General features: G+C 38.8%; 2 long non-coding RNA genes across 3 annotated transcripts; one reads left to right on the top strand and one right to left on the bottom strand.

Moving 5' to 3' along the window:
• Positions 1 to 46,303: 46,303 nt before the first annotated feature.
• On the bottom strand, positions 46,304 to 57,066 carry LOC129059416 (uncharacterized). The gene is made up of 3 exons (XR_008525291.2): positions 56,926 to 57,066; positions 50,461 to 50,596; positions 46,304 to 46,522 (listed from the first exon to the last, which is right to left on the bottom strand). It is a non-coding gene; the product is annotated as an uncharacterized LOC129059416 (long non-coding RNA).
• Positions 57,067 to 57,148: 82 nt separating this feature from the next.
• On the top strand, positions 57,149 to 86,462 carry LOC129059415 (uncharacterized). Of its 2 annotated transcripts, none has more exons than XR_008525289.2 (3): positions 57,149 to 57,495; positions 60,087 to 60,171; positions 85,570 to 86,462. It is a non-coding gene; the product is annotated as an uncharacterized LOC129059415 (long non-coding RNA). The 2 variants fall into 2 exon arrangements; XR_008525290.2 differs by lacking the exon at positions 85,570 to 86,462 and adding an exon at positions 81,478 to 83,002.
• Positions 86,463 to 144,179: the final 57,717 nt, after the last annotated feature.

Below are 144,179 nucleotides of genomic sequence, written 5' to 3'. Positions count from 1 at the left end.
AAATCCATGGAAAAAGGTACATTGTTCATATAGACATAGATTTTGATTCAGACTGAAACAAGCCTTCTTTTTGTTAATTCCAGTTTTTTTAAAAAGTTTGCTGCTAGGTTTGGAGGACAGCTGGAAAAAGCCCTTGGACTTGGATCCATGCAAGCCTTCTCAGACATCAGGGGCCTATGAAGGGCCAGACATTTTTGCTGTCTATTTTTACTTATAAATTAGTCCTACCTCCCAGGTGCTGGAAAGCTAATCCAGGCTGACAGATTTCCTTGCTTGGCTGCCTTGGCTCTCAATGGCCTGTGTCACTGCTATTAATAGTCAACTCTATATTCTTAAAGAGCTATCCTGTCTGTTCTGCCAGTCCTGGGGCAAACCGTGGTAAGATCAAGCTGGGGTTAGGCTGGAGGAAGACAGAGGCAATTAAGAAGTGGGGACGGGGAGGCACCAAAAGAAGAAAAGCCAAGAATTTCTTGAGGGAAATTAACCTTAAGCTGACTTTGAGACTTTCTTTGATACATTCTTTAACGATTGGTTTTCAAATCTCCATAATACAAGAATTAAAGAGCTCAGCAGGACCCATGGGTAGGCGGAAAGCAAGTCTGATTTACCAGATTAGCTGGCCTCTATGAGAAGAGGACTCAGGAGATAATCTAGTTGAGTGAACTTCTCTTCTGGCTCCCTTTTCCTTAAACAAATGTAAAAATAGTCCATTTAAAACCGAGTAATATGTGTCTTTTTGCTAGTCTCTTCTTTTGGTTTTCAAAGAGTGTTGCATAATTTGGGAGCAATTCCAGTCAATCTTGGTGCCTTTGTGTATTGCTATTTATCCTACTGTGGCAGCTCTCAAGCAAAGACTGTACAGTGTCCCCAAACACTTCAGAAATAAAACCTTTGTTATTGGGATTCTGGGGAAATAGAAATTTTGCTTAATTCCTAGTTAAATATAAAACCCCTTTTGCTTTGACTCTTGATGTTGAAACCCTTTCTAAAATGTCTACATTAGCTTTTTGGTCTCGGCACAGTACGTGATCATGATCTAATCTTGCTCTGATGATTCAGTGTCTTTTAGCCCCTCAGTTCTAACAATGTTTTATTGTAAGGGTAAAGGGTACAGAAGGTTGTAATGGGTCTAGGCTTTGGCTGAGAAGTTTCCTTTATCTAATTGTGTCTGAATCTTGAGACAGACTGGAGTTCCTGGTTTGGTTCAAGATATCTGCAGACTCCAGCCCCAAATACTGCTACTTTTATAGCAGGTCCAGAATGAATCCTTTGCTTCCATATTATCTCATTGTAAGAGAGTTATAAAGTCCTGATGATGCAGATTGGTAGAAGAGCTGTGTTAACAAACCAGACAAAATCCTTACAGAACGATTCTCCTGGGGAATGACTGGGTGCTGCCTCACTTTCAGGCCTGAGGCCATGTGCTCCTAAGCTTCTGCCTTGACATGACAAAAACCTATATGGGCCCATGAAGCACATGGAGACTCCTAGTTCCTTCCCAGTACAGCTGATGAAGTGTAAATGTATTCATTTATGTGGGGTAGAGGAGTCACGCTGCAGTCTGTCTTGGTGCTCTGTTTGAGTTCAAGGAAAAGTACCAGGTTGGAAGACATAAATAGCCCATCCAAAGACAATTTTAAAAAATCTCTCTTCTCAACCTTTCCTTCCTAGCTGCCAGAGTGATGGCAATGTGAATCACATGGGAAGGACGAGAAAATGGTAGTAGGTCAGGATTCCTATTTGTCTTGGCTTCTTTTGCTTGTTGTGACAACTAGGCGAGAACCCACTGCATTAAACTTCTGCACAACCTCTTTTAGCTACAGGATTTACCACATTTATGAAGTAAATGGACAAATTAGTTAGAGCTGGGTCAAGGACATGAAGATTCAGCAAAGGGAGCCCTGTGGTTCCTTGCTTGTTATGAATGATGTATAGAATGAGGTAATGCAACCAAAATTAAGTGAGAGCTGCAGAGTCACTTTCCACACAGCTGGGAGTAGAGCTTTTTGATGACTACATGATTTTTAAAAACGTCCTGGAGCACCATAAGGCCTGAATCCTGCAATCACATTTTCTTGCAGTCGTATGTCACAGATATATCTGGCCTTCAAGGAAAGATGGCCTTTTCCAGGGGGAATGCTGCAGATATTTTGACTTTGGGAGATTGGGAGCCTTTCCTGCAATATTTGCTTCCTCCTTATTGTCGTCTTAGCCTTCCAGCCTAGAGAATCAGCACAATTACCATAGGAAACTTGGGGGATGGAGAAGGTGTGGTTAGAGAGGATAGGAAATGAAAAACTGAAATGGGGCAGTATGTCCAGAAGGACCTAATGAGCAAAAGCAGGATTTACAAAAAGAGCAAACTCCCTGGTCTACTTAGAAACAGGATTTTTACCTGCCTTAAGCAGTCCTTTACTTGAGGCTGTTTTCTTGATGTTTACCATGGGCCCTGTTTTCTGGCTCATGGACTTCCCTTCTGAGGAAGAGATTCAGGGAGACATTGGTTAGATCCTAGACCTGGCTGTGCAGCATCTTAACATTGAGGGAAAATCTGCCACAAAAGTGGTTTCGAGGACTGATGTATTATCAGTGGCCAAGAGACATTGATTCTCTGATTCCCTCTATTTTCCTCCTCTCTTTTTTCTTTCTCTGTTGACTTTCCTTTTTAATATGCTAGTAGATGTCAACCTTGAAGCTGATAAAACATTCTGCTTTTAAAGTAGGCTATGTGTCTGCTCTTTCTGGAAACTCTGCCTTAGCCAATTAGTTCCTGGTATGGTTTGGCTGTGTCCCCATTCAAATCTCATCTCAAATTGCAATCCCCATAATCCCCAAATGTTGAGGGCAGGATCTTGTGGGAGGTGAGTGGATCATGGGGGCAGTATCCCCCATGCTGTTCTCATGATAGTGAGTTCTCACGAGATCTGATGGTTTTATAAGCACTAACATTTTCCCTGCTTGCACTTCTCTCTCCTGCCGCCATGTGAAGAAGGTTCTTGCTTCCCCTTTGCCTTCCACCATGATTGTAAGTTTTCTGAAGCCTCCCCAGCCATGCTGAACTGTGTGTGAGTCAATTAAACCTCTGTCCTTTATAAATTACCGAGTCTCGGGTATTTATTTACAGCAGTGTGAAAATACACGAATACAGTTCCCTTTGGTGGAAAACATTCTGAGGATTACTAGAGGGGGAAAAAAAAAACCCACCCAACCCGCTATTTAGGGACTTATTTTGACTGCACCTGAGGATTGGGAAAGGGGTAAGAAAGAGGATAATGTATCCACCATGAGTAAAAATGGAAAAAGATTCCTATGATCCACTTATTTTCTATGTATTAGCGAGATACTGCTGGAAAGACAAGAAAAAAGATCTGCTATGGACCTGTGTCTGACATTTGATTTTATTGTACCTACATTATTGGGAAGCTCTCAAGATGAGAAATCTTTATAAAAAGAGCTATTTCCAAGGTGCTTGGAAGAAACAAACATAAAACTGATATGGTGGGATAAACCCTTAATTTGGGTCTCATAGGATTCTCACAGATAAACACCTGCTGAACATAAGCTCATGATATTCCATTGCAAAATACATAAGAAATCTATCTTTACCAGATATTAAAAAGCAATTTAGAATTAGACAGTTGTCAATAATTTAAGATATTAGAGCCATTGTATAGAAGCTATTACAATAATGTTTTAAATGATTAAAGACATATGACTGGGAATTTAAAATATGAGAAAAAACACCAAGTAATTATAAAAAAATAATAGAAGGCAAATTTGAAAATAACTAAAACATCATAGAACTTCTAAAATAGAATGTAATTGGATGAAATTGAGATGAGAGGTAGTAAACTGAAAAGTAGATCTAAAAGAATTATCCAGAAACTATCATTGAGAGATAAAAAAATGGAGAATATGTAAGATGGGTAAAAATCATTGTAGAATAGAATTGAAAGGCTTGTATATGTTAATCATAGTTCCTGAAGTAAAGAATAAAGAGAGTAGGTGAAAGGTAATACTTGAAGAGAAAATGATTAAAAATTTTCCAGACTTAGGGTAGACCTATGTCCTCATATTCAGAAAGTACAACAAATTCCAAGTAGATTAAATAAATAAAAAAAAACCAATAGACTTGCTGAAAGGAAATTTCAGAACTCAAAAGACAGAGAGGAAATCTCAGAAACAATAACATAGAAACAGTATATTACTTATAAGAACTGACAACAAACATTTCAATAACAAAAAGAAGAATATTTTTAAAATGCCAAGATACAATTTTGTTTATTTTACCTTCACTCTTAAATGATAATTTGGCTGAATATAGAATTTTACATTGACATGTTAAATTCAGAAATTTGGAGTGAGATACAAGTGGGAATGATGAACAAATAAATTAGTAAGCATGGAATAAATTTAAGTTAGAATTGACTCTATAAAATAAGAATTTCAACAATGGCATGATTTAGAGGTAAAAAGACAAGGAGTAATTAAAAACTGTACAAAAGTAATATGCAAAACAGGCACTGGTTGGATTTAAAGTATTCTGTGTTCTTGTATTATTTTGGAGGAAGATAGAGATATTGATTAACTTTAGACTTAGTTAAGTATGCATATTAAGACTTTAAGGATAAACACTAAAAGAATAGAAATTAAATGTGTAGCAGAGAAAGACAAAGAGTAAAGAAAACTCTTCTAATAAAAGACTTTATAGCTATCAATTACATTCCATTACAAATGAAGAAAATTAGACATTTAGGAATTAAAGATCTAGTAAAAGAACATAGTAACCCACAGGAATTAAAAGGAAGAAAATCGTGAGGCTGGGAACATAAACCAATAAAAAGCTCAGAAATAGGAAGGTTCACCAAAATCCAAGAACTGATCTCCATGTGCTCCTTTATGCAAGTTGTCTCTAGAAAGGCATCTGATTGGTAAATCTGAGAAGAATAAATTGAGGTTACTCAACTCAGCCTTGCCCTTTTTCTTTTTCCAGAGGAAACCTGCCTGGAGTCAGCACAGTCTCCTCTGCTCCTCCATGCCATAGATCTTACCAGAGCAGCCCTTTTTGGGGACTCCTGCTTAATCAGTCAGCAAACCAGTCTAATTCTGGCTCTCATATTAAGCTAACACCTCTACCTAGACTTTATCAGTAATAAAGACACTCCTTTGTTTTCTCAATTTGTTTATAACTTAGGCAGGAAAGAGGCAAAGCACAAATCCTTTTAGAAATGAATAAGGCAATATTGGCAAGATACAGTAAATATTAAAAAATAAAAAGAGCATAGCATGACTCCTCAAATACCAAGAAGCTTAAAAACTTTGAATAAGTAGACAATTTCATAGGCAAATAAAAATGTCCCAAAATTGACTCAAGAGGAAACAGATAAGTAGTTATAATCATTAACAATAATCAATATTTTATAAAAATTTATACATATCATTTATGTACACACACATACACATCTCAAGTCCCTCATTTACAGATGAATTCTGTCAAACATACAAATGTTCCAAATAATAAAAAGAGTGAATGCTCTCCTATTCGTTTTGTGGGATAGTATAAAAAAAATCAGATAAACCTGGTATTAGAAACAGAAAACGTCAATATAAAAAAGAAAACTTGCAGACCAATTATCAGTAATGAACAAAGGACCAAAAATCATAAATAAAATATTTGCAAGTCAGAATCCAGTTATATCTTTATGAGCATTATATGTGTTTATGTGCATGTGTGTTGTGTAAACCAAATAGGGCTTACTAAGTAATATAAAGATGATTTAACAGTGGGGCCTCTTTTAATGTAATTAAGCATAATTAATGAAGGAAGAAATATCATAATCATCTCAATAGAAGGGTAAAAAGCCCTTGAAAAATTTGACATATATTGATAATAAAATTTTTTTAGCAAAACAGAAAAGGGGAGTATTTGATAAAGGATAGCTAGCAAAATTTAAGAGCAAACATTATACTCTATGGTATTACCTTCAAAGAGAAAGAAAACAAAAATGCCGGTCATCATGACATCTATTCACCAAGGTACTGGAGGTACTAGACAATGGTGTTAGATAAGAAAAAGAAATGAAAGATATAAAAATTGGAAAAGCAAGAAAATGCTTTTGATTATTTTTCTGACAATGTACATATACAAGAGAAACTGTCAAATAATTCAAGTAATGCAATTGTTGGATAAAAGATTGTTGTAGGTTGCATTCCCTGGGAAGCTGACTCTAAGATGGAGATTAGTGTGCAGAGCTTATTAGGTAGTGCTCTTAATATCAATGCCTGTGAAAAGAAAGGGAACGAAGCAGAATTGGGCAGAGGGAGAAGTTGAGCTGTAATGCAATTCTCAAGTAGGCCCTAGAAAACCCCATGGGGAATCTGAAGCTGGCAAGTCCCTTGAGAATTGTCACAAGTTGGGGTGAGGAGGTCAGGCCTTTGTAAGCTCATGTTGACCAGTCATTGCGTGAGAATGCCTGGGGAAGGAATGTGACTTTGGGCTTGGCAGCTCTCTTCTGCTAAGACACTTCTTTCAGAGGGCTGACAGATGAGGTCTAACTGCTGGCACTACTTCATGCATGTAGAAGAATAAGTTTTTCAGTCCTAAAGTGGGATCTTGGAGGCACTGGGATCTACTTATTCTGGGAGCCATTCTTTCAGGATTCTAGAGGGAGTCACAGGGGAAAGTTATAAGAGGAAGATTAGTAGGATGGACTACAGCTTTCATTGTTGTAGTTGGTCTTGGGGCCACAAAGGATACACATTAATACCCTTTGATACTCACAGATCCCTGCTCTACTATGCATTCTAGATCCTTATAACCCTTAGCTAGCACCTCTGCTAGTCTCAGTGGCCCACCTGGTGAATGACCGAGATCCTCATGACTGAGAGGCCTGAGATCCTGGTCACTTGTGCCTTTCTCAGGCCAGGATTGCTATAATGTCCATTTACCATCAAAATGAACAAGAAATTACCAAAAAGCACCCAAGTACATTACTAGGATGCCAATTATGCTTTTCCCTGTCTAGATTGTGGAACAGCAACCCTGTCTTCTCCCAATAATCATTATTAATACTTCTGCTACTCCCAACTTGCTACTTATTATGAGAATTGCATACCTTGGGTTTTTAACAGTTAAGTGCCACCATCTATTATTTCAGGGTCCTAGTATTCCCATTCCTATCAATGAGCCCAGTTCTGTTACGGCCTTTACTACTGTCATCCCTGGCCTGCAGAGGGGAGCCACCACTGAAATTAGGGAGGCTGGTTCCCCTCTCACCAGCACATTCTTTATTGCTTTGGGCCCTCCTATGGAGGATAATCATCCTGCATATTTTTCAGTCTTACATGGCATGTCCACTCTTGCATGCCCACTTCTCTGAGTCTTTGAATAATTTCTTCTACTTTCTACCTTGGCAATCTAGGCATTTCTGCCTTTGCTTAGTGTGGGCCAGGGTTGTGTAAACTTCTTCTATAAAGGCCCAGATAGTAAATATTTTAGGCTCTGTGGGCCACAGACAGCCTTGTTTGCCTACCTTCTTTATCTTTTACAACCCTTTAAATATGTTAAGCTCATGCTTAGGTTGTGGGGTGTATGAAAATAAGCCACAGGCTAGATTTGGCCAGCAAACTGTAGTTTGTGAACCCCTGCTGGGCCATCACTTCTTCATGCTCTGGGAGACATCCTAGCAGGGTGTTTGCACAATCTCCCAGGGTCCTAAACAGAACCTATGTTAAATCCTGTGTCCTCCCAAAGTGCCCCCAAATCAATAAATTTCTACCTTTTCAACTTTACATTCTGCCTCCCTTGAGCCAGCATCCTCAGAATCCAGTCCAATGCATACACTGTCCTGGGTTCTTGCTGGGACATGTTTGCTAGGTCCTGCAGCTCCTTTTTGGCATTTTCTCTTTCCTTCTTGATCAGGCTCAGCATTGTACCTGCATGGGTTATTTTGTGACTTAATCTTAGTTATTATACTAGTTGCCAGGAAAGTAAGTAGAGGCAGATCCCAAGAGGGATGCATGTTGTACTGTAGAAGGGAGATGTCTTCCATCTTTGCAAGTAAGAGGGAAAGAAGTAAACTTTAACAGGGAGGGTGGGCTACTTCGGCAAACTCAGAGGATTCAGAGGCATGGGGTGTGGCTTAAGAGTTTCAGTTACATTAACTCATATGTCTGCATCCTTGTGATAAGGTTCATTCTTTCCCAGAAAAGGTTCTGAATTTACATAGGTGACCCGTGCAAGTTGAAAGCTTAATCTTCTTTGGAGTTCTGCTACTCTTATGGTTAAGTCCTCGGTCTGGTCTTCAGCATTCCTTCTTCACCTTTTCCTCAGATTCTAAGATGTGAGAGCCACTTCATATGATACCATGAAGACCCTTTGGCTTTCAATTTAGTTGTTAATTACCAATTAATTTCTATTAGCCTTTTGCTATCTTTTTCAAAGGATTAATAAATCTTAGCTATAGCCACCCATTCCACTGTTTCTCTAGTTATTATTTCTCCAATATTTCTCAAATGCCTGATAAATCACATTCTTTTGTGCATTCTCTTTCATCAGGATACCTTCTTGGTTTACCACTGACGGAAGTTTTAGCAATTTTACCAGTACCTTGTACCAGTAATGGGCACTGGTTTTCTGTCAGGCATAGAATGACCTGACTTTAAAATCTCCTCTTTAGCATCTGTTTTCGTGGACTAACTGTGTCAGTTCCAAGGAATAGACTTTGAAATAGAGATTCATGTGCTAGAAGTTTATTAGAACATGTCCTTGAGGTTGATATTTGTGGACAAGACTGAAAAGAGCAGGACTGAATGGAGGAGAAGATGGGTGGAGATGTAGTCTCAATGAAGACCTTAGTAGGGGAGCTCTAGAACTAGGATGACCCTTCAGAAGTTGGCCCAAGTTGATGGAAGGGGACCAAGTCTTTTTTTAAATTCTTTATTTTATTTTACTTTAAGTTCTAGGGTACATATGCACAACGTGCAGGTTTGTTACATATGTGTACATGTGCCATGTTGGTGTGCTGCACCCGTTAACTTGTCATTTACATTAGGTATATCTCCTAATGCTATCCCTCCCCCCTCCCCCCCACCCCTGGCAGGCCCCGGCGTGTGATGTTCCCCACCCTGTGTCCATGTGTTCTTATTGTTCAATTCCCACCTATGAGTGAGAACATGTGGTGTTTGGTTTTCTGTCCTTGCAATAGTTTGCTCAGAATGATGGTTTCCAGCTTCATCCATGTCCCTATAAAGGATACAAACTCATCCTTTTTTATGGCTGCATAGTATTTCATGGTGTATATGTGCCACATTTTCTTAATCCAGTCTATCACTGATGGACATCTGGGTTGGTTCCAAGTCTTTGCTATTGTGAATAGTGCCGCAATAAACATACAGGTGCATGTGTCTTTATAGCAGCATGATTTATAATCCTTTGGGTATATGCCCAGTAATGGGATGGCTGGGTCAAATGGTATTTCTAGTTCTAGATCCTTGAGGAATTGCCACACTGTCTTCCACAATGGTTGAACTAGTTTACAGTCCCACCAACAGTGTAAAAGTGTTCCTATTTCTCCACATCAGCACCTGCTGTTTTCTGACTTTTTAATGATCGCCGTTCTAACTGGTGTGAGATGGAATCTCATTGTGGTTTTGATTTGCATTTCTCTGATGGCCAGTGATGATGAGCATTTTTTTAATGTATCTGTTGGCTGCATAAATGTCTTCTTTTGAGAAGTGTCTGTTCATATCCTTCGCTCACTTTTTGATGGGATTGTTTGATTTTTTCTTGTAAATTTGTTCAAGTTCTTTGTAGATTCTGGAAATTAGCCCTTTGTCAGATGGGTAGATTGTAAAAATTTTCTCCCATTCTGTAGATTGCCTGTTCACTCTGATGGTAGTTTCTTTTGCTGTGTAGAAGCTCTTTAGTTTAATGAGATCCCATTTGTCAATTTTGGCTTTTGTTGCCATTGCTTTTGGTGTTTTAGACATGAAGTCCTTGCCCATGCCTATGTCCTGAATGGTATTGCCTAGGTTTTCTTCTAGGGTTCTTATGGTTTTAGTTCTAACATTTAAGTCTTTAATCCATCTTGAATTAATTTTTGTATAAGGTATAAGGAAGGGATCCAGTTTCAGCTTTCTACATATGGCTAGCCAGTTTTCCCAGCACCATTTATTAAATAGAGAATCCTTTCCCCATTTCTTGTTTTTGTCAGGTTTGTTGAACATCAGATGGTTGTAGATGTGTGGTATTATTTCTGAGGGCTCTATTCTGTTCCATCAGTCTATATCTCTGTTTTGGTACCAGTACCCTACTGTTTTGGTTACTGTAGCCTTGTAGTATAGTTTGAAGTCAGGTAGCATGATGCATCCATTTTGCTTAGGATTGTCTTGGCAATGCATGCTCTTTTTTGGTTCCATATGAATTTTAAAGTAGTTTTTTCCAATTCTGTGAAGAAAGTCATTGGTAGCTTGATGGGGATGGCATTGAATCTATAAATTACCTTGGGCAGTATGGCCATTTTCACAATATTGATTCTTCCTACCCATGAGCATGGAATGTTCTTCCATTTGCTGAGCAGTTGTTTGCAGTTCTCCTTGAAGAGGTCCTTCACATCCCTTGTAAGTTGGATTCCTAGTTATTTTATTCTCTTTGAAGCAATTCTGAATGGGATTCACTCATGATTTGCCTCTCTGTTTGTCTGTTATTGGTGTAGAGGAATGCTTGTGATTTTTGTACATTGATTTTGTATCCTGAGACTTTGCTGAAGTTGCTTATCAGCTTAAGGAGATTTTTGGGCTGAGACGATGGGGTTTGCTAAATATACAATCATGTCATCTGCAGGCACGGACAATTTGACTTCCTCTTTTCCTAGTTGAATACCCTTTATTTCTTTCTCCTGCCTGATTGCCCTGGCCAGAACTTCCAACACTATGTTGAATAGGAGTGGTGAGAGAGGGCATCCCTGGCTTGTGCCACTTTTCAAAGGGAATGCTTCCAGTTTTTGCCCATTCAGTATGATATTGGCTGTGGGTTTGTCATAGATAGCTCTTATTATTTTGAGATACGTCCCATCAATACCTAGTTTATTGAGAGTTTTTAGCATGAAGGGCTGTTGAATTTTGTCAAAGGCCTTTTCTGCATCTATTGAGATAATCATGTGGTTTTTGTCTTTGGTTCTGCTTATATGCTGGATTACGTTTATTGATTTGCATATGTTGAACCAGCCTTGCGTCCCAGGGATGAAGCCAACTTGATCGTGGTGGATAAGCTTTTTGATGTGCTTCTGGATTCGGCTTGCCAGTATTTTATTGAGGATTTTTGCATCGATGTTCGTCAGGGATATTGGTCTAAAATTCTCTTTTTTTGTTGTGTCTCTGCCAGGCTTTGGTATCAGGATGATGCTGGCCTCATAAAATGAGTTAGGGAGGATTCCCTCTTTTTCTATTGATTGGAATAGTTTCAGAAGGAATGGAACCAGCTCCTCTTTGTACCTCTGGTAGAATTTGACTGTGACTCCATCTGGTCCTGGACTTTTTTTGGTGGGTAGGCTATTATTGCCTCAATTTTAGAACCTGTTATTGGTCTATTCAGGGATTCAACTTCTTCCTGGTTTAGTCTTGGGAGGGTGTATGTGTCCAGGAATTTATCCATTTCTTCTAGATTTTCTAGTTTATTTGCATAGAGGTGTTTATAGTATACTCTGATAGTACTTTGTATTTCTGTGGGATCGGTGGTGATATCCCCTTTATCATTTTTTATTGCATCTATTTGATTCTTCTCTTTTCTTCTTTATTAGTCTTGCTAGTGGTCTATCAATTTTGTTGATCTTTTCAAAAAACCAGCTCCTGGATTCATTGATTTTTAAAGGGTTTTTTGTATCTCTGTCTCCTTCAGTTCTGCTCTGATCTTAGTCATTTCTTGCCTTCTGCTAGCTTTTGAATGTGTTTGCTCTTGCTTCTCTAGTTCTTTTAATTGTGATGTTAGGGTGTCTATTTTAGATCTCTCCTGCTTTCTCTTGTGGGCATTTAGTGCTATAAACTTCCCTCTACACACTGCTTTAAATGTGTCCCAGAGATTCTGGTATGTTGTGTCTTTGTTCTCATTGGTTTCAAAGAATATCTTTATTTCTGCCTTCATTTCGTTATGTACCCAGTAGTCATTTAGGAGCAGGTTGTTCAGTTTCCATGTAGTTGAGCGGTTTTGAGTGAGTTTCTTAATCTTGGGTTCTAGTTTGATTGCCCCGTGGTCTGAGAGACAGTTTGTTATAATTTCTGTTCTTTTACATTTGCTGAGGAGTGCTTTACTTCCAACTATGTGGTCAATTTTGGGGTAAGTGTGATGTGGTGCTGAGAAGAATGTATATTCTGTTGTTTTGGGGTGGAGAGTTCTGTAGACGTCTATTAGGTCTGCTTGGTGCAGAGCTGTGTTTAATTCCTGGATATCCTTGTTAACTTTCTGTCTTGTTGATCTGTCTAATGTTGACAGTGGGGTGTTAAAGTCTCCCATTATTATTGTGTGGGAGTCTAAGCCTCTTCATAGGTCTCTAAGGGCTTGCTTTATGAATCTGGGTGCTCCTATATTGGGTGCATATATATTTAGGATAGTTAGCTCTTCTTGTTGAATTGATCCCTTTACCATTATGTAATGGCCTTCTTTGTCTCTTTTGATTTTTGTTTGTATAAAGTCTATTTTACCAGAGACTAGGATTGTAACCCCTGCTTTTTTTTTTTTGTTTTCCGTTTGCTTGGTTGATCTTCCTCCATCCCTTTATTTTGAGCCTATGTGTGTCTCTGCATGTGAGATGGGTCTCCTGAATACAGCACACTGATGGGTCTTGACTGTTTATCCAATTTGCCAGTCTCTGTCTTTTAATTGGAGCATTTAGCCCATTTACATTTAAGGTTAATATTGTTATGTGTGAATTTGATCCTGTCATTATGATGTTAGCTGGTTATTTTGCTCATTAGTTGATGCAATTTCTTCCTAGTATTGATGGTCTTATTTGGCATGTTTTTGCAGTGGCTGGTACTAGTTGTTCCTTCCATGTTTAGTGCTTCCTTCAGGAGCTCTTGTAAGGCAGGCCTGGTGGTGACAAAGTCTCTCAGCCTTTGCTTGTCTATAAAGTATTTTATTTCACCATCACTTATGAAGCTTAGTTTGGCTGGATATGAAATTCTGGGTTGAAAATTCTTTTCTTTCAGAATGTTGAATATTGGCCCCCACTCTCTTCTGGCTTGTAAAGTTTCTGCCGAGAGATCCGCTGTTAGTCTGATGGGCTTCCCTTTGTGGGTAACCCAACCTTTCTCTCTGGCTGCCCTTAACATTTTTTCCTTCATTTCAACTTTGGTGAATCTGACAATTAATGTGTCTTGGAGTTGCTCTTCTCGAGGAGTACCTTTGTGGTGTTCTCTGTATTTCCTGAATTTGAATGTTGGCCTGCCTCGCTAGGTTGAGGAAGTTCTCCTGGATAACATCCTGAAGAGTGTTTTCCAACTTGGTTCCATTCTCCCTGTCACTTTCTGGTACCCCAATCAGATGTAGATTTGGTCTTTTCACATAGTCCCATATTTCTTGGAGGCTTTGTTGATTTCTTTTTACTCTTTTTTCTCTAAACTTCTCTTCTCGTTTCATTTCATTCATTTGATATTCAATCACTGTTACCCTTTCTTCCATTTGATCAAATCTGCTACTGAAGCTTGTGCATGTGTCACGTAGTTCTCGTGCCATGTTTTTCAGCTCCATCAGGTCATTTAAGGACTTCTCTACACTGTTTATTCTAGTTGGCCATTCGTCTACTCTGTTTTCAAGGTTTTTAGCTTCTTTGCGTTGGGTTTGAACTTCTTCCTTTAGTTCAGAGAAGTTTGTTATTACCGATCATCTGAAGCCTTCTTCTCTCAACTCATCAGTCAATCTCCATCCAGTTTTGTTCCATTGCTGACAAGGAGCTGCGTTCCTTTGGAGGAGATGAGGGGCTCAGATTTTTAGAATTTTCAGCTTTTCTGCTCTGGTTTCTCCCCATCTTTGTCGTTTTATCTACCTTTGGTCTTTGATAATGGTGACGTACAGATGGGGTTTTGGTGTGGATGTCCTTTCTGTTTGTTAGTTTTCCTTCTAACAGTCAGGACCCTTAGCTGCAGGTCTATTGGAGTTTGCTGGAGGTCCACTCCAGACCCTGTTTGCTTGGGTATCACCAGTGGAGGCTGCAGAACAGCAAATGTTGCTGCCTAATCCTTCCTCTGGAAGCTTCATCTCAGAGGGGCACCCGGCCTTATGAAGTGTCAGTCACCCCCCTACTGGGAGGTGCCTCCCAGTTAGGCTACTTGGGGGTCAGAGAGCCACTTGAGGAGGCAGTCTGTCTGTTCTCAGATCTCAAACTCTGTGCTGGGAGAACCACTACTCTCTTCAAAGCTGTCAGACAGGGATGTTTAAGTCTGCAGAAGTTTCTGCTGCCTTTTGTTCAGCTATGCCCTGCCCTAGAGGTGGAGTCTACAGAGGCAGGCAGGCCTCCTTGAGCTGCGGTGGGCTCCATCCAGTTCGAACTTCCAGGCAGCTTTGTTTACCTAGTCAAGCCTCAGCAATGGTGGACGCCCCTCCCCCAGCCTCGCTGCTGCCTTACAGTTTGATCTCAGACTGCTGTGCTAGCAGTGAGCGAGGTTCTGTGGGCGTGGGACCCTCCGAGCGAGGCACGGGGTATAATCTCCTGGTGTGCCATTTTCCAAGACCATTGGAAAAGTGCAGTATTAGGGTGGGAGTGACCCGATTTTCCAGGTGCAGTTTGTCATGGCTTCCCTTTGCTAGGAAAGGGAATTCCCCAACCCCTTGCACTTCCCCGGTGAGGCGATGCCCGCCCTGCTCTGTGGGTTGCACCCACTTGTCTGGCAAGCCCCAGTGAGATGAACCCGGTACCTCAGTTGGAAATGCAGAAATCACCAGTCTTCTGCATTCTTCACGCTGGGAGCTGCAGACTGGAGCTATTCCTATTCGGGCCGAGTCTTTATTCCCTGTCAAGCAGTCTTTGTATATAGGATTTCCCAGGAAAAGGATGCGACTTTAGATAAGGCACATGGAAAAAGATAAAAAAAGATAAAATTGTATTTCTGCCACATTCCACGTATAAAAATTCAATTTCAGTTAGACTGGATATGTTTAAATTATAAAACATTAAACTTTACAATAATATATACAGAAATATCTTTATGACTGAGAAAGGGAAGGGTTTCTTAAGGCCTGAAAACCACATATCATAAAGGAAAATACTGGTAACTTTGAGTCCATGAAAAGTTTTGTATGACAAAGACAACTTAAATAAACAAAATACAATGACTAATCACAGTATGAGAGAAGATATTTGTAATATATGTAACTGACAGAGAAATAATATCTGGAATACTTAAAGAATGCACATAAAACATAAGAAAAAGACAAACAAAAATAGGCAAGAGATGAGAACAGGCAATTGACAGAAGCTGAAACATGAATGGCTAATAAGCATTTGAAAAGTTGTAAAACTTCAGTGATTATGGAAAAGTTAATTAAAATTACAGTAAAATAATTTTTCACATCCATCAGGTTTGTACAAATGGAGAAGTCTGCCAATTTCAAGTGATGGTGACGATTTGGGGCAAGGAAATATTCATACTTTGCTGGTGGGAGTGTAAATTGGAGCCACCGCTTTGGAAAGCAATTTGATAATATAAAATAAAATTTAAAATAAGGTTAATTTTCACTCCACCAATTCTCTACTACTCTAATGCATTCACATGTGGATGTGTTCAGTGTAGCATCATTTGTAATGGATAGAAATTGGAAACAGCTTTAATTTCCATTTACTGAAGATTAGATAAGCTGAGGTCTCTTCATGCCAGGACATATTCTACTGAAGTTAACATGATCTCTAGAGCAACCTTGTCCAACCTGTGGCCCAGCATGGCTTTGAGCATGGCACAGCTTTGAATTTGTAAACTTTCTTAAAACATTATGAGTTTTTTGTGGGTTTTTTTTTTTTTTTAACTTGTCAGCTATCATTAGTATTTAGTGTATGTGATGTGTGGCCCAAGACAATTCTCTCAATGTGGCTAAGGTGAAGCCAAAAGCCCGGGGACACCCTTCTAGAACTATATGTCTCAACATAAATGGATCTTAAAAGCAAAGTCTTGAACCAAAAAAAGAAAACCAAGTTACAGAATAATGCTATATTTGTGTGTGTGTGTGTGTGTGTGTGTGTGTGTGTGTATCCTGATATATATATGTATGTATATATAGCATTTAGACTCATGAGCTCCCACTCAGACTCTACAAGGGCTTTGAAAGAGGTTAGGTGAACACACATAAATTAAATGTGTGGAGAGTGATCAGATATGATCTCTTTAGCTTTTCTTCTCTGGGCACCTTGGGAGTGGAATGCAGAAAAGAAAGTTGGTTTAGGAAAAGCTCAGCTCAGGAATCTCAAAGATTCAACCCCATATGCAGCACCCAGTCTAAGCTTGTCACCTCTCTATTTCTGCTCTCAGGATCAGGTTCCTACTGTTCTCACAACCCCTCCTCATCGGGGGGCTCTGTGGGGTTCATTAACACCTGTTCTAGGTTTCCTGGTCAAGGAGAATGAAGTTGTGGTCTTCCAGGTCCTCCTGGTACAGAAACAGCGTGCAGGCAACACAGCTGGTGACAACCCCTTGTCTGTTCAGTGGAAAGGAAAGATTGGGCTGGGGTGGGAGTGCTGGGGATCAGAGCCATGTGAGGGGACTCTTGGGGAGTCAGAGTTGGGAGGGACCTGGAAGACTACTGAGTTAAACTTCCTTGTGTGCTTGTTCAAACTTTTTATTGAAAAGCAGTAGATAAAACAGGTGACCATGAAACTGCTGTGGTTAGAGCCAATGAGGGGACCACAAAGACTAGCTCTGTATGCCCCTGTGTCCCCCTCTGCACCCCTCCCCTCTCACTCACACCCCCGACAGCCCCTGAAGAGGTGCTAGGAAGCACATGTTGAAAACACTGGCTCCTGTCCAAGCTCTTCATCTGAGAGATGAGGCTTTTGATGTCCTGGGTGATGCTATGACCTGCACAAGGTCACACTAAGCTGGAGACAGCAGTGCTGTTTCCACCAAACCCTTAAGCAGTTTCTTAAATTTCTTAGAATTGAGCCAACATGAGCAGGTTCTATTGCTTTTTTCCCTTTTCCTTTGTTTGTTAATTTAGTCATTCTTTATATTCCAGATTTTAAAAAAGACAACTTTGAGAGTTTCTATATCAAGCCATGATATCATCATCAGGCTCTGTTATAATTGTTTTTTACTACTCTGAGCTCCATGTGAAAGAATCAGAGTTAACTCTTGAGTGTTGTGGAGGGAGAGGGCTGCAGGCTAAGTCCATGAGAGAAAGGGAGGAGGGCAGTGTTAAGAAGGTACCCGGGAGAAGATGAGCCCACACCACCTGCTGTGTCCCAGACAGCACTCTCCTAAACCCCACTTATTTAGTTAATAATTTGGCTTGTCAAGCTGCACTGAAAAAATTCCAGCATCTTCTCTTCAGGTAAAACTCATTGATCACTTGTACCACAAAGTGAGTATTAATAACATTTCTTGAGCAGTTTCTACATGGCAGGCCCTATGCTAAGTGCTTCACACACGTTATCCTATATAATGCACATAATAATGGTAATGGTAATAATGAGATAAATACAATTACTGTTTTAAATACAAAACAATACAAAAGGATAAATGGAGGTTCAGAGAGGTTAAGTATTTCACTCAAAGGCACACAGCTAATAAATGACAGAGTGAAGATTTGAATTCCACGGTCTTATGAGCTATCCTATTTTGCAATGTACAATCTCATGCCCAACTACCACCCAGTTAGAGAATGCGTGTTTTATTGCATGTGTAAGAACGGGTAATTGATTACAGAGCAGGGGGGTAGGCCTGTGTGGGGCTTTCCATTTTACAATCTGGCTTAAGTTGCTTTTGTATAGGCTTTGATTAAAAATTTCCAGGAATAAAATATATATATATATACTCATCTAAATATAACCAAATGACATGAACTAAAAACTGCACTTAAACGTATAAGATTTGCTTTCAAACACTCACATAAATGAGAGTATAACTTCTGAAGAAGCTCTATACTGTCAGCGCTGATTTCCTATGACTTTTGTAAACTTTTTAGTTCTTAAAAATCAGCTTTATAGTGAGAAGGGACTGTTAAAGACATTCTAGAAATATAAAGTTAATTACTGATTATCCATTTCAAAGAAAGGTACACTGGATATTTGAAATAGATACTTTATGAAATCTGCTTGTGAAAATGGGGTAGTCTTCACATCATTTAAATTCATCTGCAAAAAACAAAATATCAAATTCAAACTGGCTTAAACAACAAGGATATTTATTAGGTCTTATAACAGGCAATTCAGAGGTAGAGGAAGTTTTGTGTTTGATTCGATGAGTTAAAAAAAAATTATCAAAGGGCCAGGTTCTCTCAGTTTTTACATTCTGTTGTCTTAATCTTTGGCTTCATTCTCAGGCTGGTTTCCTTGTGTTCATAAAATGGCTGCCAGCAGCTTTTGTGGGGTGCAAGCCTCCTAATTCCCATACAGCAAGGAAGAGAAAACCAGCTTCCTATTGCGTGCTCTCTCTCTCTGAAGAACCAAGATGAGCATTCCCAGAAGCTTCTCTTTCTGTTTCCCCGGCCGGAATCAAGAATCACGTGCCCAGTTTTTAAATCAGTCTCTGGAAAAGAGGTTAAGGTTCCCCGTAATGGTCCAGGCCCATCTCTTTAACTGAGGGTCTTTCCTGTGACACCACTGCTTTTTCTCAGTAAGAGAGAAGTGGAACGTATGTTACAGAGGCAACCACAATGCCCAGTGTAGAATTTGCCCGTACCAGATGGATACCATGATTCATTGACATAGCCAAGAGACATGTATTAAATATCTGCCATCTGCTCAGAGCCAGGAGATTCTAAAGAAATGTTCCACGCGGATCTGTTTTCCTAATAGGTGACAGAAATAACAAATTGTGGCTCAGGCCCCTTCTGCATCCCCCTCCCCACCCTTTGGTATAAGCACTTAACAGAAACCCCAACACAGCCAGGGAGAGGACTAACGATGGAAACTGAGCCCAAATTGATGGCTCTAAAACAAGGAAACTGGCCAAATTCTGTCAACCATGTGGTTACTAACCAACTATTTTATTAAATAGAATCCTTCAAAAAATCAATCTTTCTTTTTATATATACCAACTTCCCTTTATCAAGTGATATATTACACTGACTTAACTTTTAACTCTTGAGAGCACTGGGTATGTATCTCTGTCACCCACAAATCATCAGTTGGACAGCTGGCAACTTTACTCTTGGGCTTACTATATTATATACTTACATCTTCTATAGGGTAGGAGAAGGGCTCAAAAAGTCTTTCATGCAGACCTCAGAGTGCCCATGTTGGCAAAATATTTTCATTTGTCAGTGTGAAATACCTTCAGAAGCACTTTCCTTGAAAGTGATTGAGGTGTGGGAGCTGGGAACAAGTTAGGAATTGTTTTATTCTGTAGTTTTGCATGATCTGAAGTGGGTCAAATAAACAATTTTAACCCTCTCTTTTTACTTTTCTAACAGGCCAGCTGACTGAACTTACTTCTTTATTAATTGCAGAACTGTGAAAACCTAGCAACATGAAATTAAATCTTTTTCTCCTTTGGCACTGGTCTGCTCATGGAGAGTATTAAAGACATGTGGAAGATTTAATGCTCAGGGAGAGGAAAAGATGATTTTCTTCTGCCCCAGCAACAGAGCTATTCTAAGAGCTCTGATTGCTTAAGAGAGGCAGGGCTCAGGCATGGCCTCTCCTTCTGTCTCTTGCTGAGACTTTTAAATTCTTGTTGGTTTATTTATTTGTTGAAGACATTATAGCATCGTCTAGAGCTGTGGTTTTTCCAGGTAAAGAGTGACTCCCAGGCTGATCACTTATAGCATTTATAGTTATAAAGAGACAGTAATCTACATTTTGTTTTTTGACATCATTTCATCATTTAATTATTAGTTCCTAAAAACCCAGTAAGTATCCTATGCAAGTGATTCTAGCAAATATTTTAGTGGTGGAAATGAATAGAGGTAAGAAAGGGAAGGGCATGGGGGCAGGTGACCTTAGGATTATTTTGCTGTGCCAAAATGGCAGCACGAGGCTTTGACTTGCCACTGTTTTAAACTTATAGCACTTTTCAGAACTCTGCTTTTTATCTCCAAATAAACTCTTTATTTTATGACTTTCATTCCTCATGAAGATTAGATACCAGCCCCCAAACAATTCTACACTGCTCCACATGTCTTTAAATATGGATCCCACCTCTGTCAGAATCTTATGTACATAGAGTTGGAGACCCACTTCTCCAGAACCTCAAGAATATTCTGAAGAATTAAATTAGCGGCCAGTTGGGAGAGCAAAGCCTGAAGCTTTCTGGTTGTGTCTACCTCCATCCTGTCTACATGACAGATCTCTTTTCAACATCAAGAACTGTGTGTTTTGGTTAGTTGCAGACATGTTCTACTCACTCTTCCTCAATCCAGCAAATGAAATATCATCCACTCTTTGTTTGGATTAGAAACACGACAGCAATCCTCAATGTTTCTTTCTGTAACTCCTCACATCTAATTCATTCTGAAACCCTGTAATTCTCCCTAAAAAACACACAGAGAAAGTGTCAACTTTATCTCTGCAGACAACATCTAGCCCAAGGCACCATCATCTCTAATCTTCAATAATTTTCTGTCTTTCTTCCTCGGCTCAATTTTTGCCCCTTGATAATTCATTCTTCACCTTACGGATGAAATTTTCTTTTAAAAATACAAATCAGATCTTGCCAGGCTCCTTCATGAAACTTTCTCTTGCATTCTGAATAAACTCCAAACTCCTAATTATGATCTTCAAAGCCTTGCTTGATTTAGCTTCTGCTAACTTCTCTAAGTTCTCTATTGCCCCCAGTTACTGAGTCCAGAGCTGTTACTGTTGTGTCTCCTGGACTGTTTCTTTGTCAGTCCTTCACGTGGTCTTAGCTTAAATGTCACCTTCCACAGAGGCATGCCCTGACTATCCTTCTCAAAACGGTTTGGTAGCTACTATGGATTGGGTAGTCTAACATCCCTTCAAACTCCCTTATCCCATGTCAAGAATGCAAAGCTAAAACCCGCATTTTCCAGACTGTCTTGAAGCTTGGGTACTAGAAATGATTCAGTTTCCCCAACAAAATGCAAGTCATCGATATTGTGGTTCAGAGGATCTCCATTTGATGGGACCAAGTGTCATTGTGTTGGCATGGATTGTGGCAGAAGTGGTTTGACTCTGGAGCAAGTAGTCTTTGCTGTGGCTGTGACTTGTAGCAGGAAGAGGCAGCTTCTTGATTCCGTGTCTGCTATTTTGATTGCACTGGGGGCTAGTATGGTTCTGCAGTCAGCAGGGGTGTAGCACCTTCCCTAATACAACAGCTTCCCCTACCCCACCCCAGATATCAACAGAAGTCACCATACAACAGTTTCTTATAACAGAATGTGCATAGACGGGGGATTGTTCTTGAGAGGTCAGTCTAGAGCCTCCTCCTCTAGCCCTTTTATCAATTTTGTAATCACTGAATTCCCTGTATGGAATTCCTTTCTGCTTAAACTAGCTAGAGTGGATTCTGTTGTCTGCAATACAGTCTGGACCAATGTAAGTCTTTTTTTATAAGTTACTCTTAGGTCATCTTTTATTTTTTTCCTCACTCTTTTAATAATTTAAATGATACCATTCATTTATTGTCACTCTCCACTACAATATAAGCCTCCCGAGGGTGTGGCCTTGTCTGTTTGGTTCAATGCTCTGTCCCTAGTACCTAGGACAGTTCTCAAAACACACAAGGTATTTCATATCCATTTGTTGCATGAATGAATGGGCCCTAGGCATTTGCTGAGCTACTCCACACCACACCTCAGCAATCTTAGCAGCAGTGGGGCTTGCTCTGCAGCAAGTCTTTCTTTTGACTCACCCATTTGTGTCTGGTCCAGCTCCAATTTCATTCTTCTGACTGAGCAATGGAAACATGCACTTATGATGATGACAGAGCAAGTCCTTGAGTTCTCTAAAAGCTCTGCATCAGGAAGCTTCTGCTAAATGGAGTGCCTCACACCACTATCAGCAGAGCAGTGCTCAGCTGAATTTCTCCATCAGTGGTGTCAGGCAGTGAGGAAGAGACTGGACAAGGGAGGGCTAGCCTAGCTTTGCCATTATAGGTTCTTCCTGCATGAAAGACAATTTCACAAGCATGTCTAGGCACTCTCCTGAAAGACTGTCCAAGATCATCCTATCCATCCTGGTTGCTTGCATGTCTGTTTCCCATAACTCAACATGCTATTGCCTTGCAAAAAAATTTTCACAAGTCCACAGCATGACTTAGCTAATGTAACACTCTGCTCTTTCTAAGAGCCCTGCCTTTCCCTTTGCCTATTTTAAAATGAAGCAAAGGGTCATTTGAAATACTTTGTTTTTTAACAAACTGAGAAGTTGAATTCTCACCATAAAATGCTGAATAATAGATTATTTGCCTAAAATAATCTGTGTCTCATTCAATATTTTATTCCCTGTACCAGGGTCTGGTACATAATGGGTGCTCCACAAGTGTTTGAAGAATGAATGAGTGAATCATTCTAGTTTTATGCCTTTTTATTTTTTTAAAGCTGGCAAAAGGTTAATGTATGCAGAGAAGACAGTATATGAGAAAAAAAATCCCACATATGACTTTGATTCTATTCAAATGTGTTCCTTCAGTTAGGCAGGATTTCATTAACATTTCCTCCACATCATGCCTGCTGAATATCATTGCAAGATTTAGTTGACAAGTGCCATTCACAAGCCAGATCTGTGGACCTAAGAGGGTATCCCGCCATGTGGGGCTTCCTTTTCTCAGTCCTGACACACATAAGACAGCAAATGTCAAATGCGCTTTTTTAGAACTCATATACAGAATGATGTGCTTCTTCAAGGTCAGGACAAGCACCCACTTTAGTTTGCATTCATGCGCAAGAATGCTAGCGACAGGTAACCTTCAAAGAGGGAAGCTGTCATTGGCAGGAAGGGCAAAGGCTGGGAATTGAATCTTCCTAAAAAAGTCACATCTGCCGGCTGGCAGGAGAAGGAGCTCATGTCAGGGCAGGAGACTAACTGGCAGTTAGAGGATCGCTGGTTACTGATTAAGCTGGGCAAGGCATTTTAAAGGCAAAAGAGCAGTCTCCAAGTTCAGATTAGGCAGGCTCTTGCAGGCTCTCACAGCTGGGAGGGGAGCTGGTGGGTGGAAAATGGTGAGGTGAGGGAAAGGACAGGGAATGGGATGCCCTTAGCTTAGTGGGAGGGAGAAGTCTTCTCCAGGGGTGGCCAGGCCCTCTGTTCTGTCTCCGGGAGCTGCCAGACAGCTAATGTCTATCTCTAGGGTAGAAATTCCTATCCCTGAGGTTAAGACATTTCAAGGTTTTGCCAGTTGTCTCAAAGGGCAATGTGAAATTCTCAAGCCCAAATTATTTTCCTACTTTTGTGCATTTTAATTTTTTTAATAATGCGAATATCACATAGTTATCTTCAAGTACCTTTGGAAGGCCAAATATTCCCCCTCTCAAAATGTGTAGGAATAGTTGCTGTGGTTGCTACAATTTTCCCTTGTTTACTATGTAACAAGCCTTGAGTTACATGGTTTGCACATATTACATAATATTAAATTGAATCCTCACAACCTGATGAGATAGGTGTATTTGTCCTCATTTTATACATAAAGCAACTGAGGCTCAGAGAGACTAAACAGTTTGTCTCATCTCACAGAGCTGGATAGTGGCAGTGCTGACTCCCCACAACAAAAGTAATTTTGCCCCTGTCTAGGGGAATGAGTCCCTGAAGAATGATTTCTTCCCAACTGGGAGATTTTGTAGGACATTTGCCCCAAAGAAATGCTATTTTCCGTAATTGGGTACTACCTATTCATTACTGCTCTTGTATCCTCTGAACAGTTTATTTTATTAACTATAGATCAATCTAGGCTTTTTGTGGAAGCAAGTGAATGAAGCAAAATGTGGTCTGGCCATAGGATGGGCTGCAACCTCAGGGGGAGTGGGCAGCTGGTTTAGAAAATGTGAGTGGAGAAGAGCCCAAAGCTGCAGCCTCTCTCCTTTCTGCCTCTCCCCTTTCTGCCTCTCCCTCACTCCAGCCTGCCCTGATGCTTGAAATTCCCTAGAACAGAGACACTCATTTAGATTAATGTTCTGAGAGTCCCTACTAATGTCAGCTTATTAACTGTGAGGACTAATGTACTGATAGAAATAATATTAAGACTTCACCCTGTGTGTATTGATTTCTCTCATTTGATTCTCTCTACAAAGTCTAAGCAACTGTTTCCTCTTGGCATGGGTTGATTTACCAGAATAGATAGCACTGAACAAAGCCCTCAGGGAATGGACCAGAGAACAGGTAAGTGCTGGTGATAAGAAGAGCTTGCTTTTCAGGAAAGGGCAGGATTATCCATCCGTGTCCCTTGTGGGTGGATCCTGATAGGAACTAAAGCGGTCAGAGATCGGCATGAAGGTTTGGGCACCCCAGAAAGTAAGGGTGAGACCACGGGAAACTGTGAAGCTAAAATTCGAGAAGTGTTTGGATGTAGAGGAAAACTCGCTGATGTCTTTTCATATTTAATTTAAAAATATTTTTTGACATAAGGTGTATTAATAGATTACTACATAACTACATTTTATCAAAGAAGTAAACCATATCTCTTGACAGTCCTAGAAGCCACCAAGAAGGAGATGTGGGAGAGAGACGAGAAGCAGGATGGGTTGGTGAAATTGATGAACATATTTCTCATGTCTGAGTCAGGACAGGTCCATCTGATGTTGCCAGTTCTTTGTCACATGCTTCTTTCCCTAGGAGATCAGAGATCCCAGATGGTCTTAGGCACTTACAGATGCTCAGCCACAACTTGAACTGTGCCAGGCATACCTGCCTCCCCAGGAGATGGGCCTGGGCATAGTTACCTAATGGGAAACTCCAAGACCTTTGCCCCACTCCACTCCTCCCAGCCTGGAGAAATTCTGACGTTTCCTAGGTTTTTCTCCTTCTCCTGCTCTGCTCCTGACACTCCCAGTCTCACAGCTCTTTGAGGGCTTATCATTCCCTGAGGAGTGGTGCCAATGAGGTTAGGGTATCAAAGACATTACCCTAAAAACAGCCAGATCACCCTTTCCACTGGTCTCTCCTCCCCTGGGAAGCAGTGCTGGCCTCAGGCAGTTTTGTAAATTCAGCCAAGTCTGGTTTTCATTTCCTCTGTTCCTTTTGCTCTATTTCAAAGCCAGCCAAGTGTCTGCTACTCTAATTCCCTTTCTCCAACCCCCATTGCTATTCCCTTTACTATTTCATGTATTCTGGTCCTAGATAACCTCATACTTTGGACTGTTTTCCTCTTTTTTTTCAGCCTACTTATCCAAACTTACTTGTCCTGAGTCCCGTTGTTCCAGACTTGTTCTCTTTGTCGGTCACACCAGGTTTTCCAGATAAAGAAACATGTATCAGTCTACCAGGTAAAACTTACATGACTTTACCCTGTTGAGCAAAACCTCAAAGCAGGGATTGTCAAACCCTGGGCCACAGACTGGTACCGGTAAGCTCCTCCTGGGCTCCTCCTCCTGTCAGACCAGCGACACCATTAGATTCTCATAGGAGCGTGAACCCTATTGTGAACTGTGCATGTGAGGGATCTAGGTTGCACACTCATGAGACTCTAATGCCTGATGTTCTGAGGTGGAACAGTTTCATCCTAAGCCCTTTCCCCATCCCTAACCCCCTCCCCAGTCCATGGAAAAATTGTCTTCTATGAAACTGGTCCCTAGTGCCAAAAATGTTGGGGACTGCTGCCTTAAAGCATTTCAATATAGGCTTTATCTGTATAGGAAGGACTCCCAAGGAGTAACACTGATGGGAAACTCAAGAATTATCACAGACCAAAAGAAAAGATAGTACTATCACTGCTCACCTTACCAGCGGAGTCAGCTGTCCCTTCTGTGTTTGTGTGGGACAAGTCCTGGGGTGTAGATCTAAAAGTCTAAACTTGCACTTCATTTCTGACTTCAGAAAGATCCTGGCAACTAGCTATAAACCTCCCTAGGGCCTCAAGGGTCTTTTTCTGCAAAGTAAGTGTTAATAGTGAGAGGACAACCATCTTTGTTTAGATTGTGACTTGGGGGAAGGGTACTGGATTACTGAATTATTGGAAAGTACTTTGCAAACTCTGAACATTTGGGCAGGACTTATAAAAGATTTGGATGGAATTTCTCTAGAAATTGAATGGGATATTGAGATGGGATACTTGGCAGAGTCCAGCGCTGGAGAGTGAACGTCTTGCAATGTATTAGAAAAAAGAAGCGCTAAATGAAGTATTCATGGCCATTAGCTGCTTTCTGCCCTAAAAAAACCCCCAAGTCTGGCAAGTTTGGGAGATAATTGCTGCCAGTCATTGTCTAATTTTGTGATGCTATCTTAAGAGATTTTAGAGACATATTGTACCGTGAAGGTTTTTAGGCTGGTAGAGGAGGGGTGGGTGGGGTAAAGTCCTAGGGCACAACTTCCCTTTTTTAGAGTTAACTGTGTGGAACATGCATGCTTCCAGATGTTGACCTGAATAAATCCTGATTACTTGCCTTGTTTCAGAAGAAGCCACCTAGAATTGGATTTGGTAATATTTACAGGCAGGGCAGAGTATTCTGGTTCAATGATACCAAACTTTTCATGAGGGCATTTTGACTTTTCTGTTTTCTCAGAGCTTGAGGTATGAGTCCTTCATATCAGGTGGCCACTTGCTTTGGTTTCTATGGAAACATACCTTTTTGAGGACCTGGAATTCCACCTCTGCAGCATCTTTACTTCGGACGCACAGCTGGTTCTGTATACCCCAGAGAACACTCAGGGCCCATTTTAGGCAACCGACCTCCAAAGTCTTGGCCAGGGCAGGTTTTGTGTTGAGGCAGAAACCATAAAATCTGAAGAAAAGTAGAACCTGAAGTGTTATGCTTGGTATAAGGAACAGAACTCATTTCTTTTTATGTTTGTATTGATATCTCATGTCTGTATGTTTATGGCAAGACAGAACAAGAGAATACGGGTCATTCAACTATTTGTCTCTCTTCTCCTTCCCCCACCTCTCTTGATTGTGCTACTCTGATGAACCTTGCTGAGGTCATTTTGTGTGTCTACATAAAATGCGCAGCAAGAAATTAAGACTTTGTTTTCAACATCAATGATTCTGACAGTTGATGCTTTTACCTTTTTTATTTTTCTGGAGCTCTTTTGATTCTACAAGTTTCTTTAGGGAGGGAATCTTTTTAGGACACTTACATATCTTTGACATCTTCTGGTCTTCTTTTCAAGAAGTGAGGTGACTCACTCAGGGCAGTGTTGCAAGAACAAGAGAAGCAACTTCTCAAAGGAGAGGAGGATATTGCATCTGAAGCTTGGATGAGTAAACTGAATTGCAAAAGAGGCCATTGATAGGTTAAGGCAGAGTGACTATTTGAACACAAAAGCTCTGAATCTGTGAATCAGGATGGTGTTCTTGAGTATTTTCTTAACAACAATACCACTCTAGTGCTGATGTCTTAGTCTCTTGGGGCTGCTATAATAAAATGCCATAGACTGGGTGGCTTATACACAACAGAAAATTATTTCTCACAGTCCTGGAGGCTGAGAAGTCCAAGATCGAGATGCTACAGATTTGATGTCTAGTGAGGGTGTATTTCCTGGTTCCTAGAAGGCTGTCTTCTCACTGTGTCCTCACATGGCAGAAGGGGTGAGAGACCTCTCTAGGGTCTCTTTTGTAAAGGAACTAATCTCATTCATGAGGACTCCACCTTCATGACCTAATCACCCCCAAAGACCCTACTTCCAAATACTATCACACTGGGATTAAGTTTCAGCATATGAATTCTGGGGGGACACAAACGTTTAGTCGATAGTAGTTGGTTACAACATAGGCCCTTGATAGAAAGTGGTTGACTCACTACTGACTTATCTGTTCTACACTGAGCTAAACCCCAAATTTTTGTTCCTATTTTTGTTTCTTATTATTTTATTTATGTTTATGCTCAAAAAGCTTTAGAAAAATTGGAGAAGGGACTTACAGTTACACTATCATTTGCAAATCTTTTGGAAATGATGATCTTCAGGAGGTCAAGGGTACTAAACTCCCATCTCCTCATTCCTAGAGCTTTACAGTAGTAATAATTAGTGGAGACCATTGCTGTGTGCAGGGGAAGAGGCCAGGCAGGCAAGAGGAATGGACATTCTAGTTTCTTTCATGGAGAGTTGACAGCACAGAGAGGGAGAAGGAGACTTTCTCAAATTTTGTCCCACAGAGACCAGGCTTTGCCAGCCTGATGAATGCCAGACATGCTAGTCTGGGATGGACGGGAGGATGGAAGAAAGGCCTTAGCCATAAAGTCACAGACTTATCTGCTTCCCCACCAACCCCCCTACAACTCTCGGTTTCCCAGCCTCGCTTCTGCCTACCGAGAGAGATAGGCTTATAGCAAAACCCTCGGCAGAAATCAATGTTCAACTGTATGGATTTGTCTTCCTTAATGCATAAGGTCTTGGTTTTGTTCTTTTTGGTGGTTTTTTAATTTCAAAGGAAATTTAACATTGACATTGAAAAATATCTTGGGTTCATATCCAGGTACCCTCTCCAAAAATATTTTTTAAAACTGGAAATATTATTGATAGTGACTTCTATATCTTTTGTAGTGCTTTTATGTATTTTTAAAAATGTTTATAACTAATATGTATTACTTCAGAAAAATAGGTCAGCTTAAAACTGTAAAAATAAATCACTTATAACTCCCCCAGGCTCCCACATTTATTTCCATTTTGAAGCATCCTCTCTTTTGGTGTTTGTCAATTTTGTGTGCACAGTTTTGACATACTTTAAAAAAATTATTGAGATCAAATTTACATAACATAAAACTAACCATTTGAAAGTGAATGATTTAGTGGCATTTAGTACATTCACAGTGTTTTGCGACCACTACCTCTCTCTAGTTTCAAAACATTTTCATCACTCCAAAGTAAAACCTCTTACCCATTAAACAGTTTCTCTGCACTTCTCTGCATTTTCCCCTTCCCCCAGCACCTGCAGCCACCAATCTGCATTCCATCTCTATGGATTTATTTATTCTGGATATTTAATATAAATGGAATTATACAGTATGTGAGCTTTTGCTTGGCATATACTGTTTTTGGAGGTTCATCTAGGCTGCGGTATGTATCAGTACTTCCTTCCTTTTTGTAGCTGAATAATATTCTGAAAAACGTTCCATTGTATGGATATACCACATTTTGTTTATCCATTCATCTGTTGATGGACTTTGGGCTGTTTCCACATTTTGGCTATTGTGAATAGTGTTGCTATGAATGTGCATGTACATGTTCTTATTTGAGTATCTGTTTTCAGATCTTTGGAGTATAGACCTAGGAGTTGAACTGCTGGTTTGTAAAGTGGTTCTATTTTTAGCCTTTTGCGAAACCAGCGAAATGTTTTTCATAGTGGCAGAACCGATTTTCACTCCAACAGTATAGGACATTTCCAATTTCTCCACATCTTAGCCAACACTTGTAATTTCCATTTAACATACTTTTAACCATTGTGCACATCATTTTATGCAACTGATTAAATATTAGGTTTTAAATTTGATATTAATCTCTAACGTTTACATGTTCTGGAGCATTCGACATTATCTGGCTTGCCACTTTGAAATAATTCTGTTCTATTACTCTGCTTTTTCTCAGATTCTGTAACTCGTTCCTGTAATGTTACATTTTGATAATTTTTGAACACTGTGTTTATTGGTGGAGCGAATTCTCTTTTGCCTTAGAGTGATCTCTGTATTAGACACAAGGGATTGTACATGTTGGCCCCTGACCTATTTTTTGGGCTACATAAACTTTTTAAAAAACGTAATATTTGAAATAGAGCACTGTCTGGAAAGCCAAGTAGTGGTGCTCACATTTTGTTCCTGTTGGAAGCTCTTTGGAAAATAGGAATACATAGGTGACAGAGAAGAGTGAACAAATGGGGAAGGATGTCTCGAGTGTGCACTTTCCTTCAGCCTTACCCATGTTCCCACATTTTCATCTCACACCTGGCAAAGGGATGAGGAGGAATGAGAGAGATAGGCCAGTAGAGTTTAGGGGAGTGAGGGAGAAGCAGGGGTGACCTTGCACCCATAGGAATAACAGGCTAAAGGGCAAGAATAATTACCTTAGGCCGATCTGTTGCTATATTTCAACTGGTAAATTAAGCCATCAGAGAAAAATGACAGATGGCAAAATTCAGAGTTTCTTAAGCTTGGCACTATTGCCATTTTGTGCTGGGTAATTTCTTGTGGGAGGACTGTGCTTTGCATTGTAGGATGTTTAGAGCCTCCCTGGTGTCTATTCACTAGATGCCAGTAGCACTCCCGCCACCCCGAGACATTGCCTGGGGGACAGAATCATTTCCAGTTGAGCACCACTGGGCAAAGTAAATAATAATAGTCAGAATTTTTTTTCACTTAACAATTGGCATTGTCAGTGGGTTGTTATTTAAAAGCTAGTATTCATTGAGGCCCACTATGTGCCAGGCACTGTGCTCAGCATTTTCATTGATTTAGTCCTCAGCAAATATTTGAGTGTCTGTTCTACTAGGAACAGAATCTATAATGTGGGCTAAACACTGGCAAACTCCTGCCCCCATGGAGCCTTTGTTCTGGTGGAGAGAGGTGTATTAGAACAATCACATAAACATAACATTGCAAGTGTGCTAGATGCTGGGGAAGGGAGATCTTTTGGAGGACTACAAAAGCAGTTTTCCAATGTTTCCTTTGAACTGGACTCACTTCTGAGTCCTGCATTAACTCATGTGGCCCTTACGGCAAAATCATGACGTAAGTACTAGTAATCAACCTTGTTTTGCAAAGAAGGAAGCTGAACGTTACATGGGCAAAAGTCATACAGAGAGTAAGTGGTGGAGTTTGGGTTTTGAACACAACATGTTGTCTTCAGGGCCTGAGCCTTCAATTACCACCTTAGACAACTAGCAGTGGGATCTAAAGGATGAAGAGAGGTCAACTGGTTGAAGAGGGGAGGGAAAAATGTTCTGAGGAAGAGGGAAAGCAATGAATACGCCTTGAAAGCAGAAGAGAGAATAAAGGACTGAAAAAAGAAAAATGCCAGTGAGGCCGGGGTGGAGAAAATGCTGGGGAAGAGAACACAAGAGAGGCAGGTGAAGTGAGTGGGCATCACCCCATTTTACGGCCTCACAGGCCATGCTAAAGAGATTTATTTTTATCCAAAAAGCAATGATGAGCCACAGAGGGGTTTTCAGTAGGGAAAGGACACTCTTAGGCTGCCTTCATTACCATATTTAATATTTGCAACTACCCAGTGAGGAAGGAATGAAAGCTATTTTACTAAAGAAACAGAGGGTTCTGAGAGAGCTGAATGCTTTGCTAAAGTCACAAGACTGAAAAGTGGTGGAGTGGGGAATGAAACTCAGTTTTCTCATTCTGAAGTCCATTTTCTGAACCAGGACACTCTGTGGCATCCTTCTGTTCTTTCGAGCACAGCCAGGTCAGGAGCACACCTTCCCTTCATGGAAGCTGTTGAGTCGGCTTTGAGGTCTGGGAATTCTGTCCCCACGCATTCTGATCTCGGTGTGGGAACACAGACATGGTTCCTTGCATCTCGACAATCACTCTTTAACTTTGGAATTTTCTAGTCTCTGTTTATTGTCTTTCACTCCAACTCCAATTCACCCTTTCACCCTGCCCACCCCTCAGCCCTGCAATTCTGCGGTGGGACACTGTACATGTGGCCTCTGATAAGAATCACTCCATTCAGAGTCGCTGGCAGGTAGGTGTCCTATTTGCTCAAACATGCGTGAAGGTCTCCACTCCTCAGATTTCACTGCTGTGGAGCCTGGAACTGTTTGGTTGGCCTTCTTCTGTTCTTTTGGAGATAGTGTTTTTCACCCTCCAGGTAAACTTCAAACTAGTGTTCATTTAAATATTAATTTGCAATTGCACAATCCCTCCTGTGATATTACCACATTCTGTGGGAATTAGGCTGAGTGAGCCTTCTTGCTCACTTTAATCACACATTTCAGCAGTGCCGAGACTTGCAGCAGAGTCGGATTCATTCTTTTACACCATCCAAAACACTCTGCAGAGCTAACCAAATTGAAATGAGCCCCTTCATCTTACGCATGGATAATTAAACTTCAAACACTGTTTATCTCAGTCCCCAAATCCTCAGAACGCAGAAGCAAATTAATTTTAAATCTATATCTGCTTTAAATAGTAATTGTTTAATCAACAGGCTTGATGTATAATTATATTCTTTGTTCGTACTCCTTGCAGGCTTGAATAGACCACATAATTCCTGGGTTGCTTTCATTTCTGTAATTAGATCATGTGACAGATCCTTACTATATTACAGTTGACTATAGTTGCTTCTCTCCCACCCCTTTCTAAATTTGAAAATGGTTTCTCATGAATTCTTAGATTATAACAGCCCTAGTTTAACAAGGAGCTATAAGTATTTAGCTTTAATCCTTTACTCTTCTTTGACCTAATAATTTACTTGGGAGCAAGTGAATTTTATTGGTGGCTGTGTCCTTTCAGAGTTGAGAGTTCTTGTTCTCCTTTTGAACTTCTGTTTTCCCAAAAGGAAACCCTTCTTGATCACATAGAAATACATTGTCTGAACCCCTAGAAGTCAATATTATCCTTATATAAGTGATAGTTGAGGTTCAAACTGAACAAAAATAATATACTAGGGTATTGTTTTCTGATCATCTGGAGTTTCATGGAGAAAGAAGTAATTTTCTTTGTTAGAAAGAGTAGATTTATCTCCAAGAATTTATTTTGCCTGGGAATTGCCTGGCTTCATCCCATAAAAACGAGAGCTGGACATGAGATAATTAGGTCAACACTGAAATCTATTCTTTAATTGGAATTTGTTTCTCCCACACAATATGCCTAATTTTCTGTGGTTCTGTCTGTGCTAGAAATATGATTGCTCAGCCAATGTGGCTCTTTTTACTTCCTATATCAGTCGTGTCCTCCAGCCCATTATCTTTCAGATTTGATTTCCCCAGAATCTTGAAATTCTTACTATTTTTCTCATTTTTGTTATTGAGGTATGCAAAATTGGGTAAGGTATGGTAGGTATGGCCTAATAAATACTGTATAAATTGAGGGGCATGATGGAGGTTGGAGAGAGAAAGAACATCATTCAAAACAACAATAACAACATAAAGTGTCTATACTAAAACTCAAAATAACCAGGCTCTTTCCATCATATTTCCAAATTAGATCTAAGTTTGCACTGTCTCTCCTCAGTCTTCTTCCCTATATTCATTTCTTGTTTTTTTTTTTTTCCTTCCTGTGGTGTATCTGTGTTTTTGATAACTTCCTCTTACCTATCCAACCATACAGTTTTTCAGGCAGCATCTCATTTTGCTATTTGATCCAGCTATGCATTTTTATCAATTCCATGACCGTATCCTGCACATACTTCTGTAACTGCCAGTTTGGGTTTTAAAATATTATTTCCTTCTCCTTTTGGGTATTTGCAATACTTCCCAATAATTACTGCATTTGTTATTCACCCTTCCAGATCACCCTTGCAAATGCTGGATTAAATGACATGCCTATGGACATCAATCACTACATTCACAGATTAATAATTAACCTGCTTTAATGGATCTACTAGAGTTTTTTGGTTAGAGAATTCTAAGCCCAATTCCTCTCCTCCTTTTCACTGGCAGATAAACCATTATGAGGCTTTTATTTTGTATATCTTCCAAGATTTAGAAACCTATATAGTCATGCAGAAATAATCTGAAATATATTTTGATTTACATATCATCAATTAAGGTCTAGTCAGGGAATATAAACCACTTTTGGTCATTCAGTAGGGGAAATATAATACAAGAAACTTGTTACTCAGGTGATGCTAAAACTGAGAAGCCAAAGAGGAGATGGTGAAGTGCCACAGAGGTTGGCAATGGCTGGAAGCTCCTTCCACTCTAGCATGGTTGAAGCACAGGAGGGGGAAATGTTCCACAGCCCAGCACGGGTTACCGGGCAGAGCTGGGAAATGGGAGAACAGAGGAGTGGACTGCTTATTGGAGTTGAAGTTCTCAAGAGAAACAGCACTGCCTAAGACGCTACCCAGGCAGGGAGATGAAAAGGTAAAAATCTTAGCATCTCCCCTCTTCCATTGATGAGCTGGTGAGCCTCCCCCTGGCTGATCTTATCCGGAAGCCACTTCACAAGAAATCCAGTTCCTAAAAGTACAGATTAGAGCAGGGGAAGTGAGGACAGTGGAACTGAGAGCAAAGGGACAAATGACCAACACAGTTGCAGTCAGGTGTGCCTCGAAAGCCTGGCCCAAAGTCCTTTACATGGTTGTCTTTTCAATGAGCTTACCAATTCACTGCTAACCATCACCTGCATCTCTCTTCTATTCTGAATACCACTGCTAGGCTGGCCTTCCTAAAATACTGTTTTTGTCTTTGCATATGACTCCTGCTTCCTGCTGCATCAAGCCTAAACTCTTCAGGACTTTACTAATCTGGATTGTACTTGCTGACTTAGGTCCAGGTTTAGTTAACATTTGTCTGGGGCCAACTCTGTGCCAGAGGGAAGAAAGGAGAAAAGGTAGATTGATACTGGTTGACTGCCTACTATGCTACAGACACAGACACTGTACTGGGAATGTCGTATACCTTCTCTTACTTAATCCTCAGGTATTATTTTCATGTTTCAGTAGGATAATGAGGCTCAGCAAGGGAAAGTAACTGTTTCAAGATGACACAGTCTGGCTGAGTTAGAGCCAGATCCATCTGACACCAAACCCTGTTGTTTCCATGACACCCATCATCATCACCCTCCTGGTTTTATTAATGATCAGAGAAAATAAATGATAATAATGATTTATTAAAGTGAAGTGAAAGTAGTAACATAATTTATTAAAGTTTTGATAAGTGCTACCAGAACTTTACATTTCTGGTAAGTGCTACCTGACAACTATCTGTTTTAGATTTAGAAATTTCCCGTGTAGTGATTGTCACAAGATCTTACCCACTTATCTTTGGTTTAATTTCTATTTTCTCTGTGATATTCTCCCCTACTGGCAATCCCACATCAGGCTCTCCTTTCTTTGAGCTTCCCTGATGCTTACACCATGTATATGCATGATCTCGTTGAGTCTAAGTGCTTCATATAAGGGACATAAATTCTGGTAAGCTGTAAATAGTAACAACAATTCTCCCTCGTATTTTCCCTCTATCTCTTTATAAAATCCCACTCTAGTGACAGAGTTAACCTTTAGCAGCTTACTGCCAACCTGTTTTCAGGGATGTGATAAGTGTCTTGCAATTTAGTCAGAACTCCCTTTAATGTGCATTAGTATCACCTAGGGAATACTGTTAAAATAGATTTTAATTCAGCAGGTCTGGAGTGGGGCCCGGGATTCTATTTCTCCAGCAAACTCTCAGGTGATGCTGACGTTGTTCATCTAGGCACCAAGCTTTGAGTCGTGGGTCTGGAACACAGAGTTACACATCAAAGGCAGCTGACAGCTCACCCAGCACATTCATCACAATGGACGTCAGGAAGAGATAGTTACAATACCCTCAAAACTAGGGAGCTGACACATTGGCAGATCACATAAAGGGGAAGAGGAAAAAGGGATTTATATTATGTTATAATAGTAAGAGTAAGTTGATGGAGATAGGGCTGGCATTAAGTATTGTATGGTAAAGATTTGTTTTCCTTTAAAGCAAAGTTTTTCTGGTCTCCTGACATTTTAACATCTTACTTGAGGGAAGGGTGAATGCAGGAATGTGAGGAGCAATGGCCTCTGAAGGGTTCTGGAAAGGGAGAAAGAGAAGTCTGTTCTTAGACTCAGCTCTGACTTAGGGATCTCCAAAGACGACAAGGCAGAAATTCCAGATCTTGGTTTGGGGCTATATTGGAAGATGCCTCTGATGAGCTATGATGGCTAGAGTTTCTTTCTCTCTTTTGCCACGTTCTGGCTGCAATGAAGGGAAGGAGAAATCAATCCTAAAAGAAAGGAGGATAGCTGATGATGTGAACATCGCATATGTGTGCACACACACGAGTGCACATGAAGGCATACACACACAACTGCAGTGTGCTTTTGGTGGCTGGGATACTGATGTGTGGTGTTTAGCAGGGGTTTCCCACTCAGCCATCTCCCCTAACCACGTGTTGGAGCCTGGAGAATGTTGGAGATTTCACTCAGGAGCAAGTGTGCTGGTCCTTCAGCCTCATGAGGTGGGAGTGCTCTGGGCACATTGTTGACTGCCTGTTAGGGATTCTTGAGGAAAAATGGGAAGATGCACACTTCATTTCCCACCACCTGCCCTGGATGTCAAGAAAGTCTGCTGAGGTGACTCCGATTGTTAGAGTCAAACTGAATATTTTAATAGAGATCGAAGATTACCTGAAGTGCTAGACAGAATCAATCTTACTTTCATTTTCAAAAATCAATACTGTATTTCCTATAACTCAATCTCCTTGTCTCTCTCCCAAATCCTTGTTGCTGATAAGAAATAATCATTACTGCCTTTGTCAGACATTTATCTATGATCCATACCATCTGCTGCAGAGTTTTCAGTTTTATTTTAGGATTTTAATGAAGTTTTTTATTTGCTCATTTCATATATCTTAGACTAACCATTACTTCAAGGACTCAGCTCAGATTTCCTCAAACCATCTGGAAGAGGACTGGATCAATCTCATGTGCATCTTTGATTTTGGAACAGAGTCAGACTTTTTTTTGAAGATTTATTCAATTTTCTCTCATTGATCATGTTCCAGAATGTCCTAGCCCATTGCTTAAATCTTATTCATAATGTGATATTCCTAGCTACTAAAAACTGGTGATTTTTATTGATCTTGCCATTTTTGTGTGGTCATCTTTGAAAAATATTGGGATGATGGAGTTGGGGAGAAATACATTAACTCTGATAGACATAAATATTAAGCATAAGAGATTACTACTCTATTCTCTAATCTCCTATTAACCTTTAGGAATTTCTGATTTTGAATTTGGCTAAGTTTATTGCATCTCTACTCTCTTCGAGAAAAGACTAAATTCCCCAAGTGTCAGGATCTGCAGGATCTGGTATTTTCACTGGTGTCTCTTGAACTTGACACATAAACACTCAATAAATACCAGGTAATCAATGAATGACTTTATCTCACTGACCTGTACTAAGGTCCAGCAATAGGAGCCCTTTTGAATTCTGCAAAGAACTGGGTAGGAGATGCAGGCAAATCTTTTCCTTTATGAAGGAAGATCAGTTTCCCTAAAGTTAGTATCTTTGATCCTTTCTGGTTTGTTCCTTTTGTTCCTCCCTATCTATACACAAGCATAGATACTCTATTTCTCTGTGGAAAGATTCTATATAGAAACCCAGCTTTGATTTATAATTTCTGTTTCTGGTGAAACATCTAACCCCTGGAGGTGGCGGGAACTGCAGAGACGGATGGAACCACAGATGGAGTTAGGCAGAAGTGGGTTTGAGTGCTGGCCTTACCTCTTGCCAGTGATGGAACCTTGAGCGTGTCACTAATGCTCAGAGTTCATAAAATGAGGGCGTTAATGAAGAAGAGGAGATAACATGTGTCTTAATAAGGCCTCCAATGCCTTGTCCGACCCGGTCCTAATCCACCCTAGCATTCTCCCCTTGCTCTCTGAATTTCACCCACACGGCTGCCTTTTAGCTCTTCAAAAGCTTCGAGCTCCTGTACGCCCACCACAGGGACTTTGCCTATGTAGTTCCCACTGCCTTCCCCATTCTTGTCTAGTTGACTCATGATCATATTAGAGCTCAGCCAGAGTACCACTTCCTCAAGGAAGCCTTCCCTGATCTTCTGCAATTAAGTGAGATTTCCTCAGAAGGTGCATTTTGAACTCTATAAGACTTCCCACAATTGCCATTAAATAATAATTGTGTAATGAGTTGTTCAATTCACTCCACTCTTTCCACTATATGAATATAAGCTCCATTTGGACAGAAATCATGCCTATCTTCTTTATCTTTGTATCTGCAGTGCTTGGCACACTGTAGTAGCTTAATGAATGATGTTATATGAATGAATACACAAATGAAAAGTAATGAATAAAATCCAAATGCAAACTAGATGCACAATAATGTTTATTTTCATCCTATCCTCCCAATTGCCTTCCTTTCTGAAGCTTTGCATGGGACAGTAAGGAAAATTAAAAGAAACCATGATTTGAATGGATGCATCCTGGCCTCCTTCAGTTGTCTGAAAATAGCTCCCTCAGCCATTTGTCAAAGTCCATGACCCTCAACCCTCACCTTGCACTAGAATCACCTGGGTAGCTTTTTAAAACTGCAGATAAAATTTCAATCATGGTCTGGTGGCACTGGCATTTTTAAATGCTGGAAAGGTGATTCTAACACATAGCCAGATCGAGAACCACTGCTTTAGGTTATTTTGAAAAGACATGTTAAAATTCAAGACTCTTACACAGCACTGTACGTCTGTTGGAATAGATTAATACGCCTTAGCATCTGATCTGCGTTTTTGCAGAGTGTTCAGATTGGTCCTATGAGAAAGGGATGGAGGGGCATCATCACAAGGCTGGTAAAGGCCCCACATGTGTGCAGGCCCAGGGTGGGCACAGTCGGGTGGAGTCCTGCAGAGACAAACCTCACCTTCTCTCCAGCATTGCCCAGGCCAGCCTTTGCCCAAATACAGCAGAGTTCTTGTTATTATTTCCATGGAGTGAATCACACTGGGCTAGTCTTGGATGTGCCCTTTCCTAGATGAAAAGTGCTGGAATGGGTTTCTAGTGTGGGAACAGCTTCAAGGACATTGCCCCTGGAAGGTATGATAGAGGGGATGGTTTGAATGTGCTATGGCAGGGGATTTCAAAAGCCAATTGGCAAAGATTATGGGAAAGGGCAAGCAAGCTTTGGCTTCAAAGAATGAATTTTTAAAGTCTTTTTTTTTTTAAAAACAAGGAAAATAGGAAAAATATAGAATCATAAACTAGAGCATAAAAGCTCTCTGGTGCAGCAGAAATGCTAAATCTTAGAACTCTGTTGAAGCAGGGGTTGGTAAACCGTGGCCTGTAGGCCAAGTCCTGCCCACCACTTGTTACTGCTCAACTTGTGAGCTGAGAATGGTTTTTACATTTTCAAATGGCTGAAAAATAATCAAAAGAAAAATAATATTTCATGACCCATGAAAATGATATGAAATTCAGATTTCAGTGCTCATAAATAAAATGTTATTGAAACACAGTCATGCTTATTCATTTAAGCATTGCTGGCCGGTGGCTGCTTTAGTTCTTCAGTGACAGAGCTGAGCAGTTGCAACAGAGGCTGTGTAGCCCACAAAGCCTAAACTATTTACTTTCTAGTCCTTTATAGAAAAAAGTGTGCTGACTCCTGTTATTAAAGAATCAGAAGAGGAGCTGACTAGAAGGATTAACCATGGGTGAAAAAGGGGAGCGAGAGATCAGAGAAAGGAGAATAATAATGTTATCGTAATGGTTACTTGCTAAGTGCCAGGTATTTTATGTGCAATACCACTTTTAATCCTCTCAGTGATCTTTGAGGTAGAGTCAGGGTCCCAGCCAAGCACAGATGCCCACTCCAATTAGGATAATTGGAAGGGGGTTTGGTAACTGGAGTGTTTATAGAGTAAGACCTGTGGTAAGGATCCATAAGAGATAGTGCAGTGTCCCAGGCTAGCGACAAAGGACTGGTTACCACCTCTAGGCCTGAAGCGTTGAGGGAAGAGAGGAGGTTCTAGAATCCAGAAGCAAAGAGTTATGCAGATGGGGCTGCCTTGAGAGCAGCAGTGACCTTCAGCTGGGGTACACAGCCAGTCAGATAGGACTTACAAGGAGCCGAGGCCATCAACAGCTTGCACTCACTCTTTTCTTCCTCCAGTCTCTTTCTGGGGCAGGAGTCTGTTGGATACAACCAGGGCAGGCTGTTGGACTCAAAGAGGGAGGCTGCTGAGGAGTTTCATCCAGGTCAGTCTCCTGGGGCAGAAAGAATAGTGAAGGGTGTAAGGGGATCTGTCGGGCAAACCAGCACAGGTGGGTACCACTGTCATCAGCATTCTCCCCGCAACCCCAGCTGGCCCACTTATAAATGGTCAAAGCTAGGTTTAGGAAGGTTGAATAGTGTCCCTCAGTACACGCTGAGCTGGGACACTCTGATTCCAAGACCCTTTGTTTTAACTATTATGTTATCCTGCATTGAGATGGAAGAAATCTTAAGGAGATCCAGGTTTCCTCCCTCTCAGCTTAGGAATAGCTTTTGCAGCATATTTTCACGTGATCCTTTGGCCAATACTTGAATATCTGCCTACACGGGTAACAATGACTGTCTTGTGGTCATTTTTGTCTCCACTGGGGGGATTATTCTTATGACTGGGAAGCTTTCTCTTAGATTAGACAAACCCAGGGGGTAACATATACTAATCAAAAAAATCAAATCTATTCTTAATTGATACATAGAAATCTGAAGCTCTGTTTTCTTCTTTACCCATTTTCTCAGATGTTACTCTTCAGAATTAGTAGGGAGATTCCTCTCTTACTATTTTTCTGTCTTTGAGCCCCTGGATGTCCTTTTTGTATTTGGGGTTTTTTTTTTTTTTGAGACAGATTTTCAGTCTTCACCCAGGATGGAGTGCAGTGGCATAATCACGGCTCACTGTAGCCTTGACCTCCCAAGCTCAAGCAATCCTCCCATCTCTGCCTCCCAAGTGGCTGGGACTACGGGCACATGCTACCACACCCAGCTAATTTTTATATTTTTTGTAGAGATGGGGTTTTGCCATGTTGCCCAGGTTTGTCTCGAACTCCTGGCCTCAAGTGATCTGCGTCGGTCTCCCAAAGTGCTGGGATTACAGGCATGAGCCACCACTCCTGGCCCAGTTGTATGATTCTTTTATGGAAATTCCCTCCTGTAGCCAGATGGTCACTTCCCACAGTCTTTATCTTTCAGAGTCACAGCCTAAACATCAGAAGGAATAAAGGAACCACTGGGCTACAAATTTTTCTTCTACTCTTTTTAAAAGTTTGAGCTCTTAAAAGCAGGGAAGGCTGCACAGTCCCATGTAAATCAGCAGAGGCAGGTAGTAGCCGGGGAGAGTGGTCAGTGATGCATCCTGCAGGCTGTGCATACACACCAGGAAGAAGGCTCACCTCGTGACTGGCCACATCAGGCCATATGTCTTCCTTTCTCAGGCTGCAATGGGAAGGCATGCGGGACACCCTTTCCTGGCTGTAGTAACAGGATACCTGAAACCCACTGGTGCTTAGGAGTCCTTTTTGTTCCATGGAACGTAGGATGTAGTTTCTTTTTCAGAATAAGTCTAGGACCGGATAAAACTTTGTGAACTCTGATGATGGTAACAGTGATAACAATGACCTTTTATTGAGTGCCTAATCCTTGGTAAACCAAGAATAGTTCTCACCATTTACCATTTGTGTCCAATGGACTCTTTTTGTGTTTTTATATTTTTGAGTCATTTTATGAGTAATTTACAGAAGACCAGATATATTATGAAAAATAACTTTATTAAAAATTTTAATAAAAACGTAAACATAGCAAACTCCAGTTTTTCTTACCGTATTTTCCTGGTGTAGAAGGTATTGATGCCTATAATTTTTGGGCAACTTCCTTTGAATGCCATTAACTGGTTATCAATTGTCATGCATGATTCTGGAACACGCATGTTCTTATAAATACAGCATTGATTCCAAATTTCAAGTCCATCTCTAAAAATTTAGCTTATCATTACTTCTAATTTTATCTTCTTGCAGTTATATCATGAAGATAAAATATTTTTAAAAACTGTGGCTCATAATTTGTTTAAAAGAGGACTCACATCTTTATTCTATAATTGCAAAACATTTTCATGTTTTATCAATTAGAATGAATCAGTTGATTGTTTTGGTTTCCACATTATTTATTTTCTTCCATTCCCCTTTCAGTACACACCCACCTAGTCCACTTATGACCCATATTAAGCAAATTTTGGTGCACAACCACAGAAGAGACAAAAGAATATTATTACTTTTTTTTTTTTTTCAAAACAGGATGGTCTATGTTCTGATCACAAAGCACTGCATGATAAAGTTCTTCCTGTTGAGTTACTAACTCATTGAAGGCACTATATTTCATTTTTGTCCTTAAAAATATAGTGTCCATTTATTGATTCTAGACTTTGGAAAAATTCATTTAGGATATTGTCATCTGAAAACTCACAGTCTAAAATTTTGCTTATATGAAATCTCTTTGCATTAATCTTATGATTTGTTTAATAATATGAAACATCTTCCTCTGTAAATTTGCTTATCTTTGCCATTGTGGTTGGAAAATAAAAATTATGGATGCTCAGTTGTGTATAAAAGATGAAAAGAAACTACAAAGATGGTGTGTTTACTGTTCTCCTAAACCTTCTTGAATGATTCTACAATACTTAGGGCAGGACAGCAGGAAAACTAAAAGGTGATGTAATAGCCATGGTTTAGTTCATTATTGCATCAGCCTTTTATGAAATTATATCATTTTTCTATTTCACCTTATTTTAGTGTTTTTAAACATAGTTGGGAATAATTGGTGAGTAATGATCAAATGATGACTAGAATGATGAATAGCAAAATGTTTCAAGATATAGGAAAAAGAAAATCATTAATATTCTGTAATATAGCCTGGATTTACAAAAATTGCAAGATTGACTTTTATTCTATTTTTTAAATAGTAAATTTTCTCTCGTTATTTGGAAGACCTCTAAGAAAAAGTAAAAGCAATGAAATATCAATCCCTACAAATAAATTGCTCAAAAGTAAAATCCGAAAGCTAAAATGGGATCCTGTGTTTCCTGATGTTATAGTTAATGTGTTAGATACCATATAAAGAAATTTATAAACATGACTAAATCCAGCTAATGGATTGAAAAAAGAATAAAGTTTCAGTTGGAGATGATGAAAATGTTCTGGAGATGGAGGGTAGTGATGGTTGCACAGCAGTGTGAATGTACTTAATGCCACTGAACCATACCCTTAAAAATGGCCAAAATTATGAATTTTATTATGTCTATTTTACCACAACAAAAAAGGAGGCATGTTTATTGAATGCTTACTTTGTGTCAAGTACCTGATGTCATCAGTGCAGTTATCATCACAGTGACATGAGTTAAAACTGTCTCTCCTCCAGTGGGTGGGGAAGGCTGACAGAGACTAAGTAAATTGCCCAGAATCACAACTGGTCATGGCAGAGCAGGAGGAGGATTCCAGCAGAAAGCCCCCAGAGCCTCATACATAACCACTACTGTGCTTGTGAGGCCAGGCTGGGGTGCAGAGGCGTCATTCCCCTGGGTATGCCATGCCCTCTTTCTTCTTTCCAAACTCTTAGGTGATCTGGGATTCCTTAGCTACCTCCTCAGAATCTCTTCTGATTTCTTTCAAGGCTCTGTGGGAAAAAAAAAAAAAAAAAAAAAAAAAAAAAAAGCTTTGTAGGTAAGACCACATGTACTCTCAGCCAAAGCAGCTGCTGACATCCTCAGAAGTGAAGACAAGCATGCCCGTGTCCCAAGGGCTGGAGGAAAACAGTCTCCCAGCACCCCTCCCAAACCAGCCATCATGTGCCTCCACTGGACTTGGTTTTATGTGGCCGCCTTCACCAGACTCTGCTTATAAATGGCCAGGACACCTTCCACCATGTCTATTAGCCACTTTTCTGCCAGGTGGTGGTAATTCTCACTAATTTGTACCAGCTTCATAGATGTCAAGCCCAATTTCATTTTATTATGTTTTTGAGGAAGAAATATTGATTAGCTGGGTGTTAGTGAAATTATTTTCTACAAGTTGGGTGATGGAAAGAGATTTCTAAGTATGCCTACTATTTAAAACACATTTACAAATGAAATATGCAAACATTATTTTAATAAAAATTACATTGGTGTGAATAAACAGAGTATGAGTACGCAGCATAATAATGTCTATTTTTCTGAGTGCAAAAATACACAGTTCAAAGATAAATTTGTTTTAGGGCAAGAAGGTAATTAGGGTAAAGAGCAGGGAGTGTGTCTTAGAGCTGTGGTTCCTGACTGGGCCAGCTGAGGGCAGTGGTTCTGGTGAGAGCAATTGACGGCTTAGAGGCCTAGAGTTTCCTAAGGATGTCTGGTGAATAGTCATTGTGAGTAATTAGGACAAAGAATATCTCTAGCATTAACAGGGCCCAGTTATGGTGAAGGGTGATAGGAAGTGCCCAGATTGCCTACTTACTGGGTTTCTTAAAGAGGTCCTGGCAGTCCCCGAGGTGCATGCTGGAAGTGCAGATCCTAGTGCCCTACCCATAGATTACTGAGTCAGAAATCTCTCAGGTGATTCTTTTTCACAGTCAAGGCTGAAAATTACTGCTGCATTAGCTTCTCTTCAAGTGGAAGCATGGAGTTGAAGACAATAGAAGGAACTAGACCAAGATTAAATGCTGGGTTTTATGGGATTGTTATAGAGACATGTAGGATCTGATGTAGGATCCGGGAAGTAGAAATGCAAGAAGAGAGTCAAAAAAAGAGATCTTCTAGGAGACTGTTAATTTACTAGCCTGGTTGGAAATACAACGCATGGAAACAGGTGAGGCAGACAGAGCTATCCAATTGCAGGGTCGGAACTTGGAAGGCCTGAGGCATGAAGGGCACAGGGTGGGGGTGCAGTCCTCACCAACAGGAGGGCTGAGGGCCACACCACAGTGCAGGACCGAGAGGCTGGGGCCAAAGGAGCTACTGGGTCTCAAGTTCTGTCCTGGAACAGTAATAAGCCTTCCTGCTCCTGTCCTTGGCTCCAAGGCTAAACTGGAAAGCCCAGTTTCCCATCATGTCTTTCCAAGTGGTTGCAGTCACAGGAGGTCCTGTTATAAACCCAACTCTCAAGTTTCAGACATGGGAAACTGCAATGTAAGATGCATCTTTAGAGCTCAACAAATGGACTTGCCTCGAGGGGCTGTTGAAGATGACACCCATCCACCCGCCTTCCTCGCCCTTCATGGGAAGAGCAGTTCAAATGTTGGGCTCAGTGTGAGCAAAGCAAACACCACAGGTTGAGAAAAGAAGCGAACCGTTGGAACTCAGGAGCCCGTGTGTGTGTGCATGTGCGCACGCCAAGCGGAGAGGGCAGCCTACTCTGGGCTTTGCAAGTTTGGAATTTATCCTGAGGACAATAGGAAGCCATGGAAAGGTATTAAGCTAGAGAACAAAGTGATCAGAATTATGCTGAGTCTAGGAAGTGCTATTGCTTGGCTGGTTAATTTGATCGTATCAACAAGAGAATCAGTACGGGGTCAAATTGGTTGCTTTCTTATTTGTTACTGAGACAAAAAAAAAATACAGATTTTGAGGAATTTGATAGTGGTTAGTCCCCTAAGTCCAATGACTAGGTTGGCCTGTGTCATCCTCCCTTAAACAAAAATTCTTCACTTAACTCTAAGCAGGAAATGAAAACGTGTGTTCTTGGGGTGACTTCATCTTTTGGAATTTTCTCATATATTTTTCCAAAATTCCAAAGCAATTGTTACAAAAAGGACACAAATGTTAATGGCTTAAAAAGTTGTCTGTGAATTTGCTTACTTTTTGAAAAAAAAAAAAAAAAAGAAACAGAAGGAGATTAAGCTAGAAATGAATGAAACTGGTTGTCTCCAGGGATCAGTGAGAACTAAATGCAAGGTTAGGGAAGAAGATAGAACTTCTCTGGGGATCCCTTTTGATTTGATTTTGTGTTTCAAAGTGTGTTAAAGGTTTACATTTCCAAAAAATAAAATTAAGAAATGGAAAAAAGATGAAAATCGAATTCAAACAGAAAAAACCCCAAATTACATGAAATAGATAAAAATCACACATCAGAAAAATTACTCAAGTCACTTTTGAACAAAGTATGCTGATTGTACAACCCAACATAACATTTTCTAAGAATAAAAATGAAACGGTATGGAAATCTTGAACTCCACTTAATAAATTGTTGATAGTGTGTACTGCAGGACCGGGCAAATGGGTAAACATAACAAGGTTGTTGGGAACCTGGATTCTCACTGTGGAAAAAGAAAGATACCAATGTGGACTGGGATATCATGGCCCCTGCCTGAATTAATTATCACTATGATGGTTACAAAATGACAATTTTCTATTTCTAAATTTCCTACTTATTTATTAGTTGGTATTCTTCTGTAAACAGGAGTGTTCCATTCTTCTTCCCACCTTGATTTTTCAAAATATCAGAAAATATATTTGTTTCCTCTAATACATTATAACCACTTCTGTCATTTGTCATTTTGATGTTTAAATTATCCCAGTTTTCCCAGTGGGAATCCTTTCAAGAAGAATCCTGTGTCTTCTTGACATAGCTCCATCTTCCTAAGAAATAAATTTTTGAAATAAAAATAGGTTTATATTGATACCACTAGGACCAATTCAACACCACAACACAAAGCAAACAAATGAAAAAGCAAACATGTCAGTTAAATGCAATGTGAGATCTTTGATTAAACCCTGGAGGTGTGTGTGTGTGGGTGTGCAGGTGTGTGTGGGTGTGTGTAGGTGTGTATGTACGTACTTAAATCAGCTGCATAAAACTGTGTAGGGACAATTGAACTTGAAAAAGACCATATTAGAGAATAGTATTATATCAATGTGAAATATCTGGAGTATGAAAGGAGTAAAACTTTTTGTTGAGATAATCACCGAAGTATGTAGGAGGGAAGTGTCCTGAAGCATGGTAAGCTAAAACAATGAATTCTCAAATGATTAAACAAAAAAAAAGTGTGTATATGTATACAGAGAGATAAAGCATATTTGGGACAATAAAAATAATTAGTGAATGTAGGTGAGCAATATATGGGTGTTCAGTTTACTGTTCTTGCAATTTTCTCCAAGTTAGAGTATTTTGAAAAGAAGTTGGAGGAGGGATGCTGGGTTGCATGAGAAAGACTGTGGAAGACAGGGCTGGGGCTGCACTATACACTTTTAACATCTGCAGGGCATCCTAGAGGGTTCAGAAGGACATGCCACATGGGAAGGTGGCTGGGGGCAAATAGCAGAAAACAGAGCATCTGGGGCAGCAGCTCACTCACAGTGATTTAGGGTCTGCAAGCCTTGGGATTTTAACAATGCAGCTATTTGTTTTAAACACACATGTAACATCATTTCATTTTATGCCCATACTTTACACATGCAACATTAGGGCCAAATTCCAACTCCATCCCAGTCCCAATCACTTGATGAGAGGGACATTTATTGGCTTATCTGGCAGATGGGTTTTAGTCCAAAGCTTCTCTTCGTGAATGATTTCAGTTCTTGCTCGTTAATCTTGCTGTGAAATCACAGTTAAAGAATTGTGGGTGAACACATCTAAGGTATCCAGTGATCAGCAATACAGCTTATTTTCTGTCAAGTATGACTTTGTCATTTTTATCTGATACTTACCACACAGCCTCATGCAAAAACAGGTTTGCTTCACCACCACCCCTCCTTCCTGCTCCCCCTTTCCCAGGCCCAGATACAGATTTGTATTCTTGGCATCCTGCTCTTGTTTGATGAGTTTTAGGAGGCTCCAATTCTTGTTTTGTCCCCAGGAGTAAAGCAGCAACTGCTTTAAACTGATAACGACATGATTTTGCTGCCCTATAGACAGTCATTTAAACTCTGTGATACGTGGCCACTGCCTCAAAATTCAAGCAATGGAAATGACATCATTATCAGCCAACTCTTTATGATGAAAAATGACCCACATTAGGAAACAATCTGAACCCAAGGAAACTTTGGTGATCAATCATCACAATTATAATGTACTGGCCTTTTATGTAAATCCAACCCACAGTGAAGCAGGATTTGGATGGGAGAGTTGGGGGAGGAGAAATCTAGTGGAAAAAGAACATAAGCACAATGTAATTAAGCAAAAGGGAAAGCTTCAGATAATATATGTTTCTCAGGGGACCCTGATAGACCTAAGCTGAAAGGGTTGCATCATCATCATTAAAAGCATTTGTTAAATGCTCAGAGCTGCAGAGAGATGGGCTGGGCTTTGTGCTGCGTGAAGTTAGTTGAAACAGGCCAAGCCCCTTCCACCAGGAACTTGAGCCCTCCAGGAGCTACCTGGTTGATGAGTAGTGGGCAGAGACATTCCCTCACTGCAGGGGAGCAATTATAACTGCCAGAGGGTGATGTTGCAGTTTTGGAGTGCCTGGCTTTCCCCATTCTACTTTAGTCCCTTCGGGTCATTTGTCCTTTTCAAGGCTGCATGGCCAGCCACATGCTCAAGGTGGCCTCAGTATGAGGTAGAAAGGAGTGGGACTGTCATCATCCATCTGCAAGAAGGCAGAGTGTTTTCAGAGAGCAAAGGAGGTGGGGACTTTGGTGATGAATCATGCCTTACCCGAGGGCATGTATAATTGCACCTGGCCAGCTTCACATGTCTGCATTTGATTCTTAGAGTTTGTGTTTTGTCTATTACCTTTTTCTCAGACCTGGAAAGGGGTGTGTGTGTGTGAATGTGTATGAAGAGATGCAAGGAAGGTGAGGAAGGACAAAGTGATAACAGATGTGGCTATGTTGGTCCCAGAAAATTGTAGAGAATAAGGCATCTCCTGGTTGCCTACACCTTAGGAAATGTAAAAAGGACAGGAAAGTGAACACTCAGCTCAGCTCAGCCATCCCTTATCAAGGACTCCAGAGGCTGCAGGTCCATCCCATGGCAGGTGGCTCTGGGCTAGTGAGTGCTCCAAGCAGGATCTCCACATGATGGCCTCCATCTGGCAACACTGGTTCCCCTTCAATCCTATTTTTTCTTAAAAACTTTGTAGTGTCATTTCTCCTATGCTTGCTCTTGACTCTACCTATGAAACCTCTTATATATGCACTTCTTATCCTGAAATCGATGTCCAGATTATGAGGCCCTGGCCTACTTCCTCACCTCCTATTTAATACTCTCCTACATGATGCAAATAACCCTTTTCCACCTGCAGACCAATAAAACTGGAAATTTCCCTCTAGGAGTTTGCTCCTTGTAGCTAAAGTTCCACCCTCCTATTGAATACAAATACTCCTGAGAACAACACATTAAGCTTTGTGTGGACTAGTTATTTGATCTCTTTCAGAGTAAAGAGAGGAGCATCCCAGAGAACAAGGCACTGCTCCACTAGGGCAGATAGGATGGGTCTCCAGGGAAAGGGGAAGATGGAGGACCCTAAAGGAAAAATAATGTGGAACAAGACTTCATGTTGACTCACTGTTCTAACTCTTTACACAAATCATGTCTTTTAATCCTTACACCAATCTTATGGGACTATATAGGAGCTTTATTATTCCCTTTTGCAGAGGAGGAACCTGAGATTCAGAGAGGTTAAGTGACTTTCTCATGATTACATAGTTGGTGGGTAGAGCTGGGATTCAAACCTTGGTAATTCAACTTCCAATATGTGTCTTTTATCATTACACTACTCCAGAGAGGAGAAGCACATGTCGGGGAGAACTTTGTCAAGAATCCTGGGAAGTAGGTTCTGATACTGCAATTACCCCTGCCCTGCCTCCAGCCCGGGGTACCTTGGTTATCTCTGGTTGTATTACAGATGTGTGTCCTGGTGGTGGCAGGAGGCCACACCTATCTAGATGGAACGATGGGCCTGCTGGCAGAGGCCTCACTTTGTTCTGGTGGAGTCAACTCAAGCAGCTGTGGGATCTTACCCTTGGCAGAAGCCAAGAACCCTCCTCGGGTCACCTTTGGACTTACAGTGCTAGCAGCTTTCTAATCTGACCCATCATGGCATTTTAAACACTGCCAGCAAATGCCCAACTGATTTATCTACAGCAATTAATGAAATCATATCTTGGGATCTGCAGACGTCATTGGGCATGCATCAGTTGACCTCAGCTGTAGTCTGTGGCCACTTATGGAGAGCACCATCGGTTCAGTTAGCTCAGTGAGCATGTGGTGCTGAGCCTTCTCTCACTGTGGTGAGGGGCCGGGGGAGGTTGCACTTTCTGCATAGGAAACACCCTCCTTCACTCTGGGCTAAAGAGGAGGGGAAACAATTTTTTGGAACATTTCCTAAAAAATAGGCAATCTCCTGTGTTCCTCAGAGTAGCTGATGTCCAATCAGCTCTGCTGTGCTCCCCACAGTCAAGAAGTTGGGTTCTTTGGATGTTTTGTGTGGCAGCCCTGGTTCATCCCAAACACCCACCTCCATCCCCATAGCTTCAGGCCTGGCTGGGGAAGGGCTACGTGGGACATGAAATAATCATCTCATAGCTATGGTTTAAATCATGCTTTATCTCATGAATAATCCATACGTGGTTACCAGGAGTCGTTGATAGTTGTCAGTCTTCATTTTCCAGGTGGTGGGAAGTGGGGAGGGTGAAAGAAACATCACTAGGTCTGTTGTCCTCTCCTCACCGGCACTACTCCTGTGACAAGATCAGGTCTTTCTTCCCCACCTAGCAAAGACAGGGGCCATGGGGATTCTCAGGAAATGTTGGGTTGGAAGGGACAGAAATAAATCACTCTAGCTGGGAGCATAGAGTCTATGTAGAGGAAGTGATCTGCCTCTGTTCATAAAATCCCCATTCATTTGTACCTTTGGTGAGAATACTACTTTCTCCCTGAGGTCTATGGGATGTATTATCATTAAATTTATGATATTTATATTAACTGGCTCACAAAGTACATCACCCATCAGGTCCAGTTTGCTTCTTAAAGCTGGAGGAGTGAAGAGTCCCCCTGAAATTCTTGGACTCTGTTTCTTTCCACTAAGTTCTTTTGTATATGGTGTATATTCATGATCATATTTTAAACCAGATAATTTTTTCATGCCTCGTTTAACTTGTGTGTCTTTTCAGAGCCTATACATTGGTCAGGTTTCTAATCAAAGCCAGATAGCATAGGTGAGTGTTGGGATGTGAGGATAGTAGGGGTTTTGGTGACCAGTACTCAGTGGGTAGAAAAAGGTGAACAGTGTAGTGCTGGGAATGCTGGGGTCAGAAGATCTGGGATCAAGAAATAACTCAAACAGGTATTAGCTGAGTGACCCTGGATTTGACTTAAAACTTTCTGAACATCAGCTTCTTATCTGTAAAGTGGAGATAATACTTACCTTGAAAGGTATTGGGAAGGCTCAAATAAGATAAGGTATGGGGAAAGGCTTTGGGAACTATACAGTCTTATATATGTGAAAATTATGGCTTCTGATCTTAAGTTTGATCAAATAGTTCTTGAAAGAAAATGGTCTAAGTATGGGGCTTTGTTAAACAGATATTTCTTATTGATTTTTCTCCTAACAGGACTTAATCTATACTCTGATGTTTTGTGTCTATTTTCTCAAGACATGGGCAAGTTAATAAAGCCTGTGCTTGGCATTGTGTTTGGCAGGGCCCTGCACCTTGCCAGGCCAATGTAGAAATGGGTTGGAGACTGAGCATAGGCAGTGTAACCCAAGAAGCGGGGGTGTATCCTGGGAAGATGGTTCCTGCCTGATTTCCATGTTGGACCTCTGACCTTTCCCCCGTTGTCCACCTCCGCCAAGCTTTTGAGCCACCTCATCTCTGTGCCCAGGTCTGTAGAGGTTTGAGGCTAGGGTCACATCTGTGGCCAGAGTCTGCAGGCCTATCAGAAAGAGAGGTGGTTTGACATTTGAGGAATTGTTCTGCTGTCTACCATGTAGTAAGTGTTGCTGATGGCAGGTGCTGACCCAAGCACTTTATGTGCATTACCCCATTAAATCTTCACAACAGTACTGCAAGGTAGGAGCTATTATCATCTCCATCTTACAGATAAGGAAACTGAGCTCAGAGAGTTTTAGGTCAATTGCTGAAGGTCGACAGTTTGATCAGGAGTCCCATGTGGGTATGTGTGATCCCAAAGGTTGCTGTTATACCAGAATGCTGCTCCAGTGTCTTGCCCAGCTAGGACTTGACAGCAGCCAGAGCCTCAGATCAAACAGTGAGACCAAACATGGCACTAGGGAGTATCCTCCTCTTGCTGAAGGGAAGAGAGGCAGAGGACTGGGACTGCATGTGACTTCTATCTTGTGGCACTGAGGTACAAGACCTGACATCAGTCATAAATGAAACATGTCACAGGCCAGCTCAACAGGGCTTAAATCATATGGCTGTACATAGTACATGTGTACCATGGGTACCTGTGCTTCAAAATCTCTTCTTTAAAGTTGTAACTGGCCATTTAAAACATTTCTTTTCCAAGTAGCTACCCTCACATTTTTTGGGCGGTTTAGAGTGGGAGGGGGGTGAACTGGATATCATTACAACTCTTTCTTTTAACCTCTTTGATTCTGATTTTGTATTGTTAATTCATAACTTATAAGTTATTGTCTAAAAGGAAAGGAAAGGGACGAGAAAGAAAGGAAAGAAAGAGAGAGAAAGAAAAAGAGAGAAACAGACAAAGAGAAAGAAAGAAAAAAAGTCAGTTTTTTTTTTTTTCAAGCAAGATAAGGAAAAGGAGAAAAAGAATGGGGAAAAGCCAAATGTGATCCAGGGTTGAGTAAAGTAGCATGAAACTGAGGACTTTAATGTCTGTTACACCCACCCAATACCATCACATAACTCTCTACATTACATTCCGCTAAACATGTCAGAAATGCAACTGTGCTTGCAAATAATTGCTGCCATTGAATGAATCCGCCCTGGCACATCCATCTGGGCTCAAAATAACCCCTGTAACCTAAGAGTAAATCAGTGACTGGACACCCAGTGCCAAGCATAATCTCAAGCAACATTTAACTAGGTTCAATATTTATTTCCCTGCCTTGAGTCACTTTGAAATGATCTGGACTCAGTTCAGACAGGACCAGCCCTAATTTTATGGTGTGCTTGGAATCATTCCAGCAACATGAGGGCTCAGATGTCAGGGAGTTCCAGAAAAATGAGATCCCTCACAGAAGATTTCACAATTTAAGACACCCTCCTTCCAACATTTTGCAATATGTGGGCTTTTTACTGAAGATGTAACTTTTTCGGAGGCTTTGAGGACCCTTAAGAAGTATGCCTCACCCACACTCTAAATCCTACTTCATCCCTAGGGATGGGGTGGGCAACGTTAACCTGGTTAACAGCTTGCATAAATAAAATCTCTTAATATCTGCAAATAGGAAAAGACAGGCCCTCAATTTACCCCCATTTTTCAAACAAATGACATTTCCCAAACAATTATGGAAGCCAGATTTGGGAAGCTTCAAGCCACATTAAAACAACAGATAACACTCCTACAAGTTTGACAGACAAAGGAACACATCAAACAAATAGCAGCCAATTCTCAAGCTTTTGTATCTCAAATGCTCAATCAATAGAAAATCAACCAGTTTTATTGTACACCAGAGATAAATCTTAAGATGGCAGGATTGACTTATAGCTCCCTGTTAAAGGGATATTGAGCTGACATTGAGTGACTTCACACTCAGCCATAACATTTATCATAAAAGTCTGACATGGTTAAGTGAAGTGATTGATATTGGCCCATCTTGCTCTAAAATGTAGGCTTTCCTCTGTTTTGGTTGGGAAAAGAGTAAAGGACCTCACTCATGGAATTAAACATCTTCCTTTTCTTTATTTTTCCTTAATCTATTAATGGTTATCCTTAATTCAGCATAATGGCAGAAATTCTAGACTCTGTGAAACCTAGATTCATATCCTAAGGTCATCACTTATCAGCTGTTGAGCAAAATTTTAAGCTTCTCTAAGGGAAAGTTTCCTTATCTATAGAATTGGGAGAACTGAGTGAGATAATGTAGTTAAAGCAATCATTAAAGTACATAGGCACATACTTAAGAAATGTTAATCATATTATTATTATAATAATAATCATTATTATAATTTATTTTGACTCCTGACTTCATTATTCTGTCAACCATTATGCTATTAGCACAGTAATAATACCAATAACAACAATACCTATTATAGATACCTTTTGTTGATACCTACTAGGTACCAGACACTGCGCTGAATGCTTTAAATATGTTCTCTCATTTAATCACCACAAAAACCTTTGAAGTTGGTGCTATTATTATACCAGTTGTTAGAAATAAGAAAATTGAAGCTCAGAGAAATAAAATTGCTCAAGATCACACAGTTGGCCAGGGTCCAAACACACTACATTACACTGGTCTCCCAACCCCAAGTCACATAGATTATCACTTTTTGTCCTATTACACCCTTAGAGGAACAGAAAACTCTAAAATTTGGGGAAAGTCACTTTATCTCTCTGGACCTCGGGCTTTTCGTCTGTCAATTGAAAAAGTTGGAGTGGATTACATAAGACATTTTAGGACTCCAGGATTGTAGTGGAATCAGTTGTTCTCAAGAAAAACAAGCTTAGAAATGTGTAAATAGGATTTTATACGTGTTTGAAATGGAGATTGTGTATAGGTATGGCTTGTTCTGCGTGGTCACTTTGTGCAGGCAGGCTGGAAGGAGGAAGGTTGCTGTACTTTTTATAATGGCTTAATTCTTTCTTCTCAAGCTATCATAACTCTGCTATGGAGGAAGCAGTCCACTTACCCCAACATGCTTGTTTTCAGTATACGTGGTTGTAATAAATTAGCACAATCTTTAATTTGGATAAGTCTTCACTTCCTGCTCCCAAATCTTGATTCTTCTGAGATACTTAACAATAATTCCTTCTTCCCAAATCCTAAAATTAAATTCTCCTGCCATTCTGGAAATAATGTTGTAATTAAAAATCTTTTTACATTTGGTCCTCACACTTCGGTGTTGACATAAAATAAAACCACTGATGACTGTTGTTGTAGCGTTAGGATGTTTAAAATATTTCACATCCTGTCCACAAGGTAAGCAGTTTCCAGATATAGTCTGTTTTGAGGCTTGGCTTCCAGGGTGGAGGTGGTGGGCAAAGGTAGGAAGAAGTGGCTGGTGAATGGAAGGGTCTAGAGGGGATAGAAGGGATTCTGAACCTCTCCTTTTGGCTAGAACCACGCCCAGGTCATTTCCTGACCCCCTGCTGCTGGGGTGCAGTCGCAAGACATAGACACAGTGCCCTGACTCTGGGCTCTCATTTCCACCTCTTGAACACAGCTCTCTGCTGTGTTCTGGTCCTGGCTTCCTGACTTGCTATTTATCTTGGTAGTGTGACATGCAGAAATATTATGTATGCTGGGTTGGCTCTTCAAAAGTGACCAAGACATTGCCACATTTTGACCTTCTGTTCTATTTGGGTTGAGGCTAAAGAAAAAGTGAGAGAAAAAAATCATCTGCCTTCAGTTTCTAGGACTAGTAGCTTTATGTTGTGCTTATACAGACATTAACCTGTCGGGAGTATTACTGATTCCTACCAATAATTTCAGTAAACTGTAAATTATTGGGGAAAATTAGTATTAGTTAACCTAATTAACTCTAAGGATACTAATCAATTATATGGCTGAATTAGAAAAAAAAAAAAATTTAGTCCAGGCACAGTGGCTCCTGCCTGTAATCTCAGCACTTTGGGAGGCCAAGGAGGGTGGATCACCTGAGGTCAGGAGTTCGAGACCAGCCTGACCAACATGGCAAAACCCTGTCTCTACTAAAAATATAAAACTTAGCTGGGCATGGTGGCACATGCCTATAATCTCAGCTACTTGGGAGGCTGAAGCAGGAGAATTGCTTGAACCCAGTAGGCAGAGGTTGCAGTGAGCCGAGATCACACCATTGCACTCCCGCCTGGGCAGCAAGAGTGAAATGCCGTCTCAGAAAAAAAAAAAAAAAAGAAAAAAAGAAAAAAAATTAAATGTGTTTGCTTTAATTAGCTTACATGTGTAGACATAGACCAAGTCAGGGCTCAGCAGATGCACAGGGAGAGCAGTGACCTTCTCGTGTCTTCTGTTTACTTGAGAACTATAAACAGAAACTCTGACTAGATGAGGCATTTTAGGGATGGGAGAGAGGTGGGAGTTGGTGGTGTGTTTTATGGACTATTATTTCAACATCACTTATCAGAAACCGAGAAAATTCATATTTTCTGAATGTCATTAGCCTTGGCTTTGATGATTTGCACCTAACCATTAAAAGTCAGTAGAAAGTCATTCATTGCTGGCTTTTTCCATGGAGTGTTGTTAAGCAAGATTTGTTGTCCTTTAAGTATTATTTACCAAAATGTGACACAGCTTTTTAGTGAAAACGTACAGGGGACATTAAAATGTCTGTTTTTTTTCTGAGGCCTTCTTAAACTTTGCAGTTCAAGCCCTGTCAGAGATATTACCAAACCTGTTTTTCAGGGATTTGAAATTTGCTCATAAAAATTAACTTCAGGCTTTTATGCAAGTTAAAAACAGAATTCGTGTAGTTCTTTTAAAATCTTGTAAGTCTTTGAAAGAAGGACTAATAAAAATATACCTTGTTAGGTGGCTTTTCCTGTGGCTGCACAGCCTGTTTGTTTAAGAACACGTTGCAGCTTGGCAGCTCACCTTACCCCACCTCTCAATCCCAAAAGCACAAAATATTTCTGGTTTTATTCAGAGCCATCAATGGAAAATGTCAGCTGTTCCTTTTTTTCCCCTCTCCTGAAAATTGAATTAGTTGCCCAGGAAAGGTATAAGAGAGCTCCACTGTACAGGGCCTGAATTCCTGTGCTGCTGTCGAAGGCATGGACATCTTACTATGTGTTCAAGAAACAGCTCACACTGTTCTTTGGGCCACAGCACGGAGCACCAACCTCATCCTTCCAGGCTTTGGAGGCCAGACCTACCACAAGGCCCAGTCCTGTTTCTTTTAGGCCCCAGCCACAATGAAACCATGTGCTTCCAAGGTCATGTATCACCTACCTATCCAGGGTCAGCCTTTCCCCCATGGGAAGCTGCGAAAATACCCATGTGGCTGTGGGCTTCTTCACTCATCCTCAAGACAAGAAGAAACCTGTGTCACACCCTGCTTGAGGACAGCTTGGTTTGCCTCTGCTAAGTACAACCTATTCTTGTGCTTTTGTCTTATCTTAGAGTGATGTCACAAAGCCCTACCCTGGCCTCATGATGGGAAGGTACCAAGATGAGTGCTTTGGTGGAAGGAAAACTATATTATAGAAGATACAAAGATTCATTCATTTCGTTCATGTACTCATTCATTCAAACATATAGTGAACATGTACTACGTACAAAGCACAATTCTAAGAGCTAAAGTTATGAGCTGAAAGATGCAAGCCTTGTCCTAATGGACCTGGAGCCTACAGATGAAGAAAAGCATACAATTATAGTACAGTGTGTGTGTGTGTAAGTTAGTCAGGAGTGTGATAGGGTGTTGTGCATCAGAGGAGAGGCATCTAGCACAAGGTGGGAAGGAGTGTATGGAAGGCTCATGGGTGAAGTTGAGAAACAGATACAAATGAGGGTCCTGGTAGGGTAAGTACAATTAACAATTTGTTTCTAAGATAAAGGTTCTGATGACTGTAATTTAGTCCCAGAAGGTAGAGCCTTTCAGGATATAGCTTGGGATGCTTCCTTTCTAGCTGTTTTTTTGAGGAAAGTGCCATTTCATTCCCTAACACCCAGTGTGGTCTCTGTAGGACTTTGTCCCATTTATGATCAAAGTCCAAAAGATTAGATTACAACTTTGCTCAGCTCAAATGCCCATCCCCACCTCCTATTATTTCTCATATAGGACTGACCTGGTAACTGCTGCTTGGCTGGGTCACAGATGTCTGATATGATGAAAGATCTTAGTGGAGATGTCACTCAGGAAAGTGACACTATTCATTACCTCTTCCTGCTATAGTGCTTTAACTGTGCCATAGTTATGGCTTTTGTGGAATAGGAATTAACTAGTGTGTCATATCAGAAGGACTCCTTCTCCCGAAGTCAAGAGCCCAAATGATGCTGCTTTCTAGATCAAGCTAGGCTTCTTTACTCTGGAAGATAGACCTCTACCACTGCCTGTGACAGACAAGGACTTAGCAACTAGGAGATGTCACACTTGTGTGCTTTTCTCAGGCAGGCAGCTCAGGTCTTCTCCAGTTTTGTAGCTTTATTCCTGATTTTAACAGGCTTTGGCCTCTTGTCTCTGAGCCCCTTAAAAGTTAGATGCAACAAGCAAAGAAAGGGTAAAGGATGAGGGTGTTGGCTTCTAGAGGTGGCCAGGAGAGATAGCAGATAGTGTGACAAGAGGGAAAGAGGAAGAGGAGACCTGTGAGAGGTAGAGACACAAGAATTTAAAAAGAAAGAAAACTCTGGCCAAGTGGGCTGGGGATGGAGATTCTGTGAGAACCTTGGGTTTTTTTCCCTCTACAGTGAGTCTTGGACTCTGTTCCCCTGGCATTTGTACAGTTAAGAAAATGTGGTTAAGTATTTTCCCAATTTTGAATTGACATGGAAATTATGGTAATTTTGAATTTACATGGAAATTGTGATAAGAAAGTATTTTTCTCAAGTCACTTTATAAGTCATTACAAAGGTGTTGCTCTCCTTGATGAGAATAGAGGTAGAACCTTACTCTTTTAAGTGCTCTCTTCTTAAAGGAAGTAGCATGGCTCCATGGATAGGCAGCAGATTGCATATCTGGAACCTGTTTCTGTATGTTTCTGGCCTTATTTTCTCTGACCCTGAACATAATTCTTCCCTCCCTTTCTTTTTTCTTTAAAATGGGGCTCGTTACCTCGACAGAGCTTGCGGAGTGATATACTTTGGTAATAGAGGTGTGTATACAGAGAACTTTTTAGAAACATATGGTATGTATTTACATGAGGTTTGGGAAAGGAAGCTTATGCCATCATGTGAACCTCAGATAATATCTAGCATGTAATTTGAGAATCAATGAATTCGCAGTCTTTGTCATGCAGCTGAGGAGACTGAGGCACAGTAAGATGAAGTAACATGGCTGAGGTTATATGAAGGGCAAAGCTGGAATTGATGTGAACCCCCTTGGAGCCTGAGATGCTGTTTTTTCCATTAGACTGTGACACTCACATTAAATTTGTATGCCATCTGAACCAGTTGACCCACCCTTTAATTTTTATACATATTCTAAGTTTTATTTATTACATATTGGAACTCTTCTCTTGACACTGCATTTGAAATTATTTTATGGCTAAAGCTTTGAAGGTTTATAATGCAGTGGCCTCCTAATAGCAGGTCAATCAGAAAGACTTTCATTTGGCACTGGTTCTCAATGATGTAACTAAGCTATTTAAAGCTTGGCAAGGAAGCCCAGTAGAACCTGAAGTTCTTTCTATCCTGGAGCTGATTGGCTGAAGTGATCTTGGATCCTCAGAGAAGCTTCAGGAACAATGATTGCCACAGCCACACTGCTTTTGTGGCAGGGATGCTGCATCTCTTGGGATTTCTCTGACACTGTATCTGTGCCAGGCTTCACATGGCCTTGCCTATTACTGAAAGGTTAAGGGGATCACAGTGAACTGGAGTAAGATGGTTTATTGGCTATTCAGGGACCCTTTTCACACGCGACCACTACACTGCTCCCCTCCTCCATGCACCACCGTCTGGTGTGATTGTTCTTATAAAGACTTTTGAGAGTTTCGAAGAAAGATGCATGTCTATTCATGCTATATACAGTCACAAATATTAGGCACCTACTAAATGCTTGATTCCATGCTTGACAAAATGGGCAGTAAACACACATCTAATAAGTAGCCCCATTCATTAGAGGCATAAATTCTGTTGTTAACATGAGGCACAAGCACATAGAATGAAATATAAAACATACAAAAAGGATGCAGTGCAAGTATATTGTGAGGTAGCCCAAAAAATGAAATAGGGACCATGGGGAAGGACACAGGCTTTACCAGTGATGGACCTGGGTTCAAATCCCATCCTGCCGCTTACTAACCACATAACCACGGTTTTCTCAAGTGTAACATAGGTTGGGATAGCTGTGAAGATTAAATAAGAGACTATGTAAACTACTTAGCATAGGACCTGACATGTAGTGAGTACTTGATAAATAAATAACTAAAATATTGTTGTTATTATAATTATAGAGATTATAAGTGCTACAAGAATTCAGAGAAAGGACAGCGCAGTGTGGGCTGAAATGAGAGAAAATGGCCTATAAACTGAGAAGAGGTAGGTCCTTGAAAAATGAGTTCAAATCAGACTAGGATGGGTTTAGAAGAAGGGCTCTCAGGTAGTCCCAGACAAACAGGAGAGCAAAGGCCTGGAGGCAGCAATGAAAATGGGCTTCCAGGAGAATGTCATTGTAGGGGCTTGTATGGGGAGCATGGGAGAAGAGGTGCAACCTGATTTTGGCCAGTGGCAGAGCCTTCATCCACTTCCTCTTCCGAATGGCCCTCACTGGTACCAGTCCCTTGTCTCCCCATTCATAGCCCAGCAGGAGAAGAGCTGTACTGTGGGTTTTTGAAAACTTTGCATAATCACTTCTGCCATAGTTTAGCAGGTGAGAGCCTGAAGAGAACTTCCTGGTCCACAGTGGGTAAGCCCATGACTCATATCTAGAATCTTTTTAAAATTTATTTTATTGTCATTGTTGTTGTTGGGGGAAGTGGGGACTTCAGTTGTGTTCACTGAGAAGTAAGAACTGGCAGGTAAAAAAGGACCATGGAAATAAAAGAGTACCTGTCAGTTTCTTGTGGGATTGCCCCCTCTCCTTCCAAAGGCCTTTGTAAAGTCCCACTCATCTACTACCTTGGCAATCTTATGACATTCTTAACACCAGAAAATTACCCCCCTTGCCCCACCCCCGAAGGAGCTCAATGAATGTTGCTTAGACTATTTGTTAGAGTATTTTCAGTGTGACTTCTATAACAATTGTCTTTTTCTGGTAGTTCTTACTAATTACATGTGATGGTAAGATTCCCCTGCCCACAGCGAAACCAAAAGGCATTAGCTGTCTCCATTACCATTCACACACTTGCTTAGCTGAATGGGAAGAAGGCTGCTACAGCCAAATTGCTATTTTGAAAGAATGATTATGTGTCTCGTGGGAATTTTTGAAGTGTGTTTCTTAATAGCCTCGCTAAGAAGAGAAGCAATAGTACATTTCCCACTCAAAGAGGTATGGAAAGCTCATTGCAAATGAGTTTCTGAAGTTAGGAGTTAGCAGTAGCTGGTACATGGGCCTTCTAGCTAGCGCTTTACTTAAAACAGGGTAATGGAAATAGCTTAGTTCCTAACATCCACTCTCAGCAGACCCTCCTTCTTTTATTTTAAAAAGAAATTAATGTAGCCTTTGGAATTGTCATTATGGTTCCTTAAGTTACAAAGAAGCAGCATGTGAGATCCATGGATCACAAACTCATTATAAACTAACTATAAACTGGAGAGACCAAGTTATTTGGTGCAAAAATATTGTTTCACCCCTCTCTCCAACTACTCCCAAACACCTGCCCTCTCACCTGATGATCCATGGGTGCAAACAGAGGTAACAGAATGTTGTTTACCTACTGATCTCTTAGGGTGAGACATAGCTGACCAAGAAGAGTGTGTATGGGGGATTGTTTTGATTTTAAATTTGTTTGTAAATTGGTATTATTTAATTTATATTTCCTATTTTTAAACTGGTTGTTTCCTTTGCAGCATTGCCTTCAGGCACCACAAAGAATATTTTCTAAAAAGTAAGATGTTAAATAGCAACAGTGATTCAGCTTATTGTTGTTTTAGGTAAATAAACGGGGTCCTCAATTTTTCCTATGAAGAGAGGGTAATGAAAATAAATGACTCCCAAATTTGAGGTCTATTTGAGAGGTGTGGAGATTCTATATTATTATTAAAAAGACCAGTGCCTTAATCTAATATGTTTCTTAGTGACTCAACCCAAACCAATCCCAAACAAGTCAGCAGAACTGTGATTGGAAAAGAGGCTGCTCCTCTGTTATGAATGAGTTAATATTGATTGTGCTGTGGAGGCGGTAGGGGAGTGTGGATGTGGGGACTCTGCTTAGAGCAAAAACAATAGGAAAACCTCTAGGGAGAGACTCCAAGAGGAAACACTACAGTCCTGAATCACTACATTCCCCAAGAAGTAAAAAGAAGGGTCTTTTCTCTCATGTGTGAGGTAGAGGTCACTTCAAGTCTCTCAGAGTAGCATCTGCTATGGCAGTTAGGGATCCCATTTACGAAAGGATTTCTGGTGAAAGAAATCCTAAGGCTAGGCCCATGAGAGGGTAAAAACAAAACAAAACAAAACAAAAATTTTAGAATTCAGCTATCTCTTGCATAAAATAAGTTAGGCTTTTGATTTTAATTTCCCCCTTTTTATCTCCCTCTCTTTGAATCACTAGTACCTGAGAAAACAAGTACTTGCTAGTGCCATAGGCCTCTTTAGGTAAATATGAAGAATGATTCCTAGGTTTAAGCCTACCCTGTGAGCTCTATTTTTCTCAAAATCTTATGTCAAGAATATTGATCAGCTCCCCAACTTGTCACATCCTGTTGTTGATTAACCACAATCTCCATGGTCTTCACTCTCCCCTTCCCCCTTTTTTTATTTTTATGTTTTGCTCTATCCCCCCCAACTGTTTTTCTCTCGATTTTTATTTTCTGTTCCTGTGTTGCAGCAAGCCTCATCAAGTTATTTCTCCCATTTTGTCTCTAGCTTTTATCAATTTCTTACTCATCAGAGCATATCAACACCTAAGATTAACATTTAGGTCCCACATCTCTAGGTTAATGTGTTTATAGCAAAACATACAGGTATAACATCCTGCTGTAATTAGGCAAGGTGACTATGCTTTGCAATTACAAAAAGAGAGTGGATCTCCTCCTACAAAGACAATGACCTATTGAAAGCTCATCATGAGTATTAACTGGTGCAACATTTTTGGAAAACGATTAGACAATATTTATCACTTTGGAAAATATATGTATCTGTTGACTAAGCAATTCCAATGTTAGGAATTTATCTTATTGATATAAACCTGCAATTTACAAAGATATACACATAGATTTCATTGAGCATTGTTTGAATGAGTATAAAAATTAAAACAACTTAAGTATCTTATAAAATAGTACTAAATAAGTAAAATATGAAATATCCATACAATGTAATATTACATACCAGTTAAAGTGAAATAGATCTACTTAGGGTGATATGGAAATGTACACTACAGATTACATGAATCAAAAAAATTCAGAATGAAAATGAAAACAAAATCAAAATTTGTGGGATGTAGCAAAAGTGATGCCTAGAGGGAAATTTATAGCATAAACGCATCTATTATAATAGAAGAAGAGATCTAAAATCAATAATCAAAGCTTTCACCATAGGAAACTAGAAAAAGAAGACCAAATTAAACCCAAAGTAGAAAAAAGGAATAAAAAAATTAGTGCAGAAATTAATTAAAAGTGGGAAATTAATAGAATCAGCAAAACCAAAAGCTGACTATTTGAAAAGATTAATAAAGATTAATAAAATTATTAAGCCTCTAGTCAAACTAATTACAAAAAAAGAGAACACAAAATATTAATATCAGAAATAAAAAAGGGACCTCACCACAGATCCCATGAACATTAAAAAGATTGTAAAGGCATAATATGAACAATTCTATGGCCACAAATTTAATAACCTAGATGAAATGAATGAATCCCTTGGAAAACCTTATCTGCCAAACCCACACAAGAAGAAGTAGACACTCTGAATAGTCCTATATCTCTTAAAGAAATTGAGTCAATAATTAATAACTTTCCAAAACAGAAAATGCCAGGCCCAGATATGTTCACTGGTAAATTCTACCAATATTTAAGAAAGGAATTATACCAGTTACCTATAATTTCTTTCAAAAGATAAGAGGAGAGGGAATATTTTCTAGCTCATTCTTTGAGGCCAGCATTACTCTGATACCAAAACCAAACAAAGACAAGAAAAGAAAACTACAGACCAGTATCTGTCATGAACATAGATAAAAAATCCTCAACAAAATATTAGCAAATTGTATCCAACAATGTATAAAAAGAATTATATACACCACAGTGAAGCAGAATTTATCCCAGGTGTGCAAGGCTAGTTCAACATTTGAGAATCAATTAATGTAATCCATCACATCAACAGGCTAAAGAAGAAAAATCACATGATTATATCGATATGGACAGAAAAAGCATCTGACAAAATCCAACACCTATTCATAATGAAAAACTCAGTAAACTAGAATAGAGGGGAACTTCCTCAACTTGATTTAAAAATGTCTACCAAAAACCCTACAGCTAACATCATACTTCAAGTTTCTTCAAGTTAGAAACTTGAAACTTTCTTACCAAGATCAGGAACAAGACAAAGATGTCCCCTCTCAGCACTGCTTTTCAACATTGTGCTGAAAGTCCTGGCTAATATATGACAAGAAAGGAAATAAAAGGTGTACAAATGGAGATGGGGGAAAAAAAAAACTGTCTTTGTTCTCAGATGACATGATTGTGTAGAAAATCTAAGAGAATTGACCAAAAAAAGTAAGTCACTTTTCTATATATCAGCAATAAATAGAATTTGAAATTAAAAACATATTACCATTTACATTAGCATACCTCCAAATGAAATACTTAGGTATATATGTAACAAAATATGTACAAGATCTATATGAGGGAAATGACAAAACTCTGATGAAATAAACCAAAGGGCAACTAAATAAATGGAGGGATATTCTGTGTTCATGGATTGGAAGACTCAACTGATCTACAGATTCAGTGTGATCTCAATAAAAATCCCAGCAAGTTATTTTTGTGGATATTGACAAACTGATCTTAAAGTTTATATGGAGACACAAAAGATCCAGAATAATCAGCACAATATTGAAGGAGAAGAACAAAGTCGGAGGATAGTCACTACTTGACTTCATGTCATACTATAAAGCTACAGTCAATAATCAAGACAGAAATGGTGCTGGAACACCTGGATGTCCAAATGCAAAACAGTAAATAAATCTAGACACAGACCTTATACCCTTTATGAAAATTAACTACAAATGGATTGCAGACCTACACGTAAACCTATAAAACATTTAGAAGATAGTACAGGAAAAAATCTAGATAACCTTGGGTTTGGAATAATTTTTTAGTTGCAACACCAAAGGTACAGATCATGAAAGGAAGAATTAATAAGCTGAACATCATTAAAATAAAAAATTTCTGCCACGTGAAAGACACTGTCGAGAGACTAAGAAACTAGCTAAAGATTGGGATAAATTATTTGTGGAAGACATTATCTGATAAAGAACTATTATCCAAAATATACAAAGATCCCTTAAAACTCAACAATAAGAAAACAAACAACCTGATTTTTAAAAAAAATGGGCCAAAGACTTTGACACCTCACCAGTGGAGACATAAAGATGGAAAATAAGCATATGAAAAAATTCTCCACATCATATGTCAACATGGAAATGCCTATTAAAATGACAATGAGCTACCACTACAGATTTATTAGAATAGTCAAAATCTAGAACATTGACAAAAACAAATGCTGGAGAGGATGTAGCGCAACAGGAACACTCGCTCTTTGCTGATGGGAATGCAAAAATCCAATTTAGAAGACAGTTTGGCAATTTCTCACACAACTAAACATACTCTTACCATAAAATCCATAGCTTGTGCTTCTTAGTAGTTGCCCAAAGGAGTTGAAAACTTATGTCCACACAAAAACCTGCACACAAATAATTATAGCAGCTTTATTCATAATTACCAAAACTTGGAAGCAACCAAGATGTCCTTCAGTAGGTGACTGGATAAACTTAGTGCATCCAGACACTGGAATATTATTCCGTGCTAAAAAGAAATGAGTTATCAAGCCACAAAATAACATGGAGGAGACTTAAATGTGTGTTACTAAGTGAAAGAAGTCAATCTGAAAAGGCTACACACCTTATGATTTCAGGATATGACATCCTGAAAAAGACAAAACTATGGAGATGGTTAAAAGATCAGTAGTGCTAAGGACTAGAGGGAAGGGAGGACTGAATAGGTGCAGCACAGAGGATTTTTATGGTAAAGTACTCTATGATATTATGATGGTAGAATCATGGACAAATTATTCATTTGTCCCAAACCTTAGAATGTACAACGCGAAGAGCCTAATGTAAATTATGGACTCTGGATATAATGATATGTCATTACCATATAATGATGTGTCAATATCAGAAGGTACATAGCTTTGTCTATTACCCAACTGTGAGGGATGTTGGTAATGGACAAAGCTATGTACCTTCTGCTCAGTGTTACTGTGAACCTAAAACTGCTCCAAAACTTAAATCTCTTAAAAAAAATTCTATGCACAGAAAATGATTTCACTTAAATAAAAAAGAAATGGCATGGTATTATACTATAACTCAAAAGGCAAAATAAATATATATGAGTCCATACTGATATAAATAAATGGTTGAAAAATAGAGAAAAAAGAAATGAAAATATTTTTCCCTTTAGAAGAATTTCAAATAATTTATGTAGATGCTACCCCCTCCAGGAGATGGAACTTAATTAATTTCCTCCACTGTGAGTGTGGGCTAGAGTTAGTGGCCTGCTTCTAAAGAATGGAGAATGGAAAAAGAAAAACTCGTAACTCTAATGTAATTGTGAGATAAACACCATACAAACTTGAATTGAGAGACATTCTACAAAATACCTGACCAATATTCCTCAAAACTCAATCAGAGCCCACCTTTCCTACCCCCTCTCAAAATGCAACTAAGAATGTAATGTTCAAATAAAAAAATTTGTTCTGGAGTCAAGAATTTTTTAGAATGTGTATTAGAAGACAGGGATATATACTTGCCTTGTGATTTAATTTAGGAATGTTTTGCTCAAAGCAGAGTTTTAAGGAAAGGAATAAAATTGATGACGTCTCACATGTGGAATAATTCTTTATATGTTAATCGAGATAAAGTTGAGTGTAGAAAATTTGCTTGCTGTCTGGCTAAAATCAGTAAATTGTGTACTTGGTTCTGAAGCATAAGGTTTGAAAAGTTCATAGAGGCTATTTTCTCAAACATAGACTTTTGTGGAGATTTGTCAAGGTTTTTTCATAAATCTGCTTTTTGTTTTGTTTTTGTTTTATAGCTTGGACAGCTTATATGCTTCTTGGCTTCCTTATAGGATTTAAAGTGCATTTCTGGTAACTGGGTCTTCTTTTTTTTTTATTCTGACAATTTCTGTTTGGTCTATAAACAGTTAATGAAATTACCAATATGGTTGGATTTAGGTCTACTGTTTTATTACTACTTTTTGTTATTTTTCTGCTTTTTCCTTTTTTCTCCTCTAGGATTGCTTTCTAAAAATGTCTATTGTAGGCTGTGTGTGGTGGCTCACACCTGTAATCCCAGCATTTTGGGAGGCCGAGGCAGGAGGATTCTTGAGGCCAGGAGTTGAGACCAGCCTGGGCAATAAAGCAAAACCCTGCCTCCACAGAAAATAAAATAATTAGCTTGGCATGGTGGTGCATGACTGTAGTCCCAGCTACTCACGAGGCTGAGGCAGGAGAATTACTTGAGCCCAGGAGTTTGAGGCTGCAGTGAGCCATGATCATTGCCACTGCACTGAAACCTAGGTGACAGAGCAAGACCCGGTTTCTCAAAAAAAAAAAAAAAAAGAAAAGAAAAGAAAAGAAAAGAAAAAAACCCCAAAATGTCTATTGTATTTTCAGATAACACCTTTGTGTATTATTTTTATGGTTATTCTAGGGGTTTCAGCTGTATGAGTCCACCCTACCTCTGTCCTTTGTGCTATAGTTATTACATGTAGTATGCTAACATACATTATGAATTCCATGAGACAATGTTGTGCTTTTTTGTAAATAGCCTTATGAATTTAAAAGAAGTAAAGATGAAAAGGTCTTTTATGTTTACCATGATATTTACCACTTTTGATGTTTTATATTCTTTTCTATAAATTTGTGTTTCCATTTGGTATTGTTTCCTTCTAGCCTGCAGAATTTCCTTCAGCTTTTCTTACAGTGCAGATAACTAATCATAAATTCTTTTAGTTTTATTTTATATGAAAATGGTCTTTATTTTGCCTCATTCTTGAAAGATCTTTTCACTGCCTATTGAATTCAGGTGTAACAGATTTTTATTTGTTCTGTTTTCAGTTCTTTAAAAGATATTGTTCCACTGTCTTCTGGCTTCCAAAATTTTAAACGAGAAGTCAGTATTTTTAAACCATTGTTCTCCTGTGTGTAATGTGTGGTTTTATCTGACTGCTTTCAAGATTTTTTTCCTTATCTTTGTTTTTTAGCAGTTTAACTACGATGAAACTACATACAGTTTTCCTGTTTGGAGTTCATTAAGCTTCTTGGATCTGTAAATTTAAGTCTCTCACCAAATCTGGAAACTTTTAGCCATTATACCTTTAAATATTTTTTAATGCTCACTCTCAACTCTCCTCTCCTCTCTCCTCCTGACACTCCTATGACACATATGTTAGATCTTTAGTTATTGTCCATAGGTCCATTAGCTCAAGAGGATCTGTTCTATTTTCCTCAGTCTTTTTCCCTCTGTCTTTCAGATTGATCATTTCCATTTACCTGTCTTCAAGCTTACTGACTCTTCTGTATTTTCCATTCTACTATAAAGCACATTGAGTGAATTTTAACTTTCAGATATGTTGATTTTCAGTGGTAAAATTTCAATTTAATTCTTTTTTTTATAGTTCCCATTTCTCAATAGAGGTTTATTATCTTTGAATTCACTCTAAGAATATGTTTCTTATTTTACTGGGGATAGTTTCTTCATATGGTAATAAATTTCATATTGTACTCTGGATATTGTGAATGATTGGTTGCAGGTATTCTGATTTGTATTACTTCCCTCTGAAGACTATTGATGTTTTATTTCAACAGGGAATTACCTTTGTAGCTCAAACTGCATAGCATACTCTGTCTCTTTTGTTGTTGTTGTTGTTAAAATAGAGACAGGGTCTCACTATACTGCTCAGGCTGATCTCAAACTCCTGAGCTCAAGTGATCCTCTTGCCTCAGCCTCCCAAAGTGCTGAGATAACAGGTGTGAGCCACTGCACCTGGCCAGTTTAGCTTTTCTTGTTGTTTGTTTCTTTCTTCTTTGCTGAGGTGCTTTGAGTCTACCAAATACATACGTGATTCAGATACTTAGGAAAATATATGTAGAAAATTTGGGGCTCCTGCTCACTAGCTCACTTTTTTGGGGGTTTTCCTGCCTTTTTCCAGTAGCTATGGTTGCCCCAAATTCTGACCTTTGGTTCTTTAGTCTAGAAAGACTTGGTTTTTCTATTAGAGTTTTAGTTACTCTGTGTGGCACTGACTTTGACCTACCTTTCAGCGGAAGACATAAGTACTCTTAACTTACCTGCACCAATCCCTTCTATCAAATCTCAGCTTCCTTTCAGAATTTTCCTGCTTGAGTTTACTCCCTAGTACTTTTGGATATTTGATTTTTGTTTGTATAATTTGTCCATGCTTTGTAGTTGTTATCTGTTGGATGCTAGAGTCTGGTAGAAACTTTCTTGATTATACTAGAAGTGAAAAAATGGTTTAAAATATAATCAGTTTCTTCTCTTCTGAAATGGAAAAAGTGTGATCTGACCATTTCCCATGGGAGTTAACTAATTTGGGGATAAGAATATATTTGGAAAAAATACAAACTCAATTAAGCTCCACAATGGGTTTCACTTGTAAATATCACCACTATGTAAACAGGCTAGACAAAAACATAAAATATATTTTTAAAAACCCCTTCAGATATAATTCTACTTCAAACTCATTAACAATTTAAGAGGGGCCTCATCTTAATTCTGTGATGTAACATTTAAGAATAGAAGACAAAAAATTTGTCCAAGGCTCCTGAAAATAGGTACTAACCCCAGAGATGTTCTCTAAGGCTTTAAGTGGGTCTTTCAGAAACCCTAAACCCCCAAAGCATATTTTAGATAAAGTTTTCAAATACTGGTCATAGATTGAGAAGAGGGAAAGTAATATGAATGTACACGATATCCAATGTTGGCAGTGGGAAATGGTTATGTATGGAGATATGTCCCAAATAAGTATTTATGGAAAGAATATTAGAGCCACTGGTGTAAACTTCTATATGAAGAGAAACTATGAGAGGAAAAGTTATTATATAATTAAGAAGTCCTGTGTGGGGTTAGTTCTGCGTGCATGCCTTCTGAATCAGACGTAGGAGGAGGAACATTTTTAAGAGGATTGAAAGCTGAGTTTCTTGATCTTTTCTGAAATGTGGAAATTTCAGGGCCCACTTTCTGTCTCCTATCTGTTTTTATGGCTGGTTGTCTCGTAGGACAGGCATCTGTGAAACTGAAAGGAAGGGAAACTGCACAGAGGTGAGGGTCAGGTCCAGACCTGGACCCACAGCTCAAATGCAGTTCATTAATCTTTGACAAGTATGAAACTTAGTTGCTGGTGATGTGTGAAACTAAGTTATTGCAGCTTGAATGTCTTTGGAGCCAGTGATCTGGGAGAAGGAAAATTAGATATGGATGCATTCATGAACTAGATCAAGCTGGTTTCCTGGTTTGAGCATCTCTGCTGATGGTGGGTAATTAGCAATCTGTGAAAATGTCTTTCAAAGACTCCAGGAGAGCTCTGTGTTCTGTTCCTAGAGGAGTCCCCAGCCAAGCAAACTTGGGGGATCTGGAGTTTTATTGGGAACCAGGGACTTGCCATGGCTCAAAGAAGCTTTTGCAACTGCTCATTATGGCGCCTTCCCTTGAAAGGGCTCCATATTTTTATTCAGTTTCATGTTTTAGTTGGCCTGGGGTCACTTTGGCTAGAAGTTTCTGCCTTTTCTTTAGATTGTTTTCTGGAGAACAAAGTCATCCTTTTAGCTCTCTTTATGGAAGTCCCAGGCAGGCCCCTGGCTGTAGTGGGCCCCGGAAGCCTCTGTAACCCTTCCAATATTCTCCTTTCTCTTTGGTGGAGAAGATGGTCAGAATGGCCAAGGATTTACTTACAACCTTTGTGAGGATATTTATCTGAACCAGTGATGATTTGCATTAAAAGGAGCTAGTAGAAATCACCCTAAGAGGGCACCCTCTATATTATCTCCCTTCCATCTTTCGATAATTTCTATTCCCTCAGACTTTACCCATCAACCAACACAGTGCCACCATGTGAGTTTGTGACAGCTAGGTGACAGGTCACTGTAGAGAAGTGAGTGCTGATTGGGATGCAGGTGTTATGCTGGCAGAGATGGAGGCATCACCAAACACCAAAGACATCCATGAGCTTTCTTTTATTGGTGATCATCCTTTTATGCTTCATTCTGTTCCAATCTGAACTAGTGGGCTTCCATAACCTCACTAGAGTCTAATCTTGAAAATTCTAAACTTAACTCTGGAATTTCAAATTCCCTGTGTTTTTTCCCATTGCTGTGTTTACTTTGCCCCAGAACATATCCTCTTTGTTTTTTACCCTAGACTTCAGAACTGATTTCCAATTTTGTTGTGTTCGGATAGAAGGCTTCAACAGAAAGTCCTTTCTCTTGACATCAACAAGCTTTGATAAGATAAATTATCCACAACTATTCCAGGAAAACTTTTTTTTTCATTATTATTATATTTTAAGTTCTGGGATACATGTGCAGAACATGCAGGTTTGTTACATAGGTATACATGTGCCATGGTGACTTGCTGCATCCATCAACCCGTCATCTAGGTTTTAAGCCTCTCATGCATTAGGTATTTGTCCTAATGCTATCCCTCCCCTTCCGCAAACCCCTACCCCAGAACAGGCCCTATTCTGGGGAAACTGTTATCTTAAATGGCAAGAATGAAAAAAATGACATTTTTTTCTAGACCATCATGTGTTAAATAGAAAATATAAGCAGTTTCTTGCATTTGGAGTGCAGTAGAAACAATCTGAGAAGGACTACTATGGGAATTTAGATAGACAAGTTTTCTGAAGGGCAAAATGAAAAAACATTTGCGGGATCTTAAAAAGTATGCTTATCTACAAATTCTCCTTGTAGAAATAAGTGAAAAGGCACTAAATATGTATTTATAACGATTGCATTGTAATTAATATAACCCAAGTGCTCCACATGAGAATTAGATAATACTGAGTGAAATCATTTAAAACTACTAATATAAAATTATTGAATCATATAAAATGTTGACCTACAAAGCAGCATTTTTATATGGTTCAACATAATATATTGTGGGATGTTCATATGACAGACTTCTATGCAAGTATTGACAATCATATTTTTAAAGAATATATAAAGCTTATAAATAAAATGTATAAAAAAGGCAGGATATAAAGGTAAGTATACATCATGAGATCTCAATTTTATTTTATTAAAATACATGTCTGCATATATATGTACCGACATGAACTAAAAAATGACTGGATGAAAACATTCTGTTAATAATAGTTCCCTGGGTGATTGAATTGTTAATTTTTATTTACTTTTGTCTTTATACTTTTCTGTCTTTCCCAAAATTATGTGATTATAATGTATTCATATTCTGTATTTTCTTGTAAAGTCATACAGTAAGGATTTTCCATGTTGTTGCACACTCTTCAAAATAATTTTAATGGAGTCACAATAAACTAGTCACTAGAATTACATTAATTTCTTAAATATCTGTAAATGGTAGGTTTTTAGACTAATCCTTTCTTTTTTCCTCCGTTCTGTCCTTCCTTCCTTCCCTCCTTTCTTCCTTCCCTCTCTCCCTCTTTTCTTTTTTCCTTCCTCCCTCCCTTCCTTTCTTCCTAATATAAACAGTGGAAGATCCCCCCTATATTTTGGATTTTTCCGTGAAATATATTCCTAGAAGGAAGTCACTGTTAGGCATGAAGAGGGCAGGGTGAGAATGGCCTGGAAGCTAATGTTGCCCATGTGCTTCCCAGGAGTCTCACCCCGGGACCCTGTCCTGCTTTTGAAGTACTAGAAAGATACTGTTCTAACACTGTTTCTTGTTGTTAATGGAAACATTATTATTTCCTACAGTTCTGATTCCAAAGCAGCAGCATTTTAAAAGCTCAGCTCAGGTGGAACAGCTTAGCATTTGCAATTCCTGCTAAACCTCAGAGAAAAACTCACTGAATCAGATGAAAACATTGCCAGTCTGTCAACACACATAACTTCACAGTTTTTGTTCTTCTTCTTTGTTCCAGTAACATTTCTATAACTTGGGCTGCCCAGGGCTTGCTTGGCATAAACCCACCTGGAAGCTTATGGGTAGAGGGGTTCACAGTAAGAAAATATAACTGCTGGGTTGCCCAGAGCCCTTTCATGTGTGAGAAAGTTCTGCTTGCAGGGTGGCAAGGATCAGTATCAGCGTGTGCTTTCTATCCACTGGTAAAACAAGGATTGGAGAAATACTGCCTTTTCCTTCAGAATGCTTTGGTGTCTGGACACATGACAATCCTCAGAAGCTTTGATCTTACTTTAAACTGGTCTCCCATCTTGTTTTTATTTGAACAGAGTTCGTGGCAGTCAGAGGATACATAAGGGTGGCATCCTTTGACCTCCCTGATGTTTGGGAGGTAAACCACCTCCATCCCTCAGACCAGGAATGTAGTCATGTGAATTGATATCTGCAGAGTGCCTGATGCAGCTGAGGGGCTAGGCCAAGCCAGCTACAGAAGAACTTGAGGTGTGGGAAAGTTTCTTAGGGCATAGTAATAGCTGTATGGCAAAGACCAGGATAAAGTTGCTACCGTCTGCTTGTTCATTCACAAGTACTTATTGAGCTGCTATGTATTGGGTGATAGGCTGGGCCTGCAAATAGCATAAAATTATATTAACTGTAGAGTAAAACAGCATTCCTGCTTTCAAGGAGCTCATGAGAATGAATGAGACAGGTAAGTAAATGGATCCCTTAGAACCCAAGAGAGATGGTGATGCAAGAGGAATGAATAGAGCATTGCAGGGACATAGAGGAAAAGCGCCAGGATTGAGGAAGCTTCCAGAGGTGGTGAGGCTGAGTTGGGAGTAAGAGGATAAGTGGTGTTTCTGCTGCCAGGTGGTGGAAGGAGGGGAAGACCATTCCTTTCCATGGAGGGGCAGCCAGCATGGCAGGTCTGGGGTTAGGGGTGGCTTCTCTCTGAATGTGGCCCAAATACTGTTGACTGTCCCGACTGTGTCAGTGTCAGGTGACTTTTCAGCCACTGACAGTGAGGTGTGGCTGCCTTGTTTGTAGCCTTTGATAGAAGAGTGAGAGGCTACGTTCAAGAAATAAACCAAAAATATCTGAATTCAATGGCTAGTAGGTACTTTCTGTTACATCCATATCTTTTTCTTCTTCATAAACTTTTAAAAGAACAATAACACAATTATTTCTAATTATGAAGCCAACTCATGGTGATCATTAACATTTTAAGCAACACATAAAAATAGAAAGAAGAAAGCATCCCCCAAGCCCTTCAACTTAGAGATCACCACTGTTAACATTTGGTGAGCATCCTTCCGTATACCCACAGAGAAACACTTCTATAGAAATGACATGCAGGGCAGTTTAACAGGTGTATTGTGCCAGGGCTGTGCAAAGCACTTGGCAAATAGCAGTGAACACAAAAGATAGGGGCCCTGATTAGTGAAGTTTCACCTTCAGGCTTAACTTAGGGTAGACTCCCGCAAAGGTAAAACTGATTGCAAAAACCCATGTGGAGTTGGAGCCCTTCCCATTATAGGGCCTTTGCACAAGCTAGTTTCTCTGCCTGGATAGCTATCTATTCCCAATAGGTATAATTCTATGATATATATAATTAATGAAAGTATGTTTTCTGCTGTATGGTTAAGGCATTGATTCATTATTGTTTTTAATCAATGACATATTGCTAGATTTGTAGCTTGTTTTACTTTTTTCTATTATAAACAATTCTGTTGCAAATATCCTTTTATATACATTTATCTTAGGATGAATTCCTAAAAATGGAATTATGAGATCAAATGATATGCACATTAAGTTTTTGGTACATGTTACCAAATAGATGCTGCCCTTCTGAAAGTTTCTATCAACAGTATACAAAATACCATTTTCCATGTCCTTTCAAACACCAAAAATCCTCCGTTTATAAAACCTTTGACCATCTGATGAAACTTTACTTTTATTTGTTTGCTAGTTATGTTGACCATTTTTCCTTTGTTTATTCATCCTTTGTATGTCTTCTTTTGTGAATGTCCTTTTTCTATCCTTTGCCTATTTTTTTCTAATGAGATACTGGTCCTTTTCATATTAAAAATTTGCAAATGCTCTTTGTATACGGTATTAAGAGCATTAATGCTTAGACTACAATACATGTTGCAATTTTTTTCATGTATCATTTGACATTTTATTTTTATGTTGTCTTTTTGCCATAGAGATGCTAAAATAAACAAACAAAATTAATGTAGTCACATCTAATCACTTTTTCTTTTATGGTTTTGTATTTTTATGTCATCTTCTTCATCCAGTTCTTATCGTAGGGGCAAATGGAAAACTTCCCCCTTGCCATCTGAAAGTTTGCTAAAAATCAACTGACAAAAGACAGATTAATAGATGAAAGGGTATGCAAAGCTATTAATGTGTGTGGGAGTCATACAAAATAGAACTTAAAAAAATGGCCAGATGGTTGATGCTTTTATACCATCTTGAAGTTCCAGAAAGAATGGGGGTTTGGTGAGTGGCAAAACACGTATGGGACGGGAAGAGGAATCCTTGCTAGCAAAGGTGGTCTTGTTATGTAGATGAAACTTCAAGGTAGCAGCTCTCAGAGAGGATAGATGGTGAATGTTTCTTTCAGATCTTGAAAGATGTCAGACTCTCAGTTGATCTTTCCTAGGTCTGGATGAGAGAGGGCCTTCAGAGAAAGCCTGGCTTCCTCAATGCAGATTTTCTCTACAGATGCAAATCTCCCCCAAAAAAGACAGGTTTGCAGGGCTAATTCTGTTTGCTGGCTCTCTGAACAGCCATCTCAAAATATGTCCAAGAATTATATTTTGGGGTAAAATATTTTGTTTTCTTTCATTATAATATTGTCTTATTGTGCCTGAGTGAATTTTAGGCTTCGATGGAAGCCAGATGGCTGAGAATACATTCTAATAAGACAGGGACTGTGTTGGTAAAAGATGGGAAAACATCTACAGTATATGTCTGAGATCATCTCTGTTCGCTTATTCAAAGGCATGATTTTATCTTTTTCCCCATGGTTTGTTGGGTCTCCATACTCTGGTTCTGGGACAGTCTGAGGGCAGGCACATGTAAGAGGGCCTTCCCACAAACACAAAATGAAGAAAACCATCTCTTCATTAAGAAGAGAGTTCCCTGCCAGTGCCAGTGTGGACAGGACAGTACTAAGTACTGAACTGAGCCCAAGTAGCAGGCAAAGGCAAATTGATGTGAAAGTTAAAATCCATTTTAAAGAGCTAACATAGAATAGCCATCATTTCTTAAATGTCTGCTCTGTGTTCTCTGAAGCCTTGAATGATAGATAATCTTGTCATGTTTTACATATCTCAAAAACCAACCAACAAACAAGGCTTATAGAGGTGAAATGATTGGACCAAGTACATACAGTTAGTATATAGGAGAACTGGGATTTAAATTCTGGTCTGAGCTGAGCCAAAAGCTACTAACAGCAGCAAAAAGCTACTATTGTTGAATATACACCTTGACAGGCTTGTGCAGAGTGCTTTACATATATTATTAATAGCTCCTTTAATATTATACCCACCATTGGAGGTACACATATCTCTTCTAAAGATAAGAACACTGAAGCCCAGAGCAGCTAAGTAGCATGTCCAAGCATTACCAGAAAGCAGTCTCGATTCAGACCCTCAAGAGAGGGTTCTTGGGTCTCATGCAAGAAAGAATTTGGGGCATATAGTAAAGTGAAAGCAAGTTTATTAGGAAAGTAAAGTAATAAAGAATGGCTACTCCACAGCCAGAGCAGCCCCAAGACTTGCTGGTTGCCCATTTCTATGATTATTTCTTGATTATATGCTAAACAAGGGGTAGATTATTCATAAGTTTTCCGGGAAAAGGGTGGACAATTCCCGGAGCTGAGGGTTCCTCCCATTTTTAGACCATATAGGGTAACTTCCGAATGTTGCCATGCCATCTGTAAACTGTCATGGCACTGGTGGAAGTGTCTTTTAGCATACTAATGCATTAAAGTTAACATATAATGAGGCTTGAAGATGACCAGAGGTCACTGTCATCGCCATCTTGATTTTGGTGGGTTTTGGCTGGCTTCTTTTCTGCAAACTGTTTTATCAGCAAGGTCTTTATGACCTATATCTTGTAACTACCTCCTGTCTCATCCTGTGACTTAGAATGCCCAACCTCCTGGGAATACAGCCCAGTAGGTCTCAACCTTATTTTGCCCAGCTTTTATTCAAGATGGAGTTGCTCTGGTTCAAACACCTCTGACACAAGGTCACACAGCTAATAAGTTGTAGAATCAGGAATTGAACCAGGACATTCTGACATCGATCCCTATGCTTTTTCCTTCATCCAGGTTTTTTCCTTACTTTTTATTTTAATTTTAAATGACAATACCTTTGTTATTCTAATTATGAAATGCTCATGCTTATTATTAAAATTTCGAACGATACAGGAAACAAATGGTTGTTTCTACCACTTCACACCACTTGCTCCCAACATGTTTTCTGAATTAGCAATTCTTCTTTAGGAGAATTTGTCACCTTTTTTCTACTCCTCCAAACCCCACTTTGAGGGTTATGTCCCTGTCTATTATATATTCTTTATGAAAATATATTTTTTGGGTAACTACTAAACAGGGAATAGGAATAATTTATATAATTACCAGGCAATCTTGGTATTGTCAAGCGTGACCAAGATACCTAGAAAAGTTGATAAGTGAGTAATTGTTTAATTACTTAGCTACTAATGATTTTCCAGGAATTGAACCTTTTGGTTTTGCACCTGAACCTTTTGTATTAAGTTGATTGGAAATAACCTGTGAGGCAGAAGAGTTTGGACTTCAAAGGTCATTGCATTAGGGTCACCATTATTGATTCTACCATGGGGTTATGCTAAAACATCGATGGGGATATTGACCAGCTAGTTATTTTAATGCATCTGCTTTTTAGTAGGCCTGGGTAGTACAGTGAGTGACAATAAATAAACAAATAAATAAGTAGATAAATTTGTGCTTTCCAAAGCCTGCCCCCAAAGTATAACGTTTTCTGTGATCTGCTTACATTTTCTTTTAATTGCAACTTTACTAGAAAAACCTTACTAGAAAAGCTTGGCCACACATTAAATTTAAGTAATAAATGATGGAAACCAGATTTTGGAAAATCTTTTGATGCATAGAGATCATTTGTGTTTGGGCATTCTCCCCACTTCTTTTCTTAGCGTGCACACACACACACACACACGCACGCATGCACGCATACCCCAACCACCCCCATAACATCTCCTTTCCCTCAACTAATTGGTTTGGAGATATTCAGCAAGAACTGGGGCATGAATAATTCAATGAGAGTTATTAGAAGCAACAGTAAGAAAATATTTTTTCCTGAACACATAGAAAAAGTTTCTCATTATGAGAGCAGGGCCTCTGAGCAGTGTCAGAATCACCTGGAGAGCTTATTAAAAACGGATTGCTGGGCCTTACCCCTAGAGATTCTGGTTTGGTGGGTCTAGGTGGACTCTGCGAATTTGCATTTCTCACACGTTCCCGTGTGCTGCAGATTGTGGTGGTTTTAAACCATGGCCACAAATTCTTCAATACTTCTTTGAGCTATTCTATCCTTTATGCCTCTGCTTCTCTACCCCTCCCATATTCAATTACAAATAAGGCCTGCAGATTTTATCCTGTAAATGTTTCTCATACCTACTGACTTCCTTGCACCACCACTATTGGCCAAATCCCTTCATCTCTCACCTGAACTGTTGTTAATTATGTCTATTTTCTTCCATGCCTCTAATACTGCCCCTGCCTTAAATCCATCTACCACTCTTTAGACAGTGTGATCACCTAATACTAAAATCAATACCTCATGCTCTTCTTTCCTATGAAATTCTCATTCATCTTTTATTTATTTATTTATTTATTTTTATTATACTTTAAGTTCTAGGGTACATGTGTACAACATGCATGTTTGTTACATAGGTATACATGTGCCACATTGGTGTGCTGTACCCATTAACTCATCATTTACATTAGGTATATCTCCTAATGCTATCCTTCCCCCCTCCCCCCCACCCCACAACAGGCCCCAGTGTGTGATGTTCCCCTTCCTGTGTCCAAGTGTTCTCATTGTTCAATTCCCACCTATGAGTGAGCACACGCGGTGTTTGGTTTTTAGTCCTTGCGATAGTTTGCTGAGAATGATGGTTTCCAGCTTCATCCATGTCCCTATAAAGGACACGAACTCATCATTTTTTATGGATGCATAGTATTCCATGGTGTATATGTGCCACATTTTCTTAATCCAGTCTATCATTGTTGGACATTTGGGTTGGTGCCAAGTCTTTGCTATTGTGAATAGTGCCGCAACAAACATAAAGGTGCATGTGTCTTTACAGCAGCATGATTTATAGTCCTTTGGGTATATACCCAGTAATGGGATGGCTGGGTCAAATGGTATTTCTAGTTCTAGATCCCTGAGGAATCACCACACTGACTTCCACAATGGTTGAACTAGTTTACAGTCCCACCAACAGTGTAAAAGTGTTCCTATTTCTCCACATCCTCTCCAGCACCTGTTGTTTCCTGACTTTTTAATAATCACCATTCTAACTGGTGTGAGATTATATCTCATTGTGGTTTTGATTTACATTTCTCTGATGGCCAGTGATGATGAGCATTTTTTTCACGTGTCTGTTGGCTGAATAAATGTCTTCTTTTGAGAAGTGTCTGTTCATATCCTTCGCCCACTTTTTGATGGGGTTGTTTGTTTTTTTCTTGTAAATTTGTTTGAGTTATTTGCAGATTCTGGATATTAGCCCTTTTTTCAGATGAGTAGATTGCAAAAATTTTCTCCCATTCTGTAGGTTGCCTGTTCACTCGGATGGTAGTTTCTTTTGCTGTGCAGAAGCTCTTTAGTTTAATTAGATCCATTTGTCAATTTTGGCTTTTGTTGCCATTGCTTTTGGTGTTTTAGACATGAAGTCCTTGCCCATGCCTATGTCCTGAATGGTATTGCCTAGGTTTTCTTCTGGGGTTTTTATGGTTTCAGGTCTAACATTTAAGTCTTTAATCCATCTTGAATTGATTTTTGTATAAGGTTTAAGGAAGGGATCCAGTTTCAGCTTTCTACATATGGCTAGCCAGTTTTCCCAGCACCATTTATTAAATAGGGAATCCTCTCCCCATTGCTTGTTTTTGTCAGGTTTGTCAAAGATCAGATAGTTGTAGATGTGTGGTATTATTTCTGAGGGCTCTGTTCTGTTCCATTGATCTATATCTCTGTTTTGGTACCAGTACCATGCTGTTTTGGTTACTGTAGCCTTGTAGTATAGTCTGAAGTCAGGTAGCGTGATGCCTCCAGCTTTGTTCTTTTGGCTTAGGATTAACTTGGCAATGTGGGCTCTTTTTTGGATCCATATGAACTTTAAAGTAGTTTTTTCCAATTCTGTGAAGAAAGTCATTGGTAACTTGATGGGGATGGCGTTGAATATATAAATTACCTTGGGCAGTACGGCCATTTTCACGATATTGATTCTTCCTGTCCATGAGCATGGAACATTCTTCCATTTGTTTGTGTCCTCTTTTATTTCGTTGAGCAGTAGTTTGTAGTTCTCCTTGAAGAGGTCCTTCACATCCCTTGTAAGTTGGATTCCTAGGTATTTTATTCTCTTTGAAGCAATTGTGAATGGGAGTTCACTCATGATTTGGCTCTCTGTTACTGGTGTATAAGAATGCTTGTAATTTTTGCAAATTGATTTTGTATCCTGAGACTTTTCTGAAGTTGCTTATCAGCTTAAGGAGATTTTGGGCTGAGATGATGGGGTTTTCTAGGTATACAATCATGTCACCCGCAAACAGGGACAATTTGACTTCCTCTTTTCCTAGTTGAATACCCTTTATTTCTTTCTCTTGCCTGATTGCCCTGGCCAGAACTTCCAACACTATGTTGAATAGGAGTGGTGAGAGAGGGCATCCCTGTCTTGTGCCAGTTTTCAAAGGGAATGGTTCCAATTTTTGCCCATTTAGTATGATATTGGCTGTGGGTTTGTCATAAATAGCTCTTATTGTTTTGAGATATGTCCCATCAGTACCTAATTTATTGAGAGTTTTTAGGATGAAGGGCTGTTGAATTTTGTTAGGGGCCTTTTCTGCATCTATTGAGATAATCATGTGGTTTTTGTCTTTGGTTCTGTGCAAATGGAAAACAAAAAAAGGCAGGGGTTTAAATCCTAGTCTCTGATAAAACAGACTTTAAACCAACAAAGATCAAAAGAGACAAAGAAGGCCATTAAATAATGGTAAAGGGATCAATTCAACAAGAAGAGCTAACTATCCTAAATATATATGCACCCAATACAGGAGCACCCAGATTCATAAAGCAAGTCCTCAGAGACCTACAAAGAGACTTAGACTCCCACACAATAATAATGGGAGACTTTAACACCCCACTTTCAACATTAGACAGATCAACAAGACAGAAAGTTAACAAGGATATCCAGGAATTGAATTCAGCTCTGCACCAAGCGGACCTAATGGACATCCACAGAAGTCTCCACCCCAAATCCACAGAATATACATTCTTCTTAGCACCACACTGCACCTATTCCAAAATTGACCACATACTTGGAAGTAAAGCACTCCTTGGCAAATGTAAAATAACAGAAATTATGACAAACTGTCTCTCAGACCACAGTGCAATCAAACTAGAACTCAGGATTAAGAAACTCACTCAAAACCGCTCAACTACATGAAAACTGAGCAACCTGCTCCTGAATGACTACTGGGTACATAACGAAAGGAAGGCAGAAATAAAGATGTTCTTTGAAACCAACGAGAATAAAGACACAACATACCAGAATCTCTGGGACACATTTAAAGCAGTGTGTAGTGGGAAATTTATAGCACTAAATGCCCACAAGAGAAAGCAGGAAAGATCCAAAATTGACACCCTGACATCACAATTAAAAGAACTAGAGAAGCAAGAGCAAACACATTCAAAAGCTAGCAGAAGGCAAGAAATAACCAAGATCAGAGCAGAACTGAAGGAGACAGAGATACAAAAACCCTTCAAAAAATCAATGAATCCAGGAGCTGGTTTTTTGAAAAGATCAACAAAATTGATAGACCACTAGCAAGACTAATAAAGAAGAAAAGAGAGAAGAATCAAGTAGATGCAATAAAAAATGATAAAGGTGATATCACCACCGATCCCACAGAAATGCAAACTACCATCAGAGAATACTATAATTACCTCTATGCAAATAAACTAGAAAATCTAGAAGAAATGGATAAATTCCTGGACACATACACGCTCCCAAGACTAAACCAGGAAGAAGTTGAATCTCTGAATAGACCATTAACAGGCTCTGAAATTGAGGCAATAATTAATAGCTTACCAACCAAAAAAAGTCCAGGACCAGATGGATTCACAGCCGAATTCTACCAGAGGTACAAGGAAGAGCTGGTACCATTCCTTCTGAAACTATTCCAATCAATAGAAAAAGAGGGAATCCTCCCTAACTCATTTTATGAGGCTAGCATCATCCTGATACCAAAGCCTGGCAGAGACACAACCAAAAAAGAGAATTTTAGACCAATATCCCTGATGAACATTGATGCAAAAATCCTCGATAAAATACTGGCAAACTGAATCCAGCAGCACATCAAAAAGCTTATCCACCATGATCAAGTGGGCTGCATTCATCTTTTAAAACCCACTTAAGAAATTATCTCCTCAAGGAAGCCTTCCTTGAACCCTCAGCTTGAGTAGATGGCTTCCTTCTGTCCTACATATTCCCTGTGAATACTTTTAAATTAATTTCCCATTTATTGAAATTGCGTGCAGTGGTTTTTTTCCATTAAAATATAAGTTCTTTCAGGCAGGAACCATAGCTTACTCATCTTTCTATCACAACCTCCTAAGATAGTAACATAATAGTTGCTTAATAAATGTCAGACTGCACTAAGCAGAAATGCTGGATTAGGCAATGAGGACATGTTGGGCATTCATTCATTCAACAAATATTTATTGGGCATTTTTATGGGAAGAATTGTGCACTTCCACCCACCCACCCCCAATTCAATGTTTTGAAGTCCTAAATCCCAATGCTTCGGAATGTGTATTTGGAGATAGGGTCTTTAAAGAGGTAATGAAGTTAAAATGTGGCCATTATAGTGAGACCTAATCCAACATTGCTGGTGTCTTTATAAGAAGAGAAGATTAAGACACAAACACAAGGAAAAATGCCATCTATAAGCCAAGGAAAGAGGTCCCAGAAGAAACCAACCCTACTGATACCTTGATCTCAGGCTTCTAGCCTCTTGAGCTATGAAAAAATAAATTTCTGTTGTTTAAGTCCCCCATCTTTGGTACTTTTTATGGCAGCCCTAGCAAACTAATATGAGCACCTATTGTGTATCAGGTGTTATTCTAGGTCATGGGAGATTTAGATGAATCCTGTATATAGGTTCCTGCCCACATGGAACTTGCAATCTGCTAAGTGTCTCTTATATGTGAATGACTATTTCATTAAACACAATAAAAAGGCTTCCCCATGTCCAGCCATGGATGACACAACCAAACACCTGCTTTCAAGGAATCTGTAACATAATTGCAGAGATAATGCTTAACATGCATAGTAAAATGAAGAGACAATTCAAGACCAACTTTACTGAGGATAATTTGTCTTTAGGGATACTAAAATGAGGTGAGATTGTTTAGGACAAAGTATATGGGGACATGTCCTAAAAAGATTTCAAGGAGGTAGAACTTCAGAAAGGCAGGGCTTAAATCAAGAGGAACAGAACCTATTATGAGGGAAAGAGCAGCATGAGCAAAGATATGGAGGAAGTTAGCCAGATGCCTTCGTGGGGTGGAGTGGAGACTGTGGCAAGATCATCTGTCAGAATGTTGAGAGTTAGTAGCAGTAATTGCCGCTATTCTTGCATATTTTCTGTAGCAAGCACTGTGTTAAATGCTTTATTTATAAACATTGCCTCCTTTTATCTTTAAAGCAAAGCTACAAGCAGTTATTATTTTCAACATACAGGTCAAAGCCCAAGATTCAAAGCAGTAAAGCAATTATCTATGGCTATTACCATTTATTTGTTAAAAAAAAATGAAAGAATAGATGATACCTACCCAATAATTGGTTAAAAAAAATTTTAGAAGAGGAAATAATAAAATGAAAGCAATCGAAAACTTGATCTGGTGGCCGTTTGAGGATGATACAGATCAGTGGTTCTCAAACTTGGCTGTACATTAGAATTGCCTGGAGGGTTTTGAAAAGTCCTGATGCCCAGACTGTATGTACTCCAGTTCCCAAGAACTTTCCTAAAAATCTCTACTATCTCAGATCTTTCCTATCTCCTCCTCTCCCATATACACACAGCCCTAATAGCACTTCCCTCCACCTCTTCTATTTTCATTACAGTTATTTTTATTTGATTTTGCCTATTTCTCCATATCACACTCACTCTCTTAAAAATATGGTGCCCAATATGTACTTTCCTCTTGTAACAAATCCACTGAACACTGTTCATCTCTTCATTTGTGTTAACAGATTTAGAAGCAAGTCTCTTTAAATTTTCTTCCAGTTTTTGAATATATGTGGAGAGCATCTCTCTCTCTCTCTCCACCCCGCATCCATCTAACTATGGTACTTGCAAGGACGGGCACCTTTGGTATATATTGTAAATATGTAATCATCTCTTTTTAATTTACTGATGTCTCTGCATAGCTACTTGATCTCTTACATCTATTGTAAACTTCTATTTGTCTGTCTGAGTTTGCTTCTTCTACCCACTGAGTTCCCCAAGGGTCAAGAGCCACACCTGTTTTATTTACCCTGAATATCACCTAGTCGTACAAAGCAACTTCACAGGTAGTAGTAAATATTTTTTCCAGAAAGATGTCAACAACTTCTTGTACCAAAAGAAAGGCTAAGGGCTTGCATTGCCTAGCTGAGCGTATTAGATATAGCTTCAGTGTAAGTTTTCAGTTAAGATGGGAAACACAGCTGGTAGGGTGAGAGTTGTGTTTTTTCTTTAGCCCACCAAGGCTAGGCATGGCCAGATGCTCTGTAACAGGGAGGGGCACGAGTGCTCTCCGAGCCTTTCCATCTGTCCTGCAGCACAGTGATTCTGCCTGAATGATTCATCTTACTCTATTTCTACTTTCCTACAAGGCAACACAATCAATCCTCTTAAACAGTGGTTCTCAGATCCATTACCCCAGGAGTTCATACAGACTGAAAATACAAATATGGTTAGGAAAAGTTTAGATGAATTAATGTAAGGCTGGTCTACTGACTTGTGTTTTGGAAGGGAAAGGGAGGATTGGGATGTGTTATTCCAACCTCTGCATCTATCTCCCAGAGCAACCCTCTCTTAACAAATGACTGCTTGGCCCTGTTTTTGGAAATGTCCAACTGTATTTTTTACTTGTTTCAGGGGTACAGATATGCAGGATTGATTCTACATCCATCTGGTACAATTTCAGTCTAAGATGCTCGTGGGTCAGCAAATGACTCTGCCCTACATGTGGTTGCTGAATCCCTAAAAGAAATAGAGATTTCAGAAAATCATAGAGGTGTCTCTTGTTCTGATAGTCCTTAAGTTACTGGCCAAATATATAAAGAAGTGAATTTCAAATCAGAGTTCTACAAATGCCTAATAAACTGCTGACCGAGGAATCTGTGATTGATTTTATCAATACCAAAAGGAAAACCACAGAAGAACCTGAGGGAACATTCTGAAGAAGATACCTAAATTTATAGCTAAGATAGTCATCCGAAGGGATTCGATTCTTTCACTAAGAAGAATGGAAACACAGTTTGCCATCAAATCCTTCCATACTGCCTTTCCAGTAAAATGGAGAGGATGACTTATAATTTCTCTTAAGTGTTCATTTTAGGCCTTGTTGTTTTACTTTTCAAAAATGTTCAGACATTGCAAATAACTTAAGAAGAGTGAAGGATGACAGATCAATTAGCTGGGAAATAAAAAATGAGAAGACTGGGGGACATTGGTACCAGAAAATTTCACTTACCTGAGCAGCTAGGATCCAGGGGAAGCTGACGTTGAAGAGAGGATAAATACAAAGTGTTTCCTGGTGCCTTTAATAATGTGGCAATAGAAAGAGCAAGCTAAGGAAATTCAATCAAAGGCAGGTAATAGCAACTTCCCATTGTTTTAAAAAGTAATAATAACCACAACACACTATGAGATAAAGCTCCAGGAGAAACAATAAACAAAAGAGAAGAAATGCACCCCTGAGACTTGGGGTTCTAAATGGCAGTAATCACTTGCCAAAGATTATTGTGTGACTATTAACCACAACTATTCCTTTGGCCATTCAGCAAGAGCTGAGGAGCATAAGGGCACCAGAGATTCATCCTGTGTGAAAGGTGAGGTTGCAACACTCAAATGCTCATGAGGCCTGAGCCCCATCACTAAGCTGAAAAGCATTTATTTTCTTAAAACTGAATTATCAAATTTGGGAAGGGGCACAAGGGGCTGCCTTATTAGGAAAAAGCATTCATAATTCTGGTTTTAGTTAAGTAGTGAACAGTTCTCAATATGCTTTGAAATTAGAAAAACGAAATGCTAATTTTGTAAGGAAATCAACTCAAAACCAGGAACAGCAAATATCATTATGATGTTCAATTGAATACATTGGTCATGAATGCTAACATAATTGAACGGATGCAGATAGGCTGCAAAATTATACGTTTCTCTCTAAGTTTGCATGGCCTGGTTTATTATTTTATTTGAGTGAGTCATGGCAATGTATGGTCTTCACACATCCAAAGCCTTCCTGAAGCCAGGGTGTGCCCACTAGCAGGCAAGGCCTGTTGCAGCATTGAAATGAGTTACAAGCTTTTTTTGCTGCCAAATAGGGGATGATTTTTCCCTGGATGTAGAATAAGCGGTGATAAACTGCCCAGTCTGAGCTTTTTATTGTGAATAAAAACTGAAAACTACTTAATCATGAGGCAACCCAGTATTTTAATAGAGGATCCAGGCAATTTTTAAAAAATTACCCTATGGCATAATGGAGAACTTGATGCCATTGCTGGCAATTATGGTCCAGAGAGGGAAGTAGTGAATAGGCTGAAAGATGCTAAATGTAAAGGTTAGGGATGACAGTTATTTTTTGGATTATATTTCTCTTTTAGGCCGTTCCCTTTGGGATTTTTTTTTCAAAGCTGGTATTATCAATTTAAGCTTTAGCCCTGCCATCAAAATTTTATGAAAGACTCTAGCTCTGATAAAATTCTTATATTTATTCTTGTTTGTTCTACAGAGGAGTGGAGTGGATGGAGGGTAGAGAGGTTGCTTATGGTCAGATCCCGAGTTCGGCCAGATATCTACTCGAAACCAACGCAGATTGTACAAGTTCACATGAATGTCACTGAGTCATTTTTAACAACTTTGTGTAGGTTGACACATACAATAACTGCATATATTTAAAAATACATAATTTTGATACATTTTGATATATTCATATACCCATGAGACTATCACCATAATCAAGACAGTGAACATAGCCATCACCCCTAAAAGTTTGAGTCCTTTTGTAATCCCTCCCTCTCTCCCCTCCTCACCCCACTCTCCATTCCCAGGCAATCACTGATCTGTCACTACAGATTAATTTGCATTTTCTAGAATTTTATAAAATTGAATCATATTTATTCTTTTTTGCCTGGTTTATTTCCCTCAGCATAATAGTTTTGAAATTCACCTATATTGTTGTATATATTAATAGTTCATCCCTTTCTATTACATTTAATGAATATACCAAAATATGTGTATCCCTTTTCATCGTAGGTAGTATTCCATTGTGTGACTATACCAAAATTTGTTGATTTATTCACCTGTTGATAGACATTTGGTTTGTTTCTATTTTTGGCAATTACAAATAAAGAGCCTAAGAACATTCATGTACAGGTCATTGTATAAACATATTTTCTTTTTTTCTTGCAGGTAAATGTCTGAGTGGAATGGCTGGATCATATGGTAGGTATATGTTTAATTTTAAAATGATGATATGTTATATTTTTCTTTTGATTGAGTTCAGAATATGTTAATATTTCCCTTGAGACTTCTACATTGTGTGTGCACATATTCATATAATTTTTATTGAAACATAAAAATATACATATTTATGGGGTACATGTAATATTTTGATACATGCATATGATGTGTAATGATCAAATAGGGGTAATTAGGATATCTATCACTTCAGAGATTTATCATTTCTTTGTGTTGCAAACATTTCAAATATTCTAGCTATTTGGAAATATGCAATACCTTGTTAACTATAGTTGCCTTACTATTCTGTTAAACACTGAAACTTATTTCTTCTGTTTAACTATATGTTTATACCTATTAACCAACTGTCCTTCATCTCCCTATCCCCCACCCCAGCATCTGGTAACCATCATTTTACTCTATCTCCTTGAGATAACTCCCGCATATGAGTGAGAACATGCAATATTTGTTTTTCTGTGCTTGGCTTATTTCGGTTAACATAATGATCTCTGGTTCCATCCATATTGCTATAAATAACATGATTTCATTTTTTATGGCAGAATAGTATTCCATTGTGTAAATATATCATATTTTCTTTATCCATTTGTTGGTTGATAGACACTTAGGTGGAGTCTATGTCTTTGCTATTGTGAATAGTGCAGCAATACACATGGGGGTACAGGTATGCCTTTGATAATGCTGACTTCCTTTCCTTTGGATGAACATCCACTAGTGGAATTCTTAAATCATATGGTAGTGCTTTTTCTTTATTATTTTTTGTTTTTTAGAAATCACTATGCTATTTTCTATAGTGGCTGAACTAATTTACATTCTCACCAATAGTATATAAGAATTTCCTTTTCTCCACATTCTTGCCAGCATCGTTTTTTTTGTCTTTTTAATAACAACCATTATAACTTGGGTAAGATGAAATCTAATCGTGGTTTTGATTTGCATTTCCCTGATGATTAGTGATGCTGAACATTCTTTTTTGTTTGTTTTTTTTTTTGAGACGGAGTCTCGCTGTGTCACCCAGGCTGAAGTGCAGTGGCGCAATCTCGGCTCACTGCAAGCTCCGCCTCCCGGGTTCACACCATTCTCCTGCCTCAGCCTCCTGAGTAGATGGGACTACAGGCGACTGCCACCATGCCCGGCTAATTTTTTTCTATTTTTGAATACAGACGGGGTTTCAACGTGTTAGCCAGGATGGTCTCGATCTCCTGACCTTGTGATCCTCCCCCCTTGGCCTCCCAAAATGTTGGGATTACAGGCGTGAGCCACCGCGCCAGGGCTGAACATTCTTTTATATACCTGTTGGCCACTTGTATATCTTTTTTTGAGAAATGTCTATTGATATCCTTTGACCATTAAAAATGGGATTATTTCTTTCAAACAACTGTTGAGTTGTTTCAGTTCCTTGCGTATTCTAGACATTAGTTCCTTGTCAACTGAATAATTTGCAAATATTTTCTCCAATTCAACAACTTGTCTCTTCACTCTGTTGATTGTTTCGTTTGCTGTGCAGAAGCTTTTTAGTTTAATATAGTCCCATCCCATTTGTCTATTTCTGTTTTGGTTACCCGTGCTTTTAGTCTTAGCCATAAAATCTTTGCTTAGACCAATGTCTTGAAGCATTTAGCCTATGTTTTCTTGTAGTGGTTTTATAGTTTTGGGTCTTATGTTTAAGTCTTTGCTCCATTTTGAGCTGAATTTTTTATATGGTGAGAGAAAGGGGTCCAGTTTCATTCTCCTGCATATGGATACCTAATTTCCCCAGTACTATTTATTAAAGAGACCATCGTTTCCCCAAGGTATATTCTTGGTAACTTTGTTGAAAATCGGTTTGCTGTAAAAGCGTAAATTTAATTCTGGATTCTCTATTTTGTTCCACTGGTATATGTATCTTTTTATACCAATATTATGTTATTTTAGTTACTATAGTAACTTATTTTAAAGTCAGGGAATGTGATGCCTCCAACTTTGCTCTTTTTGCTCAGGATTGCTTTGGCTTTTGGGGCTCTTTCTTGGTTCCATACATATTTTAGGATTATTTTTCTATTTCTGTAAAAAACCGACACTGGCATTTTGATAGGGATTGTATTAAATATGTAGGTTCCTTTAGGGAGTATGGACATTTTAGCAATATTCTTCCCATTCATGATCATGGGAAGTCTTTCCATTGTTTGTTTATTTCATCAGTGTTTTGTAGTTTTTCTTGAGAGGCTTTTTACCTCATTGTTAAACTTATTCCTAGGTATTATTTGTTGGTAGCTATTGTAAATGGGATTACCTTCTTTATTTCTTTTTCTGCTAGCTCATTATTGATGTATAGAAATGCTACTGATTTTGTATGTTGATTTTACATTCTGCAACTTTACTGAATTTATCAGATCTAAGAGCTTTTTGGTGGAGTCTTCAGTTTTTCTAGATGTAAGATCATGCCATCTGCAAAAAGGAACAGTTTGAGTTTCTTTTTTCCAATTTGAATGCTTTATGTCTTTCTCTTGCCTGATTGCTCTGGCTAGGACTTCCAATACTATGTGAATAGGAGTGGTGAAAGTGGGCATCCTTGTCCTTGTTCCAGTTCTTAGAGGAAAGGCATTCAGCTTTTCCCCATTCAGTATGACGTTAACTATGGGTTTTTCTTTTCTTTTCTTTTTTTTTTGAGACAGGGTCTCACTGTGTCACCCAGTCTGGAGTGCAGTGGTGCAATCTTGGCTCACCGCAACCTCTGCCTCTAGGATTCAAGAGATTCTCACACCTCAACCTCCTGAGTAGCTGGGATTACAGGCATGCACCACCACCCCAGCTACTTTTTTTATTTTTATTTTTATTTTTTTAAATTTATTTATTATTATTTTACTTTAAGTTTTAGGGTACATGTGCACAATGTGCAGGTTAGTTACATACGTATACATGTGCCATGCTGGTACGCTGCACCCACTAACTTGTCATCTAGCATTAGGTATATCTCCCAATGCTATCCCTCCCCCCTCCCCCCACCCCACAACAGTCCTCAGAGTGTGATGTTCCCCTTCCTGTGTCCATGTGTTCTCACTGTTCAATTCCCACCTATGAGTGAGAATATGCGGTATTTGGTTTTTTGTTCTTGCGATAGTTTACTGAGAATGATGATTTCCAATTTCATCCATGTCCCTACAAAGGACATGAACTCATCATTTTTTATGGCTGCATAGTATTCCATGGTGTATATGTGCCACATTTTCTTAATCCAGTCTATCATTGTTGGACATTTGGGTTGGTTCCAAGTCTTTGCTATTGTGAATAATGCCGCAGTAAACATACATGTGCATGTGTCTTTATAGCAGCATGATTTATAGTCCTTTGAGTATATACCCAGTAATGGGATGGCTGGGTCAAATGGTATTTCTAGTTCTAGATCCCTGAGGAATCGCCACACTGACTTCCACAATGGTTGAACTAGTTTACAGTCCCAGCAACAGTGTGAAAGTGTTCCTGTTTCTCCACATCCTCTCCAGCACCTGTTGTTTCCTGACTTTTTAATGATTGCCATTCTAACTGGTGTGAGATGGTATCTCATTGTGGTTTTGATTTGCATTTCTCTGATGGCCAGTGATGGTGAGCATTTTTTCATGTGTTTTTTGGCTGCATAAATGTCTTCTTTTGAGAAGTGTCTGTTCATGTCCTTTGTCCACTTTTTGATGGGGTTGTTTGTTTTTTTCTTGTAAATTTGTTTGAGTTCATTGTAGATTCTGGATATTAGCCCTTTGTCAGATGAGTAGGTTGTGAAAATTTTCTCCCATTTTGTAGGTTGCCTGTTGACTCTGATGGTAGTTTCTTTTGCTGTGCAGAAGCTCCCAAAAGAACAAAGCTGGAGGCATCACACTACCTGATTTCAAACTATACTACAAGGCTACAGTAACCAAAACAGCATGGTACTGGTACCAAAACAGAGATATAGATCAATGGAACAGAACAGAGCCCTCAGAAATAACGCCACATATCTACAACTATCTGATCTTTGGCAAACCTGAGAAAAACAAGCAATGGGGAAAGGATTCCCTATTTAATAAATGGTGCTGGGAAAACTGGCTAGCCATATGTAGAAAGCTGAAACTGGATCCCTTCCTTACACCTTATACAAAAATCAATTCAAGATGGATTAAAGACTTAAATGTTAGACCTGAAACCATAAAAACCCTAGAAGAAAACCTAGGCATTACCATTCAGGACATAGGCATGGGCAAGGACTTCATGTCTAAAACACCAAAAGCAATGGCAACAAAAGCCAAAATTGACAAATGGGATCTAATTAAACTTTTTTTATTTTTAGTAGAGACAGGGTTTCACCATGTTGGCTAGGCTGGGATTTTTCATATATGACCTTCATTGTGTTAAAGTATGCTCCATCTATGCCTTATCTGTTGAGAGTTTTTATCATAAAGGGATGTTGAATCTTATCAAATGATTTTTCTGTACCAATTGAGATGATCATGTAGTTTTTGTCCTTCATTCTCTTGATGCGATCTGTTTTTATTGATTTGTATATGTTGACCTATCCTTGCATCCTTGAGGTAAATCCCACTTGATTATGGTATATTATACTTTTGATGTGCTATTGGATTTGGTTTGCTAGTATTTTGTTTAGGATTCTTTTCCTCTATGTTCATCAGGGTGATTTGCCTGTAGTTTTCTCTTTTTGTTGTATCCTTGCTTGTTTTTGATATCAGGGTAATGCTGGTCTCATAGAATGAGCTAGGGAGAATTCCCTCCTCTTCTATTGTTTGGAATAGTTTGAAGATAATTGGTTTTAGTTCTTTTTGGAAGTTTGGCAGAATTTGTCAGTGAAGCCATCTGATGCTGGGCTTTTCTTTGTTGGGACACTTTTAATTTCGTTTCTCTTGGAGATGTTTTACTGAATAATTATTGTGTTCCTTTGATGGCGTCATGTTTCCTTGATTTTTCATGTTGGTCTGTTCAGGTTTTCTATTTCTTTCTGGTTCCATCTTGGTAGGTTGTACGTGTCTAGTAATTTATCTATTTCTTCTAGGGTTTCTAGTTTGTTGGTGTATGTAGTATGTAGTTGTTCAGATAGTCTCTGATGATCTTTTGTATTTCTATTTTTTATTTTGTTTATTTCAGTCTTTTTCTTTGTTAGTCTAGTAGTGGTTTATTGATTTTGTTTATCTTTCAGAAAGCCAACTTTTCATTTTGTTGATTCTTTGTGTTTTTATTTTTTTAAGTCTCTATTTCATGTAGTTCTGCTCTGATCTTCTTTCTTTCCTTCTACTAATTTTGGGTTTGTTTTTTTCTTGCTTTTCTAGTTCCTTAAGGTGCATCATTAGGTTATTTGAAATCTTTCTACCTTTTTGGTGTAGGTGTTTATTGCTATAAAGTTCTCTTTTAGCACTGCTTTTGCTGTCTTCCATAGATTTTGGTTCATTGTGCTTCTATTTTCATTTGTTTCAAGAAATTTTTTTTATTTCCTCATTACTTTCTTCATTGACCCAGTGGTTGTTCAGAGGTATGCCTAGTTTCCATGTATTTGTACAGTTTCTGAAGTTCCTCTTGTTATTGATTTCTAGTTTTATTTCATTGTGGTCTCAGAAAACACTTGATATGATTTCAAATTTAAAAAAATTTTTGAGACTTGTTTTGTGGCCTAACATATGGTCTGCCCTGGAGAATGCTCTGTGTGCTAATGAGAAGAATATGTATTCTGTGGCAGTTAGGTAAACTATTCTGTAAATGTCTGCCAGGTCTTTTGGTCTAAGGTCCAATTTAAATCCAATGTTTCCTTGTTAATTCTGTCTAGATGATCTGTCTATTGCTGAAAGTAGGGTGTCAAAGTCCCCAACTATTTTTGTATTGGGGTGAATCTCTCCCTATAAACCTAATAATACTTGCTCAATGTACCTGGGTGGTCCAGTATTGGGTACGTAGAATTGTTATGAGTTTAATCTGTTCACATTCAAGGTTATTGATATGTGAATGCTTATTCCTGTCATTTTATTAATTGATTACTGGTTGTTTCGTATATCATTTGTTTCTTTTTTTCCAATCTTATTATTATTGTGTTTTGGTCATTTTCTATAGTGGTACCATTTGAATCTTTTCTTTTCCTTATTTGTGATTTGCTCTACCAGTGAGTGGGTTTTATACTTTTGTGTGTTTTCATGATAGTGGAATTTGTCCTTTTACTTCAAGGTGTAGGACTGTATTAAACATTTCTTGTAGGGCTGGCCTGTAGTGATGAATTCAGCTTTTGCTTGTTTGGGAAATACTTTATTTATTCTGAGTATAGTCTTCTTCCCTGGCAGCTTCTTTTTTTCTTTCAGCATTTTGAATATATATCATTCTCTTATGGCTTGTAAAGTTTCTGCTGAGAAAACCACTGTTATTCTAATGGGGTTCCTTTATAAGTGACTAGACACTTTTATTTTGCTGTATTTAGAATTCTCACTTTGTCTTTGACTTTTGACAGTTTGATTATAATGTGTCATGGGGAAGATCTTTTTGAATTGCATCTATTTGAGGATCTCTGAGCTTCCCTGTATCTAGCTGTCTAAATCTCTTGCAAGACTATGTAACTTTTCAGCTACTATTTTGTAAAATCAGTTTTCTATCCATTTGGTTGTGCTCTTTGCCTTCTGGGACACCAAAAAATTGAATTTGTGGTCACTTTATGGTGTCCCATATAAGACATAGGCTTTGTTCATTCTTTTTTATTCTTTATTTTTGTCTGACTGTATTATTTCAAAAGATCTATCTTTGAGTTCAGAAATTCCTTCTTCTGCTTTATCTAGTCTATTGTTGAAACTTTTGAATGCATTTTTATTTCATTCAATGAGTTCTTCAGTTCCAGAATTTCTGTTTGGTTCTTTTTTATGATATCTAGCTCTTTGGTAAATTTCTCATTCATATCCTGAATTGTTTTTCTGATTTCTTTGTATTATTTGTCTTGTTCTTTTACATATCACTGAATTTCTTTAATATCATTATTTTAAATTCTTTTTCAGACATTTCATAGATTTCCTTTTCTTTGGGATCTATTATTGGAGAATTACTATGTCCCTTTGAAGGTGTCATGTTTCCTTGCTTTTTCATGTTTCTTTTGTCCTTACACAAGATATCTATGCATCTGATATAATAATCACTTTTTTGAATTTTATGGATTGGCTTTTTCAGGAAAAGACTTTTAATATAGGTATATCTATAGTGTTGGTTGAGTATGGTACTTTGGCTTTGATTCTGGGTAGCAGTAGTGTAGTCTCCATATGACTTATTCAACTGTAATCAGCATCAGTGGTGTTTGAGTTCCTTAGTGGTTTAGTCTGTGCATGTTAGTGGAGGCTGTGATGGCATTTTGGTAGGATGGGGATGCCAGGTTGGCTAATGTTTGAGCACTAGTAGTGGTGGCAGGCCCGGTGTGCTGGTCTTTAGTCTCCTGGCCAGTGTATGCTGGCATCAGTGGTAGCAGGTTTGAGTAGGCCAGTTCTTGGACTTCCAGGCAGGTTGCTTGGGTGCTGCCAGTGACAGCAGTGGGCCAGGCAGGGAAATGAGTGGGTTCTTGGGCCCTTGGGTGGTGTTCATGGTGTTGGCTATGGCAGGAGTGGCAGTGGGCCAGACTTCATGCCCTGAGTGACATGTGTGGTTGCCAGCAGTGGCACTGGTAGGGTGGGCAGGCCAGTCTCCAGGTCCCTAGGTGGTATATGTGAGGGGGTGCTGGTGGCAGTGGTGGCAACTGGCTGTGCAAACTAGTCCTTGGGCCCCAAGGGCATCAGATGGGATAGGTCCATTCTCAGGCCCCCAGAAGGTATGTGCTGGCACCAGTGGTTGCAGGTGGAATAGGCCTGTTCTCTGGCCTTCTGATGGTGCATGGGGGTACCTGTGGTGGTAAGTGGGATGGATAGATCCTAAGGGCCCTGAATAGCATGCATGGGCACTGGCAGTGGTGGTAGTGGGTGAGGCATGCTTGTCATCATGCTCCCTGATGGTGTGTGTGGGTGCCAGCTTCAGTGGCAGAATGAATCAATCCCCAGGCCCTCAGATGGTATGCTGGGGTTGCAGTGGTGGTGGCAATGAACGAGGCAAGTCTATCCTCAGGCCCCTGGATGGCATGCATGGTCACCACTGCTGAAGGCTGTGAGTGGCATTGGCCTGTCCTCAGGCTTCCCTATGGTGCACATAGGTACAGGCTGCAGTGGGTGGGATGGATTGATTCTTAGGACCCTGGATATCATGCTCAAAGAAACTTCTTCTTTGATTCATGGGTTATTTAGAAGTATATTGTTAATTTCCAAATATTTGATGATTTTCTGGATGTTATTCTGTTTTGGATTTCTAGTTTAATTGAGCTATGTTCAGAGAACATGTATAATTTCTATTTCTTTCAGATTTGTCAAGGTTTGTTTTATGGCACAGAAGATAGTCTGTCTTGATGAATATTCCATGTGTACTTGAGAAAAGCGTGTATCTTGCTGTTCTTGGATTGATCTATAAATGTCAGGTCAAATTGGTTAACTGTACTGCTCAACTCTTCTATATCCTTACTTATTTTTTGTCTACTTTTTCTACCAATTTCTGAAAGAAGAGTGTTGGAAACTTCAAATATAATTGTGGATTTGTTTATTTCTCCTTTAGGTATTTTTATCTTATTTGCACATTTTTATTTTTTTTAAGAGACAGGTTCTCACTTTGTCACTCAGGCTGGAGTGTAGTGGCACAATCATATCTCACAGCAACCTCAAATTTCTGGGCTCTGGCAGTCCTCCTGCCTCAGCCTCCCAAGTAGGTAAAAGTACAGGTGTGTGACAACATGCCTGGCTAATTTTTAAGAATTTTTTTGTAGAGACAGGGTCTGGCTATGTTGCCCAGGCTGGTCTCAAACACCTGGTCTTAAGCAATCTTCCCACCTTGGCCTCCCAAAGTGCTGGGATTACAGGTGCGAGCCACTACATCTGGCCTAGGTATTTTTAAATCCTGTTATTAGGTAAATATGTCTTTAGGATTGTTATGTTTCTGTAGAAAATTGACCATTTTATTCTTATGTATTGTTCCACTTTATCCACTATAATATTCCTTATCCTTAAGTCTACTTTTCTTGATACCAATATGGCTTCCCCAGCTTTCTTTTTATTAGTGTTTGTATGCCATCTATATTTCCATTCTTTTACTTTTAACCTATCAGTTAATTTATATTTAAAGTTGGTTTATCATAGACATCATGTAGTTGGGTCTTGCTTTGACTTTTATCTAGTTGAATAATCTCTGTCTTTTTACTGGTGCATTTAGATAGTTCACATTTAATGTCATTGCCAATATGGCTAATTTTAAATCTACCATTTTGCTAAATGTTTCTTGTTTGTATCATTTATTATGTTTCTCTTATTTTTGATTGATTGCATTTTATGACTCCCTTTCATCTCTACTATTGGTTTGTTATTTATATCACTTTTAAGAATCCTTTTTGGCTGGGTGCGGTGGCTCATGCCTGTAATCCCAGCACTTTGGGAGGCTGAGGCGGGTGGATCATGATGTCAGGAGAGCGAGACCATCCTGGCTAGTATGGTGAAACCCCGTCTCTACTAAAAAATACAAGAAATTGGCCAGGCGTGGTGGCGGGCACCTGTAGTCCCAGTTACTCTGGAGGCTGAGGCAGGAGAATGGCATGAACCCAGGAGGCAGAGCTTGCAGTGAGATGAGATCACACTACTGCACTCCAGCCTGGGTGACAGAGTGAGATTCCGTCCCAAAAAAAAAAAAAAAAAAAAATTACTTTTTCATTGTTGCCCTAGGATTTACAATGTACATATTTAATTAATCAGAGTTAAAATAGTATTATACCGTTTTACTATGGTATAATCCTTATGTGGTACAAGGATCTTATAACAGTATATTCCCAATTCCTCATCTTATCTTTTGTGTCATTGTTGTCATATATTTTACTTTTATGTGTCCTTTTTTATTGTCATATATTTTACTTTTATGTGTGCTTTAAATGCACAAAATGTTACTATTATTTTTGCTTTTTGTAGTTACATTTTAGTGTACTACAGTTGAGTAGTTGTCACAAAGACTGTATGAACCACAATGCATAAAATATTTACAATCTGACTCTTCCTAGAAAAAAGTTTAATAATCTCTGTTCTAATTATAAGTAAGGCAAATAAAATTTATATTTTCTTCATTTATTCTACATCCAGTGCGCATCATTTCTTTGTGTAGATCCAAATTTCTGTCTGGTGTTATACATTTTCTACTAAAAAATTTCCTTTAACATTTGTTTTAATGAAGATCTAATGGCAATAATTCAGCTCAGCTTTTGTTTGTATGAAAATACCTATATTTCCTCTTTTCTCTTTTCTTCTTCCTCTGAGTTTAGAATTCTGAATTGCCAGTGGGTTTTTTATCTGTTTTTGTTTGTTTTGTTTTCCAGCCCTTTAAAGACATCAGTGCATTATCTTTTGGCTTCCATGGTTTCTGATGAAAAGTCTGCTGTAATTCTTGTCTTTGTTTCTCTATACTTTATGTGCTGCTTTCAAGATTTTTTTTCTTTGTCATGGTTTTTCAGCGGTTTGGTGTCCTACCTGGTATTTTCTAAGCTTGGATATGTGATTTAGAGTCTATCATTCATTTTAATTAGACTATTTGATAATATTCTATAGCTCCTGTTTTCTCTATTTTTTTCTTTGTGTTTTTGTTTGAGTTATTTATATGGACTTATCTTGGTTCCCTTTTTTCTTTGTCTCAGTTGAGTCAAGTCTACAGATGAGCATGTGGGAGGCATTCTTCATCTATGATTGTGTTTCTGTTTCTAGCATTTCTACTTGATTCTTTTTTACAGTTTTCATCTCTCCACTAACATTACCCATCTGACCTTGTGTATCATCCTCTCTTCCATTATCGTCATAGACATTTTAATCAGTGCGTTGTATTTTCTTGATATTTGTTTCCTGTTTGTTTCACTTGTTCTTTGTTCCCTCTTGCTTTTTGTTGCTTTCTTTTGAATTTTACTTATGATTCTACATTTTCATTTTTAATTTCCTTAATTGTGTATTAACTATAATTCTTTGTTTTTTTAGCAGTTCCTTTAGGATTTATAATATACTTAAATAGTTAACTTAGCACAGTTTACCTTCAAGTAACATTGTTCTGCTTTACATATGCTGTAAGAACAATAGCATATTTCCAGTTTTCACCTTCTGGCCTTTATGCTATATTTGTCATACCTTTTTCTTCTACCTATATTCTAATTCTCATGCTATATTTATTATTGTTTTTTCTTTAACTCTGAGATTGGCAAATTAAGGCCCAATGACCAAACCTGCTTGCCAACTGTTTTGGTAAATAAAATTTTACTGTAACACAGCTATATCAATTTATTCACATATTTTAATGAATGCTTTTATGATATAATAGCACAGTTGAGTAGTTGTCACAAAAACTGTGTGAACCACAATGCATAAAATATTTACAATCTGGCTCTTCTTAGAAAAAAAGTTTATTTATCTTTGTTCTAAATAGCCAATTATTTTTAAAAGGCATCCCAATAATAAGAAATAAACCATAAGCCAGTCTCTGTTACTCATGCCTATAATCCCAGTGCTTTGGGTGACAGAGGCAGAGGGATTGCTTGAGGCCAGGAGTTGGAGACCAGCCTGAGCAACATAGCAAGATCCCGTTTCTACAAAAAATTTAAAAATTAGCCCGATATGGTGGTACATACCTGTAGTCACAGCTGCTTGAGAGGCTGAGGAAGTAGGATTGCTTGAGCCCAGGAGTTTGAGGCTATGATCACCACTGCACTCTAGCCTGGATGACAGAGTGAGACCCTGTCTCTAGAAATAAATTTTAAAAATAAAAATAATATGAAAAAAGAAATAAGTCATATTTACCCATGTAGTTATTTCAAATGTTTTTCATCCCTTTGTGTAGATACATATTTCTATCTAGTATCATTTTCCTTTTGACTGAAAGATTTTCTTAACATTTCTTGTAGTGCAGATCTGATAACAATGGATCAGCCATTGCATATCTAAAAAAGTGTTTCATCTTCACTTTTAAAAAAATATTTTTTACTGTTGTGTAAAATTCTATGTTGACAAGGAGCTAAGATGGCCGAATAGGAACAGCTCCGGTCTACATCTCCCAGTGCGAGTGACGCAGAAGACGGGTGATTTCTGCATTTCCATCTAAGGTACCGTGTTCATCTCACTAGGGAGTGCCAGACAGTGGGCGCAGGTCAGTGGGTGAGTGCACCGTGTGCCAGCCGAAGCAGGGGCGAGGCATTGCCTCACTCGGGAAGTGCAAGGGGTCAGGGAGTTCCCTTTCCAGGGGTGACAAAAGGCACCTGGAAAATTGGGCCACTCCCACCCGAATACTGTGCTTTTCCGATGGGCTTAGGAAACGGTGCCCCAGGAGAGTATAGCCCGCACCTGGCTCAGAGGGTCCTACGCCCACGGAGTCTCGCTGATTGCTAGCACAGCAGTCTGAGATCAAACAGCAAGTCGGCAGCGAGGCTGGGGGAGGGGCGCCCGCCATTGCCCAGGCTCGCTTAGGTAAACAAAGCAGCCTGGAAGCTTGAACTGGGTGGAGCCCACCACAGCTCAAGGAGGCCTGCCTGCCTCTGTAGGCTCCACCTCTGGGGGCAGGGCACAGACAGACAAAAAGACAGCAGTAACCTCTGCAGACTTAAATGTCCGTGTCTGACAGCTGTGAGGAGAGCAGTGGTTCTCCCAGCACGCAACTGGAGATCTGAGAACGGGCTGACTGCCTCCTCAAGTGGGTCCCTGACCCCTGACCCCCAAGCAGCCTAACTGGGAGGCACCCCCCAGCAGGGGCAGACTGACACCTCACACGGCTGGCCAGGTACTCCAACAGACCTGCAGCTGAGGGTCCTCTCTGTTAGAAGGAAAACTAACAGAAAGGACATCCACACCAAAAACGCATCTGTACATCACCATCATCAAAGACCAAAAGTAGATAAAACCACAAAGATGGGGAAAAAACAGAGCAGAAAAACTGGAAACTCTAAAAAGCAGAGTACCTCTCCTCCTCCAAAGGAACGCAGTTCCTCACCAGCAACGGAACAAAGCTGGACGGAGAATGACTTTGACGAGCTGAGAGAAGAAGGCTTCAGACGATCAAATTACTCCGAGCTATGGGAGGATATTCAAACCAAAGGCAAAGAAGTTGAAAACTTTGAAAAAAATTTAGAAGAATGTATAACTAGAATAACCAATACAGAGAAGTGCTTAAAGGAGCTGATGGAGCTGAAAACCAAGGCTCGAGAACTACGTGAAGAATGCAGAAGCCTCAGGAGCCGATGCGATCAAATGGAAGAAAGGGTATCAGCCCTGGAAGATGAAATGAATGAAATGAAGTGAGAAGGGAAGTTTAGAGAAAAAAGAATAAAAAGAAATGAGCAAAGCCTCCAAGAAATGTGGGACTATGTGAAAAGACCAAATCTACGTCTGATTGGTGTACCTGAAAGTGACGGGGAGAATGGAAACAAGTTGGAAAACACTCTGCAGGATATTATCCAGGAGAACTTCCCCAATCTAGCAAGGCAGGCCAACATTCAGATTCAGGAAATACAGAGAACGCCACAAAGATACTCCTCGAGAAGAGCAACTCCAAGACACATAACTGTCAGATTCACCAAAGTTGAAATGAAGGAAAAAATGTTAAGGGCAGCCAGAGAGAAAGGTCGGGTTACCATCAAAGGGAAGCCCATCAGACTAACAGCGGATCTCTCAGCAGAAACCTTACAAGCCAGAAGAGAGTGGGGGCCAATATTCAACATTCTTAAAGAAAAGAATTTTCAACCCAGAATTTCATATCCTGCCAAACTAAGCTTCATAAGTGAAGGAGAAATAAAATACTTTACAGACAAGCAAATGCTGAGAGATTTTGTCACCACCAGGCCTGCCCTAAAAGAGCTCCTGAAGGAAGCGCTAAACATGGAAAGGCACAACCGGTACCAGCCACTGCAAAATCATACCGAAATGTAAAGGCCATCAAGACTAGGAAGAGACTGCATCAACTAATGAGCAAAATAACCAGCTAACATCATAATGACAGGATCAGATTCACACATAACAATATTAACTTTAAATGTAAATGGACTAAATGCTCCAATTAAAAGACACAGACTGGCAAATTGGATAAAGACTCAAGACCCATCAGTGTGCTGTATTCAGGAAACCCATCTCACGTGCAGAGACACACATAGGCTCAAAATAAAAGGATGGAGGAAGATCTACCAAGCAAATGGAAAACAAAAAAAGGCAGGGGTTGCAATCCTAGTCTCTGATAAAACAGACTTTAAACCAACAAAGATCAAAAGAGACAAAGAAGGCCATTACATAATGGTAAAGGGATTAATTCAACAAGAAGAGCTAACTAACCTAAATATATATGCACCCAATACAGGAGCACCCAGATTCATAAAGCAAGTCCTGAGTGACCTACAAAGAGACTTAGACTCCCACACATTAATAATGGGAGACTTTAACACCCCACTGTCAACATTAGACAGATCAACGAAACAGAAAGTCAACAAGGATACCCAGGAATTGAATTCAGCTCTGCACCAAGCGGACCTAATAGACATCTACAGAACTCTCCACCCCAAATCAACAGAATATACATTTTTTTCAGCACCACACCACACCTATTCCAAAACTGACCATATACTTGGAAGTAAAGCTGTCCTCAATAAATGGAAAAGAACAGAAATTATAACAAACTATCTCTCAGATCACAGTGCAATCAAGCTAGAACTCAGGATTAAGAATCTCACTCAAAACCGCTCAACTACGTGGAAACTGAACAACCTGCTCCTGAATGACTACTGGGTACATAACGAAATGAAGGCAGAAATAAAGATGTTCTTTGAAACCAATGAGAACCAAGACACAACATACCAGAATCTCTGGGATGCATTCAAAGCAGTGTGTAGAGGGAAATTTATAGCACTAAATGCCCACAAGAGAAAGCAGGAAAGATCCAAAATTGACACCCTAACATCACAATTAAAAGAACTAGAAAAGCAAGAGCAAACACATTCAAAAGCTAGCAGAAGGCAAGAAATAACTAAAATCAGAGCAGAACTGAAGGAAATAGAGACACAAAAAACCCTTCAAAAAATCAATGAATCCAGGAGCTGGTTTTTTGAAAGGATCAACAAAATTGATAGACCACTAGCAAGATTAATAAAGAAAAAAAGAGAGAAGAATCAAATAGATGCAATAAAAAATGATAAAGGGAATATCACCACTGATCCCACAGAAATACAAACTACCATCAGAGAATATTACAAACACCTCTATGCAAATAAACTAGAAAATCTAGAAGAAATGGATAAATTCCTCAACACATACACCCTCCCAAGACTAAACCAGGAAGAAGTTGAATCTCTGAATAGACCAATAACAGGAGCTGAAATTGTGGCAATAATCAATAGCTTACCAACCAAAAAAAGTCCAGGACCAGATGGGTTCACAGCTGAATTCTACCAGAGGTACAAGGAGGAGCTGGTACCATTCCTTCTGAAACTATTCCAATCAATAGAAAAAGAGGGAATCCTCCCTAACTCATTTTATGAGGCCAGCATCATCCTGATACCAAAGCCGGGCAGAGACACAACAAAAAAAGAGAATTTTAGACCAATATCCTTGATGAACATTGATGCAAAAATCCTCAATAAAATACTGGCAAACAGAATCCAGCAGCACATCAAAAAGCTTATCCACTGTGATCAAGTGGGCTTCATCCCTGGGATGCAAGGCTGGTTCAATATACACAAATCAATAAATGTAATCCAGCATATAAACAGAACCAAAGTCAAAAACCACATGATTATCTCAATAGATGCAGAAAAGGCCTTTGACAAAATTCAACAACCTTCATGCTAAAAACTCTCAATAAATTAGGTATTGATGGGACGTATCTCAAAATAATAATAGCTATTTATGAAAAACCCACAGCCAATATCATACTGAATGGGCAAAAACTGGAAGCATTCCCTTTGAAAACTGGCACAAGACAGGGATGCCCTCTCTCACCACTTCTATTCAACATAGTGTTGGAAGTTCTGGCCAGGGCAATTAGGCAAGAGAAGGAAATCAAGGGTATTCAATTAGGAAAAGAGGAAGTCAAATTGTCCCTGTTTGCAGATGACATGATAGCATATCTAGAAAACCCCATTGTCTCAGCCCAAAATCTCCTTAAGCTGATAAGCAACTTCAGCAGTCTCAGGATACAAAATCAATGTACAAAAATCACAAGCATTCTTATATATCAATAACAGACAGAGAGCCAAATGACGAGTGAACTCCCATTCACAATTGCTTCAAAGAGAATAAAATAGCTAGGAATCCAACTTACAAGGGATGTGAAGGACCTCTTCAAGGAGAACTACAAACCACTGCTCAAGGAAATAAAAGAGGATACAAACAAATGGAAGAACATTCCATGCTCATGTGTAGGAAGAATCAATATCATGAAAATGGCCATCCTTCCCAAGGTAATTTACAGATTCAATGCCATCCCCAACAAGTTACCAATGACTTTCTTCACAGAATTGGAAAAAACTACTTTAAAGTTCATATGGAACCAAAAAAGAGCCTGCATTGCCAAGTCAATCCTAAGCCAAAAGAACAAAGCTGGAGGCATCACACTACCTGACTTCAAACTATACTACAAGGCTACAGTAACCAAAACAGCATGGTACTGGTACCAAAACAGAGATATAGATCAATGGAACAGAACAGAGCCGTCAGAAATAATGCCACATATCTACAACTATCTGATCTTTGACAAACCTGACAAAAACAAGAAATGGGGAAAGGATTCCCTATTTAATAAATGGTGCTGGGAAAACTGGTTAGCCATATGTGGAAAGCTGAAACTGGATCCCTTCCTTACACCTTATACAAAAATCAATTCAAGATGGATTAAAGACTTAAATGTTAGACCTAAAACCATAAAAACCCTAGAAGAAAACCTAGGCAATACCATTCAGGACATAGGCATGGGCAAGGACTTCATGTCTAAAACACCAAAAGCAATGGGAACAAAAGCCAAAATTGACAAATGGGATCTAATTAAACTAAAGAGCTTCTGCACAGCAAAGGAAACTACCATCAGAGTGAACAGGCAACCTACAAAATGGGAGAAAATTTTCGCAACCTACTCATCTGACAAAGGGCTAATATCCAGAATCTACAATGAACTCCAACAAATTTACAAGAAAAAAACAAACAACCCCATCAAAAAGTGGGCGAAGGACATGAACAGACGCTTCTCAAAAGAAGACATTTATGCAGCCAAAAAACACATCAAAAAATGCTCACCATCACTGGCCATCAGAGAAATGCAAATCAAAACCACAATGAGATACCATCTCACACCAGTTAGAATGGCAATCATTAAAAAGTCAGGAAACAACAGGTGCTGGAGAGGATGTGGAGAAATAGGAGCACTTTTACACTCTTGGTGGGACTGTAAACTAGCTCAACCCTTGTGGAAGTCAGTGTGGCGATTCCTCAGGGATCTAGAACTAGAAATTCCATTTGACCCAGCCATCCCATTACTGGGTATATACCCAAAGGACTATAAATCATGCTGCTATAAAGACACATGCACATGTATGTTTATTGCGGCACTATTCACAATAGCAAAGACTTGGAACCAACCCAAATGTCCAACAATGATAGACTGGATTAAGAAAATGTGGCACATATACACCATGGAATACTATGCAGCCATAAAAAATGATGAGTTCACGTCCTTTATAGGGACATGGATGAAATTGGAAATCATCATTCTCAGTAAACTATCGCAAGAACAAAAAACCAAACACCGCATATTCTCACTCATAGGTGGGAATTGAACAATGAGAACACATGGACACAGGAAGGGGAACATCACACTTCGGGGACTGCTGTGGGATGGGGGGAGGGGGGAGGGATAGCATTGGGAGATATACCTAATGCTAGATGACGAGTTGGTGGGTGCAGCGCACCAGCATGGCACATGTATACATATGTAACTTACCTGCATGTTGCGCACATGTACCATAGAGCCTAAAGTATAATAATAATAATAATAATAATAATAAAAAGAAAAAAAAGAAAAAAAAATCTATGTTTACAATTATTTTTTCAGTACTTTAGAGATGTTGCTCCATTGTCTTCTCATTTGCATTATTTCTGGTGAAAAAATATGGTTTCATCCTAATATTTTGCTCCTGTGTATATCAGAATTTTTTTCTTTGGCTGATTTTAAGGTTTTTTAAAACACAGATTGTGAGCAATTTCATAATAATGTTCCATGGTGTAATTTTCTTTATGCTTCTTGTCCTTGGGGTTGATTGAGCTTACTGGGCCTGTAGGTCTATAGTTTTCAACAAATTTGTAAAATTTTCAGTGATTATTTCTTATATTACTTCTATCTGCCTTTGAGGATTGGATTCCAATTATACATATAGCAGACATTTGAATTTGCCCACAACTCATGGGTGTTCTGTTTATTTATTTATTTTAATTCCCTACTCCTCTGTGTGCTTTATTTTAGATAGTTTCTATTGGTGTGTCTTTTAGTTCACTTACCTTTTCTTCTGCAATGTCTAATCTGACATCAATCCCACATAATGTATTTTCATCTCTAAAAGATCATTGTATGTCTTTTAAAAATATCTTCCATGTTTCCATTTAACATGATTAATCTTTCCTCTTTTTGACCATTATATATATTATTATATTATAAATGTAATATTTATGGTAAGATCTTTGTCTACTAATTCTATCACTGCTGTCAGTTCTGAGTTGAGTTTTATTGTTTTATTTATCTCCTCATTGTGGGTCACCTATTCCTGCTGCTTTGCATGCCTGGTAAGTTTTTATTAAATACCTGACATTGTGAATTTTACTTTTTTGGCTGCTAGTTATTTTTGCATTCCTGTAGGTGTTGTAGTGTTTCCTTCTGGAATGGTTAAGTTATGGTGGTTAAGTTATTTGGAAATAGTTTGATTTTTTTTGGGTCTTGCTTTTAAAGTTTGTTAATATAGTTCAGGACCATATTTCATGGAGGGCAATTTTAATCCAACATTGAGGCAAGGCTCTTCTGAGTACTTTTAGTTGGTAGAGTTCTAAGATAATCCCTGTATTTTCCCCCTGGGTATTAACATGACTTTTTTAAATGACGTTTTTTCCACATGGCTGAAAAAAGAGATTTTGCACATGTAACTAATTTTATTAATCAGTTGACTTTAAGATAAGGAGATTATCTTGTGGGCCTAGCCTGTATTTTAAAAAGCAGATTCTGTTCTCTGGATGATTGCAAAAGAGTAGGTCAAATATTCTAAACACCAGGGAGACTTGATGTGTCATTGCCTTGAATATGAAAGGGGTCACGGGGAAAGAATCTGAAGCTGAGAGTGGCCTCTAGGAGTGAGAGCAATCCATGACCAATGGCCAAAAGAAAATAGGGACTTCATTCTTACAGCCACAAGAAATTGAGTTCTGTCAATAACAAGAATGAATGCGGAAAGAATCTTCTCCAGAGCCTCCAGACAAGAGCCCAACTTAACTGACAGCTTGATTTAGACCTTGAACAGAGAATCTTGTCAAACCTGCCTGAACTATTGATCTGCAGAACTGTGAAATAATAAATGGGGTATTGTTTTTAAGCTGCTAAATTCATGGTTCATTGTTACACAGCAATAGAAAACTAATATGGTAGTCTATCCTATATCCTGTGTGTTACAGGATTTTCCATTCTATCTAATGGAAACAGGAACTTTTCCCTGTCCTGCATAAACTGTGAGTTTCTATTCTCTAATCGTTTTGGATGGTTCTTTCCCTGGCCTCTGGTAGTTTCCTCATATACCTGTATTGGTCAGTACTCAGTTGAACATGCAAAGGGGTCCTTCTGAAGACCTTCAGAGTCTTCTCTATGTGCAGCCCTCTTTTCTGGCACTCTGTCCTGGAGAGCAGTCTCCTCATACTTTTAGCCTTGTCACTTCAACTCAGGGAGACTACCAAGCTCTACCTGGATTCTCTCTTCATTTGCTGCAGCCTAAAATCTCCTTCCAGGAAGTAAGCTGGTGATGGTAGGGCTCACTTCACTTGTTTTATATTCCTCAGGGATTTCTGTCCTTTGTTGCCTCACATCCTACATCTTGAGAACCATTATTTTATATATTTTGTCTAGTTTTTGGTTGTTTCTGGAGGGATGATACATTCTATCCCTGTTACTCTATCTTGGCCAGAAGCAAAAGCCCTCAGTTAAATGTGACCGGAATCAAGTACTGTTTAAAACCAAAGTTTGAGGTTTAAAATACTCAAAAATGCCCTCTACCAATGTGGTATCAGCATCCTCTATTTATATTACGGATTGAGGATAGCATGTTAATTACAGCAATCCCCCACCAATTTTTTTTATGTAGGTAGAAATTAAAATTTTAAAACAAAAAGTCTAGTATAGTCAAACCCTAATCTAGATTTGTTGCATTCTGAAGGTGCAGTAGATTAGATCACCTGAAAATTGTTGGTTTCTTTAAAGTTCAATTTTCCTATACCATTTTCGGAATGGGACTGATATTCATTTTCCGAAGTGGGGATCTGTAGTGATCTCATCTTCTTTTATGCTAAATAAGTACTTTCTTTTTATTATTCATATGGTAATATCAGCTCTTAAAAAGAGATGCCCTGATCTTGGGATCACAAACTGCTCTTTAGATTCTCTCAAAAGCATTGCCTTGGATGCACCATATCAATGCTTCCTTTATTTAAAAGTTTTCACAGCCAGGTGCCGCAGAGTCTAGAGATGAGAGTGGGAAGATGAGATGTGTTGTTATAAAACTCTCCTGATGGTCCAGACATATGAGCTACTTCAGAAGCTTTACTTTATGTCACCATGATGAGCAGCTTCCTTCCCTGTACCAGGGACAGGCTGCTAGTCTTTTCTCCACCTGGGCTGCGGCTTCCCAGCTCACCTGCAGTGCAGTCCACTGAAGTGCGGTCTGTGTGTGTGTCCAGGGACAGGAGAGCTTCTTTGTGTGCTTGCTGTTGAGAACTTTGAAGCAAAAGAAAAAAAAATAAGTACTAGCTACCCAGTACCCACTAATGCTTCCCTTGAGTAATCTTGCTCTTGTCATATTGAAACAAATGCTCATAAAAGGAACAGCTTTTGTGGAACTGGCCAATTCACAGAACCTTAGACCTAGAATAAACTTGAAGAGGCCAGAACCAAGGTGCTCAAGTATGTCGGTAGATGAGAGAACCATGTGGAAATAGTGGATTAAGTTTGTTAAATTTAACCATGTGCTTTAAAGAATGCTTTTCAAACTTTAATGTGCATACAAATCGTCTGAGAAATGTGTTAAAATGCAGATTGTCATTCAGCAGGTCTTGGGTGGGGTCTGAGGTTCTGAATTCTCATAGGGTCCCGGGTGATGCCTGTGCTGCTGGTTTGGGGACTACACTTTGAATAGCAAGGTTCTAAAGGAATATATTTAAGAGTAAACATATGGGGAAAAGAGAAATTCAATCACAATCAGTATTCACTCATTTATCCAGCACCTAAAAGCCTGTTATGATTAATAGACATGTTCAATGATGCAGAAAAAAGGGAGAATTAGAATCAAGCCTCCTCTTGAGGCAGGAGAATGGCATGAACCCAGGAGGCAGAGCTTGCAGTGAGCCAAGATGACGCCACTGCACTCCAGCCAGCCTGGGCAACAGAGCAAGACCTCCATCTCAAAAGAAAAAAAAAAAAAAATCAAGCCTCCTCTTATGGAACTTACAAACTAGAGGGAGGTTAAAATATATGTAAAGCATTAGACTATACATAGTATAGTAAGACTCCTACTGGTTAAGGATCCCTGGGCTTGAATCCTGGTCTGTGAAAAGTCGACCACAATTACTGTACTATGGTGTGCTTACTCATCTGTGAAATGAAAACAAATGAGAAGAACGATAGCACCTATAGTGTATGGGGATTGTGAGGGTTAAATGAGTTGATACTTGTAAAAACACATAGAAATGACTGAAAAATTTTTCTTATTAGACAACTTAAAAGTGAGAAAAATATAAGAGGTTCATTTATTTATTTTTCAAATCTCCATATCTCAGGTGAAAAAAGGGATTTAGGTGAAATATTATGGAATTCGATTTCAATCAATTGTCAGTCACCATTTCTTTCTCATTCCAAGTTTAAAAATGGAGATTTTTCTTTTTTTCTGCCAGGTTCAGGCAGATATAGAGGGTCATTATTGGGCTACCTGTGCTGTACAGGAGAACTAGAAGGAAATTTGAGAAAAAAGACTTGGAAAAAGGTGTCATCAGTTTTTCCTTGTATCCTTGGTTTTCCCTCTTTTTTTTTTTTTTTTTCAAACCCAGAAAAACTGGGTTTGATCTTTGGCTCTGCCACTAATTTCCTAAAATAATACATTTTGTAATCTGTCTTTGCCTCGGTAACTTCATCTGTAAAATGGAGGTAACAATGTATGCGTGATGATGGTGGTGGTGGTGTGAAAATTAAAAGCAAAAGTGTGGTAGGCAGAATAATGGCTCCCCAAAAGTTATCCAGGTTCTAATTCCTGGGAACTGTGGATGTTCCCTTAGATGGCCAAAGAGACTCTGCAGCTCTGATTAAGTGAAGGATCTTTAAATGTAGTCATGTAAGTTCTTTTCTATTTTCCTTAAGCGTCGGCCGGCTTGAGAAATAAAGGGACAGAGTACAAAAGAGAGAAATTTTAAAGCTGGGCATCTGGGGGAGACATCACATGTCGGTAGGTTCCGTGATGCCCCACAAGCTGCAAAAACCAGCAAGTTTTTATTAGGGAGTTTCAAAAGGGGAGGGAGTGTACAAATAGGTGTGGGTCACAGACATCAAGTACTTTACAAGGTAATAGAATATCACAAGGCAAATGGAGGCAGGGTGAGATCACAGGACCATAGGACTGGGGCGAAATTAAAATTGCTAATGAAGTTTCAGGCACCATTGTCATTGATAACATCTTATCAGGAGACAGGGTTTTGAGAGCAACCAGTCTGACCAAAATTTATTAGGCAGGAATTTCCTCTTCCTAATAAGCCTGGGAGCACTATGAGAGACTGAGGTCTATTTCACCCCTATAGCCTCGACCATAAGAGATGGCCACGCCCAGGGGGGCCAGTTCAGAGACCCACCCCCAGGTGCGCATTCTCTTTCTCAGGGATGTTCCTTGCTGAGAAAAAGAATTCAGCGATATTTCTCCCATTTGCTTTTGAAAGAAGAGAAATATGGCTCTATTCCGCCCAGCTCACCGGTGGTCAGAGTTTAAGGTTATTTCTCTTATTCCCTGAACAATTGCTGTTATCCTGTTCCTTTTTTAAGGTGCCCAGATTTCATATTGTTTAAACACACATGCTCTACAATTTGTGCAGTTAATGCAATTATCACATGGTCCTGAGGTGACATACATCCTCCTCAGCTGACAGGATTGAGAGATTAAAGTAAAGACAGGCATAGGAAATCACAAGGGTATTGACTGGGGAAGTGATAAGTGTCCATGGAATCTTTACAATTTATGTTTAGAGATTGCAGTAAAGACAGGCATAAGAAATTATAAAAGTATTAATTTGGGGAACTAATACATGTCCATGAAATCTTCACAATCCACGTTCTTCTGCCATGGCTTCAGCCAGTCCCTCCGTTTGGGGTCCCTGATTTCCCACAACACTTAGATGGCCAAAGAAACTCTGCAGCTCTGATTAAGTGAAGGATATTTAAATAGCGAGACTATCTGGGATTATCTGGGTGGACCCAATACAATCATAGTTGTCCCTATAGGAGGGAGGCAGAAAGCAGTTTGACACAGAAGAAGGCAATGTGATCACTGATGCAAGAGGCCACAAGCCTGGCTTTGAAGTAGGAAAAAGGGGCCATGAGCCAAGGTGCGCAAGAAATACAGGTGTAAAATGTAGAGATGTCAAGGAGATAGATTCTCCTATAGGGCTCCAGAGGGAGTATGGCCTTGCTGATACTTTAATTTTTCCCCAGACTTCTGTCCTCCAGAACTGTAAGAGAGTAAATGTACATTGTTTTAAGCCACCAATTTTGTGGGAACTTGTTACAGCCACCACAGGGAAAAAAATTTATAAAAATTATCTGTGGAGCACTTCACAAATGTTATTTTGTATTTTTTTCCTAATTAGAGAGCTATCACTAGCATGAAAGATTGCTAAGTTAAGGCCACTGTAACAGTCCCAGTTTTCCACGGAGAAGCCTGAAGCCATGAAATATTTTCTCCTTGTCTATAAGGGTATAATATAAATGAAGAAATCCTCATGGTTCTCCAAAAGAATGTGAAATTTGGGGACTACAATGTGCTTATGAGAAAGTCCTAAGACTAGGTGACCAGATGTCCTAAATGAAAGTGCCTCTGGCTTTCAGTTTGCCCCAGCAGGGTATTAGTCCTGTAATCAGAATTGCATCAAGTCTTATGACTCCTGCCAGAAACTTCAGAAGCTTAGGGATACATCAATCTAGTTATTACAGAAGAGAACTTCAGAAGGGTGGAAAAAGGAAGGAGAAATTATTTGTGAAGTAATTGAAAAGCATTATTTATATTTACAATGTCTTATCCTTTCAAGTTTCAATTTGGGAGCTAAAACACATTTAGTCTGGGTCAGTTTCTCCAACTAGATGTGACAAGACTTTGGTGTTGGAGTCAGGAAGGAGAAAGGATTTGGGGAAAGGTTAATTTTTAATATCTTTGATATAAACCAATCACTAGTTCAGCAACATAAGATTAAACTGTAGGCCTTTAACTCTCTAAGCAAAATATTCAGAAAAGGTTAATTAATCCATTAACTACAAAATAAAAGGAGCTTTTCTTTCTGCACTCCTCTTTCCTACCTTCTCCCTTAGACACATGAGTGCACTGAGACCAGTCTGATGGCTAAAAAGAACAAATAGAGGCAAGCTGGCAGTCAAGACCTGCCTTTGTGTCTTCTTACACTACCTCCTCTCTTTAATCTTCTATACTGCACTAGCTGATTTTTTTTTGCAGAGATGATCTGAGTTCTTAGCACAAAGGATTGTGATTATTCATTCATTTAAGTGTTTTTTAGACTTTACTGTGTTATCACTTTAACGTTAGGTAACACTCAAACACATTAGTTTTGCCAAGAGTTAATAGAGAGTTCAAAGACTCCGTAAAAACATAGCATATGATAACCATTTTAGTTAGCTAAGCAAGTAGTCTGGACACCCTTTGGAAACTCTGCTTTAATTTGGAGAGCCTATAATTTGGTCTTTAAATGAGATATTTGTGGCAGCATTTGGGAAACTGTAAAGTGCTGTGTAAATGTTAGATAATCGTTATCATAATTGCAGCAATGCATCCCTCTAGAAAATATTTGGAGAATAGTATATATAGAGGAACTTCTTATGGTCAGTAAGACCTCCCCCTAAACTGATTCCTCCTCCGTAAAAAGGTTCAGAGAATTCTTGGCTTCAGACCTTTCTATAGAGAAGAATCTCATCTGCTTGGCCACAGTTTTGAGTGCCCCTCCCCAGTGAATCCTTCCTTACCTGACAATTAGCTTGAGTCCTGACTCCCACATTCAGTATCATGTAATGTGGATGTCACCAACTACATATTTTTACCTTTCTCCCTTTTCTTTAGTCATACTTTTTCCTCTTTTATTCTCTTCAGCCAGTTCCTTTGTTCCTCAGCCCACCAATCTCTTAATTCCATTCCTTCACTTTAAGGACCACAGCTATATTACTCTTAACACTGTCATGGACCAGGAAGGAAAAAAGAGAAAGCTGTCTTCAATATTATAGATAGGTGTTGTGAAGTTTATGCACAAAGGCACATCCCATGTAAGTCAAGAGGGAAACTGAGACCAGACCATAGAGGGCCTTGTGTGCTACCTTTATCCTAAAAGTAAGGGTTAGTTTTTGAAGGTATTTTAAGCAGATTATTATATGACTAGATTTTTATTTTGGATAGATTATTCTGAGAGCAGTGCAGAGGACCGATTAATTTTACATGGGATTGTGGATTGGGTAGGATGGGGTGGGGTGTATGGTGAGGGCAGGCTGGGGGGCAGATAGATTAGTGAGGAAGGTATTACAGTGGTAATAAGACCCCAAGCTAAAACAATTACAATGGGAATGGAGAAAAAGGAATTAGATGGATGATTGATGGAACTAAGGCAATGACATCTACTGAAGATTGTGAGTATAGTATGTGAGAGTGGGAGTTCAAGAATCAGATGGAAGAACAGGTAAGTAGATGAGCGATCTGGGTCACAAAGCCTTGCCAATTTCTTCACATGCAAATAATAGTTCCTTCCTAGGCAAACTTGTCATCCTTTTTTTCTTCCTTACTGCCCTTCTAACTTTCTGTTTTGTATTTTGGTTTTATATTTATGTATTGTTCTGCTACTAAGTGGTAGATTTCTAGGGCACAGAGACTGTTGTTTGTCTCTATATTATACCCTTGAAATGTCCAAATCTATGTATTAGACTAAGTACTAAATAAATGTGTTGAGTGAATGAGAGAATGAATTTTATTTCATAATACTCTACAATCTGTGAAGAGCTTTCATAGCTATAAGCCATTTTATACTTGCAACATCTTTGGGAAAGGTAGGAATGGCAGTTGTTATTGCTTCCATTTTACAGATGAGAAAATCTATAGTCAGAAATATTAATGTAATGTAGCTAATAATTGGCAGAGCTGGGCTAATACATCTGTTCCAGCACCTACCACTCTACTATACTTTTTTTTTTTTTTTTTTTAAAGGTCTCAAGGTCCTCACTCGGGACTATTTATTCTCAATAACTTAGGCATTAGATTTTTTGGCCGTTACCAATATCAGGTGCCACAAAAATAAAAGATGGAAAGGAATGAAGAGGAATGGGTAAGGAAAATCCACTAAATAAATGGTGGAGTACTCAGCAACAGACAAAAAGCAGGAAAACCTTATGTGTCAATAATGTCTGCTGATGATACTTAACAGGGTCCCCAGTCCCTGGGCTGTGGACCTGTATTGGTCTGTGGCCTGTTAGGAATGGGGCCACATGGCAGGAGGTGAGTGGCAGACGAGTGAGCATTACCACCTGAGCTCCATCTCCTATCAGATCAGCAGCATTAGATTCTCATAGGAGTATGAACCCTAATGTGAACTGTGCATGTGAGGGACCTAGGTTGTGTGCTCCTTATGGGAATAATGCCTGATGATCTGAGGTGGAACAGTTTCATCCTGAATCCATCCCCTCACCCTGCAACCCATCTGTGGAAAAACTGTCTTCCACAAAACCAGTCCCTGTTGCCAAAAAGGTTGGGGACTGCTGCTCAACATCACGCTTGCAAACTTTTTCCTGTGTGCAAGGACTGGACATGTGGAAATTACATTTCCTTTTACTAGGAGGGTTCAAGTTTTGATTTCATCAAGGATAGATGCTCATACAGGTGTGGAATGTGGAAAAGAGGGAGAGATCATCTTCTGGCTGCAGCTGTGGGCAGGCATATGGACATCTTCAGGCATATGATTTTTCCTAGGACTTCCAGGTAACCCCCTCTGAGATTCACTTCCTCTAGTACCACAGTCAGCTAAGGTCCTGGATAGAAGTCTCCTATGAAGCCTGCATTTCCTGAATTATGATGTGCCAGCAGGCAGCAGTATCCCTGATCTTTACACCACCCAGCCCTTCCGACGGTTGCATAAACTTCTAAATCCCTATTTTAAATCCCTTCTTGCTTTAAATACTTAGAGTAATTCTGTTTTCTTGACTTATATGCTGTACAGAGGAAATACAAGTGTTGAAACGGTATTGCAAGCTGAGATCATGTAGTTTGGAGGCAAATAGCTCTATCCATCTCAACCACCTTTGGAATATTCTTACAGTACTATGTGATCCTTTATTCAAGAATACAAAAAAAAGTGGATCAAAGATTTCCAAATATTTTTACTCAATGTGGCTTAAATATAACCCTCTCATGGTTTGATGCTGGTATCTTGATACTTGTTTAGTTACCCAGAAATTTTGGCTCTTCGTGATCCCATTCCCCCAAAACACTGGCAGAAAGAAGTTTTACCATGGGTAGAATGGAGTTTCATAATGGCCATGTGCAGGAACAAAAGATTACGAAACTTGAAATTTCATGTGTAGTCATGTTCAGATGGGCTGCTGATAGATGGATTAAAAGAAATTCCAGTAACCCATGGGTTGATGGAAAGATATTCAAATGGACTGGCAGTAGAGTGCTAACAATTTCCATGCATTTCTTTGGATTTTTTTTTTTCAAATAAGTAAAATGAAGTTCTTAACACCTGGAAAATATTTCCAAACACTCTACTCACCTTTCATCAATACTCTTATTGTCTTTTGCTTTTTAAAATTCTCTGGACAATGCAGATAATAAAATTCCTTGTCAGCCATCCAACTATGCTGATTACCTTTCTCACAAATGAGCATTTCCTATTCATTTGCTGCCTCGTGTTAATTTTCTGGGCTAGACAGTATTGTTGAAAATGCAGGATAGACTGGCTTTGGTTCAGTTCTTTTTTTTTTGTGACACAGCCTCACTCTGTCGCCCAGGCTGGAGTGCAGTGGCGCGATCTCGGCTCACTGCAACCTCCGCCTCCCGGGTTCACACCATTCTCCTGCCTCAGCCTCCTGAGTAGCTGGCACTACAGGCGTCCGCCACCACACCTGGCTAATTTTTTTTTTGTGTGTTTTTAGTAGAGACGGGATTTCACCGTGTTAGCCAGGATGGTCTCAATCTCTTGACCTTGTGATCCGCCCGCCTCGACCTCCCAAAGTGCTGGTGTGTCCGGAATTCGTGGGTTCTTGGCCTCACTGACTTCAAGAATGAAGCCGCGGACCCTCGTGGTGAGTGTTACAGCTCTTAAGGTGGCGCGTCTGCAGTTTGTTCCTTCTGATGTTCGGATGTGTTCGGAGTTTCTTCCTTCTGGTGGGTTCATAGTCCCCCTGGCTCAGGAGTGAAGCTGCAGACCTTTGCGGTGAGTGTTACAGCGCTTAAGGCAGCGTGTCTGGAGTTATTTGTTCCTCCTGGTGGGCTCGTGGTCTCGCTGGGTTCAGGAGTGAAGCTGCAGATCTTCGCGGTGAGTGTTACAGCTCATAAAAGCAGCGTGGACCCAAAGAGTGAGCAGTAGCAAGATTTATTGCAAAGAGCGAAAGAACCAAGCTTCCACAGTGTGGAAGGGGACCCGAGCAGGTTGCCAATGCTGGCTCGGGCAGCCTGCTTTTATTCTCTTATTTGGCCCCACCCACATCCTGCTGATTGGTAGAGCTGAGTGGCCTGTTTTGACAGGGCGCTGATTGGTGCGTTTACAATCCCTGAGCTAGATACAAAGGTTCTCCATGTCCCCATCAGATTAGTTAGATACAGAGTTTCCACACAGGTTCTCCAAGGCCCCACCAGAGCAGCTAGATACAGAGTGTCGATTGGTGCATTCACAAACCCTGAGCTAAACACAGGGTGCTGATTGGTGTGTTTACAAATCTTGAGCTAGATACAGAGTGCAGATTGGTGTGTTTACAATCCCTGAGCTAGACATAAAGACTCTCCACGTCCTCACCAGACTCAGGAGCCCAGCTGGCTTCACCTAGTGGATCCCGCACCGGGGCTGCAGGTGGAGCTGCCTGTCAGTCCCGCGCGGTGTGCTCGCACTCCTCAGCCCTTGGGTGGTCAATGGGACTGGGCGCCATGGACCAGGGGGCCGCGCTCGTTGGGGAGGCTCGGGCTGCACAGGAACCCACGGAGGCGGGGGGAAGGCTCAGGCATGGCAGGCTGCAGTCCTGAGGCCTGCCCCGCGGGAAAGCAGCTAAGGCCCCGCGAGAAATCGAGCGCAGCGCCGGTGGGCTGGCACTGCTGGGGGACCCAGTATACCCTCCACAGCCGCCGGCCGGGGTGCTAAGTCCCTCATGGCCCGGGGCCGGCAGGGCCGGCCGGCTGCTCCAAGTGCGGGCCTGCCAAGCTCACGCCCACCCGGAACTCCAGCTGGCCCGCAAGCGCCGCACACAACCCCGGTTCCCATTCGCGCCTCTCCCTCCACACCTCCATGCAAGCTGAGGGAGTGGGCTCCGGCCTTGGCCAGCCCAGAAAGGGGCTCCCACAGTGCAGCGGTGGGCTGAAGTCCTCCTCGAGTGCCGCCAAAGTGGTAGCCCAGGCAGAGGAGGCGCCGAGAGCGAGTGAGGGCTGTGAGGACTGCCCGCACGCGGTCACCTCTCACTGGGATTACAGGCATGAGCCACCGCGCCCGGCTGGTTCAGTTCTTAATACCTTGGTTGGGGAGGAGGGGAGCTGCTCACCTTTATCTCAGGTCAATGGATTCTGCCTTTTATGGTGCTGGGCAGACTGCGTTACTCAATAACTATTGGGCATTTCAACTACACTTCCAAGGCACGTAGGCAATTTTGGTGTTTCAGAAACTTATTTCCACACAAATGTATTTGACACTGAATCAAACCTTGAGGAGCCAAATTTCATTTTTCCATACTCTAGGGATGGGTAAACCTGGCTTTGTGTTCAGTTCACTGAATATCTCAAAACCATTTTTCAAATGTTCTGGGATTGGCCAAAACCAAGTCTACTTTGCCAAACATTTTACTTAATTTAATAGCAAAATACCCCCATTTATATTTTAATGAAAATTTAATCCATATGTTTGATTTACTTTTTGCACTTAATCCATCAAAATATTTTGTAAGAGTTATCCAAAGTCCAAGAGGCCTCCAATGCCATTTTTTTTTCTTAAATAAGCCAGCATAACCTTTTCTCCACCAACATTTTTCTTTCTTTCTTTTTTTTTTTTTTAGCAACATTAGTGAATTGGCAAGTTCTGTTGTCCCAGTCCCTATCTGACTCAAACCTTATCTGTATTGTTTCTCTGACTCCCCATCCATACCAGTTCCACTCTGATGTGATCACTAATTGAAGTGGTTCATAAAGACATCATCCATTTTGTTTTTCTATGCTGTCTGAAGAAGAAAAGAAGTAAAATGGAGGACAAGAACAAAGAAAGACACTCCAGTTCAGTGGTCCCCAACCTTTTTGGCACCAGGGACTGGTTTCATGGAAGACAATTTTTCCACAGATGGGGGTGGGGGGGATGGTTTCCAGATGAAATTGTTCCACCTCAGATCATCAGGCATTAGATTCTCATAAAGAGTGGCAACCCAGTTCCCTCACAGGTGCAGTTCACAATAGGGTTCCTGCTGCTATGAGAATCTAATGCCACTGCTGATCTGATGGGAGGTGGAGCTCAGGCAGTAATGCTCGCTCATCTGCCGCTCTCCTCCTGCTGTGTGGCCTGGTTCCTAACAGGCACAGATGGGTACCTGCGGCATGGTGGTTAGGTACCCTTGCTTTAGCTTTTCCTTTGTTGGGAGCCTAGTGACCTAGACTTAAGCTGTAATAACTTAAGTTTCTATGGCCATGGAATGGTTGAATGATGAACCATCTTCCCACATTTATATGGTTTCATTCCATGCTGAAGGAGAATAAGACAGGGGGTTAAAAGTTTCCCCTAAATATCATCTATAGAGATATTTTGGGAAAAAAGAGGAGTAACCATCTGAAAGCAGCTGTATAATTTCTGTTCATTTAAAGTTTTAGGTGAATTTGAACAGGAAGACACTTAGTTGGCTAATGGGAAGAGAGACTGTTGGTACAATATATTGCTATATTTACTTTGCGGACTAGCTATGCTTCACTGGGCAACTGGAAATTCAGTGGTGGCTGAGGCAAGGGAGGGCAGACTCAGAAAAGGAGGGTCAGAAAGGGAGGTGGCAGCCTTGGCTGCTCTCTTCAATGAGGTAATCCTTCCTTTGTGCTGCCCTGCTGTCCCTGTGCCTGCTGCCAGTGCCCAAAGAGCTCCAGATGCAATTGATCTCATTATATATCAGAACAGAATTGGCTAGAACAGCCTGTTCTATCCTGGTGATTAGGACATAGCATATTTTTCTTCCCCCTCTCCCTCGGCCCTGTCTTAGTCCCTTGGCCGAAGGTTCTTTTGTCTATGGATTAATCTAGGGTTAATCTAAGTTTACTTATTTGCTGCAAGCCTGGGCTGGCAAGGTAGACATAATCTTCAAATAGCTCTGAAAACCCTGCTTCCACTGTCAACGTGTATTCTAATTTGTTTAACCTCTGTCTACTTGGACTCAAACCAACCTGAAGAAACTGGGCACATGGCTTAGTAGGATTAAATCAAAGATTAGTTCTGCCTGTTATCTAAGATGTAATTCTCATTTTGATGTCAACTTGCAAGGAGGCTTCTCAATGCTTTATTTTTCTCAGAGCAGGAGAGAAGAATCTCAGGACATAAAGGAAACTTTAAAAGACCGCTACTCTGTGCCTTCAATAAAGACTGCACTTAAAATATTACCTTAATAGAAAGCTCTTTTTCTTTCTTCAAACTCTCTAGAGAGAGACAAACTCCTTGTTAAGTGTTCTGTATCTCTCTAATGTAGGGCAATTCTCTAATGAAGCTGATAATGAGATTTGGGGAGTGGGGGTGGGCAGGTCGTGAGATGCCTCTGCTTCACAGGGAAACTGAGAAGTCAAAAGCAGAGGGTAAAGACAATGTAGTGGTCTGCAAGTGAATCTTGTCCTTACTTGAACCCAGAAATAAACTCTAGTTTGACTCTGAGTTAGTGGCATGTCCTGTGTGGGCCTTAGTTTCCTCAACTGTATGATAAAGGAAAATCCTCAAGTCTCACAGCTCTAAGATTCTTCTAGCTTGTGATTTAACTCACTTGGGAAATAAGTTGCAAGGCTCAGAAGGAAAATGCAATTAGTGCCCACTGGCTATTTCACTTCTTCTCAGAATCTTCATTCTTCACAATATACCCAGGAAGCTAGGATACAGACGTTCCTCTTTTTGAAAGGGGACGTACCAAAGCATTATTCTTAGGGTTACTAATAGAGTCTCCTAAAGTTGCTACCATCAAAGACAAACACCGGCCCATGGAAAACCAAACACAGAGCCTGAGAATCTGCATATCCTCATGGGAGCAGTTGCTATGGTAGGCAAGCACTAAGGGCAAGCCGCGGCCACACCCTTCCAGGTGTCTCATAATGGGCTTCATTACTAAGGGACTCTGCTCTTTCTCATTTCATCCTTCTCCCTTATTTTCTGTTTTGCTATAGATAATGAACTTCTAATAGACTCTAGCTTCCAGCGGAAAAGATAAAATAACCAGAAAAGGCATGGTTTTTAAGTTTAAAAAAAAATCCCTAATGTTTCAGGATTATCGATTTTAATATTCTAGTGATATTACTATTGCTTGGGAGCGATTACTCAGGGATAGACAGAGTTCCCACTCGGGCTTGGGAAATGCTGAGCAAGCCTCTTACAGAGCAATTTTGAAATTATGAACGGAAAGTATAGGTAAGGTGTAATTCGAAGCAGAGAAATAAGCCTTAGTAAGACAGCATTCTATAAGGCACAGAAGACAACATTCTATAAGGCATAGTTTTTAAAAACCTTGACATCTGGAAACCACTTAAGGAATAGATTACTGGTGTCAAACAAATTTTTTAAAAATCATGATGTTTTAAAAATATATATATTTTAAAGTTAATAAGAATAAGAGTAGCTTTATGTAAACATCAGATTGCTGGAGCTTTAGGCCAGATTTTATGTCTAGGTGGCTTATCTTTTCCTTTTCCTTTCTACTTAATTAAAAAACCCTAATGCAAAATTACAGCTCCTTGAAAATGGCAGCAAGGTAGCTCTTGGTATTTAGATTGAGATATTATGGAACAGTTTCTTGCTGAAGACTACTTTGAGTTTTCCATCATATGTTGAGTTAGTGAGTATATTAAACTCAAAAGTAGGACAGTTGAATGTTAAATGACTTAACTTAGAAGATGGTGGTGAATGGATTCTGAATATGGTCTTTGGTAGTATTAGTCTCTGTAAAGAATTTTTTCAAGTTCTATGATAGAATTTGGATGTATTTTTTGAAAAATATGCTCAATGATGTGCTCATAGATTTTTTTTTTCTTTGCTGGGTGGAGAAAATTATCAAATACTGAAAAGAACCAAACTCAGAAATTGAGCCATTTGAGTCATAGAAATTCTAGTATTTTATACACAGCATAAAAAACTGAAAATTTGACCCTAAAGTAATGGGTTCTACCATTAAGATGCTGCATATATCACTGATACACACCATTCAAGGTCAGTGTCATATAGAAATGTTTTTATCTCATCTTTCACCTAAAAAAATATCAGTGTAAGCATCCTTCCTTTCATAGACTAGAACATTTCAAATGGGAAAGCAGAATCTTGAGCTTTCTTCCCATTTCTTGCCTAAAGTCATGACTTGATTGTATTAATAATTTTCACTAGAACCCTCAACATGGAATCAAGAGCCAGAGGTATGTTGCTGATCATTAGCTGCTCTCTATAAATAAGCCAGGGTGTGAACCTATATTCGGGTGCAACATCTTTTATTCATGGGAAAAACCATTCCTTGCTGCTCAGTCAGTTGGTATTTAATTATTGTTAGACCAAGTGCATGTTTGTTAGTCTACACCATATAACTCCCCCTGAAAAATGGTAATAAATAAAACCAAGCAAACTAACACTTTCTCCTGTAGCCTGGGTTTTCAATCTAAAGATTTATTAAGTACTTGTTGCTTACAAAGTTACTGTGTATAAGCCAAGTCTTGTTTTAGGTTCGTTCCTAGTTTTGTTTTACCAAATATCATACATATATATTAGGTTGGTGCAAATGTAATTGCGGTTTTGGACCATGAATTTTAACTAATTATAACTAGACTTAAACACATCTTTATTAATCAAAATAGAAACCATTACAATCAACATATTTTTGCCAATGAGAAATAAGTTTGTTTATTCCTGAAACATAAAAATCTATGCTTTGGGATTCCATGAACTCTTGGAAAGCATTTTCTGCACCCTGCTAGCTGTGGAAGCATTTTCCCTGAAAAAAGTTGTCGAGATGCTTGAAGAAATGGTAGTTGGTTGGCAAGAGGTCAGGTGAATATGGTGGATGAGGCAAAACTTCATAGCACAATTTGTTCAACTTTTGAACCATTGGTTGTATGACATGCAGTTGGGCACTGTTGTCGAGAAGAATTGGGCCCTTTCTGTTGAGCAGTGCCAGCTGCAGGCATTGCAGTTTTGGGTGCATCTCACTGATTTGCTGAACATGCTTCTTAGATGTAATGGTTTCACCAGGATTCAGAAAGCTGTAGTAGATCGGACTGAGAGCAGACCACCAAACAGTGACCATGACCTTTTTTTTGGCCCAACTTTGGCCATGGGAAGTGCTTTGGAGTTTCCTCTCAGTCCAACCACTGAGCTGGTTGTTGCTGGTATATTTGTACAGGAATTTGCAAAAACTTGTCACTGAGTATAAGAATTGCCATCAACTTTGTAGCTGGTTATATAAGCTTGGAAATATGACTTTGAGCCTCTTTTTCTTATGATGAGCACAACTTTTAGATAATATTGTCTGTAATTTTGATCTTTTCTCTGTCTTTGACACTAAAAGTATCAATTTTGGTTTTGAAAATATAAGTTTGTACTCATCATAGAAAAAATCAATTGGGGATAGGCGTGGTGGCTCCCTCCTGTAATCTCAGCATTTTGGGAGGCCAAGGTGAGCAGATCACCTGAGGTATGGGGTTCGAGACCAACCTGACCAACATGGAGAAACACCGTCTCTACTAAAAAATATAAAAATTAGCTGGGCGTGGTGGCACATGCCTGTAATCCCAGCTGCTCGGGAGGCTGAGGCAGGAGAATCACTTGAACCTGGGAGGTGGAGGTGAGCCGAGATTGCACCATTGCGTACCAGCCTGGGCGATAGGAGGAAAACTCCGTCTCAAAAAAAAAAAAAAAAAAAAAGGAAAAAAAAAAAAGAAAAACTAATTGGTTACTGTGCTTGGTTATTTCATTATAAAAGCTCCAGTTCTGATATTGATCTTCTATTCTTCTTCAACAAGAAAATAAATATAACCCTTAACCAATGTGGCTTAAAAAATAAACCTGTAACTTCCTATTTTTAGTGTAAAGGATGGTGGGAACTTACTAAATCTGTTGGACTCAGATACTACAGTAATTTGATCCATATATTAAAGAGTTTGGAAATGATTCTACACATTATGGGGATTCATTGATATATTTAACTGGGCAAATAACTGCCAGCAGGAATATTTATTTGGCATTAATGTGTAAGACATCTTAGAAGGGTAAAATATTAGAGGCAGGGAGTCTAGTTAAGAACAATTGTAACTTATCAAGATATTCTTAGCCATTTATGGAGGAACTCTATTCCAGGTAAAGAAAGGTTTACAAATGAAAAATGGTTCATACACAAAGATACTTACTGTTCCCCACACATATCTTGCTATTTCACATCCTTGTCTTTAGTTGATTCCATTCTCTGAAGCTAGAGAATTTTGCCCTACATTTCCACTTGAAGCTCTTTAATGTAGTTATATGCCCTGATTCTGGAGCTAGACAACCTGTGTTTAAACTTCAGCTCTGTCACTTAATGTGGGAACTCTTTTATGTCTCAGATTTGTGATCTGTAGAAATAAGGATAAAATAAAATGGTTTTGTTTTTAATGTTTACCTGAGATATTTATAAATCTTTTAGCATAAAGTCCAGTGTACAATATATATTCAGTAAGTGCTGGCCATTGTTACTATTCTAACCTCAGCCATCCTTCAGGATGAAACTCAAAAGCTGTCTCCCTATGCAACCTCCCAGAATTCCCAAAGTCAGAATTTTCTTTTTATCAAAGTACTTCCTATATTACCTTATGAAAACAATCTACATAATACATTAATATATGTCTATTGGAAAAATAGTTAAATAATTCACAGCATTTAGATTAAAAGGTAAACATTTCTCAGTTAACAATTTGGTGTCTATCTTTTTGAACCTTTAGCTGTGATACATGTATATAAAATTACTTTTATCTTCTGACAATTTGAACGCATAGCAAATTTTACATCTTACTCTGTAGCATAGTTATTTTTGTGTCAGTTTTTCTATATAGTATAGCCAGGTTCTAAATTTCCTTTGGGTTAGGGAAGGTGCTTTTTCATTTTTGCATCAAGATCTTCTTGGCAAATAATGGCCAGTCAAGAACAAGTATTGAATGAATGGACAACTGTCTCCCTATTGCAATCAGAAAATTAAATTTAAACCTCATCTAATCCTACTTTTCTCATGATATTTTCCCAGACTCTTCCTCTGATATCCCAAAACACTTACCTATTCCTGAGATTTTGCTGTTAACCACAAGTTGCCTGGTATCATGATTTGGTTCATGTGGGTTTAAAATCTCGTCTGTCTCATTTGACAGGAAGCTTCTTGGTGATGTGAACCATGTTTACAAGGACAGGGCCCTACATGTAACAGACACTCCATAGTGCTTCTAGAATTTAACTAGAATTGAAGAGTTGAAACTTGTACAACCAGTAGTAAGTTAAACAGTGGGGGAAAAAAAACCCATCCATGTTCTATGTTACAGTAAATAATTTAGAGTCCTAATTTTAAATGTGTAATAACACAAACATAAATAACACAGATGTATGAACATTCTAAAAATTGCCCTTTTCCCTCTCCACAAAGGCTCAGAGACAGACAAGCAGCACATGGAGGAGATAAAATTAGAGAGAGTTACAAAGCATGAGTGTACAGGTGCTTGTTTGTATTATTTCAATTTGCACATGCCATCTTTGTGTTTGTCAACTCCCGTGAGATTGAACCAGGCATGATGCTGAAAACAATGGCTGATGGTGAAACCACTCATTTCCATGGAGCTTCCATTGAAAGAAGCCTCTGTTTTTTTCTTTCAAAGTAGTCACATTAGGGAGACAGTGCTTATTTTAAGGATGCAGAGATTATTTCACACATATTTGAGACTAAAAAAAAATACCAGTTTATAGACTACACAAATGCCATTCCTTGCCCTGTAGTCCCCTCTTGCTGCTGATTTAAAGTTTTTTTACCCAGTTGTATCACCCATCTGATTTAAGGCTTATTTTCAAAAGCTTTGCAACACTCCAATAAAATTACACATCCTCCAAGAATTGTGACAATTCTAGTTATATTACTAATAATACTAACATCATTTGCTGAACATTTGCTGGGTACAATCACTGTGCTAAGAACTATTGATAGGTTTTCTCATTTAATCCTCACAAAAACTCATTGAGATAGATACAATTATTATCACCATTTTACTATGAGGAAATTTAGGCACAAAGATGTTAATTAACTTGCCCAAAGTGATTTACTGCCTTTGAGGATGTTGAAAAGAAAATGTTGCAGATGCTGAAGGCAATTCCAAAAGTCATCTTTGGACGATGGCATTATTAGGGAATGTTTATAGCTTTGTTGGTAAATATATTTTGATTGGCTATTACTGTTTTGATTCATAAAAATGAGCTAATTAGTGAATGATTACCGAATAATTTATTTTTGTTGTTTTTGTTGACCCAGTGTTTTAAAACACAGGCTACCTGGGGGCCATAAAGTTAGTCCATGGGAGGCTGGGTCCAGTGGCTCACACCTGTAATCCCAGTACTTTGGGAGGCCAAGGCAGGTGGATCACTTGAGGCCAGGAGTTCAAGACCAGCCTGGCCAACTTGGCAAAATCCTGCTTCTAATAAAATTACAAAAATTAGCCAGGCATGGTGGTACATGCCTGTAATCCCAGCTACTTGGGAGGTCGAGGCATGAGAATCACTTGAACCTGTGAGGCAGAGGTTGCAGCGAGCTGAGATCGTGTCACTGCACTCCAGCCTGGGCAACAGAGCAAGACTCTGTCTCAAAAAGAAAAAAAAAAGATAGTCCATGGGAGATAAAACATTGCCTGATACATAGTAGTGGCTCAGTAAAATTATATCAAGTGAAGAAATGAAACAAGTTCAGTTTTTAAATATTCTTAACCTTCAAAAATGCAATGGAAATTTTTCTTCAAACAAAAATCTTAGTTTAAACACAAATTGTACAACAGAGAAAGGTAGACTGGCTCTCACTAAAGGCGGGATTTATCTGGAGGGGCTGGGCACAAGAACCCTGCTCTCTGTGCCTTCTTTGACCTCATGGAAGCTTTTCAGGTAACTATGTGGAATCTTAAGACTTCATTAAATATTTTAACATTACTGCCCGAAATTATTCTGTCCCAGATCTCTCCTTTTTACCTGATCCCTACCTTCCACTTTAGTTTCATCTGATTGGTTGAACAAAATAACTTTCATTGTGTAGATAGACTATGATAACAGGAAGAGGAAAAGATACTGCACTGGTTTCCTAGGGCTCCTCCAACCACAAACTATAAGTCTAAGATCAAGGTGTCAGCAGGGTTGGTTCCTTCTGAGAACTGAGAGAGAGAATAGGCCTCTCACCTAGCTTCTGGTGGTTTCCTGGCACTCTTTGCTGTTCCTTGGCTTGATCTCTGCCTTCATCTTCACATGGTATTCTTCCTACATGTATGTGTCTGTCTCTAAATTTTCCCTTTTTATAGGGGCAACAGTCATATTGGATTAGCATCCTAATAACCTCATTTTAGCTTAATTATGTCTGTAAAGATTTGACCTCCAAGTAAGGTCACATTCTAAGGAACTGAGAATTAAGGCTTCAATGCAGGAATTTTTAGGGAACACAATTCAATCCATAACAGATACCTTTCATCATGAGAGGATGCAAGTGGGATTCATGGTTTTCTTTACTGGTCAATAATTAGAACTCATAGAAGCCTAAGAAGTGAGCATCAAAATGAATTAAGTAGTAGAAACTAGGCTATCAGAGGCATTTATTAAACAGTGGTTGAGAATACAGGCTATGGTGTTACAGTGTTGATTGCGTTCCCGATCTTACCACCTACTAGCTGAGAGCCCTTGGGAAAGATATCTAACCTCTTTGTATCTCAGTTTTCTCATCTGTAAAATTAGAATAATAACAGCACATACTTTGTAGGACTGTTGTTCAATAAGTAAATACATATTGAACACATAGGGCCAGGCCCAAGGTAAACATTTTAAGCTTAGCTAAATTATTTATTCTAGTTCATTTTCAAGATAATTACATAGCAGTGGAACTACACCATAGATATACTACCTATAGAGTGTGGTTTTACTTAGGGAAGGCCAAGGACTGCCTACCTTACCGTAGCCTTTGCATGGTGTAATGTGTAGCTCAAACATAGTGACATGTCTCAGATACATTCTTAGTACTTAGGATAATTTGGGTGCAGGCATTCACCTTCTTTCCTTTGTGGTAGTGGTGTTGTGAGAAGGTCATCATAAAGGGGAGATACCCTCCAGTTAGTTTCTTTCCTATCCTGAGCCAATTGCTTCTCCACCACCTCACTGTGGCCAGGTAAGAATCTGAGTCTGACAGAAGGGCAGACTGACTCTGACCTTCCTTCACATGAATCTAAAGCACAGCAATGACAGAATGGCTTGTGCAGCAGTGGGGAGAAGAGTTCCAGCATCAATGGACAGGGTGGATTGTGCTTTAAACAGTCCAAGAGTGATACAGTGTCATGTGAATGGAAGTTTTCTGCCGTGTCTACCCTAAGAAAGGAATTGATCACTTGGCCATTTAAGGTGGGTAACTGTCATAACCAATAATTTTTCTCACAGTGGTGGGGTGGGGGTGGGATTTTAAAACACCCTTATGTTATCATTTGTGCAATGACTGTGGTTACTTGCTATCTTAGTATACATGATATTTTGAATATTTCTTATAGCATAAGCATTTTTCCATTTAGATCCTTTTCAACTACAATTTTAATGGCCACATAAAATCTCTCAAATGACACATTATAATTTACTTAACTATTCCCTTATTGGACATTTGGATAGTTTTTATTTTTGTAATTACAAATAATGCCATGATAAATGTCTTGGTAAATAAATTTTTCCCCATATTTTGGATTGTTTCCTTAGGACGGGTTCCCAGAAGTAAAATTACTGAATAAAACACTAACTACATTTTGATGCTTCTTAATACCTATTGTCAAATTTCTTTCCTAAAGATCTGCACCAATTAAATTCCTCACAGCTACAGAAATAAGTGCAACTATTACTATATCTTCTCCAGCACTGGATAGTTTATAATTTTTGTTCTGATAACTTTCCCAGTATTCTCTTAATTTATTTTTAATTTTCACTTTATTACTAGCGAGATTGGCCATCTTTCTATATTTTCTGTAGTTTTTTTCTATCATGGATGGACCTTTCCTTTGTCCATTGAGATAGCTTAGTATTTCTTGTAACAATTGGTTTTAATTCTTTTTTACTTTAAAAATATCAACTCTGTACATTGTATATGTTACAAATTTATTTTAGCCCATGAGTTCTTTTAACATTTGTTTTTTATTCATTTATTGTCATTAGGAATTAGTAGTAAGTCTGTTGAATTTTCCCTTTTCAAGCATCTTCTAATGCTTCTAAGCTTACAAAGTCATCTTCTCATCAGATGTTTGATAGCTATCTGATTTCATTTTTTCTATGATTTGAATTTTTAAGCAGTTTACTCTTAATCTGTCTGGAATTTATTTTGGTCTATGGTATAAGAAATGACTTTTAAAAATCAGCTTAAGTGATTCTTTCATGATTTATAATTTCCTTTCAGAAAAAGTAACTTTAAGGTGAATAAATATAAGACTACCTAGTAGAAAGTCAATGGGATGAGATCTTGTCAGTTTGTAATAATTGGAGCAGGGAATAAAGGAGTTTTGTTGGGGGGTACTGTGAAACTGATTTCACAGTCTTAGTACTTAGACTGAAACTTGATTAAAGGCAGGAAGATGGACAAAATACTTACTTTTGCCCTATTTATTTGCAGAATGCCAACATGCCTAGATTGTTTATTGAAAATGTTTCTTTGTAAGATCAGAGTCATCAGCATTATCAATCTTCACTGATATTTTTGTTGTGCTGTTATCAGCATATTCTAAAATAATAAGAGAAAATTTGGAAATTCATGTATTCTTTTATCTGCTTAATAAACATTTACTAGACGCATGCACATGCCAAGCACTATGCTGAGTGCTCAGGATAAACCTATTTACACTGAAGAGTCTGCACCTTCACGCTTGTAACCTCTGGGCAAAAGACTTCATATTCAACATATTCAAGATCCTCCCAATATGGCCCCATACTTGCAACCATACTTCCTATTCTTCTTCTAAATATACCATATATTTTAATCAAACTAGACTCTGTTATTGTCTGAGCACCTCTAGTATTCTGGCCTCTGTCTCTTTATTCACAGCACCCCCTTCTCTTTAGACACCCTCCATTTTAAATCTCTATTTTGTAGATCTTGAGTACCACTTCTGCTCAAGCCCTTGCTCATATTCTGAAACAGATATGATCACTCCCTTCCTGCTGTTGCCTCCTCATGGAACTTTGCTCTCTTCGATGAAACCCACTAGGACTTAGCTAATTATTTATCAGTCATTCCCCTCATTTCTTTGTTATTAGACTATAAACTCCCAAGAGTAAAGATAACAGCTTGTTTTATTTGTCTAGTCCTTACAGTTCCAAGTGTGATACTATATGACGTTTAGGCCAATGGGACATGGATGGAAGTGATGTGTGTCCTAGAAGAGGGTGTGTTTCAGATGGTAGAGCTACAAGATGGTGAGAGTTCATCAGCCAAGTCCTGATGTGACTGTTGGAACACATGCCCCTGTCCACATATGTTGGATAGGTAGTTTAAGCAAGACATAAACTTTTGTTGTGTTTAGCAACCAATATTTTGGAATTGTTACTGAAGCATAGTCTCTCACACTGGGGAGGATAATATTTTTCTGTAAATAACCAGATAGTAAATATTTTCAGTGAAAGCAGCCATGGACAGTACATAAACATACATGTGTGGCTGTGTTTCAATAAAACTTTATTTATAAAAACAGACATTAGCTGGATTTGGCCTGTGAATTTAGTTTGTAAATGCTTGATCTATCATATTCTGACCATATATCTTCAAAGTATTACTGTTCTTTGTTCTAAAAGCTCATTAAAATGACTTTTTTTGCTGAAACTTAAGTAACATTCCCCATCAAAGTTATTAAAAAAACAAGGAAATTCTCTATCACTTTAATAATTCAATGCTCACTGTTCCAGAAGTACAAATTGATGCAAATGAACAAGAGAAAAAAGTCCAAAAAGTTCAACTGAAAAATTATCGTAAAATGTAACAGAATTTAGAAAGATGTCTGAATATAAAATTAGTATAATAAAATCAGTAATGTTTCTATATGTGAACAATAATTATTTAGAAGGTATAATGCAAAAAAGTACAATTTACAACACAATCAAAAATAAAATATTTAGTAATAAATGTAGCAGGAAATGTTTAAGATCAATGCAAAGAAAAATTTGAAATCTTAAAGTTAGACATGAAAGAAAACTTGAATAGAATGAAAAAGAACACCTTGTTCATACATAGAAAGGCTCATTGAAGATAATTTTCTCATAACCTATAAACCCTACTCATACCAACAAAAAGAGAGAAAGGATACTTAAATTCAATCTTTTTCTGTGGTAATAAAATTCACTTAGTTCAAAAAATCTTTTTTGAATATGCAAATTTAACAATATTCTTCTTACCCTGTTCTTAATTCATACAGTACCCTCTACCAACATAACCCCTATTATTCATTTTTAATGTGTCTTTCTAGTCTTTTATATAAGTAACTATTAATACATATTCAGTATTTATATTCTCCTACCCTTACCCCAAAGTTATCATTCTTATACACTGTTTTCTATCTTATTCTTCTTATTTAATGTATCATGGAAATATGTTCATATCAATACAAAGCCACCTCACTTTTTAAAGCTTCATAGTATTCCTCTGAGTGGATATGCTGTTGCTTATTTAACCTGTCATAGCTATTCTTGGGTCATTTTGCTATTACAATGCTGCAAAAATAATATTGAATATAACATTTTCACTGTACTGATATATCTATAAAATAATTTCCCCAATGTCAGATTGGTGGGTCAAGATGCCTATACATTTATATACTTTTGTACTTTTTAATAGATGTTGCCAACAGAATGACTTCTTAAACATTTTTTTGCCACTCCGATATGTTAAAAAATGCAACTTAGTGTAGTGATAGTGTGTATTCCTTTAACTGATATTGAACAGCTTTTCATTTTCAAATGTTTTTGTATTTCATATTCTGTGAACTTCCATTCATATTATTTGCCAATTTTTCTTTTCAATGATTGGTTGTCATCAATTTCTAGGTGCTCTCTTTAAACATTTGAGAAATTGGCATTTTTTCTATGATACATGTTGTAATTGCTTTTTTCTAATTTGTTTTTGTTTTTGTTTTTGTTTTTCTTGAGACAAAGTCTCACTCTGTTGCCCAGGCTGGAGTGCAGTGGCATGATCTCTGCTCACTGCAACCTCTGCCTCCCAGGTTCAAGTGATTCTCCAGCCTCAGCCTCCTGAGTAGCTGGGAGTACAGGCGCGTGATACCATGCCCGGCTAATTTTTTTTTTTTTTTGTAGTTTTAGTAGAGACTGGGTTTCACTGTGTTAGCCAGGATGGTCTTGACTTCCTGACCTTGTGATCCGCCCGCCTCAGCCTCCCAAAGTGCTAGGATTACAGGTGTGAGCCACCATGTCTGGCAGCTTTTTTCTAATTTTTAATTTATCTTTTGACATTGCTCATGATAACTTTGCCATGCGGAGGGTTTTAAAAATGTACTTACATTTATCTGTCCCTTTTTTATGGCTTTGGATTTTGTACAATAATCGGAAAGGACATTCCCACTTCAAAATTTAAAAAAAATTCACTCATTTTTTTTTTCTAGTATTCTTATGGTTTAAAATTGTAAGTAGTTGACGTCATATTTTTTTTCTAGATTGAGACTCTCTATTCTCCTTACACCATTAATTTGAAATGTTGTTTTTGTCAAATAATAAATTTCCATATGGATTTGGGCTACTTTTTTACTTTCTATTCTGTTCCACTTTTCTATCTGTTCACAGTCAGTATCACACAATTTGAGTTATCACTTTATAATGTGTTTTAATATTCACCTGGACTTGGGCTTGTTACCCCTTCATTGCTCCTCCTCCTCCTCAGAGTTTTTACTGAATATTTCGCTTATTTTTTTTTCACATGAGATTTACAATCAGTCTACCTAGTTTCAAACAAGAAAGTGTTGGTATGTTATAATAAAGACTTGTTGATATGTTATAAATTGATGTTGTATCATTAATTTATAAAATAACTTGACATTGTTGTGATCTTCCTTTCTTAGAAAAGTGTTTTTTTTTTTTTTTTTTTTTCCACTTGTTCCGATGTTCTTTTGTGCCTTTTATGGGTGTTAAATTTCTTTTATTTTTCCTCCCATGGATTTTTGAAAATTCTTGTTCCATTTTCTCACAGGTATTTTGTTGTGGTAATAATTGCTATTGCAAACAGAGCCTTCTATTCCAATGTATCTTCTGATTATTTGTACATAGGAAATCAATTAATTTGTATATTTTAATTTAATGAATTTTCTAATTGTAGTAGTTTTTCAATTGATTCATTTTATTCTCTTGGGGTTTCCAGGGATACAGTTTTATCTCCTTGTATATAATTTTTATGGCATTTATTATTTTTCCTTGGATAATTGCGTTGTGCTAGTGGTGATAATGGGCGTCCTTTTATTGTTCTTAACCAAGATGGAAATGTAGGTAGGGTTTCCCCATAGAACGTGACATGGCTCTGGGGCTAAAATACACACAGATTTTGTAATGTTTAGGCTGTCTTCACTGATGATTATTTTAGAAAAATTGTGTTTAAAATGATATATTTAGAAGTTCAGGAGAACTAACTAAATAAAAGACTAGTTCAGTAGTGTGATTTAAGATTAGCATATAGATATTAACAGGCCACATAATAAGTTTTAAATAACAGTATAAAACAAAGAACAAAATGTAAAATAGCAATGACAGTATTAAATGTAAACATATCTGCCATATCAATAAATGTAAGCAAGCTTGACCTATTAATTGAAAAATATTTTTAACTAAATTATATAGCTAAACTCAATTTGATATTTTACAGAGGAGGAGGAGGAGCAATGAAGGGTATATAAAATAATGCTATCAGGGTGTTTGAAACTAAAAGAGTGAGCAAAGGGATACCATAATGGAGCAAATTAGGAGGGAAAAAAAAGCTGTGGTTGTGATATTAATTTTAGACAATGTGAAATTTAGGGACCCAAATCATCTCAAAGAAGAAGTCCACTTAATGCTACAAGATGCAATTCACAAGAAAGATATCAGCTAGAAAAATCTATCTCTAATTAACACATCAACAGCATTAATGATGCAGAAATAACAGGAAATACAGGGAAAAAGGACTAAAACAAGAGGGAAAAAATAAGAATAAAGGAGACCAATGTAACGCAAATAATATGGTAAATAAGACCTATATGTAGGAACCAATGATTGGGAATATAGCTTCTTTTTAAATGCCCATGGAACATTGATGAAAATTTCACAAATACTAATTTCATATTAACCAGATATTAGTCTTGATAAGTTCTTCAAATTAGAATATTACAATTAACAGTTTCTGATTATAATTCAGTAAAACTGGATCTTAATAGTATCTAAAAACAAAGACACTTTTAGCTGCTCTATAGAAGCTATCTAACAAAGTTGGAGCCTCCAAGGATTGTTCAGTTTGGTGAAATTCTTGTTTCCCGTAAAGTCTATGTATTGACAATTTCTGTGTTCAAAAATTTTTATCAGAGTGGTTTCACGCATGTGTGCTCAGTTTTTGATGTGCAATTTAACTGAAAAGAATAGTCTTTCTTGGCCGGGCACGGTGGCTCATGCCTATAATCTCAGCACTTTGGGAGACCAAGGTGGATGGATCACCTGAGGCCAGAAGTTCGAGACCAGCCTGGCCATCATGGTGAAACTATGTCTCTACTAAAAATACAAAAATTAGTCAGGCATGGTGGTGGGCGCCTGTAATCCCAGCTACTTGGGAGGCTGAGGCACAAGAATCGCTTGAACCCAGGAAGCGGAGGTTGCAGTGAGCCAAGATCATGCCACTGCATCCCAGCCTGGGTAACAGAGTGAGACTCCATCTCAAAAAAAAAAAAAAAAAAAAAAAGAATATTCTTTCTCATACAATTGAAATGAACATAGATTTATACTAATATTAAGAGTGGAAAGAAGTTGCTGCGGACTTATTTATCTATTTTTAGGGGCAGTGAGCCTATTTCCTCAATCTGGTACTTTTGCTATTATCATTAAGTACTTGATCTTTAGTGGATAAGTAGGGAGTGTGTGCTTGATCTTTAGTGGATGATTAGAAGTAGGGAGTGTATGAGAATGACCAGAAGATTAACACACACATTGGTAATGTGTTTACCTATTTGTGATCTTGCAGCCAGCTTAGATGGCTGCAGATATAACATAAACTTTGTTGATTTTTAAGAGTCTGAAATAAATTAAACACTCCCCAGTGGAGGGTGTGATCAATACTTTTAAAAGTTTTCAGTTATATATATACTTTTAAAGTATGGAGCAAAATCAGAACTTCTCTTTTCTTTTTCGGGAATCATCTAAAAGCAACAAAGATCATGAACAACAAAAACAAAAGCTTCACTGCCGTGAAATAAAAAGGCATCTGAAACCCAAAACCATAAAATAAGAGGAAGCCCTGCCAAAAACCGTGAAGGTCAAACAGGAGTTCAAGAAGACACAGAGAAAAGATGCTTTGAGCTGTGTATTTCACAAAAAGCTAGCAAAGCACACATCTTTAAAATCAGTGGTACAGCCTGAGGCGTAAACCAATAATTCTTTATCTGTAACAATGGCAATAGGGTGAGGAGCTGGCAGATAAAGATTTCCTGATTACATGTGGAATGAGATATTGAGAAGCTGAGAAGTCAAGATTGAAAAGGAATTAAACAAATAACTCATATTGACTATAAGTGGTCTATTGTCGAGACTGGAAAGAAGCCATTCTTGGTTTACTTGGTAAGTAATACAGTGTGATTTTTTTGTTAGCTGAGTTGAAGGAATGATTCAACAATCACATTCATATACACAGCCCTGTGTTGTGAGAATTATTTACCTTGGAACAAGGTTATAAGCCATTCCTTGAAACAAACTGACTATGAACAGCTGACCCAAGAATTACTCATCTTACCCAAAGGTGAATTGCAGTAATAATAATAATAAATAACTATAGAGGAATGACCACAGGATCTATATAGATATACAACAAGGAAAACAGTTGGAAAGAAACAAGAAAAAGTAATCTTGGGTAGGAAAAATACTTGTCATCAAAATATTATTGCAGTACCAGTTAAAACTGTGATTCAGCATATTGCTATAAAGTAAAGGAAGAATGATAGACATGGAAGAAAGACAAAGGAGATCCAAAATATGTATAATCAATGTCCTTTAAGTGGAGAACAAGATAAAAATGTAATTCAAGAAAGCTTTCAAGACTGGATTCCAGAAATCATAAGGGCATGTTTCAGGAAAAAATTGGCATAGAACAGTCATATTAAAATCTCCTTATAAAGTTTCTAGATTTAAAGCTAAAGAATTTTGGGGGCACATAGGTAAAAAGATAAAGTCACTATAAAAGGAGAAAACAGTGGTGGCCTCAGACTTCTTCACAGCAATATTCAATGTTGGCAGAAAGTGGAGTAATACTTTTAAAACACTGAAGGAAAGAATGTGTGAGTCAGGAATATTATATCTGGACATATTGTCATTTACATATAAAAAAAGCAGCAACAACAAAATATTTCTTAACATGAAAAAAATAAGAGATTTTTCTTCATATGATCCCTTTCTGAAGATATTGGCAGAAGAATTTTAGCTAACCAGTAGGTGAATGAAGAAATAAAAATAAATGGAGATGATCAATAGAATATAAATATAAAACCTGAAAATGTAGAAATAATGTACATAATAATAACTGGTGGAGAAAGGTGATTAAAAAGCTGCAGATAGTAAAGTAGTGCCAAATTTTCTCATGAAAAAATAGAGATCATTTAAAAAGCTAGTAGCTCGAGTAATATAAATAGAATTATAAAGGTATTAAGGCAAACATTAGGAAAAACAGAAAAATTATTCATACAATTCAGTGGGGAGGAGGAAGTTTAGTTATTTATTAAAGAACAAATGGTCAAAATAAATAAGGAAATAAAACCTATATTAAAATATTGAGGGAGATTATACTGATATATGTATCTAACCTGTGTATAATGAAAACTGAGGATAAATTCACTCTTTTGTACCTATGAAACATTTATAAAAATTGACCAAATTTCAGGGTATAAGGTACACCTGAATACATTTCAAAAAGTAGAAACAGGTGGGGCATGGTGGTTAATGCTTGTAATCCCAGCACTTTGGGAGGCGGAAGTGAGTGGCTCACTTGAGGTCGGGAGTTCAAGGCCAGTCTGGCCAACATGGTGAAACCCTGTCTCTACTAAAAATACAAAAATTAGCTGGGCATGGTGGTGTGTGCCTGTAATCTCAGCTACTCAGGAGGCTGAGGCACGAGAGTCACTTGAAGCTGGGAAGTGTGGAGGTTGCAGTGCACGAGATCGCGCCACTGCACTCCAGCCTGAATGAAAGAGTAAGACTCTGTCTCAAAAAAAAAAAAAAAAAAAAAGTAGAAACAGTTTTAATGTATTCTATTCACTGTGCATAAATTAAAATCATGAAACCAAACAAAAATAACAGCTGAGAAAGAATAACCTTCTCTTAAACACTAACTTTTTGGCTGGGTGCAGTGGCTCATGCCTGTAATCCTAGCACTTTAGAAGGCCAAGGTAGAGGGTCACATGAGCCCATGAGTTCAAGACCAGCCTGGGAAACATGGAGAAATCCCATTTCTACAAAAAAAATACAAAATTTAGCCATGTGTGGTGGTGTGCACCTGTAATCTAAGCTACTTGGGAGGCTGAGGTGTGAAGATCACCTGAGTCTGGGAAGATTGAGGCTTTAGTGAGCTGTGATTGTGCCACTGCACTTCAGCCTGAGTGACAGAGTGAGAATGCCTCAGAAAAACAAAAAAATTTAACTTTTTAAGCCAAAGAGGTTATCAAAACTGAAAGTGCCGGTTATCTAGAAAATAATGATAATGAAAACAAAACATAAGAGGTTCATCAGGATGCAGGTTTTTTTATATAGTACTTAGAGGAAATTTTATAGTAATAATAAAGGATGAAAATGGCTGAGTAAAGCACCCAGTTTTAATGGATTACAAAAGCAAAACAAAGCTAAAGAAAGCAGAAAAATAAAAATAAGGATAAAATAAATTAATAAATTTTAAAGTGGATAACATATGTATAACAAGTCCAGCAGCTGGTTCTGTGGGGAAAAAAACTTAATCTATCTTACTTAAATAAGAAAAAAGCAAGAAAACATATATAGAAAATAAGCAATTACAATAGTAAAAGAGCCTCATATACAGAAAAAAGGAATTCACAAGACTTTGTGTTCACATTTATAGAAATAGATTTGAGAATCCAGATGCAATGTATAATTTTATAGAAAAATATAAATGACCAGATTTGACCTGGAGAGATTAAAAATGTCATCTTACCATTTATGATAGGAAAAATAAATGGATAAAACAATTTCCTCCTAAGAATCACTAGGCTTGATGGAGTCACAGGGGAATTGTATGAAATCTTTAAGGGTGAGAGAACTGTAATACAATTTAAACTGTTCTTACACACACACACACACATGCACACACACACACGTAATTTTCCAAAACATTTTAGAACGAAACTAGCACTGATTTCAAAATCCAGCAAAGATTGAACAAAATTTGGACTGTCAGTTTCATTTATGAATACTGATGTAAAATCCCAAATTAGAAACTAGCAAACGGCATTCAGCAGCATATTAAGAAATTAATACATGCCAGGCATGGTGGCTTATACCTGTAATCCCAGCACTTTGGGGGGCCAAGGCAGGAGGATTGCTTGAGCCCAGGTGTTTGAGACCAACCTGGGCAACATAGTGATATCCCATCTCTCTCTCTCACTCTCTCTCTCTATATATGAAATGAATACAACATGATGAAGTTTATTCCAGGAATGTAAGAATTATTCATTTTTACAAAAATATATTACTAAAATTTGCTACAATAGGTAAAATTTAAAAATAATATAGTGTTCATGGAAGCTAAAAAACATTTAATAAAGTTCAATTTTCATTTCTTATTTTAAAAAATCTCTCAATGGATAGATTTATGTTTCTTTCTATGTAGAGTTTACATAGATTTATGTAGAAAAACATAAATTCAAGTAAATGAGATACTGGTTTTTGCCTATAATATTGCCAAAGATTAAAAAACCTGATAGCTGCTGGTGGTAGTGTAAATATATACATGTATACCACAAACACAGCATGGCTCTTAACAGGAAAATGTTATAAACATTCCCATTAAAATTAAGAACGAGACCAAGATTTCCTTGCTCTTATGTAGCAAGTTCTAAGATATTCTAGTCAATGCAATTAGGTTAAAACAATTGGAAAGAGAATATGCATGATTTCTATAAAGAAAAAATGTAAATACTAGTAAAAGACTGGCACTGAAGATTAGTAAAAGAAGACTTACAAATGAAAAGGTATACTGTAATTGATTTTGGATAGAAAGGATCAAAATCAGAAATACGTCAATACTCTATTCTATAAAATTTAACCCCGTGCTCTCTGAAACATATGCTGTGTCAACTCAGGGTTAAATTGATTAAGGGTGGTGCGAGATGTGCTTTGTTAAACAGGTGCTTGAAGGCAGCATGCTCTTTAAGAGTCATCACCACTCCCTAATCTCAAGTACCCAGGGGCACAAACACTGCAGAAGGCCGCAGGGTCCTCTGCCTAGGAAATCCAGAGACCTTTGTTCATGTGTTTATCTCCTGACCTTCTCTCCACTATTATCCTATGACCCTGCCATATCCCCTTCTCCGAGAAACACCCAAGAACGATCAATAAATACTTCATAAATTAAAAAAAATAAAATAAAATAAATAAATAAATAAATAAAAGAAAAAATTCAAAAATAAAAATAAAAAATAAAATTTAAATAATCCCAATAAAAATATCAAAAAGATTTATTCTGTGGAATTATACAAACTGGTTCTGAAGCTCAAATAGAAAAATAAGCAAACAAGCAGAGCCAGAAAAAAATTTGATATAAAAAGACAAAAGGAGGGGAAATTAGCCCTACTAGCTATGGACTCTTGTTATAAAGCTATAACAATTAGAACATGCTGGTATAGTTACATGAATAGACAGGCAGATCAGTAGAATAGAACAGAAGTGTAGAAATAGATTCAAATACATATGGGAATATAGCCTATGATAAAGGTGGCATTTCAAATCAATGGAGAAAAGATGGATTATTCAATAAATGGTATTGGAACAATTGAGTAGCCATCTGGGAAAAATCTGAGTAATTAGAATGCTACAGCAAAACATATTCTCAATTGATTAAAGGTTTGAGCATAAAATGTAAAACCATAAAAATGCCTTAGAAAACTCTGGGGAATTATTTTTTATAGTCATGAGATGGGAAAGATCTAAGTCTAACACAAAACTCAGTAGTCAAGAAGAAATGTGTGATAAATTAGAATTTTATAAAATAAAAATATTTGATAAAGTTCATTCTGGTCAAGTGAAAGTATAACAAACTGAAATAAATATTTGCAACTCACAACAGAGGTGAAAAATACTTTGCTTATATAGAAAGACCTTCTACCTGTAGATAAGTCCATATTTAAGAATATAATAGAAAAAATAGTCAAAGATTATAAACACTGGTTCACAGAAATGGAAATACTAATGATTCTGGAAACTGAGCAGATACTCAATCCTATTCACAATTAGAGAAACATAAATTCAAGTAATGAGATACTGTTTTTCCCTTATAATATTGTCAAAGATTAAAAAACCTGATAACTGCTGGTGGTAGTATAAATTTATACAATACACATAAAGGGAAATTTTCTATATTTATCAAAATTACAAAGGTCTATATTTTTTGTTCTAGCCTTCTTTTGGATACATATTTACTCTCTGGATAGATAAACCCATGAAATTACATATATACAAGTCTATTCACTTCGACACTGTATGTAATATCAAGAGTGAAAATAACATAGATATAAATTAATAAAATACTGATTAAGCATACTACATCCATACCATCTAATTCTAAACAGATGTAAAAAAGGATAATGGAGTTTCTTATATTCTGATAGAGAATTATCTTCAAAATATATTTAGTGAAAAAAACACAAGATGTATAAAAGTGTGCATAGTATGGTACCATTTGTTTTAAGAAAGGGAAAACAGTGTATATAAGAATGTATTTCCAAGGGCTGGGTGTGGTGGCTCACCCCTGTAATCCCACCACTTTGGGAGGCAGAGGCAGGTGGATCACCTGAGGTCGGGAGTTCAAGACCAGCCTGACCAACATGGAGAAACCCCGTCTCTACTAAAAATACAAAAAATTAGCCAGGTGTGGTGGCGCATGCCTGTCATCCCATCTACTTGGGAGGCTGAGGCAGGAGAATCGCTGAACCTGGGAGGCGGAGGTTGCAGTGAGCCAAGATTGCACCATTGCACTCTAGCCTGGGCAACAAGAGCGAACCTCTGTCTCAAAAAAAAAAAAAAAAAAAGTATTTCCACATGCATAAAATGTCTACAGAATATACAAGTGTATAACAATGTTAATTGCATCTGGGGATGGGAAATACATGCTGGGGACTTTTCAGTTTACACATCTTATAAAAGCAACCTGATTGCTTACATACAATAAGCTGAATTCAGTTAAAGTGCACAATTTGATTAATTTTTAGAGTTGCATACACCCATGAAACTACTGCTACAATCAAGATACTGAACATTTTCATCATTTCATCACCTCACATAACTTTTTAAAAATTGTATGATTTAATTAATTTTTTGCTATTGCATCTCTTACAGTGGTCCATCACCAAGCCCTAATATTTATTTATTTTATTATTATTATTTGTACATGAATAAGTTCTTCAGTGGTGATTTCTGAGATTTTGGTGTACCTATCACCTGAGCAGTGTACATTGTACCCAATGTGCAGTCTTTTATCCCTTACCTGCCTCCCACCCTTTCCTGAGTCCCCAAAGTCCATTGTATCATTCTTATGCCTTTGTGTCCTTGTAGCTTAGCTTGCACTTACAAGTCAGGACATATAATGTTTGGTTTTCCATTCCTGAGTTACTTCACCTAGAATAATGATCTCCAATTCCATCCAGGCTGCTACAAATGCCATTAATTTGCTTCTTTTTGTGGCTAAGTAGTATTTCAAATATATGTATTTCATACACACACACACACACACACACACACACACACACACACACACACACACACCCCCCGCATTATCTTTATCCAGTTATTAATTGATGGGCATTTGGGCTGGTTCCATATTTTTGCAATTGTGAAATGTGCTGCTACAAACACGAGTGTGCAAGTATCTTTTTCTTATGATGACTTCTCTTCCTCCAGGTAGATACCCAGGAGTGGTATTGCTGGATCAAATGGTAGATCTAGCTGAGCATGGTGATTCATGCCTGTAATCCCAGTACTTTGGGAAGCTGAGGCAGGCTGATCACCTGAGGTCAGGAGTTTGGGACCAGCCTGGCCAACATGGTGAAACCCCATCTCTATTAAAAATACAAAAATTAGCCAGATGTAGTGGCACACACCTGTAATCCCAGCTACTTGGGAGGCTGAGGCACGAAAATCACTTGAATCTGGGAGATGGAGGTTGCAGCGAACCGAGATCGCGCCACAGCACTCCAGCCTGGGCGATAGAGTGAGACTGTGTCTCAAAACACAAACAAACAAACAAAAACAAATGGTAGATCTACTTTTAGTTCTTTAAGGAATCTCAACACTGTTTTCGATATTGATTGTACTGGTTTACGTTCCCGCCAACGGTGTAAAACTGTTCCCTTTTCACCACATTCATGCCAACGTCTATTGTTTTTTGATTTTTGGATTATGGCCATTCTTGTGGGAGTAAGATGATATCACATTGTGGTTTTGAGTTGATTTCCCTGATCATTAGTGATGTTGAGCATTTTTTCATATGTTCGTTGGCCATTAGCATGTCTTCTTTTGAGAATTGTCTATTCATGTCCTTAGCCCACTTTTTGATGGGATTGTTTGTTTTTTCCTTGCTGATTTGTTTGAATTCCTTGTAGATTCTGGCTATTTGTCCTTTGTTGGAAGCATAGATTGCAAAGATTTTCTCCTACTCTGTGTGTTGTCTGTTTACTCTGCTGATTATTTCTTTTACTGTGCAGAAGCCTTTTAGTTTAATTAAGTTCCATCTATTTATCTTTGTTTTTGTTGCATTTGCTTTTGGGTTCTTGGTCATGAAGTCTGTGCCTAAGCCAATGTCTAGAAGGGATTTTCTGATGTTATCTTCTAGAATTTTTATGGTTTCAGGTCTTAGATTTAAGTCTTTGATCCATCTTGAGTTGGTTTTTGGATAAGGTGAGGGATGAGGATCCAGTTTCATTCTCCTACATGTGGCTTGTCAATTATCCCAGCACCATTTGTTGAATAGGGAGTCCTTTCTGTACTCCATGTTTTTGTTTGCTTTGTTGAAGATCAGTTAGCTGTAAGTATTTGGCTTTATTTCTATTTTCTGTATTCAGTTCCATTGGTCTATGTGCTTATTTTTATACCAGTACCATGCTGTTTTGGTGACTATGGCATATTTATACTATATAAAGTCAGGTAATGTGGTGCCTCCAGATTTGTTCTTTTTGTTTAGTCTCACTTTGGCTATGCAGGTTCCTTTTTGGTTTCCCTATGAATTTTAGGATTTTTTTTTCTAGTTCTGTGAAGAATGATGGTGGTATTTTGATGGGAATTGCACTGAACTTGTAGATTGCTTTTGGCAGTATGGTCATTTTCACAATATTG

The sequence above is a fragment of the Pongo abelii genome, chromosome 4, assembly GCF_028885655.2.
Source record: "Pongo abelii isolate AG06213 chromosome 4, NHGRI_mPonAbe1-v2.0_pri, whole genome shotgun sequence".
Taxonomy (NCBI): domain Eukaryota; kingdom Metazoa; phylum Chordata; class Mammalia; order Primates; family Hominidae; genus Pongo; species Pongo abelii.
Note: the sequence above shows the minus strand (reverse complement) of the source record. Positions and strands in the feature narration are given on the sequence as shown.